This window comes from Centroberyx gerrardi, chromosome 4 (assembly GCF_048128805.1).
Source record: "Centroberyx gerrardi isolate f3 chromosome 4, fCenGer3.hap1.cur.20231027, whole genome shotgun sequence".
Taxonomy (NCBI): Eukaryota; Metazoa; Chordata; class Actinopteri; order Beryciformes; family Berycidae; genus Centroberyx; species Centroberyx gerrardi.
Window position 1 is genome coordinate 12,202,509 of NC_136000.1, and position 127,987 is coordinate 12,330,495.

At 45.3% G+C, this 127,987-nt stretch overlaps 1 protein-coding gene across 1 annotated transcript; it reads right to left on the bottom strand.

Annotated features, from left to right (window-relative positions):
* Window positions 1–1,439: 1,439 nt before the first annotated feature.
* Window positions 1,440–99,385, bottom strand: reln (reelin). Its single transcript, XM_071897550.2, has 65 exons — window positions 99,133–99,385; window positions 77,535–77,642; window positions 60,772–60,910; window positions 49,386–49,456; window positions 41,191–41,223; window positions 40,976–41,054; window positions 39,966–40,062; window positions 37,489–37,540; window positions 36,127–36,235; window positions 35,220–35,460; window positions 34,740–34,885; window positions 32,598–32,749; window positions 31,821–31,936; window positions 31,108–31,316; window positions 30,423–30,551; window positions 30,170–30,279; window positions 29,440–29,506; window positions 28,894–29,127; window positions 27,605–27,766; window positions 26,559–26,795; window positions 26,112–26,304; window positions 25,071–25,183; window positions 23,648–23,785; window positions 23,240–23,426; window positions 22,830–23,035; window positions 22,201–22,372; window positions 21,749–21,955; window positions 20,922–21,157; window positions 20,598–20,755; window positions 20,251–20,458; window positions 20,065–20,141; window positions 19,334–19,492; window positions 18,989–19,183; window positions 17,554–17,827; window positions 17,255–17,395; window positions 16,955–17,132; window positions 16,765–16,849; window positions 16,467–16,649; window positions 16,068–16,236; window positions 15,822–15,927; window positions 15,469–15,695; window positions 14,718–14,941; window positions 14,008–14,158; window positions 13,604–13,862; window positions 13,063–13,312; window positions 12,528–12,696; window positions 12,000–12,140; window positions 11,440–11,617; window positions 10,662–10,855; window positions 10,236–10,489; window positions 9,835–9,989; window positions 9,475–9,689; window positions 8,995–9,172; window positions 8,674–8,849; window positions 8,465–8,571; window positions 8,063–8,305; window positions 7,708–7,883; window positions 7,542–7,615; window positions 7,126–7,287; window positions 6,782–6,939; window positions 6,200–6,425; window positions 5,828–6,025; window positions 5,528–5,626; window positions 3,551–3,556; window positions 1,440–1,536 (listed from the first exon to the last, which is right to left on the bottom strand). Exons 1-65 carry the CDS (start codon window positions 99,383–99,385, stop codon window positions 1,440–1,442), a joined length of 10,446 nt encoding a protein of 3,481 aa, XP_071753651.2.
* Between the last annotated feature and the right edge of the window lie 28,602 nt (window positions 99,386–127,987).

Below are 127,987 nucleotides of genomic sequence, written 5' to 3' on the forward strand. Positions count from 1 at the left end.
TTTCCCTTTTATAAGGCTGCTGGGTCTCCCCATAGTGGATATACATATATATACAGGAGATTGCTATACTGGAGTTACACTGAGGGGAGAGGGTCCATATTACACAGACTTCAAAAAACAACACTGATAGAGCCTCACCTCCAGGTATCAGAAATCAGCAGAGAGAGAGAGAGAGAGAGAGGAGGAGGAGGAGGAGGGGGGGGGTGGGGAGGGGGAAACAGCACAAGAGAATAGGGAAGAGGAAAGAGAGAGAGAAAGAGAGGGGAGAGGGGAGATGATGCAGTCCGAGAGCCTGACTCGACTGCCTAATAACTTAACACTAGAAAATAACATACAGATTTCACGCACAGTGCATCTTAAATAGGTTACGTGGAGAACCATTTACCATAAATATCTGTATTTTCGGGAACCAACATATATAAAAAATGATAATAAAAAAACAAAAATCATTGTTCAGTCTTTAATTTTTTTTTCTTTTTTTCCTCTTTTCCCCGTCGTGCAAATCGTTCTTTCTTTCCTTCTTGCCGTGGAGGCGGGGCTTGTTCCACCCTGCCCACATCCGTTCCAGATAAACGAGGAAAAGGAAACAGAACCCAGCCCCACCCCCCACCCCAGCCCCCACCCCCAAAAAAAGCATATGAATTAGTAGAAAACGAACGAACGAATGAACGGAACACCACAGTCAACTCATCACGAAAAGAACCCACAGACACACAGAACAGCAAGAACACAGTACTCTTTTTTTTTTTTTAGCATCTTCATCACCGTCATTCCTCTTAATGGTCAGTATCTTCGTCGTGGTCTTCCTCCTGGCGTACTGGTGGCGGCAGTGGAGTGGTCCTCCCCGACGGCTCAGTGGAACTGGGAGGCAAACCCCTCCGATCGGCTGGTCAGCTCAGCAGTGATATATTATCTCTCAACTTCACAGTGTGGTAGGAAAAGGAGGAGGAGGAGGAAGAGGAGGAGGGAGGTGACGTGACGTGGGAGGGTGGGGGTGGTGGGGGGGGGGGGGGGGGGGCGGTGTAAGCCAGAGGAAGGGATATCGCAACTGAGAACAGGAATCAGAAGAACCACAGCAACAATTAGAAAACAACTAGAAACCCCGAAAGTCCATGGAAAAAAACCAAAAAAAACCCCAAAGTAAACAAAATGGCCGCATCGTCACTCCTTCCTTCCGAGTCTCCTTCCCGCCAACTCGTGTGGTTGGGAAGGCCTTGATTGGCTGCAGCGTAAACTGATTGGATGGCCCGTGTGTCTGGCAGAGGGTGGGGGGGGCGGGTCGGGTCGGGGGGGGGGGGGGTAAGGGAGGTCTAAGGCTGACTGGAATCCACCGGTGGATGGGACTCGACAGGGCGATATGTTGTCAGGAGAAAAGGAGATGTGCGTGGCGGGTCGATGTGTGATTGGAAGGTCAGAGGGCAAATCCCTTCTTAGTGGGTTCAGGCACGCTGCCGCAGTGCCCGCCTCTTGCGGCTGTAGTAGTGGCGCAGGCCGGTCTGTCTGGCAAAGTTCATCATGTAGTTTTGTTTACGGGTGCTGTGGGGATACAAAGATAGTGAGAGAGGGAGGGAAAGAAAGGGGTGTGACCATTAGTGATCAAGTAAAGGGCGCAAAAAAATTCCAGACGTCTCCATGCACGCACTCTCACCCATGCACGTACACACACACACGCACAGTTGCTCAAATGCAGCTCCCGTACTCTCTCGCATTCGGAGTTTCATGCAGGCATTTTCAGTCACGTTTCAGCCGTAACCTCAAACACTCAACAGCTGTATGAGTCTCATGGCTCAGAGAATGGGTGGCGCTACTCTACACAAGTGGAGTTCTTTACAGTACTGTACATATGAGAGGCGGCTAACGGGTGAACATGGCGGTAGAACTACAGCTACATGTATCCAATGGCAGTACGAGACCAAATGTCACAGGACAAAGACACGGGACACAGAGTTTACAGACATACTACCACAGACGCTAGGGAGCTGGAGGTTGAATAACTCTGACCCTGCTCTATCAGAGTGTTTGAGGTCAGAGTTAAGAGTAACAGCCATCACATGGGAGAAAGGAAAAGAAGATAACAAAACAAAGGCATAAAAATGCGGGGTTGTGAGCAGAGAAGGAGTGATATTGAACTAAGAGACACAGAGAGAAGCTGCGGAAGATCGCTTTTGCTTAGCCTGTTCATTGCCTCTTCCATCCAGCAGGGCGGTGCCAGTGAGCCAGGAGTGCAGCCAGGGCAGGCAGGGGCCTCTGCGAAGCGGGGGGGTGGGGGTGGGGGGGGGGGGGGGGGTTCAGGGGTGGGGGGGGTGGGAGTGGGAGGGGGTAGGGGGTGGGAAGTGTGTGGTTGGTGATGGGTGGGGGTGTGAAGGCGGAAGTGTGAAGGCAGATGGGAGGGGCGCGACTGTTGAAGTGGAATGCGTGTGTGTGTGTGTGTGTGTTTTTCTGTCAGAGCGCAGGGGGCAGAGTGGAGGGAGCTCCTGGCTCATCGTCATGTTGTTGTCCGCAGACAGACAGCCATGAGTGGAGGAGGGATGGAGAGCTGGCGCAACAGTCGATCCGTGAAGCCATGCAAGGAACTGGATGGAGGAGGTTAGTCAGATGAAACTCTCTCTCTGGCCAAATGTGTCAGCAGCAGGAATCAATGGCGCTAGATGCCTTGCATTGCAACTGATATTGGTGTGTGTGTGTGAATGAAAAAAAATGATGTTAAATGCTTGAATGAGATAAACGCTGGACCCATAAACAGTAGTCCTTTTCAAATAGAACCCTTGAGCTGTGTGTGTCAGCTTGTGTGCTGAATTAGTAGCTGGGTCAAAAACACTAGAGCGGTGTCTAGTAGAGGCAGCAGCAAGAACACAACAAACAGATATAGTGATGGATTACATCACACATATACACACAAACACAATACCATTGACATTTGTACAGTATGTGTAAGTTATTGCATTAAAAATAGAATATACCAAAACGTTATGTACTGAAAAATACAATTATTAACTACACATCAAAGCCATATTACAATCATTTATCCTCATCTGGTGACATTGTGTTGAATTAAGTTAACAAACCTACTTTTAGGAATGGACTGTTATTATTTCATGATTGGAAAAATAAAGTAGAATATTTGCCCCAAACTTTCATGATTTCACCGTTTATTCTTTCCATCCACAACAGGTCATGAATATTTTTTTTTATATAATATATAATATATTTTTTATTTTGTTTTTCTACTTTGAGAGCTGTCTCTAAAGATGTGTTTCTGTGTGGATTGCTGTGTGCTGCTTCATTCTGTTAGCAGAGCCTCCACCTGGACACTGTGGGTGGCTGGCCTGCTTATTGGCCTGCCTGGGGCTAAAGTTAAGGTGAAGGCATGGAGATGATGGTGGTGATGATGAGGAGGGGAGGGAGGGGAGGGGAGGGGGTGCTGGGTGACAGTGAAAGTGAGGGAGGGGGTGTGCGGTGTGACAGGGAGAAGAAGGGTTGGGAGGAGGGGGGGGTCGGGGGGGGGGGGTCGGGGGGGTGGGCTGCATTCAGGAAGAGGCGGAGAACTTACCTGACACTACAGCCATGCCAGAGGGAGCAGAATACAGAAGAGAGCAGAGGTTAGAGCGCGAGAGGGGAGGGGCAGGAGGAGGGGGCAGCTGTCTCGCAGAAAGGTCTGGGGGGGCAGGAACCCCGGCCTGGGGAGGCGGGGGGCCCAAAGCAGGGAGGAGGGAGGAGAGAGGAGAGGCAGAAAGATAGTCAAGAAGGTCAAGGAAGAAGCAAGTGAGAGACGGAGAGAGAGAATGAGGAAGAGAAAGAACATGAAAGAGGAGGAATGTAGAGCAGAGGAGAAGTCGGAAGCGGTGGAGAGCGAGCGAGAGACAGCGAAGGAATGTGACAAAGATGGAGGGACAGCGAGAGACAATCGCAGGTAGAGGTGAAGATAGAGAGAGCAAGATATACAGCAGTAGTCCATCCGTTGTATGCCAGAGAGGGAGGCAAAAAAAGAGAAAGAGGGAGAGGGGGATTTTGGAGCAAGGAAGGAAAGGAGAGAAGCAAGGAAGGAAGGAAAGGAGGAGGAGGAGGAGGATGAAGTAAGTGGTTGTCAATGGTAGGACACAATGCAGCACAAGCAGAGGAGTGAATATGACCACACGATCAAACAAGTCAGTGATATAAGCAGCAGGGAGGAAAGGCGTGTGAGGCAAAAGAAAAGATTGAACAGGAGTAGGAGTGAGAGGAGGAGTGTGTGAAGGAGTGGAGGAGTGGTGAACAGAGAGAAAGAAATAAACAAAAGAGCAAAGTGTGAGGATCACGGTCACTCTTTTCAGCAGACACTGTTGAAAACCGTGCGAGTGAGAGAGAGGGAGTGGGGCAGGTCACGGCCACACTAGACCAGGGACAGCTCAGGTTAGGCGTGTGTGTGTGTGTGTGTGTGGGTATGACTTAAGTCACTTTCAGGGACACACACCAGACTTAAGACCAGTTGATTGGGGACGGCTTGTGCAATTGGGGACAAAAGCCGTGTCCCCAATTGGTAAAAAGCTGATTTTTGGGTCAGTGGTTAAGGTTAGGTTAAGGTTAAGGTTAGGGTAAGGGTTAGGTTTAGGCAAGTAGTGGTTATGGTTAGGGTTAGGGTAAGTCTCCAGGAAATGAATGTAAGTCTATGTAAATACCCCAAAAGTGACTTAAGTAAGACTGTGTGTGTGTGTGTGTGTGTGTGTGTGTGTGTGTGTGTGCAACTTGACACATCACTCTATATCGATTGTACAAGTGTTAGAGTGCATTACATGACTGTATGTAGCATTTGAAATGCATTGGGTACAAGCCTGAATGAACAATTAGCACCCACATAATGAGGGAACATTGCTCTGCTACCCACAGCAACATGCAGAAAATGCATTCAAAACGCTTTATGATATTGCCATGTAAAGAATATGTAAGAATATGTAAGTGTAGACTTTTTTACATGATATCTTCGGTGCCCTGCAGAAACTTTGCATCTCCAATTTTGGCATTTTTTTTTTTAACTAAAAGTTGGAATTGTCTTCAACTTGAAGAAAATGTTGCATGATCCTTGGTCCCATGCTAAAACACTAATAAAAATGCACAAAAAATAAATACATATGGGCATCAATGGGATAATCAACTAGATTTTTTTTCTATTCTCGAAAAGTTGTGTTTTTGGGAGATACGTTTCTACAAGACACTGAAAACGTGGCAGTTTGACAACAAAGTTGATCTGCCGTACACAGAGCAGCCATCCATAGATAGAACCCTTTACAGCAAAGCACGCTGCAGTCTTTGTTTCTGCTCTACTTGCCTGACACCAAAAGCTGTAATTAGCATATGAAAACGACTCTTGCACGGGTATTAACCTGACTGCTGAGAGCTTTGTTCCAGGCATGTAGGTGTGCATAATACCCATGTTGTGTATCTGTGCGTTTGTGTGGAGGAGAGGGGACCATTTCTGAGGCAGAGGCAAAGGCAAGGGCAGACTGGGTCTCTGTTGGGGGGGCCAGGGGCCGACTGGGGATTGGGTACTCACAGAACTACTTCCACGTGGTCCAACGCCCACTGGTCATGTCCTGCGCCGTCGTGGCGTGGCTGCCACCATCGCAGCATCACCCCTTTAACCCTCGCCTCTCTGGAGACACCATGGGAGACATTGTAGGGTCAAAGAGGTCAATAAACGAGTTTGCAACGGTTTCACACCATTCCAATTGTCTTTACTGTATTGGCCTAAAATTTTATAACCAGGGTAAAATACTTAATAACATAGTGTTGCACTAAGTGTGTGTGTGTGCCTGTGTCTGTCTGCCTGTACGCCTCTCTATATGTCACTCACAGTGGGATGTTGTAGGAGACTCTCTGGGCCTTGATGAAGTCTTTGGGCTGGTGCTGGGCGATGACATGCCAGCTGACCCCGTTGTTGACGCTGTACTGCAGCAGCACGGCCCGGTCCACCGTGTTGGCCTGGTCCAGAGCTATGTTACAGCTGTCTGTCTGCGACACGCTGCCGATCTGCAGCACAAACATGATCTTGCTGTGGGGGGACAGATAGAGAGGGAGGGAAGAGGGAGAAAGTTAGAGAAATCAAAGACGATGATATTAGACTACATCTACGTTTAGCTCTCTATCTGTTGTAGCTGTGGGTTAAGAAGCAACGACAGAGGTGTAGGCTATGTGTACATAATTAGTTTATATGTTTTGGTAGTACCTGTACCTGGCTCTGGTGAGGTCCAGGGGTTTGGTAACAGCCTGCCTCATCTTACAGCCGTTAAAGTAGAGTGAGTCTCCGTGGGCGTGGGGTGACAGCTGCCCACACCCACTGCCCACTCCGCCACCCTGGATCAGCTGCCAGCTCTCCTGAGACACGCTGCCCGACTCAAAGTTGTCCTTAATGGAGCTGGGCAGGTCACTGCTGGACAGGGAGCAGTCGTCACCTGTTGAGGTGTGAGGAGAGAGAAGAGTAAGAAAGGAGGCAGAGGGAAGGTGATGAACTGCTGACTGTGGGGTTGACATCATTTGTAAAGTAAAAGCATACATAAGATAAGAACTTTTTGGCCAACTTTGAGTGTCCAAGACGTTTCTTCAGAATTGTTGTTTTAATCACATAGGAACATTTATTTTTTACCATGTCTCTCCATTCTCCACAAAATTACCCTTTGTAGTGTATCACTTCACTTCACCATAATAACTTGAATAACTCCACCTAACACATCTCAGCTGAACAGGTTAAATGATAAAGAATGGTGTTTGTTTCTATGAGTTTGAATATAATATGTTGTTTGTGGCCCACCATGGTGCCCCTCGTCACAGATGCAGACCACTCCACTGGTACAGTAGCCATGGCCGCTGCAGAGTCCTGGGCAGGCCTCTCCTATGTAGACATGGTCCACGCCCCAGCCGTGACGCTCCCCTGTCCCCTCCTTTTGGATCCAGCGGAACTGGGTGGCCCTGGAAATATAAATAACAAATCACAAGATGTTTACAGAACTGACAGCTTGCAATCGAGAGACCAGCAGCACACTATTCTGCCATTAAATACATGTAAATATAAAAAGGGCCAAAGGGTGACCAACGCTAAGTCATGATATTTTCCACTGCTAACCAGGGACAAAAGTAAAATCTGCGTGCTCCTACCCTGAGGAGACGTGGTCTGGCAGCTGGACGGTGACCCTGGTCCATGTGGAGCTGTTGACTGGGCTGTAGATGGTGGACTCATGGAACTGGAAGGGAGAGCAGCCCACGTTGTTGACTGAGGAGGGGAGGCACTCCGACTGAACCAGCTGCCACGAGTCAGACCTGGGGGAGGAGAGCGGGAGCTGAAAGCTGTTCATGTACAATGTGTTTCCCATGCATGAAAGACGCATCAAATAATCTTTAAAGGAAAAAAATCAACCCTCGGATACTCTTACACTCTTAGAACTTATCCCAGAAGCTATTTTGTGATGAACTGTTGTATGACTTTCGACAACCCCTAGAGAAAAGGCGTGAAGCGTTAGGATGTTTTTATCTTTTTAGGAACATCTTTCATATAGGACCCCCATTTCTCTCACCTCGCATCCTTCCTGTACTGCAGCAGGACAGAATGGTGGTCTTCACAGGTGTCTGCCTCACACCCAACAACAATCTGCACCGCAGAGAAAGATATAAAGGACTGAAGCCACCATGTACAAGATTAAAGACAGCAGTTATTACAGCTAAGAGACTCTCGGGCAGTACCTTGAACTGTAGAATGTATCCAGGCTGCACTATGAGTTCACGAGTGGCCAGGATGTTGTGTGTCCCGTCCTGGTTCTTGTTGGGCCAGTACAGGTGGAAGGATGGGTTCCCACAGAAGCCAGCCGTACGCACGGCGTTAGGGTAGAAACTCCAGCTTTCCTCATGAGAAACACCCTCTGGAAAAAGACAAGAGAGAGGGAGGAAGGAGATTCAATACAATTTCCAAAATCTAAGATATTAATTATTAACCAGTACCAAAACAAGGCAAATACTCATCTTGACTTGTGAGTTTTCACCGTCTTATCATATGAACAGATACAAACTTTTCCCTGTCTCTGAGAACAAAGAATCTCACCATCGTCGAAGGTGTCGAGCAGCGTGGACGGGTTGATGTCCGACCCCCCCACCAAGATGTTGTCTATGGCCCACTGGGCTCTCTCCAGGCTGGGGGAGGCCAGGCCAGAGGAGATGGTGAACGGCTGCCACCAGCGCAGGCGAGTAGCGTTGGTCAGAGCGCCCTCTGGGAGGACGATGTAGTCTCTCCTCACTGACACATACTTCAGATAGTCCATCTCATGCAGGAGGGTCCATGACACACCTGAGAAACGGAAATCGACAGGGTGAGAGAGAGAAAGGAGAAAAAAAGAATCGGTCGAGAAATGAAGAGGAAAAGGAATTGTGTTCAAAGATTGCAGATGACTGCTAAAATCCACTAGGAAAAGTACACTGTGCAGAGCGTATTATATTATTACTGCACCTCCGTCAGTAGAGTAGTCCAGCAGCACTCCCTCTTTACGACAGGTTGGACGGTGACACATGGTCATGTTATCTTCACTTCCTATCCTGGCCCAGTACTCCACAAACCTAACCACAACGACAATCAGTTTATAATTATTACAAGACAACATGGAAAGAGTAGAAATAAGTGCTGAATTTCATTGCCATTGACAGAAGTTGAGTACTGACTTGGCTCCGCGGAGGTCCAGGTCAGCAGTGACAGCCTGTCTGGCATCAGCCCCACCGAAATACAGGGCCGTCCCCTCCACCAGCACACCACAGTCTGTACAGGGCCGCCCGCCCTCCAGCACCTGCCACTGGGGGCCGGCTGACCCTTCCCAGTCAAAACGCTCCTTCAGAGACGCCTGGGGGGGGGAAGAGACACAGAGGCTAGAATCAAGGACCAGCTCACACAGATGGATTCTATTCTATCCTATTCTATTTGAATCTGTTCTTGACACTAGCAAAGAAAATGTGTGAGGCTGTGAGTAGGCTCCACTTCCACTTTACCTTCAGAGCAGTGCTGGCGTAGCAGTTGGGTCCAGTGAATCCCGGGTCGCAGAGACAGCGCTGGTCCAGACAGTCCCCATGTCCCCCACAGTGGCCGTCACACGCCGGCCCGATGTAGAAGTTCTCCACACCCCACTGAATGTCTGAGTGCTGCTGGTAAAATCTGAACCGCACCGCCCTGAGGAACAGAAACACAGACATAGACAGTGTGGCTGAATCTTTTTATTGATATACAGTGTAAGTGTGCGTTAAGTGCATATCATTTTTTTTTTTCATTTCTCATGGCATAAATTATGAAGCACTACTCTTAAATTTAAAGTAAGTGAAGGCAGACATGGGAGAACTTATGGGAGTGGGTCATGGGAGTTGTTTGCTTCTTGTTGGTGTTGTTGATGTTTTATTGTCACTGTGTTGTATGTTTGTGCACTATGGACCAGATGAATTTCCTAAATGGATAAATAAAGTTAAACTTGAACTCACGTGTCAGCCAGGCTGTCCGGCAGGGGGTAGACAGCCCTCTTCCAGCCTGCAGCAGGGAAGAAGACTGAGGGCTGGGAGACCTGACCCCCACAGCGGGGGTCTGCAGGCAGGCACTGGGGCACCAGGTACTTCCAGGTCACCCCAAAGTCCACCGAGTACTGGACATGAACCTGCCGGTCTGCATGGCGCTCTGGCACACTGCAGCCTACCGCAGTCTAAATGAACACACAGATATTGATTAACATTATTTCACTTTCATACAGAATAGGCTCTTCCCACTCAAATGCATGCAAAGGTGCAATATGATATAATGAACAAATGTTTACATCGCCATTGCATCATTGTAGGCTCATTAGTCACCTTGAACTGCATGACCCAACCCTTGTCAGGGACAATATCATGTGTGACTGCGTACACCTCCCTCCCATCCACGTTGCCACACACCATCACCCCATCAGGAGAGTTGCAGAAACGCTGCACCGTGCAGTCCTCTGAGAACAACCAGTGATCGCTCACTGAGCAAAAGGGAAAGAGAGAAAGAAAGAGAGAGAGAGAGAGAGAGAGAGAGAGAGAAAGAGAGAGAGAGAGCAGACAAGCAAAAAGTAGAAGCTTATGAGCCTAGGAAGATCTTTAATATTTGACTTATTTGACTCAGTTTATATTAATAGTTATAAAGAATAACAAAAACAGCATGGAATAAAATTACATTAGATTGTTGATTGGGACAACTGAATTAGACCCCAGATCCAACTCTGCTATACCTATGGGGGTTTCCTCCTGCTCGCTGAGTTGACCTGTCCTGCCTGTGGGTGTCCCATCAGCAGGAGCTCTCTCATGGTTGGGCAGTGCCACCCCTCCAAAGGTATCAGAGATCTGAGCCCGTGGGTCTGAGCCGGCGATCAGGACGTTATCCAGTGCCCAATCACTGTGGTCCGCCCCCTCATGCTGTGGCTGCCACCAGCGCACACGCACTCCCTCCTGGCGGGCAGCAGGTGGCAGCAGCACATTGACAAACCTAAACACACAGACAGGAATGAACACATGTATTAATACAGAAAGGGCAAACATATCTAATATATTTGTTGCACATACAAACAGCTATACACCTCCATTTTTGGTGTAAAGTACATGCTCAACAATACATATATGTAAACTGAAATGAATGTGTGGTTGGTGAAAAGACCCACCCAGGCTTGGTGTACAGATCGTAGAAGATCTCGGTCAGTAGGTGCCAGTTGATCCCTCCATTCAAGCTGTACTCCAGAAGCACACCCTGGTTACGGTTGCTAGGTGGGATCATGCAGCCATACATGAAGTAGAACTGGATGAACTCAGCATTGGTCAGGTTGAGGTCCACTGTCACCAGCTGACGGCTGCAACTCTGCACACACACACACACACACACACAGCAATGTAGCTGAAATTCGGTCTTGTTCAATTCGATAGATTGTTACTGGAAAAATTTGATAAATCACACATTACTTGTTACTTTTCTTAAAAGTAATGAATTACTTTACTTATTACTCCCCGAGAGAAGTAATTAAAGTAGTTACACTACTCATTACATTACTTTTGCGTTACACCCTAAATAAATATTGTCGACCTAAGCCCACATTACCAACAGACACAAAATATTTCTTTTAAGATTTTTAAAGATAGAGTTTAAAGCATTACATTCTGACTTTCCGAGTCATATTTACCACTTTGTTGGCTCATTCATGAGCTTTCTACTTATAATTTTGATATTTCTGACATGACTTGAAGGCAGGATAATAATTATTTCAATTGGAACAGTAATGCCTTATAGTAATGTATTACTTTGTAACTTGTTACTCCCCAATATAATGCAGAGGATATAATGCATTCCATATAATAAGATATTGTGAGAAGAAAGAAAGAAAGAAAGAAAGAAAGAAAGAAAGAAAGAAAGAAAGAAAGAAAGAAAGAAAACAGATGTATAGTTACCCCGCTGAAGTGCAGTGCAGCTCCGGAGGCCACGGCTCCACACACAGTGCTGAGTTTCCCCCCGGTCAGCAGGTGCCAGTGGCTGAGGGACGGGGCTCGGCTGAAGCTGTCCTTCAGCTGGGAGGGCAGGGGAACCACAGGCTCATCACAGTACTCCCCACCCCACTCTGGGTCACACCTGGGGAGGAAGGTGGAGTCAGAAACATTTTGATGTAAAGAAAATGAGCCACGCTTTTACACCTTATTAGCCATTCCTATCCACATTAATGACAGTTGAGATTCAAATGGATAGCTTAAGACATTGACAATAATAATTTTGTGCATGCATAGGTAAGAGAAAATGTATGTGCTCTTTTTGTCTCAGAGCATAGAAGATCAAAAAGAATTTGCACACTATAAAGGTAAATAACCAAAGAGAGGCCACAATTTATTTACATGGTGACAAGGTGAAAAAAGGGTGCAAACAGAAAGTGCACAAACAGAAAACGGTCAAAGGACCATCATCAGTTCTTCAGTAGTGTTTGGAGTGTGTATGCATGCAAGAGCAAGTCGTTACTTACACACAGGAGCTCTGTTGGCAGCGTCCGTGTCCAGAGCACATATCTGGGCAGCCATCTCCAATATAGAGGTTGTCCAGAGCCCAAGTCTGCTGCTTGTCAAAAGGAGCTTGTTGGTACCAACGGAACCTAGTGGCTGGAGACCTGACAGACATAAAATCACAGATAAATTATGTAGGATAGAATTTAACTGCAAACTGGGGTGCTCTATTTACTTTTGGACTTGTATTTTTCTTTTTGAATAGTTAAAGAACCAAAAAAAGGGAAATCTGATCTAATCTGAATGGAACATGTAAAATAAATCAATCATGATATCTTTTTGAGAGTGCAGATTTCCCTTTTTTGGTTCTTGAATTAAGCCTATTTGAAATCGGTGCACCAAAGAAGCCTTATTTTATGTCCATTTTCTTAACCAGCATAATGGACTTTCATTTTTTGAATAGTTAACCACAGTATACTGAAAATGTAGGATACGTTACAAGCTACTTCAGTATGTCCATGTGTCTGAGTAGAGTACAGGGCAATGCTAACCTGGCATAGGATGGGATGGGCATGGTGACGCGGCCCCACTTGTTGTATGTGTCTGAGACCAGCAGCCTCTGCAGGGTGTAGGAGGAGCAGTCGGGGCTGGTAGGCAGACAGTCTCTGACCACAGGTTGCCAGGTCAGACCCAGATCCAGAGAATACTCCAACTCTATGGCTGTGGAGAAAGGAGAAAGACAGAAACAAGGAGATTATCAACATAAGGTATACTAATTCAACTGCTAACACATAGAAATAGCTGGATAGTCTAAAAACTAAATATAAAATTGGAGGCCTTCTTTAATGCCTACAATTGCTTTCATGCTTCTTTCATCTCAGATGGCCGTTTCAGTAAGAAACAACTGTAAATGTGCATACAGTGTGAACATTTTAGACCTCACAGAACTAATTACCCTTATTATACTTCTATGTAATGCACATTAAGCACCTCCTAATGTTCCATCACATGTCACCTCTCCTTGCAGACTACAATATCTTTAGTATTGACCACCAGTCAACCTTATTCATGCTTCTTGATGCTTACAGTAGCAGGAGTTGGTGACGGAGCAGGAGGCGGAGAAGTCAAACTGGATGAAAGCGTCTTGGCCCAGGCTGATGTCAGTGGTGACAGCGTAGCGAGTGTTGGACTTCTCTATGAAGGCGAAAGCAGCCCCATCCGAGCCACACACAGGCATACGGGTTCCTCCGGGGTGGAGGAGCCAGGAGCGTCCATCGATGGAGGAGAAGTCGTCTTCCAGAGGCCCCCAGCCGCTGGCACTGCCGCCCACCACCACCTGGAGAGAGAGGAAGAGACATGTTGGCTCATGTTTAATAGAAAGAGGAGGAGACAGTGGAATTAATCACAATACGTGGGCCTACATTGCTGAGATAACTGCTGAGATTTGTCAGATAGATGAAAGGATGAAACAATGGATGGATGGATGATAGATCTTTTAATTACTTAATTACTAAATCAATGTATGGATGAAAACAATGGATAGACAGATGGATGGGTGAATGGATGGATAGATGGATGGTTTGATGAATGGAAACCAATGGGTGGTGCCTCTCCTCCCTTACTGTACCTGGTCAATGACCCAGGGGCTGTAGAAGTGTCCGTTCTCAGAGGGCTGCCACCAGCGGAGGCGAGTGGAGGAGGTGCGGGCACGCAGCGGGATCTCCAGGGCCACCAGGCGAGCCTGGTTGCTGCTGTTGCTGAAGAGGAAGTCTTGGAGGAGGCCCCAGGTCAGACCTCCATCCACAGAGAACTGGAGCAACACAGGCTGGGAGCGAGGGTCTGGAGCGGCCTTACCACAACCCAGACGCAGGAAGAACTGTACAAACCTGGAGAATGCAGCCATGAAGGCATGAACTTATTAATGACAAGTGTAAAATCAATAAAGCAGGTTTATTTGTGTGAAATATACAGGGAGCTTGGTAGTGTGTATTTTTTGTATGTTTAATTGTGTGAGTGTGTGTATGGCTATACCTGGCATTGGACAGGTCCATGTCGTTGGTGACCAGCATGCGCAGGCCGTCCTCACTGAAGAACAGGTGGTTCCCACTGGACATGATACCACACTTCCTGGATGGTTTACCTCCGCTGAGCATTCTGAACCGCTCAGCATCCACGGCTCCCCCTAGAGACAGAAAGACACGTGTGCATGCACACACACACACACATTATACAGTATGTATGCATGCAAATTCATATGCACCATATGCATTATACATACATGATATATACAAAACAAAGTGGAATAACTGTAGTACGATTAGGACTAGTACGATAATAATAATCTTTATTTATTGAGCACTTATCAAAGTGCAAAAATATATACAAAAACATGAATGAAGAATAAAATAAAGGACAAGACTGACAAATTAATTTTAAGGCCATAATAATGGATAAATGAATGAATTAAGTCTGACACACCAACAGCATTAAGTTTTTGTCCATGCATCACATTTCACTTCAGACAAAAACAATCAAATGAGCTGATTCCAGACTAAAAGAGCAATGATCACGTGATCAGTTTCAGTGTTGAGCATTCATCAATGCTCAGCATTCTGATGACTGATCAATAAACAGCACGTAGATGCAGCCCTCTAATCCATCTACTCTCCCTCGTACACATAAATGTGTAATAAACAACCTACTTCCTGTGCGTTTGTGTGGGCATCTGCGTGTTCTTGTACCTTCAAAGTCCTCCTTGAGGAAGTCGGGGTTGGGGGTGTCGGGTACGGAGCAGTCGGGTCCAGAGTAGCCGGGGTCACACACGCAGTGGGTGCCGCCCACACAGGCCCCGTGGCCGTTACACATGTCCTGACACTGAGGGCCGATGTAGATGTTGTCCAGGGCCCAGGTGGGAGGAGCAGAACCGGTCGAGTAGAAACCCTGGTACCAACGGAACCTCACTGACCTGGAGGGAGGGAGAGAGAGAGAGAGAGAGAGAAAGAAAGAAAGGAAGAAAGAAAGAAAGAAAGAAAGGAAGAAAGAAAGAAGATGAATAGAGAGAGAGAGAGAAAAAGAAAGAAAGAAAGAAAGAAAGAAAGAAAGAAAGAAGATGAATAGAGAGAGAGAGAGAGAGAGAGAGAGAAACGACAACAGATATGATCTTATAGGCATACTAAGAGAAGAGCTTCTGAAAAGTCCACCGCAAACAGAACCAAAAGTAGAAGATAGCTCAGTACAGAACACATTTATTTTGTGGCTTCACGCTTAAATAGGAGTCATTTTTAACACATCTGTGTCTTCTTTGGTACAACATGTGTTAATGGAAATACATTTTAACACAACATGTGTTGTTATTAACATATCTTGTGTTGACAAGTAAGACAAGTGTGTGTTGTCCCAAAGAAGACACACTGATGTGTTAAAAATGACGCATCCTTTTAAAGTGTTGTTTTCCTTTATGCGTCTACTGTAGAGGATGTGTCCAGTTCTTACCCACAGAGGCGCAGCTTCCCAAAGTGGATGACCTCCCTCCTCCAGCCCTGGGTGGTGCCAGGGTAGTAGACGCTGGCAGGGTGGAGCTCTGTGGAGCACAGCGATGAGGGCTGGGGCCCTCCGGCACACAGGGGCACCAGAAGGTGCCAGGTGGCACCGAAGTCCCGCGAGAACTCAAGACGCACCGGGTTGGCAGAGGAGCTGTCGGCTGTGCAGCCCACGTTAATCTGGAGAAACGTACATATACATGGCATCAGTGAAGGTGATGAGTCATGATTTATCTCTTACATAAGTGGAAATTATGCTTGTTCCTTGTGACTTCTAAAAAAGTCATCAAGGCTGTGTTTGTGTACCTCAAATTGGATGATAGTGTTCTCATTTACGTCAATGTCCCTGGTGGTAATGGAGTGTTCTCCAAGCTCGCTGGAGACAAACACCATGGCTGACTCATCCTCCTCCCTGCACATACACACAAACGCACACACACCCAAAAGGGACTGTCAAGGGTAAGCTCATCTATTTGCATTTTCAGCCCCATCATGCATCATTTAAGACAGAATAAGTCATTCAAAATGAACTGCGTTTGTTGTTTTACTTACAGGCCAGTCTTCTGGTAGGGACAGTAGAGGCCAGTGTTGCCCCCGGGGTAGAAGAGCCAGTTGGACTCGTTGGGGCCTTCCTCAAAGCTGTCTGTTACCACCGGTGGGTTGTGTAAGGAGCTGCCATCAATGATGAGATCATCTATTACCCAAACCTCCTCCTTCTTACCTAGAGGGCACAAGGAAAGAGAGAGAGAGAATCACACATTTACACTGGGAACATGGCCTGAGGATGGCTACAATAGGCTGTGACTTTGTGGAAATGTGTGATGTGATCACATTAGTGTTAACAGAGAGAGAAAGAGACAGGGGTAGGGTGGGGCACACAAGAGAGAGGGGTTATATTATGTGAGTTTCTGTGTAATTTTTGGTGTGCTTCCATAGTATGTGTCCACTCACCGCTGTTGTATGGCTGCCAGAGTCTGAAGCGGGTGGCGTTGGTCTGGGCGCTGGCTGGCAGCGGCAGGTGGAGGAACAGAGTGTCGGTGGAGGTGGGGAAGTAAAACTCATCCAACAGCAGCCAGCTGATTCCTCCATTCACAGAGTACTGCAGCAGCACTGAGTGGGACCGCTCTGGGACACCTAGAAAAGTCCATAAAATTAACTATTACAACAGAATTTGAGACTTACACCATTTTGATTTATGCCATACAAACGGCTATACCAAAGCTAATCTATATTCTTAAATTTGTTGTACCTTTAGTGATGAATTTGAAGGAGAATTGGATGTAGAGAGTGCTGGTACAGTCCAGATCCTGTGACACCAACATACGCATACCATCCTACAAACAAATAACAACAATTACATATTTGATTACATATGATTCTCTTTTTGTTTGTGTTGTCTATGTTCTGGTAGGTCTCTGCATGACTTTTAGGACCCCCACCCCTTTGAAGATGAGGGCAGTGCCGGACTTAAGCGGCTCTCCGCTCAGTGTTCCCCTCTCCGCTCCGTACACCTCAGGCCAGGTCTCCTGCTGCAGGTTCTCATTAAAGTCGTCTCTCAGTACAGATGGCAGAGGGGCCAGGGGCACGCAGTGGGCCCCTCCGTAACCCTTATCACACCTGGGGGAGAATGGAAATAAAAGGAAGGGCAGGTAAGACTGACTTTTACGGAAAAAATAAGCAGTAAATAAGTGCCAAAGATTGAAAATTCATCAATTTGGCATAAGAGCCAGTTTACTTACACACAGCGTCCGTTGTCACACAGGCCATGACCAGAGCACATCCAGGGGCAGCCAGGGGCAAGCAACACGTTATCCAGGGCCCAACCTTCTGCCCCTGGGGTGAAGTGGGTCTGGATCCAACGGAACCGAGTCCTAGGGGAACTGGAGGATTCAAACAGCAAGTTATAAAGAGAGATAGTAGCCTTAAGCGTAGACATATTTCAGCAAATAAACAAATATTGTCCACTCACCCCGAGCATAAAATCTAGACACGGACATCCACACACACACACACACATACTTCTTCCACACACACTTACTTAGCAGCACTAGGCAGGTAGACAGTGATCCTCCTCCAGTGTTTATACTGGGTGGAAGTATAGATGGAGCTCTGGGTATAGCCGGCACAACCGATGGCTGGAGGTACACACTCTGGGGTGATGAGAGACCAGTGACGACCACAGTCTGTGGAGTACTCCAGCCGCACGCCATGGGAGAAGGAGGTGGACTTACTGCAGCCCATACTCAGCTCAAACTGCAGGAAGGACGAGCCTGACACCTCGAAGTCCCAGCTCTCTGCATACCTCGGCTTCTCTACAGGCACAGCGACAAGACAATATTTACATTTTTAGGCATTTACTGTCAGCTGATGCTCTTATCCATACCAACTTACAATGACAAAGCAATGTTTTCCTCAAGGACACTTCGACAAGACACACAGGCTGTTGATTGACATACATTGTCTGTCGGGGATTGAACCTTGTTACCTGGTTAAAGGATGACCTCTCTAGCTAAAAAAATACAGTTTAACAAAACTAAACTAAAACTAACTCTCTAACCACTAGGCTACTCTGCTTAGATATGGATTGGCAAAATATGAGGCATCAACTCAATAAGATGCATTGTATATCATTTTATACATGACATAAAATGCTGCAAAATCGGGTAGAATGAATAGTATGTATGGCAAATTAGAAAATCAATATAATCTTCTATATTTACATATTACATTTCCACGTCAATACCACAAGAAATATACACCCAACAGACAAAGTCAATACAAGTGCAAATGCAAATGCAAATATAGCGGTGAATATAATAGGCACTGTTGAGTTATGTGTGAAATGGTTGCATGTTTCACTCCATATGGGAACAGCCATCAAGCCTAACAGTCAGTGCTTAATGTGTCCACAGGCACACAGGAGCTCTATGTTTATAGATGTGTCGCCAAATTGCTCTTGCTGGGCCTGCTTAATGGATGGGCCCAGTTGTAATATAATATTTGCACAAAGTAAATCCGCTCACAGCTTGGTGCACACATAAATAACAGGCAGGATGTTCAATCAGGTTTGCTCTCATTAATAATGCAGAACCCACAGGCGTCACGTTGTGTGTGTAATACTGTGATGTCGTGGCACAGTCATTTTATTTATGTGGTTTGTCTGTGTGTATGTGTGTGTATGTGCGTGTGCAGTATATGTGCATATGCATGTGTAAGTATATGTACACACATTTTTATTTTGTTATTCTTTATTTATCGAATGTCGACTGAGCACTCCTGCTCTTTTTCACACATTCACACTGGGAGCTGCCCAGTACGACCAGTACAACCACAGACCTTCCACTGTTGGCCACTGACCAACTTTACTGGAGCAGTTGGGTGTTAAGTGCCTTGCTCATGGGCTCACAGTGCTTTCCCCACTTCTCTAAGTGTATGTGTGTATGTGTATATGCGTGTGTGTATGTGTGACTCACTATCAATGGCCTCAGAGTTGAAGGTAAGTGCCGTGTCCAGGGACAAACAGTCCACCGTCACCTCCCCACCCTGAATGCGGTACCAGTTGTGCCTCAGGGGGGACGTGCCGTCAAACTTGTCATGGAAACCTGTTCTGGAGCTGTCATTCATACCGATCAGGACATCGTCCAGGGCCCACTGGGCTGAGTGTTTCCCTACAGAGATGAAAGACGAAAGAGATAGAGAGAAAGAAGTAAGAAAGAGCTAGAACCAAAAGTCCTCATTTCTATAACATCCAAAAATGTGATATTATTGTGTTTCTAAGTGTTTCTCCATATGGGTGTGCGTCCCACTCATGCACTCACCCTGCTGTGGCTGCCACCAGCGAAACACAGTGTAAGGGGTTTTGGCTGGAGGTGGCAGCTCGATGGTCACCACTTGTGGCTCCAGGAAGGAACCAAAGTCCAGCTCCCTCAGGAACTGCCACTGGACACCGTTGTTGGTAGAGAACTGGACAAGGACACCTAGGAACACAGAAACAGAGAGAAGAGTGGGCAACACTGTCAGATGGGAGAGAATATTTCACACTTCTTTTCAGGAAGTGAAAAGAAATAGGATAGGCACCATGGCACAGAAACACACACACAATAGAATAGAATAGAATAGAATAGAATAATTGTCCTTGAGAAGCCCTAATTATCCCAGACAAGCTGTTTAGGCCAACAGTGTTTTATCTGACAGTGCAGAAACAGATCAGACTGAGCCTTCAGCACTGCTGCAGGCTACAGCTCCGCAATCTGCTGACTGACGTACGAGACAACACTAGACTTTGATTCTCTGTTTAAAAGCATTGAGGATGAGGTCCAGATCTGTAGCTAACACACCCTTGGCTGGATCACAAGACCTTACAGGCTGATCAAAGACAGAAAGCATGAGAAGGAACAGATGGAGACGGGGCAGACAGGCCAGTGGAGGTCTGATCAGATCTGATGTGGAGCTGTTCTCTATAGGCTGCAGTGTCAAGGTAGAGCCACATGGAGGCATCAGAGGGCCTCAGTGAAGAGTGTTGGCATAGTACTACAAGTTTGATTGTTACCTTCATTGCGGGAGCGAGGCCTGGTGCAAGTGGGTCCCAAACTCTTGCTGCCAATCCGGATGTAGAATTGGACCAAACTAGGAGATAGTGATTACATTTAATTTCACGTTGGAGGAACTTGCACAGATGTAATTAATTGCTCTCCAATTAATGCTCTCCTTAATTTAAAGAGTGAATCATGCTGACCGTGTGTTGGTGGTGTCTAGGGGCATAGTGCGTGCCTCTCTCCTCCCAGGGCTACTGAAGTAAAGCGCCTTGCCCTCGCCGATGGTGCCACAGCCTCCTCCGACTTGTCCCCCACTTAGGCTCTGCCAAAGTGGGCTCAGCTTCCCCTCAAAGCCCTCTGTCAGCTCTGTGGGACTGGCCACAGACGGCACGCAGCTATCCTGCTCCACTAGGGGACACAAAAACAAACAGGAAACATAAATCATAAGGCATATAATATAAAAATACCATGACCAAGGTAACATGAAAAAGCTGTCTTCCCAAATGTTTCAAATTTTCTTTTCTTTCTTTTCTCCTTTTCATTGTACCTGTGTATCCCATGTCACAGAAGCAGACTCCAGAGATGCAATCTCCATGTCCCCCACAGTGGTTGGGACAGGGCTCAGAGATGTAGACCCCGTCCAAGGCAAAGGGTGGGGCGTCCCTGTAGATACTGCTCTCCTGGAACCAACGGAACCTCGTTTTACTGGGGAAATGAAGGTAAGAGGGAGGGGGAGGAGGACGAGGAAATGAGAGACACAGTAGACATTTAAAATCCACTCAGTGTCAGTGTCAGTGTCTACAGTTAATCTACTGAATCACTGAATCACATCACTTAGCACGTTCAATTGCATGCATGTTACCATAGCTACCTGGCTGCAACATTGCGGGGTATGACCACAGTGACCCTGGTCCACTGTTCGTAGTCTCCAGTGTTGTAGACAGTGGGTTCTCTAAGCTCGCGGCCGCTGCCCTCGCAGCCACCTGCCCCTGGGGTGCCTGGGTAACAGCCCTCCCTCACCAGGGCCCAGGTACGGCCGGCGTCATGGGAGTACTGCAGCAGGACCGGGGCCGACGCACTGAACTCTGACTCACAGCCTATGTTCAGCTGGTACAGGAAGAGGGGGACAACACACAATTAAGGAACAATTTAATTACTTATTATATAGTAGGTTCTATGTGTAGCACTTTGTGTTTCTCAAAATTAAGACCACATTTCCCATAAAACCCATTGCTTCCTGTCGTAAAGACAATGTTAATTGTCCTCCCTCCCTTTCCCTGATGTTATTCCCCATGTGTTTGTTTTGAAGAGCAAGAAGAAGGACAAGAGCCGATAACATCCCTTGATAACAGCAAAGTTATATTCCCACAAGGTGAGCTAATGTAAATTTGAAACTATGAAGTTAGAATAGTGAAACTGGAATAAAGTTATGTGCAAAGTAGAAACAGTTCCTGTTTTGTGTCATAAAACAATCTCCCTTTGTGCCGTAGATCAGTACAGCAGATTGAATATAGTGTAGAGGCCGCCAATCTTCTCAGCGATGGTCTCATTTGTTTATGGTAATTATACTAATGTCACAAAATTAATATGGTAATGATTTATTGATGTTAAAATGCTACATGTAGAACCTCTAAAATATATTTCACATTTTTATGCCATTATGCATCCTCCTAGTTCCTACAGTCTCCCTGTGTGTACCTTAAACTGAAGGGTGTAGCCGGGGCGCAGGGCCAGGTCTCTGGTGACTGCCACCCTGTCTCCATCGGAGCGTCCAAACACCATGGCGGAGGGCGTGGGGGCACAGAAGCTGCTGTTGCTTTCCCTCTCCATGCCTTCATTACCCAGCATCAGCCACACACTCATCTGGTTCAGAGGGTAGTCGAACGCCGGCTTCTCATAAAAGTTCTGTAGAGATGGAGGACAGGGGAGTTGAGTTTAGCATTTTGTGTAACAAGTACCTGTGTCCGCAGCAGAACATATCTCACATGAGAAATGAGTCTAAATTTGAAAAGACTCTGCGATCCAAGTGTGTTTGATATTTTCCATTACAACACAAGAAGTATTATCTCGAGATGAAGCAGATGCCACTGCACCAAGTTAGAGCACAAATCCCTGCGTGTACAGGAAACCTCCTCCAACTGATATCTCACCTGTGGTAGAGTAGGATTGGCCATGGGGATGATGTGCTTCTCCCTCTCTGACAGAATGATGACATCATCGATGGCCCACTGGTCATAGCCATCTCCAGAGTGGAGAGGCTGCCACCAGCGAAACCTTGTGGAGGGGGTCTTAGAGGCCAAGGGCAGCTCATAGTGGACAAAGCTGAGGAGGAGGGGCGCAGAGAAGGTTATGGACTTTTAATTTTTGATCTTATTATTGAATATTGAAAAATAATGATGACTTTTTCTGCCTTGTTTTCTCTCCTAGGAGGTACTAAGAAGTGTGTTGCTGTCTTTTCACTCCCCTTAGGATGTATTCAGAAATAAAACATTTAACAACATTATACAACATACTACTTCATCTCATTTCATCTCATCTCTCATACATGATCGGCACCATATTATCCCAGCATCCAATTCTGATGGATCCAGCTCTAATATGGATCTTTGTTCTCATATATAGTACAAGGGACAAGGGATTTGATGCATTCAAAAAAATCTAATGGTTTAGAAATGGTTAGAAATGTATATTTACGCCTACTACTTTAAAACAGATCCTGTTTATTGGTAAAGAAGGCGAGTATCATTCCTCCTCCTCTCCTCGTCCCCAGGTCTCTCACCGAGGCTTGGTGAAGTCAGTGAAGTACATCTCGGCGATGAGGCCCCAGCTGATGCCTCCGTCGTTGCTGTACTGCAGCAGCACTCCCTCCTCCCTGCTGTCTGCCTGGTTGCACTCCGCCCAGTCTCCGCCCACACGCAGGTAGAACTGCACAAACTCCGCCCACTCAGTGTCCAGGTCCCAGCTCACCAGCTGCCTGAGCCCAGCCTGTTACACACACACACACATACACACACATATTTGTGCATATAATAAAATGTGCATATTTTTGTACAAATAACATTGCCAGGGTACAGTGTATTCAGAGGTCAAAGGTCAAGGGGACTACATTTCACTCTGTTTTGCTCTTGAATACAAGTTGAGTGGAAAAACTGGAATGCGATTTTGAAATTCGTGCCATGGTTGCCCTACCTTGCTGAAGTACAGGGAGGACCCGGAGGAGACCACCCCGCAGCCCATGTCAGGCGTCACCACCTCTCCGCCAATCACCTCCTGCCACGTGGCCAGCAGTGCATCCTGGGACTCGAAGTCAGAGAGCACGCTGGAGGAGAGGGGGGAGGAGGGCTGGCAGTCTGTTCCAGAGAAGCCGTCGTCACACCTTTGAGAGAAGATAGCTCATTGTTATCTCACTGCATACAATGATGTGGATGTACAATCAATGGTGACATTTGTTATTTCACAAACATACATCAAAAGCTATTTATGGTCCTCCATGTTAAATAATTTTAAATCAAATAAAAAAAAAATTGCGACAAAAGACCAGCTTCAGCTCAAGGTTGATACGTGTGTGTGTGTGTGTGTGTGTGTGTGAAGACTGACCTGCAGTGTCCATGGTCACACCAGCCATGTCCGTGGCACATGTTAGGACACTGCTGGCCGATGTAGATGTCATCCAAGGCCCATTCATCCTGCTCTCCATAGTAGTTCTGGATCCAGCGGAAACGTGTGGCACTGGACCTGAACACACACACACACACACACACACACACACATATCATATTAATACTGATCTAGCTAGGGAGTAATCTTGAATCTATTTCAAAATTGGCAATCTAGACATATACTGGCTGAACATATATGAGCATAGATAGGAGGGAAATTTGCAATACCATATCAGTTGACTACCGCATCGTAACTGATAACTGATGAGAAAATTAATTTAAGGTTTCATTTTAAAAATGCATAACATGATCTCAGAAATCAAATGACTGACAGTGATCAATAAGCATGTCAACCACATCATCTCATTATATTCAATAGTCTGCTTCTCTTCAGGTGGAGATAGAGATTTGTGGATTTGGTGTTCTGGCAGTTACAGATTAACCTTATCACCTGTGTGTGTGTGTGTGTGTGTGTAGGTGTGTGTGTAGATTCTGCAGTTGTGTGAAATGTGTATGAGTCAGAGGGCAATACCATCATCTCTGTGGTTCAACAGTAGATTGTGGATTGTGAGGTTGTGTGCAGTGCGTGTGCATGCCCCTACGTGAATGTATTTCATGCCGCTGCATGTATAGTGGTGATGAATAGGAGCAGAAGGCTAGATAGTCAGGTATATTGGGAGTTATATGGCAGGGAGGTAGCTTGGTTTGCTGCTTCGGTGACCCATATCGACCCAGACCTCCTCCTGATCACGCAGAGCTGGCCGGGAATGTTTCATTACCATTTACTGCCATGACCCCGTGACCTCTCATCATACACCGAGTGAGATTAGACCACCTTTATTTAGGAGCTGGGAAGTGCAATGAAATGGGGGTGGAGGTCACAGTGTGCTCAGTGGTGAAGGTTTATGTGATTATTTGAGTTGGTGTGTGTGTGTGTGTGTGTGTTTGAGCATTTTGCATCATAGGGTTGCACGGACAAAGTTCTTAGTTAGTGTGCTATGTCACCCGAATAGGATTTGAAGCTGACAACATGATGTGTAATGTACTTCTCCTTGAACTGTGCTTTTGAACAGGGCTCACCATCCTGTACTGCTCTCTTTCTCTCTCTTCTTTTCTGAAGCAGAGGAGGCTTTGGGGATAGAGTTTATAGGTGTGTGTGTGTAGATGCGCATAGCTGTGTGTGTGAATGCGAGTCCTCTTGTTTCAGCAGTATGTTATACATTTGACTGTATCTCCTGTGCACTGTACTTGTTTAAATGCAAAAAAAAATGCAGAATAAAACTGTGATCATAGCATTTATTATTCAAAAGGGCACTTGGGTGAATCTATTCATGTGCTATACATGTCTGTGTGTTACTTACCATGTCTTCTGAGGCAGAGGCAGAGTGATGCGTCTCCAGTCTTTGAACTCTGATGGGTGGTAGACACTGGGGGCTGTAAACTCAGAGCAGCTGGGCATGCCAGGCAGACAGGCCTGAGTAAAGGAAACGATGGGTTTCATTCCAAAACACTATACACCCATTTTGCTTGATGTTCATTGCTCAAAATTCATAAAACACAAGTGATTACAGTACATCCTCTAAATTGTTGCTATCTTGTAGGTAAATGATTGAAGTTAATTGGGAATATTTGCTTGTGAGTTTTCCTTTGATGCTTGTAATAATTTTGTCACAGCAGGTGCCCCTTTTCTCAAATGGTGGATTTCATTTTGCAAAAAGACTTTTCAAAAATACCACAAGATACTGTACAATAATATCTTCACAGTGTGGCTCCATCAGCCTTATGTGCATAGCATGCTGTGAAAGGCTAATGCAAGATTATGGAATTTCCCTGACCTTGAACATGGGAAGACAAGCAAGCATTAACAGTACAGGACAGTTGGGGAGTTACACTCTGCACTTACCAGATGACTGCATTTTCATGCACATGAGAGAATTAGAGAGAATGCACTGATGGAGGACTCATTATGCCCTATTCAATTCCAAAAGCAATAAAAATCTTGGCAGATACTTTGGTGCCTTATGAATATTTATGAGCCAATTGTGATCACAGAAATCTTTGTTGAATCATGGCAAGATAATCTGCTTGCTGATTCAAGTATTACCATGTATTTGCTAATACTGGGATGATAAAAAGTAATTGCGATAATTTCTCATCTGAAACAAAGTGCCACATTTAAAGACTCTCATTATTTACACATTATTACTAAAGCTATAATGGGTAAATCAATATTCATGATCATGAATAAATGATACATTTCCTCGTCTCTCTCTCCAGGGTGACTTCTACAACTTTTGCCTAAGTCATAAACAAAGGTATGAGCCGGGCTGTGAAAGCAAAAAGGGTTGGACTTTTATCGTCACTTAACATGAGGGAGCCAAGGTGAATTCTACGTTCCTTACCTCTTTGACCAGGTGCCAAGTGAGGCCGTGATTGGTGGAGAACTCCAGGCGGACCTGCGTGTCAATGTGGGGGGAGGGCTCGCGGCCACAGCCCATGACCAATGAGAACTGCAGGCTGTAGGAGGCTCCGATCTGCATTGACTGGGTCTCGACATAACGGATACTGGAGCCAGGGCTGGGCTCACCAGAAAAACTACAGTACAGCAAGGAGGAAGAGAAGATACTGTAAGTCAGTGCTGCTGCACACTATATTACACAGACAAAAGAGTGAGAAGGGATTGCAAGCTACTGCTCTAAATGGTAACTAAGTAACTACTGATGAAGCTAAACTATACTGAAAAAATGTTCAGAGCCACTGAACAAATTGTACTAATTACAAACCAAAGCATTCAAATGCCATTGTCAAGTGCTACATTAAACAATATGTTTTAGGTACGAGTCTCGCACCTGAGAGTCCAGTCATGCTGGCAGTAGGGCTGGACATGGCCAAGATAGAAACCAAGGCTCTGGGTGACGTCCAGCACGTTGCTGAAGTCCAGACTTATGGTGTTGAAGAGCACAGAGGTCATGCTGATTTCATCCAGGGCCCACACATCGTGACTGCGGCCTGAATGGTACGGCTGCCACCAGCGGAACTGCACCCCAAACTTACGAGCACCGGGGGGCAATTCCACTGACACAATCCTGGTAGGAGGGGAAAAAAAAAGAAAATGAATGACTGAACTTTATTGATACCAGAAGGAAAGTTTCATTGACGTAAGCAGCAAATGTACCCTGATCACAACCACACAAATATAAGAATGGTGAGATGGAGTTGGGGATTGCATCCATAATGCCAACCAGTCCAGCTGGACTTAGTCACAGAGGCTGTATTTGCACTGTGACTCAGGATCTGACTTAGCTCTAAAGCCCACATAATCACGGTCTGCTGTTTGTATATATTGTATCCTTTGGACAATGTTACATAGATTCTGACGCAATACAGATGGGCAATGTTACAACAATAATTATGACTACAGTGTCTTTCATCATGCTTTAGTTTCTTACAGCCCACTATGTTAGCCACAAAGATTCTTTTTTCTCTTTATCAGTACTGACTCCTGCAGAAGACAATATTATCTATCTGCATTGCCTCAAACGTTGTCCATGTATCATGGCCTTTTTGTACAAACAACATACCAAAGGTTAGATACAGTGGTTAGAGTGTGCACATGCACTCGCAGTCCAGATAGCTGTGTAGACCTTGGCCCTGACTCATTGCCCCCTGTTGGCCTTTCTAGCGCTGATGAAGTGCTCCGAGGGCTCCAGTCCACTTTGTCTTCATTACACACACAGATGACACTAACTGACTCAATGGCTCTCCATGGATTACACCTCCAGCATGCCATTAGCAGGGCAAATGTGTGTGTTAATGGAGTTGTAGTGTCTCCACGGAATCATGAAATCATAAGCATGCAAACACACACACACACACACACAGACACTGGAGGTACCTTGGCTCATGGAAGCCTTGGTAAGCGTAGTGCTGCAGCAGGGTCCAGGTGATGCCGTTGTCTGAGGAGTAGTGCAGCAGGACGCCCTCTCCTGGCTGGTCTGGGGCAGGACAGGAGCTCAGGGTGCTGCGACTGCCCAGCCGAAGAGTAAACTGTAGGTACCTGCAGAGAGAAGTAAAGAGATGGAAAGAGAAGGAAAGCGAGAGAGAGAGAGAGAGAGAGAGAGAGAGAGAGAGAGAGAGAGAGAGAGAGGGGTGAGTGGGTTGGTTCAGGAGAGAAGTGGGGGGAGGCGACAGGTCAGACAGCCAGAGGAAAAGAAAAATGGAATGACACAGAGAGAGAGAAAAGGGCAGGTTGAAAAATGAGAAGAAGGAAGAGTGAGGTGACCAAGAGTGAGTTCAGGGAGGAGAGGTGAGAGAGAGAGAGGGGGGGAAGAGGGTAGATAAACAGACAGTCAGGCAGAGCGGAGAGGTGGGAGGGAGGTGGCAGGATGATGGATGAGATGATTAAATGAATGAGGACAAAATTAGATGAGAGGAGGTGGAGGGAGAGAAAGAGTAAGAGAGAGAGTGTATGAGAGTCAGACTTCATACGCATGTATCCATGTTTACATATTCCTCTCACTGCACAAGTTTGTGAGCTCTTATGAGTTCGCCTGTGTTTTGTCTGACATTATTATTGCCTATACTAATATAATATTTATAATAGTTTCCATCCTCTGTCTCAGGCTGCCAGCCACCTCCCAGCTCTCTCTGTCCTTGGCTCGGCTGTGCTTTCATTAGCGGTGCAGTTTCCTCTCCCAGGCAGCTGTTCACTCAATCAGCCAGGAAACTGGCATTAAATATGGCCGTCAGGTGGCACACAGAGAGCCGCAACAGGCATAATCAATCTAACACGGATGCCATATCTAACTTCATCGTTCTCTCTCTATCTTTCTCTCTCTCACTCTCAGCCTCTTCTTTCATCTCTCCTCTCATCTGCAGTCCTCCCTGTAATCACAATCCATCTCCCAGCATAGGAACAGAGAGAATGAAGGGAAGAGGGATTGACGAAGGAGAGTAGAGAGCTGACTGGCTGGAACAGTATCAATCAGAAGGGAAGACACCTACTGAAGACAAGCCACCTTCTCACAGAGTAAGGTATCGATGACAAAATCAGCAGAAACTTAAGTCTGCATGTGTGCGTGTGTGTGCTGCATGTATGCGTGTGTACTGCAAAAGGAGACTTTCCCTACAAGGATCAATAAAGTATCAGATGAACATCTTGTTCTCTATCACAGCTGTCATTACCTGGCCTGGGAGCTGTCTAGCGGGGCAGTGACCAGGTGTCTCCTGCTGTCCCTGTTGAAGACCAGGGCCTTGCCGCTGGCCAGCACCCCGCAGCCGAAGCTGACCTCGGCCCCCCGAAGCGAGGAGAAGCTGTGGTAGGAGGAGAGGCGTGGGCTGGAGAAACCCTCCGACAGGAAAGCTGGGAAGGTCTGGGAGGCCAACTCACAGGCTGGACCACTGAAGCCTGGGTCACATCTGGGGGATGGAAGGAAAGAGAAAGCAAGGAAATAGTGAGAGGAGAGGAGAGGAGAGGAGAGGAGAGGAGAGGAGAGGAGAGGAGAGGAGAGGAGAGGAGAGGAAGGTATAAGACATTAAAAAGAGCGAGGGATATAAAAAAGGAAAAGAGGAAAAGATAATGAATATGCATTAATAAATCATAACCATAATACAATTTGATTAATGTTGAATGGTGATTGGTGCTGCTAGGCATTAGATTGGTAATGAGTAGACTCATTCCCATGTAGTGATATTGGATTTATTCAGTTTAATAACAAGTCAAGTCCTTACTTGCAGCCGGTGCGGGAACAATGTCCTCTCCCAGAGCAGAAACGAAGGCAGGCTGGACCAATATACACTGAACAGACACACAAGCACAGAGATTATATTACCTTCTACTGCAAAAAAAAGTTATCTTTACATCTTTAGTTTCACAAAACTGCTAAAATATTCAAATTCAACAATCTACTTCCTGGGTAGACTGCAAAGATGGATTGGGACCCAAAGGATTTACTTAAGAAAAAGTAACAATAGCATCATGGAAAAATACTCCAGTAAAAGTGAAAGCTCTGCATCCAAAATTTAACAGCCCACTATGTATAAAAGTATAGAAGTATTAGCAGTAAAATGTACTCATAAAAGTACTCATTCTGAAGAATGGTCTCTTTCAGAGTGTTAAATTATTGATGCATAAACCTGTAAGAAGTATTTTAATGTTGTAGTTGGTCTAAATGGTGCTGGGTGTAACTACTCCATATACTGTTGGCTAGTTTAAACTCTAACAACATATTTTATGAGCTGATCATATGTTTTGCATGTAAAACCTTATTTTGCAAAGTAACCAGTAACTATAGCCATCACATAAATGTAGTGGAGTAAAAAGTACGATATATCCCTCTGAAATGTGGTGGAGTATAAAGTCTCAGAAAATGAAAGCACAGTACTTCAGTATATGTATTTTCCACCTCTGCTCATGCATGGGAAACAATGGGCCTGGGTGTACTGTGTGTGTAGTTCTAACCGTTGTCTATGGCCCACATGTTGCCCGCTCCAGTGCCGCTCTGCCTCCAGCGGAACTGTGTGGTCTCTGTCAGAGCAGCGTTGGGCAGAGGGATGGAGATCCTGGTCCAGCTGGAGAGACGCAAACACACAGGACAGATACAGTGCATATTTTGTGTCGGTTGCAGATTTGGACATAATGAATTCAAACAATGACAGATAGGCAGATCAAGAAACACACACACATGCAGAGAGACATCCACACTCATTCGTACCCGCTGTAGTTGTCAGAGGAGTAGACGGTGCTGTGAGGCAAGTGGGGTCCAGCACAAAGCTCTGGCAGACATTCAGTATGCAGCAGGGACCAGGAACGGCCATGGTTGGAGGAAAACTCCAGACTGACGCTAAAAGAAAGACAGGAACAGAGGATGTCTCATCTCAACATTTTAGCAGCATAATCTGATTTTCAACCTAAACAAACAACACTCTGAATAAGCAACACTGTATTGAGACAGATTTTGGTCACAGTTAAGAAATGATGTCTTCAGTCACTTTCCCTCCACTATCAAATGTCTGCTTCAATAACCCTTTTAGTCTATATATTAAAGCTGCACAGGCCAATTTCATACATTGGCAGCTGTTTGCATTTCAGTAGTTTGCTGCCATTCTGTGTTAAAGATGTTTAGCCATCTTTGGTGAGTCCAGCAAAGTTTTGTATTTCGCCCTTAAGTTTCGATTCACCGACAGAAGATTCCCATCAGTTACCATCCCCAACAGCAAAATAATAATACAAAAAAATAATAATAATAATTTGAGCAAATAGGGTGCATCTATAGTGTCTCGATTAGGAGGGGTGGGACACTCTTCTCTGTTGCAGCCCCATTTCATGATTTAGGCTGATAAGATGGCTGTATGCTTATATAAAAATACTGCATAGTGCAGCTTTGAAATGTGTCATACCTGTTGGCAGGCTGATAGGAGCCACAGCCTAAGTTGATGGAGAACTGAGCAACATGTGTGTGGGTGCCAGGCAGCACGGGCAGCAGCTGCATGAAGTCCACGGCCCATACGTGGCGGTTGGCACCCCCATGTGACCGCTGCTCCAGACAGAACTGGGTGACTGGGGTCTGTAGCTCTGTGGGCAGCGCTACAGACACAACCCTAGGAGTCTGGGAGAGGAGAGATGAAGGGGAGGCAGATGCATAGATCAGACCAGAGAAGAAATGCATTGATCAAGTCTGTCTTAAGGTCGCAAAGAAACAGCATTACGATGGTGTCTTGGTTCTGTGATTTGACACATTCTTGGTTGAAACAGGGTGCTGGGACAGAATATAATGCAGGGAGGGACTGCTGAAGTGTTCAAAAGTTCAAATATGCTTTGCACATAATTTTGAGCTATTTAATGGTATGCAATGAAGTAACTAGTAAAGATTTCCAGATGCTAAAGGTAATGGAATTTTGCTATAAAAATACAAGAAAATCTGTTTTTGTAATTTTTTTTGGCATTTATTGATATAATGAAAAAGTATTTTTTTATTTCATTGTGACTTTAATTGAGTACATTTGTATGTTTCACATAGAGAGCGTGAGAGAGAGAGAAAGAAAGAAAGTGTTTGTGTGTGTGTGTGTGTGTGTGTGTGTGCCCGTGCATGCACATGTTGTGTGTGTCTCACCCTGTAAGAAGAGTATGGAAGGGTGTCCAGCACCACGCGTTCCCTCCTCCCTTCAGACCTCCCAAACAGAGTCACATCGTTCTCATGGGACTCTCCTGGATCACAGTCGCCTCCACCTAGACACAAACACACCTCTCTTATCACTATGTCAGCGCCTTGCCACAAAGTCATAGAAATTACACTACTGTGAAAAATAACCACAGTTTGACCCGGACACCCCTAATTAAAGCTTGACCTTCCTTACAGAGAAAATCTAATCTTTGATCCAATCACATTTGCTCTAAGTGGAAACAATTTAACTAAATTGTTGGTAAATAACAAGAAGCAAATATTGGAAGTGGCAGTTGGTATCCACTCCACTCTGTGGTGGTGACAGATGAACAAACTAACCTGCAACAATTCAAGTCAAAAAAGGCTGCTCCTATCAGAACAAAATCAACTGACTCCTATTCCAAGTTGTCTGCTATTGTACATCAGAATAGTCTCAGAACCCAGCATCAATGACAAATCTAAAAGTTAGTCAGCAATATACAGTACAAGGCAGTGCACATGAGCAAAAAATCCTATCAAAATCACCTAAAAAATATGCTAAAATAAGGCCATTCTACATTAATAGAAACTGGGGTGACATCTCACATCATTCTTTGTACTTGAGCCTTTCTTGGAACTCAAAAATCTGACTGGTAAAGCAACTGATGCTTATTTGGTTCAGGAAATGCAATCCTTAACTACTATAACGCAATAAAGAATATAATATGACTGATAGTGAATCCATACCCATGGTGAAGTAGAAGCGGAGGTTTCCATAGGACGTGGTGTCCAGGTAGGGCGTGCACACCTTCCTGCGGCCCTCCTTCTCAAACACCAGCGCTGAGCCCGACTCAATCTCCCCACACTGGGTCCCATAGACGGCCCCCTCTATGTCCCAGCTGGATAGACACACACACACACACACACACACACACACACACACACACACACACACACACACACACACACACACAGGGAGTGTTGATGCAGTAAAAAAAAAAACCTCATTAGGCTCTTCAGACAATAACAGAGTTTTATTCCAAAATGCAATTTTTCTTTTCATTTTGAAAAAAAATGCGTCAAACTTTACAATTAATTTGGGTTGGTCCTATTTTTTTCATGTGATAATCAGTTTTTGGTCTGAGCATAGTTTATAAGTAAGTACAATTTATGGTTTATAAGTAAGTTTAGTTCAAGAAATGCATGGTTTAGCATGGTTTAGTTAAGGAGAATTCATCACAGCTTAAATGTTAAATTTATAGGAGTCACACAGGCAATTGCAGCAGGTTTCAAAGGCAATTTCATCTTCATTGCATAAAACAAAGCATTGCTGAAATTAAGGTGATGTGACCATGAATTATAAAGCAAGTTGAGGTTGCCTCCATGAGTCCTTTCTATAATACTCTCAGGCCAAAGAACCCTCTGAAGTTAATAGGAAATAAAGTCATTAACAGTTTGTCAAAAGAATAGAAAAGAGTTCTACCTATTGTAAGTTTTAATTAGCACTTCATCTTATCCAAATATTAATACCAAATCAACGGACATAAAACACACAGACACACACAGACACACAGACACACAGACACACAGACACACACACACACACACACACACACACACACACACACACACAGACACACACACATGCTAACACTTATGCTTGTAGATTGCCTCTTTTACACAGCATCTCCCTCTGGAGTATCATTGGAGTCAGGAAACAGCTGACATAATTCACACCTTGCAGGTAAACAAACACAATGCCAGGGATAGAGCATAAATGAACTGGAAAAGGACTTATATATATATATATATATATATACAGGACACACACATACACACACACACACACACACACACACACACACACACGTACACACAGATACACATTTCTGCACAGTGGAGAGAGGATCCTCATTAGCACTGACAGCAGTTAACTCAGTGTGTCATCCCCCTCCTGTGTTCCTCTATTTTTCCCTCCCTCTCTCTCTCTCCCTCTCTCTCTCTCCCCCTCTCCCTTTCCCCCCTCTTCCCCTCTCTCCTCTGTCACACACTGTATAGGCTGGTGTGTCCCTGTCACCGCCAGTGTTGGGTTAAATGACACTTAGTGGAGTGTACCTCTACCATAAGCGAAGGCTCTCCTTGCTCAGTTCACACACGTGTCAGCCCATACCGCCTAATGGGCGAGGGCTAGCGTGCGGTGCAGCATGTGGCGTTGGTGCAGGAAGGTGTTGGGGTGTGGAGCAGCTGTAGAAACACACTCCTGTTTGAGGCCCTTCTCATTAACGGAAAAACGCACTGACAGACCCGGTGCATGAGGGCCTGTTAATTACTTCCTGGCGGTAACAGTATATATCACCTCTCTCCTTTTATCTCTCTCTCTGTGTTGCAGTGTTTCTGACAGTATTTCCTTGCTCTCCGGTGTCCAGTGAGTGTGTGTGTGTGTGTGTGTGTGCATGCGTTTTGACACCTGTCACTTGTCATATGTCAAGTGATGCGCCACGCAGTGTGTGGCACAGGTTCAAGTCTAGCTGGGGACTGACACAGGTGAGTGCCATGCCTCTGACTGCTACAGAGACAGCAGTCCATCTGTTCAGAGTGAGACACATCACACACACACACACACACACACACACACACACACGAGTGCTGATCTCCTACCAACCTCTCCTCTCCAAGTCAATTCTCTCTTTCCTGGCTAAAACCAGCCTTACCACCCACACATTTAATCTACATATACCTGGATAATGTTGCCTTTGGTTAAGATGCAAGTAGACAAAATGAAAGGGAGTGAGAATTATTATTCTTAAGGAAAAGACCATTTGATAAAGCATCAAGAGGAAGAAAACGAAAGGTGGTCGAGGGTGTAGTGAGATCATCATCTCGACTTACTTTGAGGGCGGGCTCTCAAAGTCCTCCTCCCAGTAGCTCCTCCCCTCCTCACGGTGCAGGTCGACGTCTCTGCTGGAGGCAAAGGTGTGGCCAACCCCCTCGCCGCCGTGGAAATACAGGGCATTGCCCTCCGACTGACAGGCATGCTGGCCAATAAGGAGACAGGTATCAACATATGCAGTCCTGTTAAGGGGATATCATTTTTTCCAAAGCAGAGCCTGGAGAAAATCACTTGAAGATTGAAATTCCTTTCACGGGAAAATGCGCTCCCCAGGTCCTAAGGTTGAAAGCACCTCATGATTGTGCTATGTACTAGGTAAATTCTGTCTTTCAAGCAATGCAATAGTGAGCTTCTCTATTAATTTGATTGGTCATGAGTCTGCCTATCACGCTTCCAACCACAGGACTCTGAGTGAATGCAGCATAAATGCCACCTGTAAGAACATAAGTACATAAGCTATATGCACTGTTTCAGCGCACCTTGACAGTAGCTCCAGGGAAGAAGAGCCAGTTGCCAGTGTCTGGGGGGTCCAAGTTGTCCTCCATGAGGGGGGGTCTGTGGGCAGCGTTGACCAGCAGCACGTTGTCCAACCCCCAGCAGGACTCATAGCCCTCAGGGCCTTGGGCGGCCTCCTGGGACCAGCGGACACGAACACCTTCGGCCCTGGAGTGCAGTGGCAGGGGAAGCAGGTGGACCACGGTGCTGCTGTTGATAGGAGCTCTAGAGGGGGGCAAAGCATACAACATAAGGGTTTTGGTGAGTGTGTGTGTGTGTGTGTGTGTGTGTGTGTGTGAGTGGTGTCTCTATCCATGATTGTCCATTATTATTGTCAATTGTCTATTATTTTTGATTGTACTGTATGTACTGAGTCTCAGTTTGTATGTTTATGTTGTCATTAAAAAAAGAGTGAAATAGTTGAATATGTTGGATATGGAGAGACACTGCATGCTGTTATGATGGAGTGACATGGAGAGAGAGAAACAGACACAAGAGCCAAAACTACAGCATGTTTCACATCGAGTCGAGGTGACAGATAGGGGAGGTTACGCTAAGTTTGAACTAACTCAACCCATGGGTCAGTTCTTGTGTTTATACCAAAGGATAACACGCAGTTAGCTCACTGCTGTAGTTAATGACAAGATAGCATCATTAAATTATGCCTCAGTTTGAGAGCTGAGGAAAGAGAGAGAGAGAGAGAGAGAGAGAGAGAGGGATGAGAAAAGAGGGGGATCACAGGGACACAAACAGGAAAAGAGTGACAAATTGAGAGGGGGAGGTGTGAACAAGGGAAAAAAGAGAGAGCGGGTGTTTATAACAGATGGAAGGACTGTGGGACGGATGTCTGGAAGGAGGGAGAGAGAGAGAGAGAGAGAAAGAGAGAGAGACCTGATCTTCTCAAGTGTGATCCAGTCATCGGAGGTGTTGGTGTTACCACTTAGGCTGTACGACACGATGATGCTGGGGTCTGAGTAACTGAACCGGCAGGAACCTGAGCCTGGGGAACACACACACACACACACACACACACACACACACAGGACAGAGGACAGACATAAATGAGAATCAACACACTCCTGCCGTACTTTGTCCATTACCGACAGCCTGGTGTATTAATGCCACTTTAAGCCCCAGAGAAGGGGAACAGCTAAAGAACGTGTCAGCTAGTTTCTTTTTTTCATCAATTCAATTTCATCAGATGGGCAGTGATCCTCTGTGCGCCCTGAGGGGCTGCAGCTGGGCATGGTGTCTGGCTGGTGACAGAGTACTCCCACCTTCCCTCCCCTCCCTTTCCTTAGCTGTGTGGAAAATTATGTCTAAATGGTGTCATGGTGGAACTAAGTGATCAGCAGCTTAACAGGGCTGAGAGGAGTCAGGAGCTGGCCAGGAGAGGGGTGGGGTGGCTAGGGGTGACGTGAGGAGAAGTGCTGATGTAGGACCACAGGCAATCTGACCACATACAGCTATATAAGTATGTGTGTGTGTGTGTGTGTGTGTGTGTTTCTGCACATACCCACGTTCTTGTGCATTTTTGTTTGCCAAGTTTGTGTGTGATCAGAGACCTGTGTGGGATTGTCGATGTGCCTGCAAACGTGGGTTTGTCGGGGTGCTGTGGGAGTTAGTGGGGGGGGTCAAAGGTCGCTAATGGAGGAAGCGGGCTAACCCCCACATCACCACCTCTCCTCCCCTCTTCCCTCCTCTCCCCTCTCGCTCCTGCAACCCCCCCTGACTACGTGCAGCGGCTGTGTCTCGTCCGTCTCCACAGTGTCCTGCCGTGCCGCTCTGTCCCCCTTGAATACAGCCGTGCATTAACCTGCCTCCACTCCACTGCACTGCTCTGCTCCATACACAACACTGCAGAAACACAGACTCTCATATTAATGACCTGCAAGCGGGACTACGGCCAGACAGAAAGAGAGATGGGGAAAGAGAGAGAGAGAGAGACAGAAAGAGAAAGAGAAAGAGGGAAAGGGGGGGGGGGGATCGCTACAGTATGTACTCCTATTTCCTCCCGCTCCCCTGAGACCTGGCGGATGCATATAATGGACATGAAAAATACAACACCTCTAAAAACTCTGCCATGGCCTTTTGGGTGTCTTTCCAGATCACTGTAAAAGATTCATTACCGTGATAGGAGAGAGGAGAGAGAGAGAGAGAGAGAGAGAGAGAGAGAGAGAGAGAGAGAGAGAGAGAGACAACAAGCAATACTACCTACATTAGTGTAGCCATGTGTGGAGATGCGGTACTCACCCAGGGCAAACTGCAGGACAGAAGCTGTGCTGGTGTTGAGAGGTACGGTGCTCTGCGGGAGACGGACACAGGCCAGTTTAGGACATGACCAACGAATTCATGAATTTTAGTTTGAGTTTGAAATAAACTTAAGCACCATTTGACGCAAAGATAAGTCAAGGGGAAAGCATTTCCAATGTTGTTTGTTCCACTGAATTGGAAAAAATGTATTAACTGGCCTGGCGAATTATTACATGTATAGCATCAGTAGAATGATACAGAAGAACATAGGAGAGCTATATGAGTGTCTGTCATCTCTGTAAACAGGTGTGTGTGTGTGTATGTGTGCGTGTGTGTGTGTGTGAGAGAGAGAGAGAGAGAGAGAGAGAGAGAGAGAGAGCGAGAGAGAGGGGGAGAGACTGTGCATCAATGTGTGTGTCCCCATTCCCGGTGTCTAAGTCTTTGTGTCTATCCATGTGTGAATGTTTCTGTGTTTCTGGATGCGCACGCTTGTTGCACTTGACAGATGTGCTGCCAGGCAGCTGCATCAAACATTTGGAACAGTGACAAACAAAGCAAATGTTTATCAGAGAGGTAAACAGAATCACAAGGCACTAAACACTTCTCTGCTGCTGACTGGCTTTCATCTCTTACAGCAGAATAAATAGTTTAGAATCAACTTGATTAAGATAGAAACAGGGCATGTACAGGTTTGATAAGCAACTGCGTAAGTGTGTGTGTGTGTGTGTGTGTGTGTATACCTATGTATGTGTGTATACATGTGTATGTAGGCCATGTGTGTGCCAGACTGTGTGTGCAGTGCATCAAGGTTGGGTGGTATCCTGATATTACCGTACTTGAAAATGCTCAAGGGTATCATAGTTAGTACTGTGTGCTCATTTACATTCTGTTTTCTATACCACATTATGTTTACTATTTAAAAACGTTTTTGTGTATTACAGTGCCACGGCTGGGGCACAAATTGCACTGATATTACCCAAAGCAAACAACTGACAGGCGAGGTGAAACAGCCACTGTTATGGGAAGGTGAGGGGAATTTAAAAGATGGCCAGTGCCACAGAGAAATACTGCTGCACCTGTTTGGTGGTTCTTCAAGTTCAAGTTGGATGATGACTGAAAGCCAGTTGATTTGGACCAAGTATGCAAGCTTTGCTAGAAACACTTTTAAGCAAAGAATGGAAATACAACGATGAAATAGAAAGTGCTTTCCCTCAATGTTGAGTCGCACAAAAATACTTGTGTCCACGTGCAACAAGCACTGCCAATTTTCACATTTCCACACAGCTTCAGCCGGACAAAGTCAGCATGCTTGTATTTTTTGGCCAGAAACATGGAGGTATAGTAGCCAATATTAGACTGTTTTTATTTGTTTGTTTTATGTCCGAGTAATACTCGGCCAAAGACCAGTTATAGTTGGGCATGTTTAGTCCTGCCCAGCCCATCACATCTTAATAGACCAAATTCCACAAACCTAATTTCTGTGTGATGTCAGCGATCTTGTTTTATCCAAGTTTGCTTTGGCCGACTAGATGCACTAAAAATTTATTAGATTTTTTGTTTTTAGCTATTTCTGTTCTCATCATGAATCAACAGAGAAAATAGTAACTAACAGAGTGTGTTAAGCGTGTTGTTTATTGTTATAATGTAATTTATAGTTGCCATGTAATTTATTTTAAAGTTCATTGGTGATAACTAGATTAGGCTATGTGCACAAAGTAATTGTCGGACTTATGCTGGCACTAGGCCCATGTTTTACCCAATAAATAAAACTCTTTGAATCACAGTGGAGTTGGAAATGTCTATGGCGACATAAAACCCATAAATTCATTATGCCTGCAGTCTAATATTTAATAATTTTGCTCGTAATTCACAGCATAAGATATAAGGCAGTCTGGAAGGAAAGAATATGCTTCAGTGAGGGCAAGACACCAGCAATTTTCTGAACATTCACCACAGCCAGGTGTTGCCACCTGTTGACAGGAGGCAATGTAGCAGATATTTTGCATCTACAATGATAAAAGCATGACATTTTGACTCTCACATCCCTGAGACATTACTTTCATGATATTGTGATAAAATATAGAGATAATATAATGATATGAACTGATATTGCCCAACCCTAGTGTGCATGCATTTAATTTAGATTACTTTAGTTCACAATTTAAACAGACAATCTCATCTCTTAACACATGGAAAATAATTATAGCATTGTACTACAGAGACTTTTTTCCATTGTGGTCCTTGATGTCCAAAAAATATGACACGATTCACTTTGTTGCTATAGCATGAATGCTGTATGTCTATGTAGAGTGCATAGGCATACAGATGTTTAAATGTGAGATTCTACCGTGGTTATAGCTACAAACAGTATGCTGTAATTTAGTTGCGGTTGTGGCTTCTGAGTGGCTGGTTTGGTTGTACGATCAATGGGCCGTAAAATGTACAGCGGTCGCAGTGTGGTCAGACATGGCAGTTACCAGTTCTCGCTCTCCGAAGGGCTCACAGAAAGTGACCGCTCTGCCATGCATCAGCACGCCACACTGCTCTCCCACCTCACAGTTACTGCACTCAGTCCTGGGAGGAGAGGAGAGGAGAGGAGAGGAGAGAAGAGGAGAGGAGAGGAGAGGAGAGGGGAGGGGAGGAGAGAAGAGAAGAGAGGAGGGGAGAGAGGAGAGGAGAGGAGAGGAGAAGAGACGAGAAGAGAAGAGGGGAGGGGAGGGGAGAGAGAAGAGAAGAGAAGAGAAGAGAAGAGAAGAGGGGAGGGGAGGGGAGAGAGGAGAGAAGAGAAGAGAAGAGAAGAGAAGAGAAGAGAAGAGAAGAGAAGAGGGGAGGGGAGAGGAGAGAGGAGAGGACAGCCGAGGAGAGGAGAGGAGAGAGGAGGGGAGGGGATGGGAGGAGAGAAGAGAAGAGAAGAGAAGAGAAGAGGGGAGGGAGGAGAGGAGAGAAGAGAAGAGAAGAGAAGAGGAGAGGAGAGGAGAGGAGAGGAGAGAAGAGAAGAGGGGAGGGGAGAGGGGAGAGGAGAGAGGAGAGGAGAGGCAAGGAGAGGAGAGGAGAGAGGAGGGGAGAGGAGAGAGGAGAGGAGAGGCAAGGAGAGGAGAGGAGAGAGGAGGGGACGGGAGGAGAGGAGAGGAGAGAAGAGGAGAGGAGAGTGGAGGGGAGGGGACGGGAGGAGAGAAGAGAAGAGAAGAGAAGAGAAGAGAAGAGAAGAGAAGAGAAGAGAAGAGAAGAGAAGAGAAGAGGGGAGGGGAGAGGGGAGAGGAGAGGGGAGAGGAGAGGAGAGGAGAGGAGAGAGGAGGGGAGGGGACGGGAGAAGAGAAGAGAAGAGAAGAGAAGAGAAGAAGTGAAGAGAAGAGAAGAGAATTGTAAGAGAAGAGAACTGTAAGAGGAGAGCTAAGAGAGAGTTGTAACAAAAATACAGAAAGTGTAAAGAGAGCACTGCAGGAAGACGGTGGGCATTTGGGATGGAGTCTTAACCTTTTCCACCTACCAGATGCTGGGGTCCAGCTCTCCTTGCAGGTTGGAGTCAAAGTCGTCACGCAGCACAGCATGCTTCCCATGGACCTCCGCTACACATACACACACCATATGCTTACAGTTAGACTGGATCTGTACTGTACTTTGCGTTTTCATATGATAACTACTTGTGAGATTAGAGTATTATACAGATAAAAAATAATAGAATGTCACTGAACACACACTCACCAAGACTGGGTCTCAGTGGGGACTCGGTGGGAGCTGAAACAGACAGAGAAGAACAGAATATATATCACTAATTAAGCTCTAACTGAGACACACACGGAGCCAGACTTGAGAGAGTGAAGTGAATGAGCCAAGAATGTTTCGATTATGTCTGCACTAGCCCTGCGTCAAACAGTATTTGCAATTCCTTGCATTTGTTTTATGTAGAATAGCAGATGTGTGGGCTTTGCTATAAGAACCAGAAAATAATACAGTCACAAGAAAGTATTTGAAAGTCAATTTTGTGCTTTTTTCTGTGTTGACACCTTACCTGATAGCAACTGAATTGTCTTGATGCAGTGAACCCAATCCATCTAGTACTCTAAGCAGGTTCAAATAAACGGTGAGGACTGTTTGACCCTGGTCTAGTCTGCACATAGGCTATATGCCCATGCTGATGTACCCACAATAATGTGATCATTCTAGCTGGCAGGTCACTTTGTCTGGGCAGAGGTCAAGAGCTGGAGAACTGTACACATTAGCTTTGTCAATGAGACATATCCAAACTGAACAGTAGTGATACTGATTCAACTAAGCATGGAGGACATGGGAAACAAATACACGTCATGCAATTTGCAACATGTACAGACTTGATACAGTGAGTTTATGATATGAGAATTGGACTATTCATTAGTGTTATGGGCATGTACTTGTGTGCAAAAGTGAATCTGCACATGCTGCACACTATGCATGTTCATGTGTGTACATGTCTGCACTTGTGAGTCTGTTTAAGTGTGTATCAGTCAGTAACTGCAGGGATATGGGACCATTCTTCAATCATCTCTAAGTGAAACAAACTTTCTATGTGTCCCGGTCAGCCATGGCTACAGCCTCCTGGCTGCAGATAATGTCCACTCTGATGTTAATTCCTTTCAGTAATGAAGGGCCAGGCGGCCATGATTAATGGTTCACTGCCAATTAACCGCCATCCTCCCCAGAGGGGCCTGTGCGCCGTAATCTGTGGCCGCTGCCAAGCCAACACACTCTACCATCAATCTCTCCCAGGGGACACAGCTCTGAGGAGGGAGAAGAGGGCTGGAGGGGGGTGGCGGAGTGGGTGGGTGATGAGCGTTAAAGACATAGGTTCAAACATACAGTAGATAGTTTTCAAAAGTCCAGTCTCCTTCTAAGGTACACATCTGATTGACTCATTGAGAACATTTTGTAAAACGCAGTCAGCATCCGCATTTGAGCAAAATATCATTAATTTGCTGAGCATGTATGTGACCTTTGTGCCAGAAAATGGGGGAGAAGATGGAGGAGGTAGTAGACAGTGAGCTTTAAGACTTAATAAATCAAGCTGGGACATTTCTTGTTCGATTACTTTTGAAGAATTGATATTTCATTAGCTAGTACACATTGGAAAGAGAGACAGGAAAGGTGTGTGAGAAAAGCTAGACTCGTATTTGTGAATTTGCGATCAGCAAGTGTTGATCTAAGGCACGTGCCTGCTGACACACCAGGCAACGCAAACTACGCCACTTTCAACAAATGCAACAATTTCCACCCACTTTGTGGTAAGATGTTATGCAAAGAGACTCTACATTATCTCCGTGCCAGTATTGTGGAATTTTAGATTAACTTTATTTGATGATGAGCTAATTTTGTTGGCTCTCTTCAACTTCTTTCATCACTCAATGGCACAATTGCATTGACCCAATTGAACTACATCCCCCTTCCTCCCCTTTGAGCCTCTTCACACCGCTTTGGTAGGTGGGCTGTTTTAAGAGAGCCTTATTCAAGTCTGAAGAGAAGGATAATCTGCCAATGTATTCTCCATCCAGGATGAGCCTGCCCACATGATAAGACACACCAAGATAACACACCGAAGCCTCATCCCAAAGTTTAACTCGCAGGTACTTAAGACTCTCTTTCAAACCTTACAGCACTTCTAAAATTTCCTCTGAGAGGAGGGTTTTACATTTGGGAAAGCCCTCCTAAAAACCCTTCATAAACAATAGAACCTGAATCAAGAGAGGAGGGATTATCAAAAAAATGTTTCTTAATATAGTAATGGCTCTTTGAATGTCTTTACTTTGAGCTCCAGCTTCACTTGCGTTAGCCGCCCTGGTTTCTTCCCATTGGATTCAGATGCCTGGCTTTTGGAAATGGATTTACTATTCAGAGAGGAGGGGTGGAGTGGTGCTAAAGTTTGATGCTGACTGTAGAAGTTGGAGTCTTAGTGCTGTGTTTGACAGAGCCGGGCGGTTCAGTGGCTGTGACTGCTGCCGTTGCTGCTGCTCTGGTGGGCCCTGACGCGCAGCTCCATGGCTGGAGCTCTGGCTCGACGATGAAGCCCATTAAAAGCAGATCAAAGGGCCTTCCTCCCTCTCCCTCTCTCTTGCTCTCTCCCTTTCTCCCCGTCTAATCCTCCAAACGTCTGCTGATTCAAAACATGTTTAGAGGAGTTATCAATCCCAGGACGTGTATTTCTCTCTCTCTCTCTCTCTCTCTCTCTCTCCTTGCTCCTCATTAACATTCTTATTAAATTGTAATGGCGATGAAGTGCTGTACAGCGTGCGTGCGTATATGTTTGCTAATGCACACATTGCATTTTTACAAGTTTACATATTCAACCTCTCCACGTGAACAGAGCATGTACCGAAACTCTTCAACCCAACCCGATTCCTGGTAATCCACCCACTCAAACTGACATAATAATAAATGCTTGGTTTATATTCTGCTCTCTTCAGTCTTTTCCCGTCCCTCTCTTAAACAAACCCTCCTAAATCTCTCCCACTCTTTCTAGTGAGGCCGTTTGGCTGGAGAAAGGCCCAGAAGAAATTTTTTTTTTCGGGTGCTGGATAATCCCTTCAAGCCTCCAAAAAGGCCTCATTTACAGTTTTCCTTCTCCATGCTTCATCACCCTCTCCTGCTGTCTCTCTCACTTTCCTTCTATCGCAATCTCTCCCTCTTCCCCCCCACTCCTCCATCCCCACCCGCTCTGTCTCCCGCTGCCTAACCCTCTGCGCACAGGGAGCAGACAGTGGCGCTCATTTCACTTGGATTAATCCCCTCTCACTTTCTTAAAGACTTCAATTACTGCCTCCTCTATTAGCGGCTCATCTCTGCTAATGCCTGTATCTCCCCGGCCAGGGCTTATATTCACATGCACGCGGAAGCAAGGACACACACACACACACACACCAAAACATATACACACAGCCAGCTTCGCTCTCCACGGCTGACCCAACCCTCTCTCCTATTCTCCTATATGCACGTACTCACGCACATACACACACACACACACACATAAACAGGAGCAACAAAAAGGAGGAGGGCCCTGTATAAACTAAACCCGGACTAAAGTCGGATGGGTGTTGATGAGCAGAGTTGGCTTGGTATGGGGGGGGGGGGGGGGGGGGGGCAAAATGAGCATAAGCTTTGGCAGACTCAGACATCTCGGCACAAAGAGCGCAGGGCACAAGTCATCTTAAATCTTCTCCCTCTCTTCTCTCCATCTTCCAGCTCTAATCTCCTCTCTCTCTCTCTCTCTTTTTCTCCCCATCCGGTAAACTGCACCCGCTCTTCCAATCTCCCTTGTTCTTTCTCTCTATTTCTCCCCCCCCCCCCCCTTCATCTGACTCACATCCTTGACGATGTGCGCCGTGTGTTTGAAGTTGACTTGCTCCCGTCTAATTGGCGGTTGCAATTACTGACTCACCAGGACACAGGATGCTGTTGTTTTTCCTTCTGCAATGAATAAAAAAGAGATGGCTCTCCAAGGTCAGATTGCAGCCACTTCACTCCACTCAGCGGAGAACAGGCCCTTTGTATGGGCTTCAATTGGCATCATTACAATAATCATAGGTGAGTGGAGAGGAGGCCAGCAAAGAAATAAGACTAACTACTATTTTCCTGTTTTGGTGTTACCTTTTCTAGTTTTAAAGTATAGGTGGAGTCTAAGGGAAAGACTAAACATCTTTTTCTTCACAATAGAGAGAAAAATAGGGAGTCTAGCCAAGTATCTGAAAACATGAGGGTAGGCCAATTTAGCATACAATAGTTGGCTGTCTGAATGTGTTGTTCATCTCTTTGGCAGACGAGAGAGATGGGGGGCAGGACAACGCAGGTTCTTCCCTACAGCGTCCAACAACATAACAACCCCCCTTGCTTGCTGAAGTAGATTATTTGAGGTAATTTCGACAAAATCGCCCAGACAAAATAGTAAGAGAGGAATCGGGTCAACAGGAGAAGAAGTAGAGAAAGAGGACTGGAAGGACAGAAAGGAAAAGAGCTGATAATGGAGAAAAGAGAGACTGGAGACAGTCGGGACGCCAGAGGAGAGGAGATATAGAGGAGTGAGGTCTCAAGGTTTCTTGTCGGTGAGTGATGAGGGATGGCAGGCACGCCGGCACTCAGCCAGGCAGGCGGGCTGGCTGGCAGACTGGGTGGGTGGTGAGGAGGTGGGAGAGGGGAGGCCACCCGTCCCCCCTCTGTCGCACTGTGCTCAGGCGTCCCTCAGGGAGCAGTGGCCTCTTTGAGTTATATGTCCCTTTAATAATCCATCTGGGGTGCGGTGCACTTGGCCAGGCCCATAAAGACCTGATTTATCCCCGCGCTGGAAATGAGAGGACCTGGCAATGCCGGGCAGAAAGCAGGGCTGCTGGCCCTCCTGTCAGGAGATAGAGCTGATGGACTGCCTGCCGCGCCACCCACCACCCACAACCACCCCACCCCTCCGCACAGAGCATCCTTCCCCGGCCGGCCCTCCCTCTCCTCATCCCCTTCCCTGGCTCTTCTCATCTGGGCTCAATAAGTCTCTTTATGGTCGCTCAGCAGGAGAGGAAAAGTACTTCTGTTTCATCCTCCTGCCTGTCTGTTCTTATACTTGCAGTCATTTAAAACGGTGGCGGTAATTTGCATTTCGCCGCGTCATGCTTCAAAGCATCGCTAGAAGCCTGTCCAAACAATTCGGCAATGTGCTGATCGGTGCCACAAACTACCCCAGTGCGCTGTGCATTTTATTTGATTGCAACAGTATCTGTCATAGACTCCCATTAGCTTTGTATTCTGAGTGCATGAATACGAATGAAATGTGGGGATTTTTCTCTGCTGGTTGGTGGGAAAAGTAATGGGGGTATACTGGGTGTAGATCAAAGCCAAACAGAGGGGAAGTTGGAGGGATGAAGGGAAGGTGGGATGGAGGGATAGGGAGAGAAAGAGTGCTGGCACAGCAGAAGGGAGCTGTGAGAGCACAGGGGGGGTAGTGTGTCTGGGGCCAGGCATCCCCCAGCACCGCCACAGACAGATCCTCTTACACACACACACACACACACACACTTCCCTCCTCTTCTTATGTCTGAGCAGGCTTTTAGCGGCACTAGACTGGAAACATTAAAACAAACACCTGTCTCCGTTAACTTGTTGCTTAGGCTTTCTATTAATGACAGGGAAAGTGCAGGATGTCAGAAGTTCCACAGCAAGTTAAGGGTTTATTCCTCTCCTCTCCTCTCCTCTCCTCTCCTCTCACCTTTCTTTATCCCTAATCTTTTACATTAGAATTTACTTGAATGATCTCTTTCTCGCTCCTTCTCTTCCTATTTCTAAGCTCATATTCAGGCTGCAATGTTAGCTCCTTTCTCTGGCTCCCTGGTTAATCTGCCCATTTGTTCTTAAAGGCTTCAGCCTGGCTGATCACCCCTGATTGCCCTTCTTACTCGAGCAGCCTGCTCTCTCTTCCTCTCCCTGCATCCTTTCCATTCCTCCCTCTCTCCTTTTCTCTCTCTCCCTCCCTCTACTGCATAGATCATAACCCTGCTTTAGATAGCTTTCATTCCTCCAACTCCTCAAAGCCAGAGTCTTAAGCACATGAACTTCTGAAGTGGCTTGAGCTGGCCCCGTATCTTTTATTCCACTTTGAATGCTAATGCCTAGATTTGAAGAAACTTTGCTTGGAGCAGCCTGCACTCTCTTTGCCACTCTGCGGCTGAATTTGGGATGGTAGCCTATTTGATCCTGCCGGAAGGGAAAATTCTACGGACCTCTGCCTCACCCCCTGGTAAGTCTGACTTTGTCGAAGGAACTAAGATTCTAAACAGAGATTTTTTTTCACTTTAGCTCCTTAGTTTCTGCATTACCAAACTTCTTTAAAACGGTCCTCTGTACAGTTTTGGCTGCTCCATTGCACAGTTTGTTTTAATGTCATAGCACTTCTCTGGTTTTCCTTTTTATGTCAAGAGCATTGCACACTCCAACTTCATAACATTTTTTTAATCTCCACAGCTCTTTTGAAGTTGCAAGTTTTGGTTTGGATGGAGAGCGAGGACCCGGCTGTTCAGTGGAACCGAGAATGATGCCAGTCTCCGCTCGGACAATCCACCGGAGACCAGAAATTACCGGGCCACATCTCTCTCCTTCTCCGTTTCTCCTCCTCCTTTCCCTTCCCGTCCCTCTCTCTCTCTCCATGTCTCCCTGGTCTCCTTTCTCCTCCTCTCCTGTTGCCCACGGCATGTTCATTTCTCATTTGTAATTCAGATTTCCTGGCGTAATTCGGCAACAGAAAGAGCGACACATTATTGGCCGTCAAAGGAATTAGCCTGTAACAAGGTCGGTCGCCCACTCTCATCTACTCTCTCCCCACCTTTTCCTTTTTTGTAATGGTGTTTGATCACCCCTCTACCACCTCCCTGCAGCCACATCACCTGCAATTTATGACCTTCAACTTTCTCATTAACACGCTCCCTTCATCCCTCCATCTCTCGATCCCTCCATCCTTCCATCTCTCCTTCACCAGTGAGACAGGAACTCTCATTACTGAAACTGGCAATTTACTGCCCTACACTCCTCAGCTATCTCCTCTTCTCTATCTCTCTCTCGCTCTGTCACCTCTCTTCCTGCTGTCTATCCCGTCTCAACCCCCTCCCCACCCCACCCCCCACCTTGAGTTTTTTCCTCCCTCTATTCCCCTCATACCTGTTCACTTTCTTTGCAGATTACACTCTTCGCCATCTCTGCCTGCTACTCTCTTTCTCGCCAACACCCTCCCTCCTCCAAGGTCTTGTAAGGTCTAAAATCTCTGTTTTCCAGCTTGCCCACTGTGAGTGAGTGAGCGAGTGTGTGTGTGTGTGTGAGTCTGACGCTGCCGGGCCTTGGCATTGACCAGCAAAGTGACTGCTGTTTGGCTGCAGATGTTTCACCTGCAGGGGGAGAAGACTGGGGCAGTGTGTCAATGGTGGTGAGAGGTTGAGCTCTTGGGCGAGGAGACAGAGGAGAGAAGCCTTGCCTCTCTCTCTCTCTCTCTCTCTCTCTCTCTCTCTCTGACTGAGGGCTCCATGCTTCATGTTTTCCAAGTGGCATGGAGCCATGGAGTTGATCACTCTCTGCCTGGCATGTGCTACAGTCGATGGTACTGTCTCCAATGACCTACTGCTGAGGGCCACACCAAGAGTCTTGTCTCTTGTCTCTGGCACCGCAAGACGCGCCAGACCATTTAATTCTCTCTAATATAGACTAAATGATCATCGGAATGACAGATTTAAAAGCTGACATTCAGTGCTATTCCCCTTGAAACAGTCATGCAAAAAAGTCCCATTAGCATCCAGTGTGCATCTCCACTTCCAATACTAAAGTCAAATTTGATCTACAAGGAGGAGTTCTTGAGTGAGGAGGAGGCTTTTTTGCCTGTAAACAAGCAATTATACACACTCAGCATGCAGAGTGGGACTGCGCTGTCTGTCAATAGCTACTTAAGGCTGTCACAGAAAGTGGATGTAAGAAGAGTCGGCCATAAAGCGTAAATCTCCGGCAGAGGAAAAAAAAAAAAAAAAGAAGAAAAAAAAAGAGCTGAGTTTAGCATAAGCTGAAATTAAGCTGGCAATATAGGACATCCAAATATCCCTGGCTCTAGCTGCATCATTAGGCAGAGAGAGGGCTAGGAAGTGCTGCAGTGCCACCGTCATGAAGAAGCAGCATGTCAACCATATGTCATCCATATTCTAACAGTGTGTGTATATGATGGACGGTAATAGGAAGTGAGAGGGTGGTCCGCGTGTGTATATTATGTCCGTGCGTGGGTGTATGTGTGTGTGTTTGTGGCTACATGCATGTGGCCATATGTGTATGTCTTCACGCATGTAGAGTATGTGCATGTGTTAGTGTCATTGAAGGGGTAGAGGTGTGTGTGTGTGTGTGTGTGTGTGCTCTCCCTGCTAACTCACCTCCCTGCTCACAGAGCTGCTGGGCCAGAGCGTCCTTGAAGATGATCTGTCCTCGGTGTGTTGCCGTGGCCCTGAGAGATGGAGAGATGGAGAGAGAGAGAGAACAGGAGAGAAGAGAGAGAGAGAGAGAGAGCATTAACACAAACAGCGCCGAGGAGAAAGATAACGAGTCTATCTCCCAATATGAAGATGAACCCGGCACAGATGGCATCATTTCCCACTAAATGAAAGTGTGTTTATTCGAGCATCCCACACAAACAAAAAGGATATCTGCCCTTACTGAAAAGAACTGAGGTAAATATATTACTTTAGGAGGTGAAAACAACAACAATTAGCATCAAAACACTTGAAACAGCCAAAAATGGCCCTTACACAAACAAGCTTCTCTGTGGCTACGTTTACATGCAGACAATAATACGACTAATGCCAGTACTCTGATTAAGACAATAGGTTATTGCAACTATTTAAATGAAAAATGACTAATAGAATAACATGAGCTAAATCACCAACTACACATACACAGCTTGATCACACTGACAGAAATGCAATTAAGGTGTATATATGTTCTGACTGGTCTCTATTACTGAGTAAAATTGTACTCCACACACGTTACTGCCCTTGCGCTTACTCTAAAAACATAATTGCACAAAATCAAAGCAGGGTGTTGACAAGGGTCTTGCCTTACTCACATTATTGTATTAATCTCATTTCACATTTTTTGTGTGCATGTAAAAGTGGTCTATAAGAGACAAAAACTTACAAAACCTCTTCCAATGGCATTCCCTCATTGTACCGACCAGTTCCCTGCACTAGCTTAATACTGTACATTCTTGCATGCTTGTGTGTATTTAACTGTACATAGCGTGCTATATTTATGGAATGGAATATGAATTTCTTCCTGTGGCCGTGAAATGCATTATTCATTCGAATATGGAGCAAACTTTAAGAATCTAAGAGGGTGAAATGGCTTGGAGTGCGGTGGGATCTTTTACACAGACACCGAGACATGCTCTACTGTACTGTAGCTACAGAAAGAGACCCACTCTCAGCTGTAACAGCAGAAGGTCATTGGATAAAGATGCACACGGCAAAAGCAGCTCTCTAGTAGTTAAGTGTATAGAGTATAATGGCACGGTGTATTTCTCGTTGCCATTGTATATATTCACCTGTTACATGGTGCATCCCTTTACAGCACAAGATACCCAGTTCCAGTCATCCATTCCAGTCATAATAATAAACTCTACTTGTAAAACACTTTTTAAAACAACACTTTCCAAATAAAACAGCAGGGAGAGCAAAGTAAAACATAACAGGGCAAAATGCCATATAGTTTGGGGAAAACAAGTGACACTATTAATTAAGAGTCAATGAGGGTGAGTTTTAAAAGTGACTTGAATTAAGATACTGGTTTAGCTAGCTTGATCTCCTCAGGCAGCTTGTTCCAAATCTTCACTGTACAGCAGTAATGTTTTCACTGAGCTGCTAAAGGGGAGACAGATAGACTGGAGGGCAAGAGATGGCTAGCAGGCCGACATGAAAACAGAAAAATGATGTCAGGGATGTGCGAGGGCTAGTGACCATTTCTCCTGAGCCCTCAGGAGTAGACCGTGGCAACAGTTCAGCACACTGATGTAGGTTCGGCTAAAACAATCATGCACTCACACACACACATGCACCCGTACACACATACAGTAGGTTATTTAACCGTTATTTGACCAGCCAGATCAATTAAGAGCAAAGTTTCATTTAAAATGACGGCATAGCAAAAAACATTCACACAACAGTCATCACAAGAAGAAATCACTCGCATAAAAGGGCAACAGACATCAGAACAAGTCAGAACCCCTCCTAACTTAGCATGCCAGGCCATAAGACAACAAAGGCACAACCGATTTACAAAAACAAATGTGCAAAGGCAAATACATTATCAAGAGAATGTTAAAAGGGATAAAAGGGCATGAAAGGAGGACACAGGGGAACACTGAGGTGGAGCGATTACTGGGTCGGGAAGCAGCTGCAATTTTCAGAGAGTCCTTGAAAGGAGTTATTGGGATAAAATTGTCCAGTTTCAAAGCCCTTTGTAGCTCATTCCAGTCACTGACAGCAGCAAAATGGGCCGAGGAGTGGCCCCATGAAGGAAAGTTCTGTGCACGAAGAAAAAAGCACTACACTTTTAAAAGACTGATAAAAAAAACTGTCCACACCGCTCCTAGAAGCTACATTTTGCCCACACAAAAACACAAAAAAAACAGAGGGGAATCAGTTGGAGTGGGATTGAGGTCAAAAACATAAAGAGGATAAATATCCCAGCCGCGCCCCGTTTCCTCGCTGGCTGTTTTATTGCCTGGCGTCGTCCCCATCTTAGATTGCAGCATCACTGCATGTCCATCAAGGAAAGTAGAGCAGTTGGTTAGAGTCTCGTCTCAGCTGTCTGGCACACAGGCAACGTTTTAATGTTGTCATTTGGCTTTGGTAGTAATTATCAACTTTGTCTGAGGCTCGTAAATCTGAACGGGCTCACGCCAACACATACACACACACATGCATACGGAAGCATGCGTGCCACCCACATACAGTAAAAGTTCCTTTAACAGGGCACTTGTGGAAATAAGAAAAACCTCTCTTCATCCCACATAAGGAGACGCCTGTGTTCCTCACACTGTTGTCTCAGTGTTCCCAGGGCCTTGTGGCTTTCAAAGTAAAGACATTACACAACATGTCTATTATCTAAGTGAAACCAATATAGCAGAGCTCCGAGTAACCTCCCTGTGTTGTCAGACCCACTCTACTTCAACTTCTGAGGAAGCTACCCAGACAGCTTTCTGTGTCCTATGCCACACCCTGTCAACATACATCACAACACAGAGTGAGGCGGAGAAAAGAGGAGAGGAGAGGAGAGGAGAGGAGAGGAGAGGAGAGGAGAGGAGAGGAGAGGAGAGCTTATGGGGCAAATACAACATGGTGGGTGCCTGAGTCAATGTGGTCTACATCCATTTTCCTCCCTTTTTCCTTCTGATACTTCATTCCTCTGGCACTCCCTCTTTCACTCTCTATCATCCCCTGTTGATTTTGCCTCTCTGTTCATCTCAAAAGCCTCTCCCTCTCACCTCCCAAACTCTGCCCCACCCCGGCCCACCACGCAGGCTCAGGCCTTTTATGGGTGTCAAGGCATTTACACGTTCATCTCAGCTCATGAATAATGAATGGGACCCTCATTAATTAGTAAGGAGCTCTTGTGCCTGTGCAGGGCTGGGAGAAAACATACTTAATTACATTCATATTTCAGAATTGGGTGAAAACTAATTTGAGTTTGGTATTTATGAATAAAAGATGGCGCGTAACGAACAGCGGGTGGGGATGTAGGAACAAGGCACTTAAATATTTACTAAACACAGTCTCAGCCGATGTTCACTAACGAGACGCTGTTCAGCGCTAGGGAACAGGGGGCGCTATCAAAGAGCACGTTTGACCTCACATGTTACACACACACACACTGAACACACACACACGTCTGTGACACAAACCCATACCAAGCCAGGTAGAAGAAATGCTATGCACAGTTGACTGAAATGTGAAAGCTGTTATGGTGTTTTGGAGGAAATGCTTTTTCAGATGCAATTAAGTGCAATGTCTCTTTGAAAATGCCAAAGGCACTTGTCTGTTTCTAATGATGTTGTTCTCCTTCCTCCAATAAATACAGCGGCATCCGCAAAACAAATGACAAAAAAGAAAAGCTCAATGGGAAAGAGAGTGTGGTTTTTTGATAGCGTGCGTGCGTATGTATACAGTTTGTGTGTGTGGGTATGTGTGAGTGTGTGTGAGTTAATAACGTGTGTGTCATTAAAGCAGTAGCCAGGAGAGGGCATTTAGGCCGAGCCGAAGAGTGTGTGATCGGCGCAGCGCGACGCCAGCGTCTGTCCTGCCGTCACACTCCGCTGGCCCCTCAGCGTGTGTCTCTCATTACTGTCTCCACTCTGGGAGCCACACACACACACACACACATACACAGAATCACACATGTACACACAAACCATTTATTGAACATCTAAATGTTAATTTGACTTTCTTTGGGGGGAAAAAAGCAATTAAGGGCCTAAACGTGTCAGTGTTTTTTTTTTTCCTCTCTCTCTCTGATTCAAACGAGGGATCATTCATCTTGTGAAAATAAGTGTCATCCTCTCCCCTCTCATTAGTCTGGGGGAGCAAATCTGTGAGATGGGGAGGAGAGAGAGGGATTTGAGCAAGATAGAAAAAGAGGAAGAGAGAGAGAGGGGGGTGAAAGGATTGAAAGAGAAATGGATAGATGGAGAGAGGGGAGGGGGTTGGGATGTGGTCAGAGGAGATAGAGATGGAGGGGAGATGGCCTTGTCTTTCAGAGTCCACGATCTGCTGTCAAACGCCAAGGCATGTGAGTAGAAGCAATGATCCATCCCCTCCATATATATATATATATATATATACGCATACACATATACAGTATATATATAGATATATATATATATCTATATATATATAAACACACACACACACACACACACACACACACACACACACACACACACACACAGCCATCTATGAGCTTTAACATGTATGCAGATGGACAGGCTGTCACTCAAAGAGCTCCCAATAGGGCCTAGAGTGTGTAATTACCAAGCATGTCTTCCATGTTAGATTACATGTTGCTGTCGGCCATAAGCATCCCCCAGGAGCCGGCTTGACAGCTCCCTGCTAACCACACACACACACACACACACACACACACACACACACACACGCAAACAGTGTCGTACCCTATGTAAAAATATAACTATTGCTATCTTAAATACAGGAGTACACACTGACCACACAAACAAACTCTAGACACACACTCACACACACACACACACACACACACACACAGACAAATGAGTGACAGTTATTCCAAAGTCTACACATGCTTGGTGAGCAATCATTTTCTCTCTCAACAAGACTCAACACCAACATTACATCTGAGGTTGGAGAACACACACGTTGCTCCGCTCCTCTTCCCTCGTTAGACGACGCTCCCATCCCGTTCTCCTCAAATCCCAATTAAAAGCTCATTTTCTCTCCCAGCTCGCTAGGCCTGTTGGTAATCATGATTAATATCAGGAATTACAGTGGGGACCAGTGCCAGTCGCCAGCATTGATTTGGTGCATTTGGACCTAGCCTTTAAAATAATACACCCTAATTGGTTGATTTATCTTCCATGTTGAGGACCAGCTGTGGTTATGGCACGGCAATCGGGGATCACGGAAAAAGAGCAGAGAGAGAAAGATAGAGAAGTGAAGACAGAAGGACAAAGAGAGAGAGAGTGAGGAAGAGAGAAAGATACAATCTAGTGCTTCAGTTTTCAGTGTCTCCAACAAGCCACCGATCAGGAGCTTTGATCCAAACGGGGTTTTTTTATTCCAGCCCGGTGTTTTCATACCCATCTGGGCCAGAGTAGGTGTGACTGGCTTTGTGGAATCACATTACTCCCTCCTCCTTCCTCCCCTAAATTAATTAATTGAAAAGGCTCTTGGAGAACATGCAAATTTAATGAAGCTCCACAGAGGAGGGATTTGGGAGTTGTTTGGCAAATTACCTGCTTGTTAGCACAGGGTCAAACAGAGAGTTACTGCTCAGAATACAGCCAGAAGAAGAGCAATTGACCCTGACTACTGTTAGTGAGTATAAGTAATAATTAGGAGATTAGGAAATCAACAGCACATGGAGTCAATATAATTATGGGATTTTGAAAGAAAAAATGGAGTCAAATCTAAAAAAGCTGTTGATTTTCTGGCTGAGGCAAATACATGTGCTGATATGTGTTTTTTCTCTCCTTTCCCCCTTATTGTTATACTGTCAAGAGTATAAAAGCTACTGTAAAAGAAAGGAATCCAACCCTAAAGACATCTGCCTCTCTTCCTCGCCTTTTCTGCAAGGGTCAGACTAGGACAAAGGAGGAGAAGAGAGAGAGCATCTATTTACCCAGAGTCAACAGCAGAGAGATGGATACCCACACCCAGTCATGACTGCTATTTACCTTGTCAATCAGAATGGAGCACATTTGCAGGAACAGACAGCACAGAATGCGGACCAATCATTCAACACAAAATACATCTGTGCAGACCCCCCTCTCCCTTGAGCATGCTTCATTTTGCTGCATTTAAAATCAAATGCTTTTCTTTTTTTTTTCAATTTCCACGCTCTATTTCATTTAGAATTGATAAGGAGGTCACTGTCCCAGCAGGTGGGAGATGAGACTGTGTGGTGTTGGCGTGACACAGATGTGATGTGGACAAGTCACGGCAGTATTGATCAGAGCACTGGTGTGTAAGTGTGCGTCGATGTGTGTGTGTGTGTGTGTGTGTGTGTGGCTGTGTGTATGTAAGTATTGGGGTCATGGAGTGCCCCTTGGGAAATAAGAAATATCATCAGCATTAAAAACCCTAAGGGTAAATAGCAACAAGAATCAGGGGGGTCACATGCTGAAGAGAACAGGAATGGGTTTACGTCTAAAGGTAATAATGATTTACTGCTAAATTCAGAAAAATGGGCACATTGTCAGAGATGTGAGAGATATAAGAGTTGCTGTCTTATGTGTGAACATGTGATATATGAAAATTGGAATTGTATGGGTGGGTTGTGTCAGATCTGCAGCTCCAGTAGGTCTGAGGGGGAAAAAATGGGTCGGATTTATGTGCTGTGTCATGCATGCACATTTCTCCTCCATATTTCCTCATCTACAATGCCACGATGTGATTACCCCGAACCAATCCTTCATGTTCCCTTGTGGGACATCTATGGTGAACCTGTGACACTGCCATAGGCCAAAATCGAATATGTTTGACTCCAATGGCGCTTTAATGATGAGGGGAGCTCATTAACTAGTGATTTTATGTTAAAACAGATTGAAAGATTGACTCAAGCAGCAGAAAATCAATGCAGAAGACTAATACCAGGAGAAATGAGGTGCTGGGTTAGATAGGTCATCTGTCAGCCTGACACTCTGAACTCTGACCTTTGACCTCTCATTGAGATAACAAGCTGTCTATCATCCGTTCTGTAAGGATCATCCAAGTGGCGGACTGGATAGGTGGCTCTTTGGAGGAAACAGTATTATCGTTATTGTCATAAAAGGGAAACTTTAACCAAAATTTAATTGATTATTTGATTCTGTGATCGCCATTGTGATTGAAGGACACGTGCAACTGAAGCTTTTGTGAAAAAGCAGCTGCACTTATACTTTCCAGCCCATTCTGAAATGATTGCCACCTGCTACAGTCGTCATTGTTAATGGTCAGTTTTCTACATGGATTCATGCTGGCTGAGAGCACTTATGGCCATGCCCTCTCTAGAAAAGCGCACCTGACAACAAGTGTCTCTGAAAGCCCTCAGTGAGGGCATGCAGCTGGGGGCCAAGCCAGGCTGTGTCAGTGTGTAGCAGCGGAGGGTGGTCAACCACGTACAGTAGTGTGTATCTCGTCAGCTCTGTGCTCACGGAGGCCTGACTACTGTGAACAGATGGCAACATCAACAACACAACAACACCCGGCATAATTACAGCCCAGGAACCGTTCCTTTTCAATTACAGCTAACGAGACAAGAGGCTACTTCGACGCCCGCCCGCCTTCTTCGCTCTAATTCTATTTCTCCCCCCACTTACTCCTACAAGTGGCTTCAATCAGTGCGGGGCTCCATAGAAGAGCTGCAAGTAAAGCAGAGACATAGAGACAACAGATATGCATATGTTCAAAACAAATGCATACCCACAGACATGCACACACTTACACACACATATGAACACACATACATACACAGCATGCCATGACATAGACACACAGTGTGCCATTAGATCCGCAGACGTCCCTCTCCTCGGGGGACACTTTGGGAGGGGGGCACACATGCAGTAATTAAAGCAATCTCCAACCCAGCAGCTGTCTGAGTTCCACAGGGAGACAGCACAAAACACAGCAGCTCAAAAACACCACACACACACACACACAAGTTCACGCAGTGTAGCACCTACACATGGATACACGCACGCAGGCAGGATACAAACACGCAGACACACACACATTCTGTAGCACCCATACAGATGGATGAGTTACTTACAGTATAGTGCTTATGCTGTTTGCCTTTGTTTATCTAAGAAGGTGGCTGATGTTAAATATAAACCCTCAGAACCCAACACACACACACACACACACACACACACACACACACACACACACACACACACTACTGTGCTGCTTGCCTTGAGGCTGTGAGAGAAGCAGAATAAAGGCAAAGAAAGGAACAGACACATCAGTGCATCTCTGCATGCAGTGAAGGAAGCTATTAACCATTCTCACCTCTGCTAAGTGCAGCAAAGTATTCAGTATAGTATCTAGTGGTGTGTACTGCCATGACTGAGCAAGAAGAATGAAAAGTGGAGCACATCTGTGTTTTATGCAATAATGAAAGCTTGTCATGTGTTGGTCTGCAATTTACGTGTTAGACAGAGTTTGCTCCCAGACTATGGCTGCACTGTGATCAGTGTGGGTCTCACTTCTGAGTGTGTATCTAACTGCAAAATTGACTCTGAATGTGTTTGATCAGTGCACTCTGATGTAGGAGTGTGTGTGTGATCCCTTCTCCTCCTCCTCCTCCTCCTCCCCCTCCACTTCCTCTCCTCTTCCCCTCCAAGGCCTCCCCTTCTCTCTAGGTGGTAATTTACAGCCACCCAGCAAATGAGTTCTTCCGGAGGCCCACGTCACTGCACTCTATCACACTCCTGCTAGTGATCTGTTACCAGGAACACTCCCACAATATCGCCCATAAAACTGCTCGCCGGCTCCATATTAATGCAACGGCGGGCCGGCTCCAGCCCTGTGAAGGACATGGGGTGTCTGTGGCTTTAATTTAAACACTCATGGACACTTCTTGAGGAACGTGCTGGGAGAATGGCCTCAGTATCATTCAGGGCAGGGGCGCTAGACAAGGGCAGGAGGTGTCTGAAGTTCTAGTGGAGAAATATCCATTATCAACAACATTCAAGACAAATGTCATTTCTGTTGCACCCCTACCACCATATTTCTTCACTGCCTTGTCTAACTTTAAGAGTTATAGCAACTTTTGCTATGAAACTGTTTTTCTTTAGCCTGGTTCCCGCCCACTCTTCAGATTCAGAGAGTCTGGTGTTGCTCTAGTCAACGGCTTGTTCCCGCTCAATCGAGCCAATCAGCGCCTTCGTGGGCTGTCTAATCAAATCTCTACCTCAAGAGCAACAACACTGACAACTCAGAGTGGATGGTGCTCTGGCCTTGGATGCAGGGGCCTCGTCTGATGAATTTCAAGTCAGGTCACTGAAGGTGGGGAGGGCAGTCTTGGAGACAGGGTTATACTGGTGAAGATGAGAGCTGTGAACTGGAAAAGGGTTTGGTGCAGCGAGAGTGTATGTGTGTGTGTGTGGAGCAGTCTTCAGCCAGCTGGAGTGTGACTGGCTGACTTTGATAAGGTCAGCCACAGGGGCCCCTATTGTCACAGTCAGGGCCCCCTGCCAACCCCACTGTCATCTGCACTGGCACACTGCTGCTCCATGGTCTACACACACACACACACACACACACACACACACACACACACACACACATGCACACACAGTACATGCATGGACACAAACACAAATACACACATACACTGTGGAAACACACAATGCTCAGAGGCTCACACACACTCAGCTGTAAATGTGTTTGCTGGCAGACAGAAAAGCCAGTAAATCTGTTTGGCTCAGTGCTTATTGTCTAAATGGCAGCTCTACTTCAGCAAGAATTCCCTGGCTGAATCCCTTTCCGTCAGTCTGTCCATAAAAGTCTCTGTTTGATAGTCTATCATGTCCCTCCAGGAATTCATGGAGGGCTTTTTGTGAGTACTTCCAAAATGTTGAATTTAGTGGCAGCTTTTCTGGAAAACTGGTAATTGTTAAAGGTCAAAAATGCAATGACTTGCTTGCAGTTTGATTTGACTATTTGAGCATTAAAATGCTATGATGAGGATGATGATGATTACATTTTTCAATTTCATTTTCAAAGAATATTGGGGCTCTCTTTTACCCCAAATAACCCCAGTCAAATTTACAACGCTTGTAATATTTGTGGGTTAATTTCTCAAAGATCTTAGGATGGCAAAATCGACAATTTCAGGGAGAGTCTATCAGTCAGTCTGTCTTGGTAACTTAGTGCCGTGCTGCCGTGACTTTGCATGGGGCAGAGTTATTGGAGTCCTCCCCTTTTCCTCTACGCCTCTCCAGCAACAGCTGCTAATTGCATTTTGACTGATTATCATCATGAGGCTGTAAGTCACCAGCCAAGTGAACTAGGGAAAGAGAGATAGAGGGTGTGTGCAACAGATAGAGATGGAGAAAATGATGAAGTGCAAGATAAGACAGAGGAAGGAATGAAAACGGGACAAAGGAAAGAGTGAGAGACTGTGCTCCAACTTAGCTCAAATCCTCCATGAGCCCGTCCAGCTACATCTTTTCAGTTTCAGGGGGCACACCATGTACACAGACGGGCAGACAGACAGAAAGCTAAATCACCTGCTCACAGTCCCTAAGCAACTGTTTACCATCCTGTGTCTGTTGCAGTGGGGACAGAATCACAGTAAAGCCTCCAATGGAACCTTTGGGACTGTAGAGAGTGGATAACCGGCCCCTTACTGACGCCCTTCTCTCCAATGTCATATTTTAATAGCATCATGTGAAGCTTTGATTGAGAGGTTTTCTATCCCATAATGACTGTGTGTGTGTGTGTGTGTGTGTGTGTGGGGTGTGTGTGTGTGTGTGTGTGTCCTGTCCCATATTGTCCCAGTGGGATGGGTGGATCTGGTCAACTACACACACATTTTCCAACGAGAAGAGGTCCAAGCCCATTGAATGAGAGGATGGGGATATTTCCGTTCATTCTGAACAGGGTGAACACACACCTTCAAACATGCCCCTGTGTAAGGCCAAGTCAGGCAAGGTAATAAAGACACACCCATGTGCTTACACACACACATACACTTGTCCCCGGTTTAACCTCTTTTCCGTCATCATGCATGCTTGTCCTGACCGGATGGCCTTTCTAACATCCTCTCTCTGGCTCCAGCAGAGAGGACTCCGCCCCTGATATCAGCTGATAATTCTCTCTCAGGCTTACTGGGCCAGCATGGGGACACACAAGGTTAACGGATGTTATTGTTCCACTTTATGACTTCCACGTCGGAGTGAGACGCGTGCTGTGATCAAGTGGAAAGATCTAGTTTGGCTCACGAGGTCGCTCATCTGCAACTTCTCCTTCTCATTCTATTAGTCACTCTCTCTTCTTCACACACACACACACACACACACGCACGACTTACAGGAAGTTGACACAGCCAGTGCCGGGCGGTGGGGCGATCCAGACGAAGCTGAAGCTGGTGGAGGGCTGGTGGCTGACATGGGACGCCACCACGCTGCACACAAACTGGGTTCCGCCAAACTGCCGCTCTGGCATCACACCTGGTGGAGAGAGGTGCAGAGAGTGTGTGAGGGAGAGACACGAACAGAGACAGAAACAGTTGGGAGGCTCCTAAGAAAGGTGAAAAACTGCTGAAGAAATCTTTGTCATGATTCAGAATCAGAATAAGAATTAGAATCACATTATTTGTCAAAATGTACAGGAATTTGTCTTGGTGACATTAGTGCTGAAACATATTGATAACTACTGCATGTACAGTACATATGTACATACTGTATGTACAGTACATAGTGGCACACATGGTACAAGGGCAACAGGACTTCACATTCAGTGCAAGATAACAGTGGAGGAAATACAATAGACAGTAGACTACACATATAATTTGATATATATACTGTACATCTATACATTTAGCATTCTGTAATTACACTGAAAGTCTACACTGCAAGTTGCTCCAACATGTTTTAGATTCAGATTTAGATCAGTGGGCTTAAGATTTTCTCTGTGTATACCTTAAACTCTGCACTGTTCATCTTGCCTTAGAAATACAGGATTTTCAAAAAAAATCCTCTTGAGGATGGAGTAACAGTGTACTAAAAGGGTAACATGTAAAAAGTGTCAAGCCACATCTGCACCGTGTTGCTAGAAAGTAATGCTTCACATAGACAAGTCATATTTTCCAACTGACCATCATTTTCCCCCTCATTCTCTTCCCCCTCTTTTTTTTTTTTTTTTTAGATGCAAAGCACCTCATGGATCCAGGAAGTAATTCACTCACATATCCATGAATTCTCTCACTCACAGTTAGCCTAACTGCCCCTAGTGGCTGTTAGGAGGCATGCACACAGGCTGCTAAAACTGTTTGGGAATTTTGGATTCGGTTCATAAAGCACAGACAACAGGATGCAAAACAACACTTTTCTTAACTGAACCAAAGAGAGTAAGGTAGAACAACTCAATACATCTCCACGATTTACACATCCGAACACTTCATTGAAATCTGCAGACCTTACCACATTTATTTATGGCAATGAGCAACAGCCAGCTGCTTGCCTCGCATCTATGACACCGTGTATCCTTATTCTGCTTTCATTGCTTCCTCCCTCACTCTCACTGTTCATCCACCTTCCCTCCTTCGCTCTCTCTTTTTTCCTCTCTACCTCTCTCCTTTCATCATTCATCTTTCTCTGTCTCCTCCCTCTTTCCTCCTTCCCTGTGAGCTGACACCATGTAACGGTGCTCTTATTAATGACGGGCCGTGTCCGGCTATGATTGCACCGATGGAATGACATCATGTCACACAATCTTTCCTTCATAACACAGAGGGCAAGGGCAGGACACCGCTGGCCTCCATCAATCACAGCACAGACATTCAGAACAGTTTAATAGTTTACTGTAACAAGGCGTCTAAACTTCAAATTAAAAACTGCCTTAACTATCACACATGCAAACACCAGTTGGACACGTACACACACACACACACACACACATTGTGAGGAACATAAAATTCAAGTCCTCTAGACAGAACATCTGTGCATTTTCAGAACCCTACAACACCAAGTCAACATGGTGTGGTCCAATGCACAGAGAGTGAACACATTCATCCAGTTTAAAAATGCATGCGGTGCTTCATCTGTGCATGAGGATGTGCTCTGCTGCTCTTACATTAACCTCCAAACACAATCCTCTCCTCTCCTCTCTATATATCTGCATCAGTCACTGAGAACATAATCGGCAGTGATTAATGGCATAACATTGGAGTTTCAATATCCTCCAAATCTATCTGCAAAGACTGTGTGTGTATGTGTGTGTGTGTGTGTGTGTGTGTGTGTGCGTCTGTCTGTCTATCTGGATTTTTTAATCAGAGAGGAGGTAATTCACATCAAAAGTTTGGTTGCCAAGAAATTATTTAAAGAGAAATTGACCTCACAGATTACATCAATAAATATCCACAACAGTGTCAACTGCACTGCTTTGTGTGTATATGTGTGTGTGTGTGTGTGTGCGAGCAAGAGAGAGAGAGAGAGAGAGAGAGAGAGAGAGAGAGAGAGAGAGAGAGTGTATATGTAGGTTTGCACGATTGTACAGTATGTATGTATGTGTACACCATGGTACAAGCCTACATATGCACACTCTCACACACAGTTGCACACACGCATACAAAGAAACACAGACACAAACAAGTACTCATTGCACACGCATTGAGTCAGTGTGTGTGTGTGTGTGTGCGCGCGCATGGTGTGTATGCCTAGTGTGTCAGATTTACGAGGTGTCGGGCAGAGCAGCCTATTACCATGCTGAGGAGCTGTTGGTGTGTAACAACAGACTGAGATGTAATCACCCACTAATAGTAATGCTGTTCTCCAATCACCTCGGCTCCAGCCTCACTGCTTAATGGCCACGATTTACTGTTAAACAAACACACACACACACAAAACACAAAAACACACACAGAACCCTAAGATGTAAGCACCATAATCATCACTACAGATTACTGTGCAGGGTTATAGCGATGTTGTTAGCCTGAGTGACTAAGATCCCGTCAGCACCCTATCTTTACCCCCAACATGCTGAACGGCAGAAATTGTTTCTGCGCCATTCTTATATAGCACTTAGGGTAGCACGCTTTCACATTCTCATACATCCTTCTCTCTTTTTAACCCCCCTCTGCCACAAAACACACATCCACACACACACACGCGCAGTCCAAGGCTGCGATTTCCCGAACAATTCCATTGCTGTCACATGCCATGCAATTACTGCCCCAACCAAGGCAGTCAAGACACCAGCTTTAGCGGTAAGTGTCCAATTTTGTGGCAGGAGAAGAGAAGGGAAGCGCTGTGAGATTCTCTCACCACTCTGCCATGGTGCAATTTGAGAATCCCTGCAGATGTGCATAATACAAGCTTAGCTCTGCATGGCCATGGAAACACTATCTAGACAGTGGCAAAGAGAGAGAGAGAGAGAGAGAGAAAGAGAGAGAAAGAGAGAGAGAGAGAGAGGAGGTGATGGAGGTGAACGGACCAAGCAGAGGAGATATCAGACAGGAGAGAGTGAAGGGCTGTGGCCAGTGTGGACAGCAGAATATAATCAACAATTATACAGAGGAATGTCTAACTTTACAGTGCTGTCCAAAAAAAATAAAAAATAAAAAAAAAAACTAGCTCAAACCCCCTTGGACAGGGAAGCCTACCACATGGCTTTTGTTAATCCAACCAAGCACTCAATGTTATGCAGAGTGGTTTTGCATTTACAATGATGACACAATCTTGCAATACAACCATTACTAAATTACCAAGGGCTACTGTATCTCCTGTTCAAATAGGAAAATTAACAAATATTAGGAGGAGCGGAAACAGGCAAAGAATTGAATGTTTGAAAGAAAAAACGAGTGAGAGAGGGAAAGAAAATACAGTGGGAAAATGACGGAAGGAAAGAGGAGAGAGAGCAATAGGGACAGAGAGAGAGGGAGAGAGGGAGGAAGGGAGAGTAGAGCAAAAGAAAAGCAGAGAGCGGTTAGGCTAGGGTGAAGATGAAAAGGCAGACTGATGCACTCCAGGACACAGCGGCGCTGGGACTCGACACCGCTCACAGAATTTCTATTCCCTCTTGCAAAATACACTCAGGCGTAAAAATGCAAATAGAGAACTAGTCCCTTTCATGTCTGGGTGTGGAGAGAGAGAGAAAAAAATCACTATTATTCAATGGGATCCAAATCCCAAATGTTCCAGTTAAGCAACAAGCTGTAGTGGAACCAGAGAAAAAAAAACAAAGAGCTCCAACGTGCCTGGCTCTGTCCGGGGAGATGAGCAGAACAAGTAGAATAGATCAGGAGAGAGAGAGAGAGAGAGAGAGAGAGAGAACGTGAAAGAGGGGCTCTTTAGTCTTTGTGAAATGCAAACAGATAACAAAGCCCTTCCTGTGTCCTTACACACTGGGGTCATGCAAACTGCGAAAACGATTCATCAAACGACTTTTCGCTCAGTCGATCTCAGAGTTCTTTTATCAAATGCATCCAGTATTCCACAGATGTGACAGATGTCACGTTGCAAATATCCACACACTTTGACTTTGCTTTGCCTTTTTGTTTGCTTTCCAGTCAGAATCTCTGCTTGGTTCATCTGTTCTTCATAATCTTCCTCTCACTCTTAACCCCCAACCCCCCTTACCCTTCTCTCACTCTAATTACTTGATGCAAACTTGTTCATTAAAAGCCATAGCTGTTGGCACCTGTTCATTGTTCTGGAAGTGAGAGGGAGAATCTTCCTATATATCTTGGGGATAGGCACAGCTTACCCTCTTAATAGAGAATGTATGAAACTTTTGAAACTTCTTTAATGTGTATTTTTTCTTATCCCTGTCCAATAAAACGAGTTGAACAAAGAAGGCATGGTCATTTATTCTACTCAGGCAGGCAGAACTTGACTAACCATCCTTCCTAATGAGCTGACAATGACAAAAGTTGTAGCTGGGGTACAAGAGCCACCGGTGATGCGTTCATGTTACATGTTAGATTAGTATCGGCAGAGACGGCTTCTAATTCAATAAGCTGCCTAAAGAAGACCTTGGGGGATTGTTGCAACCACATATCCACACTCATATGCACGCATGCACAGACACGCACGCTTGCATGCACACGCACACACACCCACACACCCACACAGTTCTTTCACATGCAGATTTGGCACTTATGAGCTGTCGGCAGTGATTAATGGCAAGGGAAGATGACCTGCTAACTCCCACGGTATGGCTGGGCATGGCATGTTTCACAAATATGAACACGCACACACAAAAACACACACACACAAACCAGTAAGCGAGCACATTAACCATGCACAAGCACACACACACACACACACGCACCCGCAGAAGCACACAGATACGCCTACGCATGCACACCCAGGCATGCCCACACACACACTCACCCTCACACACAGAAAACCAGGAAATGGGTGTGTCAGGATTTTAAGGGTCATATGCTGTTGGTTGTAAGACTGACACCTCAACATCAATCTCCACTGGTAATTGTTCTGAGTTTTTAAAGCACCCCGTAAAAAGGAAGTGGGAGGTTGACCGGCTCTTGTAATTCATATTCAGTCTTCCCTTGTCTGCAGTCAGGAAGAAATCTCCATATTTTTCCCTTCCGTCTATTGTTGTTGCTGTTGAATATGTAAACACTGCCACTCACATCCGTCTCTGTCCTCTTCAACATCTCTCTTTTTTGTCCCAGCCTGTATGTCTGTCTTTATCTCTCTCTATCGCACTTTGCAAAGCTAATGAGTTTTCCACAGCCAAGCTCGAAACAAGTCAAATAGATGGAGAGAGAATTCTCACCGATGGAGCAGATGGGCGATCGGTGGCTCAGCCTGGCAGCGACTTCTCTCTGTAGGGCCAGCGGGGGCCAGTCTAACTGGCATTAGCATAGATAGTGAGGCTTGGTGGCAGAGCCGCGAGGAATGGACGGGCACCATTTAGACCGAGGTGCACATTTTACCAAATTCATTCTGGGTTTATAGACGCCATTTGACATCTGGTCAGTATCAAAAAGCTGTTAGGCTTTAGACTCACTCCAAGACTGTCCTTCAAACGGCAGCCGTGACTGGACTGGAGAGCGGCGTCCTTCTGTTCAATGGGAAACCATACACTTTAGTTTAATTGTCTGTGCTTTATTTTATAGTATGTAGCTGGGTAAATGATTTTTGAGACAGCAACTTTGTGTGTTTTTCCTACTAGATTTCTGCTTTCCTTCTTCCTGTTGCTAGGGAAGTGTTGATAGGAAGGGAGTGGGCTAATGCCTATATCCAAAGGGCTGTAGTGACTCTGGTAGGCCTAATGTTCTGTGCCTGAAGGGTAAGAGAAATCATGGGTCTCTGTGAGCTTGTTGTTACCTCTGCCTAAGTCTGGAGAACTGGCCCAGCTTCACCTTGTCACTTCACTGCAACCATCATTGCTAATGAATTCATGCACAGATTAATACAAGCACACGCACATGAACATGAGCGCATACACATGCAAAACACGCACATCTTCATACATGACAATACAATAAGGGCCGTGCAACCCTATACACCTGCACATACACACACAAAAGCACCCACAAACAGGACATTAAAATGTATGCGTATGCAGAGTGATTTGCTGGGAGTGTTCATGAAAGCTCTGTGAAGTTGTGTTATGTGCTGGAAGGAAATGAGCTTATTTGATTTTGTCTTGGGGAAACTCTGTATTCAGTGGTGGAATTCATATTCATCTCCCTTCACTATGTGCTTTTTAATTAAACAGAGAAGTGGGGCTCATTTAAAAAACACAGATCAATGTTTATGATGCACATCTTTTGTCCTCCAGGCCTGTTGTGTGCATCTGTGATGTGTGTGTGTGTGTGAGTGTGTGTGCACGAGTACTCAGTTGGGCCGACGATAATAGCCTCATATCTGGCTATCATTCTCCCACTTGCTCAGACTTAGAAATTCAATGCATACCACCCCAGATAATTTGGGGAGCAGGCCCATTAAAGGCTCATATTTCATGTGGTAATTCTTAAATCCTGTCATAAACTTACTGGAGCATTAACATGTGTTATTAAAAGCCTGTGAATGTATGGGAATCTGTCATAAGCCAGAATAATGCCTCTGTCAACATGTTCCAAGAGAGGGCCACACAATGGCAACATAAATGATACATCACAACAGTACTGACAGCCTGAGTAGGGACCCCATACGCTTTGTGGTGCTGAATGGTCCCGTACTATGTGTGGGTGTATGTGTGTGTGTGTGTGGGTGTGTGTGTGTGTGTGTGTGCGCCTGTTGTGTTGCATTCATCCCTTCTTCCCAATACCATACTCCACTGGTCAGCTGGACCACAGCAGGGTCTCAGAGCGCATGACAACGTAACCCTGATCTGCCATTGGATGAAACAGGCATCCATCTCAGCATCTGCCAATCACTCTGCCATGGAGATGGGTTGGCAGCGCTGTGGTGATGGCAGGGGTCCGGCATAGTGTTGCCAGGAGGAAGCTGTGTGTTAATATGGGTGGTGAGAGATGCCAGTGGCAAGGGGGAAAGGGGTAAGAGACTCTGTGGGAAAATGTGAGGGGGGGGAGATTTACCACATGAATGAAAGAGAGTTCAGCTGGCAGTAAAGGGCACCTGGAGGTGTGTTGATGTGAGTGTGTGTGTGTGTGTGCGTGAGAGAAAGAGAGAGAGAGAGAGAGAGAGAGAGAGAGATAATGTGCATATGTACATGTTTATATATTTATGTTTTTCCATGTGTGCACATGCACGTACAGTGCGTTCAATTGCATGTGCTGTGATGGGAGCCATTTGTTTGTGTACAGTTGAAGTGTATGTATGCATGGCCTGGCTCTAAACACCAGATAGTTGACCAATTTTGCACATATGCATACATTCACAGAACAATTGCTCTTTCATTTAGGCTTCCATTGTATCTCACCATCCGTCATCCATCATCCATAACCTCCTGAGGGCAAGGCCACACATGTGCACACACACACACACACACACACAATGCTAGGGCTCATTGTAAGCTGCCATGACAGCTCTAACCTAACAGCCGCGAGAGAGAGAGAGAGAGAGAGAGAGAGAGAGAGAGAGAGAGAGAGAGAGAGATTGGTTCAATGGTCTGTTTCACACATTCCTAGCCAAAAATAAACTCATAAAGTACAGTACACAACAACATGGTTATACATGAACACATTGATAATTGTGGATTTAGCTACAATATCCCCTAAATCTGGCTTTCCATACATCAAGACCAGTAACTGAAAACTAAAATAATACAGAAAATTAAAATTTCGTGAATTGCTGGAAGCTACATATTACTTGCTTTGAATGATCAAAAGCTACAAGCCATACAAGCATGAATGATGAATGGAGTACAAGAATACTACTGGAGCATAATATACCCTCCCCGAACTAATGTGTCATAATTGAAATGAATGCTTGTCTGAATTATGCAAGTGTTGTGTGTTTCGAGCCCCGCCCTGTATGATAGATGAGAGTTTTATGTCTCCGCACAGCTCTGCCATTCATCTCAAAGACACACACAGAAACATAAAGGCACACACACACACAGGCACACACACAAACATACACAAACACATGCACGGTCAACACCATCCATTTATATTGCTCAATACACCATGACAGCTCAGGTGGTTCTTTAAGAGTGAAGCTGAGGAACACAGTCCTGTTAAAAACGGGGTCCAATCCCAGGCTCAAGATGGGTGCGTTATGTAAAGCCATCAGGGTGAGGTGTGAGTGAGAGGCCTAATTGGAGTGACATAGCTGGGCCTGCTGAGTGCTGGTGGAGTGAGGCCCGTGGAGCAGCACCCAGGGGAGGACAGCCCGCTCCGTGCCCCAGGACCAGCTTACCATGCTGGGTGGCAAAGTCAGCCAACCCCCCCTTCCCCATCCCCCTTATCCTGGAGCACCCATCTCTCCTTCCAACCCTCCATCCATACATACGTCCATCCATCAGTGAAGCTCATGAGTGGCTGCCTGCTGTGGGTGTGTGTCGTTGTAGCTTGGCAGGCACACACTACGGCTTTACCGGCAGGCGCCAGGGCTAATTTGATTTTTAATTCGACGCGACTCCTCGGCTAATAGTTTGAGCTGCGGATTAATTAATCTGATTTGACTTGTGCTAATTTCTTGCACCCACATCCCTGCTCCCCACCCGTCAACACGGCAAACAAACAAACCGGTGAGGCCTTGCTCTCGGAGGCGCTGTCCTGACACACATGTTGAGGACGAGAGATGGAGACCTGGGGCGACAGGTGAGGAGACAGTGGCAGGCCTGGGGAAAGCATGGTGTCTCTGCTGCAATTGTATGTGTGTGAGTGCGTGCGTGTGTGTATGTATCTAAATGTGTTTATGGAGGGGGCTGGAGAAGAGCCTGGTTTGACAGAGCATTGCTGGGAGGCACTGAACTAATCACGGCAACAGCCTGGCTCTCGTAAGGAGGGCGAAACACAGAGAAGGTCACCAACTACTTTCTCTGCCAAAATATGGGTCAGAGTGGATCTGGGTGAGTTGCTCACAGATAACTTATGTAAAAATGGGCCAGGCGTTGAAACGCCAACACTCCTGTTCTTCTCTGAGGCTTTTAGAGTATGTAGGGCCAGATCCAGTCAGGGGCCTACAGGGAGAAACCAATGGAACCGCTAAGCTTCTTCGTCTCACAGAGTCAGAGAGAGCACTTCCAATGTTTCTAATACTCTCTGCCAGGGAACTTTAAAAATGAATAGACCTCAGAGTGCAGCGTGGATGGCATGCACTTTGTCGAAAAGACTTTGTAAGAACACTTTCTCTCAGTTTCCGCTCAAAGCGCACAGATGCCCACACATTTGCAAGGTGCATCTGGAGGTATAGATTGTGTGGAGTTTTATATCACAAAGCAACAAAGGCAAATTTCAAAGGCAGCTTGCCTCTGTGTTGAAATGATGCAAACCCACTAGTGTTCACAGAAATGTGTCAAACTGAACAGTCTTTGAGTCAAAGCTCTCTCTGTCTTTCTTCTATCTTTATTTCTCTCTCCCCTCCCGTTCTCTCTGGCATGTAACCAACCTCTCTGCATGGCAGAAAATAACAGTGCTCTGCTCGAGAGAGACCACACATGGGAGAAACAGCCTACGCCTGCTGCTCTCTCCTGCATGATAAAAAACTGGCCAGCATCTCACACACCACTTTGAAATCTCTATCGCAGTCGCTCTAGCTGCTGCTCTCCCCTCTTTTTGCTCTCTCTGTCACCCTGGACCTTTTTACCATACATTGGGATGCAAAATACACAGGCAGCCAAGGAAAAAGGCACTGCAATGCTCAGCATGTACATACAAATGCATGCGTGCTCTCACACAACACAAACACACATACACATGCAACACATGCACATACACGCACACACATACACATTCAGTATGCACTAACACAGACACAAATGCACACATGCATGCACGCACAGGCACACTTACTGTACACCTGCACATATAGATGTAAACACACCTAGGGAAGCTGTGGGAGTTCAAAGACGGGACTATGTCCTCCAAGAGAACTAGTGTACATTAAGTGAAGCAGCAAATTCCCACCAGCACAGGTCTACCATCACACCTGGAGGGCAAGACCCACGCTGTTAGAAGGGATGTATGGTGAGCACTAATGCACCAGACCAGGGATTGCTGTGGGTCTACCTCCAATTAATAATGGATGATGATCTATGCTCGATGAATTCTTTGAAGGTGGGGTTGCTTAGGGAGGCTATGTGCGTGGAGAAGCTACATGACTTGTGATGCATCATCACCCAAGCATTCCTCTGGACTCTGAGAGCACCCAAATGTTGAGCCACCTGTTAGCGGCCTCGAGGCGTTGTGGGATTGGTGGGGGAGGGAGCGGCGGGCAGCGGAGGGACACAGCAGAAGCTCAATCTGGGTGTGAGGGGTGGAGGTCCTGTGCGCGCGCCAGCGATGCAGGGAGATTTACAGCGAGCCGACCTAGCCGATCTTGAGCCTGATCTAACGCCGTGCTGCAGAGAGCACAAATCACCTCCCATCCATAACCCTGCTCCTGACAACTCATTTCATCTTCAGCGCTAATGAATTCATCATCAGCTAGTGGAGGGATCAGCCTTTGGGTGCCTCAGCCCTGAGCAAAGCAGGAGTAATGGCTTAGATACAAGTCATCATCATCATTATCAACATCACCACTGCCACCACCGCATTGCTTCTGCTTAGCCTGTGGTTCGGGAGCGACACTTTGGACTGTGCGGTGCCCTTGACAGAGTTGCAAAGGGGGAACTCTGGCAGCGTTCAAGGTTATTGTAAGGACGGATGTCAGAGCGGATGTGTCGCAGATGAGCATCCAAAGTGTGAGAATCAGCACGAGTGTGTGTATGTCAGTGGAATTTGAATGTGTTGTGGTACGAGTGGATAAGTCAGTGAGTGTGAGAGCTCTTACGGTAGGAAGCGTGTGTATCTGTGTGCGTGTATGAAGGAGTCTAAGCGGCGCAGTCAGGGAGCTGTCAGCAGAGAGTCAGGGAGCAGGCTGATCACAGGGCTGCAGTGCGTTTGAAGTCTCCTAGGGACTGACAGCTCCTCTCCCCATGGGAACCCCTTCCCTCTCCTCTTCTCTCCTCTCCTCTCTTCCCTACACCCCCCTTTCTCTCTCTCATTCCCTCTTTATCCAGCATCTCCCCCTCAGTCTTTCTCCTCTTCCCATTGATGGAGGGATGCGGAGGCACAATGGATGCGAAGCCGCGCTCTCCCGGGACTGTTAGTGCTGCGTTTGAGAAAGCACAGTGATTCAAAAACAAGGCTTTGTTCAGTAGAAAACACACCTGTGAGTGTGTCTCTGTAAATACTAACATGATGAGCTGCCATCTCTCATGAGCTGACATTCTGGCTGACATTCAATCTGGCTCGGTGGCAAGAGGGCGCCGACAGCCGACCTTCAGCCTGGAGATGGATGAGTGTGTGTGTGTGTCTGTGCATCTGGGTGTGTGTTCTTGATTGAGTGCATGTGAAAGAAAATTAAAGGAAAAGACAGAAAGAAAGAAAGAAAGAAAGAAAGAAAGAAAGAAAGAAAGAAAGAAAGAAAGAAAGAAAGAAAGAAAAAGCAAGTGTTCGCCGTTTTGTGTGTTTCTGTTTTTCTGTGTGTGTGTGAGTGCAAGTGTGTGTGCGTGTGTGGTATGATTGCACATTTGGCTGCGTACCCTCTCCGGCCCCTCCTCCACAGGTCAAGGGGCAGCAGGATTTTCATCTCTTATCGGGCTGTGTGTGTTAGTGTGAGCCCATCCGTCACGGGAGCAGAGTGGCGGCTGGATGTCCCTGTCACTAAGCTGTCCATTTTGTCAGGCAGCCAGATCCATCATAGCGAGATGGGGACTGATCCTTGCTAGTAAGAGCCAACCGCCCCGCAAATACATACAAATATGCAAATTAACGACAAAATAAACATCGCCCTGCAAACGAGCCATCCATCAATGACCGGCTTCTCAACGACTCAGCATCGGCACGGCAACACCAATCAGCCACTCCGTCAGAGAGAGTGATGAAACGCTACCCTCCCATCCTCTTTCTCTCCTTCCCCCTCCTTAAATCATTCGCATACTCTGTCTCCTTTTCATTGGTCCCTCCTTGCTATTTTTCATGCACGTCTTTATCCATTTTCTCCAATTTTCCCCTCTCACTCTCCGCTCACACTCATTCCCCTAATCTCAAACACTTTGTCAGCCCCTTTTTGGCATATTTGCTCTCCAGTTCCCTCCCCTGTTCATTTTCTAGGCTCTCTCCTCTCTGCAAGTGTCATTTCTTCATCTTCTTAATTATAGGTTAGCTGGAGACATTTAGACTGAATACTTCTTCTGTCTTTGTGTTTGAATGGATAATGATGTGATGGGAAACATTTTGCATTCATTAGAGGAGCACTACAAATCAGACCCCATGTGACAATTCTTTCCATACCGGGCCTGGCCTGTGGGGTCCTATATATCACTTCATCACTGCTGTGCGACATACAACGTTGCACTGTTCTTATGTAAACCCAAACCAAATGAATCATGATGATGATGATGTACATAAATCATCGTTTTCATCATAAAATCATTGTCGACGCCAGTTTGAAAACTGTGTGAGTTCCCCTCAGAAAGCCAAGGGGCTGGAATGGAAAGAAAGAGCTTTTAATGGAATAAAAGTCAAAGGAGGGAAAAACACAAAGCAGTTGGAATTCTCCAGCAGCTGAGTCAGTCCAGACTCATGTTGCTTTTCTGGCAGGGTGTGTATAGACATCCCCTTAGAGCATGTGTGGGTATATGCATACGTGCACACGCGTGTGCGTACACACACACACACACACACGGAATTAGTTACAGTCTAAAACAAGGTGCAAACGTCTCTAATGAGCAATTAGATTGCCAAACTCTACGACACAATGCAATGATATGAATCACATTACAAACTCTACCTCGTCCGTTAATTGTATGTTGTGACTACATCAAGCCTAACATGACATATTCTGTCTTTCCTGCCAACCGCTGGCACCTTGAAACTAGTTCAGCGGGGCCCCTTATGAGCACTTTTATAATGACCACAGTCAATTTACGCTCCTCTGTTCTCCCTCTCTCAAGTGGGCCTGGCTCCCAAACATAACATTGTTTTTAGCTCCGGCTAGTCTGAATCTGTGCTAGCCATAGCGTAGCAATTACAGCATCATAAAGGTCTGCGGTTAGCCACCCGGCGGCTAGTGGGGGATCTCCCGCCCCAGGCGGTAGGAGTGAGCATCGGGCTAGCGGAGCCGCTGCTCAGCCCAGAAGCCAAAAATATGCCATTCTTCAGAATACCCTGAATGGCACCCCAATCGCTCCAAAGCACTCCAGCTAATTCGACAATGAGTGGGTGTTGAGTTCTGACGACGCAGTAAAAAGTCGGTCCATCAAAGCCTCACACTTTCATTACGAATGTAGTGTGGCACAGAGTGTATTGTTATTCAGAGGGAGTGGATGCCAATAAAATGCTGCTGCAGCGCTCCACTGTCTCCAAGTCAGGGTGTGTGTGCGTGTGTGTGTGTAATGTAGAAAGTTTCTACATTAGTGCATGTGACAGAGAAAAAAGAAAAAAGGAAAAGAGAACGAAAGAAAGACAGAGAAACAGAGGAGCAGTGACAGTGGGTATTGTGTTGACCTCAATATGTGTGTGAGTGTGTGTGTGTGTGTATATGCATTGTTTTTATGAGTTTTCAGTGGAAAGCAGTGGAGGGTGACACGGGAGTCCGCAGGCTGTTTTCTCTCTGGAGGCCGGCGTGCAGTCGTCCTGTCTGCTCCCTGCCACAGTCCTGACCACACTGACCAGCAGACATCCCCACACAAACAGCACAAACACTAACCGCTCTGTCTCTACAGCTCTCTCTGGCTCTATCTCTTCATGTCTTCATTCTTCTCTGTCCATCTCTCCGTCTTTCCGTTCTCTCTCTATGTCCATCTGTCTTTCCGTCTTTCTCTTTCTTCCGCTTTCTATCCACTGGCATCAACCCCAGTGTTTATTTGTGCGAAAATAAAAGGTCTCCCAACTGAATAACCTTCCCTCTCAGTCTTGCTTAGCGCAGCCTTGTAATTTCAAATCTCAACAAACATTCAGCAAATAATTCTGGACAGTCTCCCTTTTACCGCCTATCTTCTATGTGTGTGCGCGCGATCCTGTGGTGGCGGTGAGGTTTCATTCCTCCCATGCTGGGGTTCATTCTGGTTCCTACACTATAGCCACTAACACATCTGTCTGCCACATGTTTCCCCCGGGCCAGCCGCCGCTCAAACAGCTGTACACATCTGGAGCGTATGTGTGTGCTTGTGTGTGAGCGTGGGTGGGTGTTTCTTCATAGGATTTTCTCTCTGTCTCTCTGTGTGTGTACGTGTGTTTTACTGTCTGTGTGTATCTGTGTCCCCTGCATGCCTCCATTGCTGAGGATTAGAGCCACACCCTAGTTGAGACGCTCTACACTAAACATCATGCTTGTGAATTTCCCTCGTGGGTTGCGTGACCCTCTTGTCCTTACAGATCCCTTCATGTTTGTCACAACAACAATGCACATCACGCGCCGTCTCATTCCATCTTTGTTCCACTGTATTATCTTCAAAGTGTTTTGCTCAAACACTGGGCCTCTTATGCAGCGCAATGTCACTGGCTTTCCATGAGCTCATGGACGAAGCTCTCCCTCTCTCTGGGAGCTTCTCTCTGGGCCAATGCCCCCCAGGCTGGCTTCTCTCCCCAGATGAGACGCCCTGCCCTGCATGGGCCGAGGTCTGCGGACCAGCTGTGCTGCTGTCACCAGAGCATGAGAGTGTCTGATCAAACTCCTGCTAACCCGCTAACTGCCGAAGACTAAGGAAGAGGAAAAATAAAATACTGAAATAGACAGCAGTCCCTCAGGCACTATGGATAAGACTATGGCAGCACTAATAAATCACCCCTTTGTTTGGCTTTTACAAGAACATTGATTCTGTGTGTGCTCTTGGTTCCATGGTCTCCTCAAGCGCACGCTGGGAGAGGATGTAGAAGAATCAGAGCAGAGAGACAGAGTGCAGAGAGCTCTTCAGCTGAGGACAGAGTGTGTGACTGGTGCTGTGAAACCTTCCTGCAGAGGCTGAGGCTGGCAGGGCAAGGAGAAAGGGGGACCGGTTGCAATGGCACCACTGCTTAGCAGATTACACATACAGTAACGGAAGGCTTTGCTGACTTATTCAAACACACACTGTGCAGAAACTCACAATTGCACACACTACTGCCTATCAGTCTGTGCAGCACTTCTCCTAAAACTTTTCAAATTAATGAGAGTGAAGCAAAGGTGACGCAATCCTTGCTTGGATGCCTTCCCCACAAACAGAGCTGCCAAGAATGAAGAGTTGCGCTGGCCGGGGTGAAGTCAGCGTCTCTAGAACAGTGGAGTTAGTCAGGGTATGTGAGCCCGCTGGGCAGCAGTTCTGGGCCAGCAGCCCCGTTCTCGAAGGGAGTTCTTTATGGCCGGTCCATCGCCCCTAGAGAGCCCCCGCCCCAGCACACGGGGGCTCCATCCGCACACACTCCATCTCAGTCTAGAAATCCTCATTGTGTGTCCAGAAATGGGTCACACTTTAATTCAATTGCTCCTATGACCATGTAATAAGGCTGCACTTATTAAAGTCATTTAAAGAATATGTTTAACTGGAAATATTTTGCAGTTATATGAAATAACGGTGAAGCGTGTATACTGTAAATTCATGAACAGAAGTACATTTTTGTATATAATGCATTAGTGCGATAATGTAGTCTCACTTCACAACAATCAGCGCATAACAGTTATTGTACATTATAATAGAAAAAATAGAATTTTAAGATATAGTGAAGAGTTACCAGTGTTTACGGTAATCCAAAAAGAAAAGAAAATACTGCCCTCAGCTCCCAACTCTACAGTTGTGACCAATTGATCTACATGATGGATTACCATGGATTCACCTCACCACTGTAAACCATATGAACTGTTATTATAGATAAATGCACTCAGCACTCCATGACCCTTTAGCCTGGTCTGCATTTGGACATATGACCAGTGAGCCAACCTGAGGATCATCAACATGTTCTTAGATGTTTGTGGTTTGGTCTTTGCTCTCTATTGTCTGTTGTTCTAAGGCCTCACACAGTTTTCCTCTGTGGTCTCTAATGTTCTTTCCTCTTCTCATATGCAGCGTTCTGTTTTTCTTCTCTCGACCATCAAACAGTGTAAACCCATCTGGCCTAACCCATGGCCACATCATTCCCACTCCTCATCCATCATGGCCTGTCACACCAGTGGTAGGTTAATGGTCTTATGTTCATTCTGGGAACGGATGTGGATCACTGGGCTGGGTCTGGCTCACAGTTATACTACATACAAATGGGTCAATAGTCTTAGCAGTATCTATGTGGAAGTATAGATACTATTTGGAGTATCTAATAGTGTGTTTGTGCTGAAAGGCTAACCTAAGTTTAGCCTTAGTATTTATGTAAGAAGGACCCTAGATTGGCACTATATCTATGGGAGAGGACCTGAGGTAGCCCACTCTAAACACACAGGGAGACAGGGAGACAGGGAGACAGGGAGACAGGGAGACAGGGAGACAGGAAGACAGGGAGGGAGTAAAGTGACTTACCAAAGCCAAAGGCAGCAGGAGCAGGGATGGGAGCAGACTGGACCGGTGTGGAGGTGTAGAGGCCAGTCACCAGCAGACCATCAAAGGATGTACTGGTAGAGATGGTTACTGAGGAGAGAGGAAAAGGAAGATGTTTATCACAGAGTTTAGCAACTCTCAATCCTAGTATCAGTGCATTTCCAAATCCAATCACATTTGCAAAGTCACAAAGCAACCAAGCAAAAAGGAAACTGTTTCACAAATGTAATTTATGAAATACAATATATTATCATCTCACCATTATTATGGTTTACTGATATTATCCTTTATTTATAGCTCATAGAAAACTGGAAAATAGACTAGAATCTATCCCTTGATTAGGTGTCAGTACAAGCACTTGCTCTTCCCTCCTTCCTAGGCTATATAGATAATTAGTTGGTGTGATGTACATGCATGTGACAGGAAGTGTATACACGCTACAGCTCTCTAACACTGTGCTGCTAATGAGCACAGAGCTCAGGTGTTAACGAATGCTGACCATTAACCGGGGTGCTGATGAGAACAACAGCCCTCAGGGAGGAGAGAAGAGAGAACACAGATGTGCAGGCAGGTGCTAAAGCAAAGGTGACAGTGTCACACACACGCACACAAACACACACACACACACACACACACACACACACACACACACACAGATGCCATCAATCACACTAAATTATCAGCTCTCCTTTTGAAAAGGAAGCTGGAGCACAATAAGTAAACTGTTTGCATGCTAAGTGGAGGTTTGAGTTACTTTTACAGTAGCTCACCAAGAAAACGCTAAGATAGCATGACCTCACTGTCTTACTCATAGCCAGCAGTTCCAGAATGTAATCTAACTCATCCTGAACAAATCACAGTGCTTTAATCAAAGCCTGTCCCTATTGACAACCCTATTAAAGGAGATTGATGAGCTAATTGGCTGTAACCCTGATAGCCTGGCTAAGCCTCTATTTATCACAGGTCACCACAAGCAGCAGCAGAGCAGAAAACAGCCAGAGGTCTATTATCCAGCTGTACAGATCTACAGCTCAGTGTATCCAGCAGCAAGTTAACTATTGATCCACCCAGTAAACAAAGGCACTGAGTGACGGGACCACAGAGCCGGCTGCATCACTGGAGGAAAAGAGCTCAGCGACTGGACTGCTTCCAGCCAGACAGATCATGTAGCACAGGGGAAAAGTCTGCTGCTCAAAGGAGAACACACTCCCAAAAACTAGGCTTTTTTACATGAAGGGGTAAAAAAAACTTTGCAGAGGGAAAGGATGGAGGCGTTTTTATTCCCTGACCCTGGAATCCCCCTGTTTTTGGGGGAAAACTGAATGGGAGAAGGAGGAGACATCCGCGGCGCTGGGGGGTGTTTTTAGTAAGACAAGCCATATGTGGGCCTGGTCTCGGGGCGTTCATTCTTCTGGGCTTGGTCTGTTTAGGTGTGGGAATCTGGGTAGAGTAGACTCCTGTGTGGCCCAGTCTGTATGAGAGTCTGTCTGCCTGTCTGTCTGGGTGACTCCATTAACAAGACCTAACCCAAGGCGGCCAGTGTGTTTGTGTGTGTGCGTGCGTGTATGTGTATGTGTGTGTGTACATGTGTGTGTGTGTACTGCATGTGCTACACCCTGTCTTAAGAGCACAGTTCAGCCCATCTCTCCCCTCCCAGTCTCTCCTCCATATCAAAGCCTCAATAATTCATCCCACCACTCCCACTGTATATCCAGACATTTCCTCCTCTCCTCTCCTCTCCTGTCATGGCTTTTACACAAAAATCCAGTTACAGTACTAATATTTCACATGCACTCTGCTCACCTATACAGCACTTATCATGTAATCTCACAATCACATTTGCTGTAAAGGACAATATTTTTCCATCAATGAGATCGCCACTGTAGATACTGTATCAGGGAGACAGTAAATCCTCTATTTTCACTCTATTCCTATCGCTTGTCACCTTTCATGAACTGTGACTACCATCTACGCCAACCAACATGTACAGTGTGTATGAAAAGCCACATTGTGAGAGGGATTGAGATTCAGCATCGCAACAAAAGCATTATCATATTCAATCCATGTTGTCTAGCGCACCTCTAACACTGCAATGCCCACAGAGTGCAAGGAAAAGGCCCTCTCATTCACACAAGCAATTATCATATTCATACTCTGCACGCACAAGCTGGCCTATTGTGCTATTTTTGCTACCAAGAATACATTATCTATTCAACAAATCCATTCCAGTGTGTGGTGAAACACGTTAGCAGTGTTGATATACGATGTATTCACCCAAGGCCGTGGCACGATGCAGTATTTAATGGAGTAATGGACTGGGTTTAATGCACTAAGCTGGACCAGGGCTAGACCAGCCTCCGTATATACAATACGCTCATTTCTACATTTCCGCTGACCTGCATCACCGAGGTTGCACACACTCCATTACTCTGCACAGACACCCGCATATGTGCTATACTACACACACACACAAAGATTTTTTCTGCCTCCACCTCTCTCTTTTTCTCTCCTTATCCATCGCTTACCCCTTTCTCCCTCCCTCCCATTTGAGGAACGATGGTAAAAATGCTCTCTCTCGCACTTTCCTCATCTACTCCCTTCTCATGCATTTTCTGCTCCCTCGCAGCAGTGTACCTGCACTCTGTTTGATGTGGAGGAGGGCAGGGGATGGGGGGGGCGGTGGGGTACGAGAGGAGGGGAGGCGAGGCTAGGGGCACAAGGTTACAATCGAAAAACAAGAACAGAGGCCAGAGGGATAGAGGGATGGAGGGATGGAGGGATAGAGGGCTGGAGAGATAGGGGGTAGTGGAGCGGCCCACGGAGAGCAGCGCTACCTGATCAATACAGATGCAAGGTCTAAATTATTTAGACAGGCCTCTAACACCCTTCTCTCTCACTCGCCTGTGGAACGCACCAGACAGATGAACCAATCAGATGAGATCAGATCCAATCACCTGTGGGGGGGTTCTTCACACACACACACACACACACCACACCACGCACACACACACACACACACACATCTAAAGCAGTAGGCTGGCGGCCTTTGAAGGTAGCCTTTAACATTCCTCTCCATACTCCATATCTTAGTACTGTTCACTTGGCCGAGGGGGATGAGAGCCATGAGGGGGGGCATGGGGGTGAACTTTACCACTCAGCACTCTCATCCAACACATCAGTCGGCCTTGTCTGTGTGTATGTGTGTGCACGTGTATGTGTGTGTGTGTGTGCTTGTGTGTGGTTTGTGCGTGTGTAGACAGACCAGGTGTTAGCGTGGTTCATCCAAACATCTGTGTTGAATTTTTAGGCATTACCTACCATAGGAGTCAAAAGAGAGCTACAGCCTCACTACGAAATGTGCAAAGTGAAAAGACATTTGTAAGAAAGGGCTGCATGAAATTGCATTACTGGCTACTTCAATTTCCAAATCGCAAGAGGCTTTTCATCAAAGAGAAAGGCGTTCTGAAATGTCTTTTAAAACAAGGCATTCTAGTACGATGCAGAATTTCTGTTTTACAAATGAAGTTACACACCAGAGAGTCCTGAAATATTCATATATAACATATGTATATAACATAACATAACATATAATTAGCATTTTCTCAATTGCTGAAAGCAGTAATTATGTAGAAAAATATCTCACTGTTTTCCTTGCCAATTTTAATTGCCAGTACGTTAAAATCTTCATCCAACACAATACACAGGTTGAACAAGAATGCAAGCTAGTGAGTTTCCCCATCTGAAAAAAAAAAGAAGTTGGGCCTTCTGTGCTTCTGTCTCTCCAGTATTCTACTCTCCTGCACCTCTCTTTGTATCTGTGATTTCAGAGACAGTGGTGGGGCTGAAGCAGAGGAACATGTGGAGGGTTGGAGGGTGCAGGTGTTAGTGATATGTTAACAGGAGGCAGCGCTCTCTCCAGCAGTCAGGTGGACCCCGGCTTCTGACCCACATTCACCCCTCACTCCTCATCCCTCCATCCCGCTTCACTTCCACCTCAGGACCTCTGCATGCCCCTGGACAGGTCGAGTGTCCGTGGTTGCAGAAGCACACCAAGCCTCACCGAAGTCTTACAAAACCCTCATTACACTGTATGCATGGAACACAAACTCACATAAACACTCACACCTTCTATTTACACACACATACACACACGCACACACACATACCACAGAGCACATCCCTTGGCCCTCAGCCAGCATGTAATATTGATGATGCGATGTGGTATGCCTCATTACAGACACACACAGCCGCGCTCCTGTTCAACTATTGATGGGCCTGGGGCTCTCTTCACTTCTCTGGATCCACCAGGAGTAATGTTAAGGCACAAAGTACCAGCACACAAGACACACACACACACACACGCACACACAAACACAAATACAAGTACAAATACAATACTGGCTACGCTGAGACGTCTTTCAGGGCACACACACACTCGTGCGCACACACACACACCCACACACACAAATATACACAAAAAAACCCAATCAGAAATAGAAAATGAACAATCTTATGTAACTGCGTATAGCACAAAAATAAGATTGCAAACATTGCCAGTGAATACCAGAGCCTATTTTCCATCTGAGTAAGTTTATCCATGCGCTGAACATTATTTTGCTTGTTTTGTCTTACCAGCTCTTGGGCTGAATTTGCTCGTTTAATATTTCAGCTATGATTTCCCCAGTCTCAGTATGGGTTCATCTGCCCACTTTGCAACAAAGAACAGCTTGAGTGCATTAGCACCTATTTACCATGAATGCTGTAAGAACATCCTCAACATGGAACAAACAGGGTACTGGGAAAAGACGTGAACAGCTGTTGTTTAAAATTTCATAAGACACTACAGTACAGTATTTATACACTTCCCACGGAGGTGTGCTGCCGCTTTTAGAAATGAATAAACCTGAGGTGGATAGGCAACTTTTTCTTATTGTTTCTTCCATCAATGCTTGCCATTTCAGATACTTATAGTACAAGCAGTGAGGGAGCAGCCATAATTGATAGCTACATTCAACCTGGTTTTGGCCTATCCTTGGACAAGAAGCAGGCCTGTTGGATGGTGAGAGACAGACCAAAGTGCTGCTCATGTTGGAAATTCTCAACTAGCCAACACAGTGGTAGATCTGAATGGCTCACTGTATGCTGGGTCAGCAATCACATTGGGAACCTGAGAAATAAGGCCCAGTGGCATCCTAAAAGTGCCTGTAATGTCTCCTTCAGGTGCAGCAAAGCATGGCCAGCACAGTAGTTGGCAAGGCTTGGTGGCATGAGCTCAGTCTTAGGTAACAGCATGGCACAGGATTAGACTGGAGCTGGACAGGAAGTCAGTGGGATCTCTAGGAGGAGACCCGATTTACACCACGACAGGGCCGCCGGTCCGCCTGCATTAGAGTCCCCCTCTGCTTGGCATGGCCTGAAGAGCTCCTTTCTGCTCTATGTGTGCAAACATACCCACAGGTCCTGTCCACACCCACATTCATATCCTTTGCTCACACGGGCCAGGCCTTTGAACAACCCTTAGGAACTTGGGAGTTCCCAAGACTGCGACTGGAAAGACATGGCTACACAAGGTGGTTCTGGCTGGAAGACTTACTATAGTAGCAGTCAAAAATATCTCTGTAGTGGGAAAATACCATGGTCTATCCTGTAACATGATCACAACATAATCTATTATGACAAACACAATAATACCTGTAACACCTGTAATCTCACCATTGGGATTTTGTCATTTGAAATGACTGCAAGGCACAATAAAAGCGATGCTGCCACAGAAAGCACTTCCAACGAAATCCCAAATTTCATTCCAAGTCAACCAAGTGGACGCCCTCTTGTTTCCGAATGGATGGAGGTTTTCCTGGCAACAATCTGGATAAAGATAGCCGGCCATCTGACCCATATCCCACTGGCAGACACACACGTGCCCCAGAGAGGACCAGGAAATGGAGACCAGACCATGGGGAAGCTCTAGTTCCATCTGTTTCCGAGGCCGGGCCAGTGTCGGGGTGCCACTTCCCCCTGAGCTTCCTGAAATGGTTCAAACTGTCAGTCACCTGTGCATGGCACCAAGAACCATAGGCTGCTCTATTTCCTCTGGTATGGAGGGGAGAGCATTGGTCCTCTATACTGACCACAAGTTCCTGGAGATGAAGACAAATTTAATCAAGTAAGTATGAATGTCTCTCTACAGTTTCTGAAGACTGTGTGGGAAGTGTGTTTCTGCACATATATGTGTCATGCGGTGTTCCAGTCAGGTCTAAGAGGCATCATTCCATTGCGTAACCTTCTGGCACCATCCTGGCCTGCTGGCATTGCCATCTGCTGCTGTGAAACACTAGATCACAGACAACCTATCAGCCGCTGAGCTTCTACAGGTCTGCTTGACTATAACATCTCCTACATTTTGAAAGATGGACTAAATGAAAGCAAACTATCGCTGGGGAACATCTTACAGGTACTTTCATGATTGCTGCCAGAGACTGTGATGTGCAGTTGATTCTTGTGCTTGTTCCAATTTGCTACGTTGAGGCTATACTCTGTTTATCAAGGAGGAGAGCCGAAGCCTTCCTGCCTGTCTAACTTGGCTTCACCCCTGCAACAGCCGTGGAGAAAAACAGGAGTGAAGAGGCAGTTCTGTCACAAGCATCCTGTTCCTCACACATAATCTGCTTCAGAATCACACTTCATTGTGCTGCTCTCATAAGATGCACTGTGTATGTGCGTGTGTGTATGTATGTATGTCTGTGTGTGTGTGAGTGTGTGTGTGTGCACGCACGTGCGGGGGTGTGTTTGCATGCATATGTGTCTGTGTGTGCACGTACTTGTACACATGAGCGAGCGCAGATGCGTACGTTATTCAGCGCACCATGTATATCCTTTTTATTCTTAATGATGTGCCAAAAGCTTGACATTTGGCTTGCAAGGAAGATCCAATCCCACCGAGGAGGCATATCCACCAATCAAAAAGCCTAATCAGTCATGATGGAACATTTTTTCTCACTTTCTCGCTGAACGTGCCCTGTTCAGAGGCAGCACATCACTTGTGACAACTCAAAGGCTATTCTCTTTACCTGAGATTGGCTTTGATACCAAATCATCTATCTGGGCTTTCAACATTATTCATTGGCTCATTGTACAGAGGCCTCAAGCAGTACACAGATCCCATCTAAGTACCAGAGCTCCTCTAGGAGAATCTAAAGGGGTTGTGACAAGCTGTGGTTCTCTGATCTGGACTTGGTCTTCATCAATGAAATCCTGATCTTACAGAAGATGAAGAGAGAAAAGGTGAGAAAATACTAGAGGAAGGTGTAAGAATAGAATACAGCATGCAACATCCATAGAGGTGAGGATGACAGCAGTGAGCAACAAAGTGTGAGAACAATGTTTAGTTTTCCTGCATAATTGCACAGTAGTAATGAAGTAAAATCAGTACTTACACATCATTAAGCACAAAAGGAATATTATTCAGCATGAGATGCATAATTGCTGTATGCTGTAGCAGGGCATATTGTAATCGGGTTCAGGAACACCATGATTCTTTCCCTCTGTCGCTTGGTGACTGCCAGGAGTAGGAGAGTGAGCTGTCCTTATGATCAACACCATGTGTTCGGCAGACAGAGAAATGGTTTCATCCATCCAGTCCTGACAAGCACAGCATCTTCCCTCACTAATCAGAGCCATACTGAACATCCTAACACTATCAAAAGCCAAGGTGTTAAACAGGAGAACCATGTGTGGACACCGTGTGGCAACAATAAACATGAACAATCTTTATGTAAACTCATAGGCCAGAGGGGATAGATGCCGCTGCATAGTGCTTAGTCCTCCCGAGAGAAAATCTCAGGAATGCTTTGGAAAACACTAAAAGCCCAGTGAGCCTCAAAAACTGGGGTAAGGCCCAAACCTCAGTTCTTTATACAGTACACAGACGCACGACACACACTCTCTCACTCTCTCTCTCTCTCTCTCTCTCTCACACACACACACAGACAAAAAGTTCTATAAATACACTCTGTGGAAAAAAAATATCAATGGCTAGTTCAGTGACACCACTAAAGACCTGATAATGCACCACACACACACACAGAGACAAACCTCATCACATGGTTACATACTTGCACACAAACACACACAAACACACACACACAGGCAACAAACCAGCAAGCCAGCTGTGGAAGTGCACACAGAAAAAATGCAGACATTGGCTATAGCCCACCACCATTGCATAACAAATGCATTTCTTCCCCAACATTACGCTCCATCCCCACTCCCTTTACGTCTCACCTGCTCCATGGGCCCTGACAGGAAACAGGAAGTGGGTAATGAGGGCCAAGCCGTCAACCGCAGTCTACATAACCTCACTGCCCTGCTCTCCACTCTCACTCTCTGGCCTGCTATGTCTCTCTCAGGGACAACAGGCTACTTAGCCTGTGTGACCTCCATCCCTTCCCCACAGCTGGTCTGCCCCCCCCCTCACCCCCCCACCCCTCACAGATGCCTCACAACTGACCAAACAAGCTGTGACCGGAAGGCATCTGTCAAAGCTCATCTGCAGGCGAGGCCTCGGGACATGGATAGGGAAGTGCACAAACACTTAGAGGGACAGGGGCTCAATTCAACAGATAGGACACCCTTTCCATCTGATTTGACCCCCGTTGGCCACTGAAACCACATCCTTCGAATACCCACCGATACCACATCCTTCGAATACCCACCGATACCACATCCTTCTGAATTGAAGAAAGTAGTTCTTTACCACAACATGCTGAGAGAGAATCGCTATGATTCCTTACAATGGCACATCTATCGAACACCCACTCAATTAAATCGATCAAAGTTAACATTGACCTGGTCACTAGAGGTCAGCAATGCAATGATAAAGGACCCTTATATCAAGGTGCATTTGATTTGTCTCATATGAACTATTACTAGTGAAAAGTCTTTTATCTTTTGTCATAGTTCAGCAGTAGTCCTAGACTGTTTAAAAAACGATAGTGTTTTCATACAGGGCTATTTTTGATTTTGAGATGCTTGTCACCAGTGACATTCTTACGTCAATATTCCTTAGGTCACATTTTGAGGAAGACAATGGAACAGCACCATAAGCAATATACCTATATATCTAAAAGTAAATGCAAAGAATCTCATGTAGTCAAATCCAAGTTGACATGAGCCTTGCATGTATTCACTTATCAACTTATTGACTCAAACTCTATGACAGCATTGATATGTTAAATCAAAGAATCATTGAAACAAAATTACTAGCAATGCTATGGACAGTCATTTGCAACGTTTGAGAGTTTTTGCTCTACCTGCTGCTTTCTGAGTCTTCAGTTGATGGGGGAGTGCGCTCTGAGGACGCTTTCTGAGAAGTTACGGTAACATAACTGTTCACTATTCTCCAGATGTAAAATGGATCAAACACAACAAGCCACCAAAACAGATCCATGTTGCACTCATTCCTCCTGTAAATATTGTTTAATTCTGATAAGACTGTTGAACCATAGCATTGGCTATTAGCTAACAGGAAGCTAATTGAGTTCGCTAGCTTGTTTAACCTACAACCACTATAAGGAGTAACATTATTTCACAAACTACTATGACTATGCATTAAAATGTCTCTTGACACACAATTTCACATTATGAATATCTGTGTTAAAATGGTAACTCCCATTAGCCAGAGGTCAACTGCGTGAGTGTAGCTTGTTTGTGCTTTTAGTCAGCAAGTGAGAAGTGTGGGGTTTTTTGTGGAGAGTTGAGAATTAGGTGCAACCACTTTTCTCAAGAAAGGGGTACACGTGAGTGGCACGTGAGTGGCACACAACCCTTTGTGTTAGATGATGAAAATATTTTTTATTTTTTTTTAATTCCATTCAAAAACAGCACTTTAGGACTGACAGGGCAAAGAGGCAGCAGCTCAAGCCCCCTACCTACCCTATCAAGGACCCTACCTGTGCACGTGTTTGTGAATTTGAAACTTGATGACTTTGGCAACCTCTTGAGTCCTTGAATGGTAGTTTTTTACATCACTGCCGCAAAGACGACTTAATCCTCCCTCTGTCTCTGTGTGTGTGTGTGCCATCCAAAAACACCTCATAGTACTGCATCATGCACACATTCTTTGCATGGACCCAAGTCATAAACCCCTGACCACATTTTTTAGTGCCATAGTCTGCCTGCACCAACTTTTTGGGAGTTCGGCCCAATGGTCACCTTACCCAATATCTGACGAGAGGATCGGCATCAAAATTATCTCTGTGTGTCCAGTCGATATCTCTGTCGGGTGCACATGCTAACACTTTCGCATATTAAACAACCGTTGGCGATTAGCATTATCCGAAGTATGAAGATAGACTATTTAGTACCCTAATCCAAAGTTGATATTGTTTCTTATTCTATGGCCTGTAGATTCAGATCTTGTGAAAACATCATTCGTGAAGTCCATTACAAGTCAACAGCACAAAAACTTTAGCTTTCCGGCTAACTTTGTTCACTTTCTGAGTAAACAAAACAGTTACAGTCTAAGTCTTGTGGGAAGAGAGATCCTCCGGCATTGAAAGTGCATTCTTTTTGTTGAATTTATGTCTATTTTACCAATCCCCTAAACAAGCCTGTCAGCTTTATACGGGAGTCATTAAAATGTACTAACCATCCCGCCTTAGAGCTGTTACAAGTTCTCATTTTCTCACTTTTAGGATAATGCTAAACACCTACGGTTACTTAACAATGTGCATGGGATAGAGCTATCTACAGCACCAGACTCAGATGATTTTGGTGCCAATCCTCTTCTCACATTGCTTAAGGTGACCAATCGACCGAACTTCCAAAGTCGGTGAGCCTGTTGCTCCTGTGTACTAAAGGATTTCCGAGGGGCCCAGATAGTGAAATTATCCAATAGAAAGTGGTGATTATGCCACATATTTTACAAATAGTGACACATTTTGTGCTAATGTGTCTCAGTCAGCGGATGACTCAAGACACTTCCATTGAATTATTTATAAAAGAGATAAAATAGTCTTGTTCAAATTTTAAAAAGCACAATTTCCGAATTATCCTGCTCTTAGTTGTTGCTATATTTCCATCCCTGCAATCAAAACACTTCATATTCCAAGCTCACTGAGGCTTAAGAGATGAAAGAGAATAAGTTAGTACCAGGTGCAGCTGCCCTCCTCTTGGCCATCCTCATGGGTCTGACACTTCAAACTGCAGTTTTTATCAGCATATCAGCCTGGACTTTTGAACTGTTTGAGTCTTGTGACAAATGAAACAATTGGGGTTCACTTTATGTTGGACAGTATTTGTTAATTTTCCAAAAACAGATCCCGTTTATGTTGCATATGCAGGGTTGAAACAAAATTGGTAGCATAGATTATTTACTAAATGCAGTTGTGACTTCTAGGGGCCACAATCCACAGAGAAGCAACAACATAAAGTGGTGGTGTAATTATTGCATTGAAAATATTCACCTGGGATGATAATCTGCAAATAGATGCATCTTTTCCAAGCTGAAGAACAACATAAGCCCTCACAGTATGAGTCCACCTACCTGTACCATACTAACATCTGTAACTAGTGTGAATGTTGACTGCTGTGGAACATCTGGAGACACCTCTCTCCTGGAGCACCGGACAGCTGCTCTGCCTGTAAGCTCCTACTACTACTACTACTACACACACACACACACACACACACACAGCTCTAGTTTCAGCACCAGCTCAGGCTAAAGCTGCCTCCAGGGTGCCAGTCTGACAGCAGTCCCAACCATGTTTCCACTATCACTGATATAATAGCTTTAATATGAATAATGGAGCTGTCGCTTTACACAGAAGTTCACTTTACATCCCTGCTCTGCCGGTCTTTCTCAGCATCTCTTACACACCCTCCCTTTCTCTTACGCCATTTCAGCACTTGTTTTCTTCTCTAGGAGAGATCAAAATGTGACTCAACATGCAAAAACAGGAACAATGTGGGAGATCGTTTTTTGTTGTTGTTTTCATAGATTAGTGAACCTTGCATTCCGAGATTTTACATTGTATATTACATACTAGGGGTGAATAGATTATTCTATCTGAATTATTATTATTGAATCAAAGAAGTGAATTTTGATCAAACTTTTTGATCCGATGTAAAATGGGTCTCCTTTAAGACTAAATGAGCCACAGTTCAGGCCATTTTGTCATTCATCCACAAAAAATATCTTTAGATCTCTGATGGTTTCTAAAAATACACAATTGTACACAGATGTAGTTGAAAGACGACATGATGTCTTTTATTGAACTAGTAAATTAGAATTCAGTTCTCAATCTGAAAGTAATTCTAGAGTTTGGCAAATTCTTTAGAGAACTCAAAGACATCCTGGGAGCTGGAAAGGAAGGCAGGGTATTGTGCCTCAACATTTTGCTCTCCGCTCCCTGCTCTTTCTTGGCATGAAAATTACAGATTATGGCCAACTAAGTGAAAAAGTACTGACATCAGTCAAAGTCCAACGTGCCTCCATAGCTTTTGTGTATGGATGTTTGGGTGGAAAGACAGTGGCACAGGGTACGGAGGGGGGCTGCTTGGAGCAGAGTGGAAAAGATTGATTTCTAATTAACAGGCTGGTTGCAGTAATGAAAGACTAGATGGTCTCTACTGGCAGTGGATCAATGGGGAGCGTTTCCCCTGACATCCAGTCTTAATCACACCAGCTCAGCTTAACGAGAACACACTCATTGCTGTAATTAACGCTGCCCTGTTCCCTCCATTTACCCTCTCTCACCCCTACCTCCCCTCTGCCTTCTCCCCACAACTTAACCTCCACTTCAGACCTCTGCTGCCTTCAATCGATGGCAGAGATCACTCTATGATTCCCCCACTGTCTCAAGGCCTAGTGGCCCAGTAAGGAGAAATACCACTAGTGACTCTTCCAGAAAAACAAATGTGTTGAGTCAGTTACAAAGAGAGTGTGGTGTCCAGATGTTTCTGTGTTACTGTCTCACATGTTCCTTGTCTTAAACACTGTATATCCTGGCACATTCAAAGATGACAAAGGCTGCAATAACCAAACGTGATTGCCATCTCTGCTGGAAGCTGGGGAGGGGAACATGGTAATTGCTGTGGTGTGACTTAAGAGCCAGTCTCATTTCATATTCTTGGTCCCAATGGAAGTGAGCACTGAGGTGACAGGTGACAGAGGCATGCTGCCAGCTTCAGATCAATTTTGGGAGACGAGGTGAAGCCAAGAACGCAGGTCATCCAAAGACAGTGGCATTGTCCTGCCCAGTGTATAAATACAGTCCATCTCCCAGAGGACAGTAGTACGGTAGGGTGATGTCTCACTTATTCTCAGGCTCTATACCTCTCTCATTCTGCGTTTCACTCGCCAGTCACAGAGTATCTGACAAGCAGGACACAATCAAACACCTGATCCAGTGAGGTGTGAGACATGAAGTTCCACCGGGGAATTGTCCGCTCCTGGGTAGAAACAGACATTTTATTCATCTCAAACAAACTTGTCACTGGACCTCTCATCTACAAGGACCACATTTGAAGAGATTTCAGGGTTTTCTTTTTTTATCTGACCATAGGCATAGAAGTTGCACACATACTATCGGTGACATTTTAGTGAACCTGAAAGTGAAAGTAAGCTTGCCTTTTACTCATCTTGTTGACAAGCCCCACAAGTAAGATAGATGTACTAATCTTCATTATGGTCTTCTGGGAGCATTTTCTAATCCTGAGTCAGAGCTTTGGCGTACCGATGATGACTAGAACTGTGGGGGCTGGAGGTATGATGTTTAATAACTGGGAATTGGCAATGGAGCATTAGGGGGTTGGGGCATTTTTAGGCAGGGGGGCTGTAAACACCAACCCCCCATCTACACTGTCACTTCAGCATGAGCATGTGTGTGAGTTTGTGCATGTGTACGGATGTGTAATCTCCCTCTGCCAGGCCGCGGTGTCTCTCTGGGCAGAGTGGGTCTGGCTGTTTGAAGGGGGCTGGCGGGGAAGTGGGGGGTGGGTTTGGGCTGGGGCTAATCCGCCTGTGCCACGCGCCGTGTGCCCAGCACCCAACCAGCCGCACCGTGCCGCCTCCTCTGTAGTGGGTCCATTGGAGTGCTACATGGCCCACTGAATGCTATCAGCACAGACGACACACTGCCCCCCAAGCAGGGATTACAGCTCTCTCAATGGAGGCGCCAGGAGGAGGATCCAGAGCAGGAGGAGGAGAAGAAGGAGGAGGAGGAGGTACACAATCCTCCGACAGCAGCTCCATTCTCTACAAGGAAGAGGCCATCGGCAAAGCTGACACGCCAATCAACAGAGGCTGGGAAACCACCCCATGAGAACAAGACGTCCAGCAAGAAGGAAGGGGAGGAGGGAGGAAAGGCTTAAAAAGGACCCATCACTTCTCAAAAGCAGGCTTAGAGCCACTTGGTACTCCTGAAGGAGAATGAACACTGGCCCATTGTTCTGAGGTAGATTGAGGTGGGGGCATTAGCATGAGTTTGCATAGACAGACTGAGCTCTTAACTGCATATGCAGATCTTGTATTTGGGCATTCTGTGAAAGGAGAAAAAAAACTTTCTAATTATGTTTACAACCTGTTTGTAAGTTGAAAGTAGACATCAAAGAGGCAGAGGAAAAGAGGGGAAAACTGGAATGTGCCAATAAAGAGTACTTTAAATACACTTTAGAAGGGTGCGTCCCCTGTGTGTTCTATTGGAAAACTTAGGCAGTAAATATAGTGTGGTTGAGATTCATCCTCACACCCTCAGGGTCTAGAGTATGTAATGTGTGCAATGTGAGCTGGTGTACTGTCTCTGTAATTTACCACAGAAAATTGAGGTATTCACGATGGTTGAAAAACAGCATTCCTCATCAAACTAAATCTTTAGCATCAACAGGAATTTGAGGAAGAAATCCTAACTTTAACAGAAATGCTGAGTACCAAATGGTTTATGCTTCAGGGATGGAAAAAACCAATGAGGTCCTCATCTTTTGGGTGGTTTACATTTTGCTGAGGTTGTACCAGGACTGGACTCTCAGTTGGTGCTCATGCAGTCTAAAACTTTACCCTGCAAACACCAGAAACGGAGAGGAGGGAAGGGCTAGGGAATAGGTGAGGGTAGGACAGGAGGAGGAGGAGGGAGCCTAGCATCTGTGCACCCCAGCTTGCGTTATCAACGGAGAGGTACTCCAGCTCAGGCCAAACCCAACAGGCAAGCACACACTCCACCATCCTGAAAATACTTACGCCCACCCGTCTGCCCACTCACTAAAGTGACTGAAAACACAACTCGCATTTGCTTGTTAAGAGCTTTCTTGTTTTGGCTGGAAAATGAAAGGGGTGAGGAAATTGAAAATAAAAAATGTAAGAGTTCCATGTCGCCTGCCCAGATAAGCCTGGCACAGGCACACACCGCTGCCTGGCAGACGTCCCCTCACTGCCACCATCTTTAGCTCTTTCCACCACACCTGGCACCACGCTGGCATCATGTTGGCATCACCCTGGCGAAGGCTAACAATGTCACCGTTATCTGAGGCGATTCTCCGTACCCTGATGCAGTAAATCAATTTTCCAGAAATGTAGCTTATGTGTGGCATCTGACCATGAATTCAAAGCACTGGGCCAACTATCACTGCTTCCAATACTCTGGAGCTGCTGCAGCTCACTGCCTCTTTATGAGAAAGTACTGAGGGCAGGAAACAGAGCAAATGTGTCCTTCACTGCAAGCCAGTTGTAGCGTAATTACTTTGTCATAGGTTTATATTGTAATGGAATAGAGCCTGTTATTATGAAAACAATTTGACATAGCCACTTAGCACCTAGCAGAGGGAAAATACTGGGCTCATATTCATGTTCTCGTGTCACATCCTGTTGTGAAGTCAACACAAAGCATTTTAATAGTCTGCTGATCAGGACATTCGTGTTTAGCCAGTGGAACATCTGACCTGTCCGTCTGTCATGATGGATCACCCACTAAGAGTTAAATGCTGTGTGCATGGCCAAGCGTGCATGTGTGACAAAAGGAAGATTCCCGATGAATATCCATTCTCATTTCTCACCCATCTGCTCCTTCAAATGAAGGAAATGGGCATATCTGGATGAATACAATGCTCTTTAAATGGTTCATCATTCAATGTCCGCAACAGCACAATACAAAGACAGCACACCCAAACACACCCAGCAAGCCCATACAAACAGTGATACACTTGACACACTTCTCTCTACCCAGTGTAGTGACCTATTCAGACAAAGCAGCAGGAGGCAGAGAGGCTGAAGAGCTGGGGAGCTAATGAATGCATGGGTTTGGGCCTCTTGAAAGTGCTGGTGCTATTAGCACGTTGCTTTTCCCTTGCTCACAGGAGAGCCCTATTAAACCATTAACCCCTTTTCCCCTCTACTCTTCCCTCCCTCTCACCTCCTTTCCAGTCTCCCCGTTCCCCTAAACTGGCTGTCTGCCTGAAAACTAGGCCAGTCTGCTGTTGGTTCACTGACCGATGCCTGCCGCAGCGTAAGAAATCCCTGAAGTTTTCCTGGCTCTTTAAATAGATAAACATACAGTGGCTACAGCCAAGCTGAACAGACATGTAAGGATCACTTGACTGGTGGAAAGGGAAAGTAGGTGCAGGGCGGATGTTGTTCCTTCTCTTCGCCACCAGCCAAACCTAATCACTCCACAGGAACAGAGCTCTCAGAGACGCAGCACTGACAAGGAGAGGTCAGAGGTCAAAAAGCAGACACTCAACAGTCCCTTCAGAGGTTAAGTGTTGCAGAAGGCGATGATGACATCCGAGGGGCTGCTGAAGTCACACCAGACGGATGTCATTTTGGCATTCAGTCAAAAGACAAAGTAGACTGTGACCGCCTGTTTGTGAAGCCTTAAAGATGGGCCCCATGTTTCCATGATGCCTCTCTGTCATGGCTTTAATGAACTGACCGTAGTAAGATTATATCTGCTTTTCCACAGCATTATCAGGGCCTTGTATCAGTGACCTTCACTTAGACACGTGTGACTTGTTGTTCCACAGACATCAGTCAACAGCACACTAACAGAACAGCTCCACCAATCACGACAAGTAATCAACATCTCTGATAGATAATGGCTTCCCTCACATTGCAGGGCACATTGAGTTGTGTCTGCCGGTTGGCAGGAGAGCTGTTGAAGTAATTCAGTATTTCTAATCTGATAGGTTATCATGGGAAGAGCTGATGGCATTTTGTGGGGATGAATTTATCTCCAAGTTCCCATTAAGAATGTCATTTAGTGGCAACGTCCAAATCTCCTTGAAATGTTGATTGTTTCTCCGGCCTCTTCAATCATTTGCACATGAAAAGCTCCATGGAGCAGGGACTGTCGTAGACACCATTGACAGATTAGCGATGGTCATTTCAGCCTGTACTGTCAACTGGTTCTCTAAGCAGCTCTCTTGTTTTTCCCTCTGTTACTTTCTCTCACTCCCCTGTTGCTCCTTCTGTTTCTCCACCAGCACTCTATTGGCACATTGTGGTAGAGACACACTACTGAATCCCATTGAATGTTGTTTGGTTTTCAGTAGTGCAGAGGAACAATGAATGTGGTGAGAGTGAGAGCCATGCTGCCTACCTGAGCCTGCCTGCCTCAGCAGGGGCTTGAGTGAGTGCCTCTCATTCAGTGCTTTACACTGACATCAATAACCCTGCCTGAAATACACACACACACACCAAAACACACACACACACACACACACACACACACATAAAGTATATGCAAATCCACACACTGCACATACAAGCACTCACTTAAGCTGCTCAAACACCATAAACACAAAAAGACAGACTAATTGACACCAGACAAAACAGTGCATTCTGTACATACAAACATACGCTGTGCTTGAAACCGCTGGCATAATAAACACAACTGTAGCTTTCATCACAAGTGCACACATCATCACAAACTAAGATGAAATCCACAGAAAAAATGGCATAAATTCCTTGACATACAAAGACACACAATCAATCTCACTGGCCCCATTTCCCTTCATGCACCTCCATTTTTCCAGCTATTCTCTACTGACTTGCCAAGGACACCGTACCGCACTGCCATTCCCCCACCAATCTTTTCCATTGTGCTTTCTAATCGTACTGCATAATACTGTAGAAGCATGCCCCCCCCCTCCCCCCTCCTCCTCATAATTAGAATCCAATGTGCTTTACTGGCAAGGCCATGATGTCAAATACCAAAACAGTCTGTTTGGAGGAATTCCTCCTCTTCCTCTTCTACCATTGCTGTGTCACTATCCCTCCTTGAACATTGTTGTTCATCTATGAAAATGTTAATGTAAGTTTTCCAAAGGGGGGCAAGAAAGGACAGGAATGAAAAACAGCACTGCTTAACAGTGTTTAGAAACAGGGCTCTGGATTTTGTATTCTCACTTTTCCTCTTACAAACATAAGGTTGTTTTATGGAGAACATCTCACATTCTCACAGCAGTCAGAGTAAAAAGAGGTCAGAGGCAAAATAAAAAAAAAAAAGCTACTTTGAGATGACTGGAATAAAGAACTGCTTCCTGAGTGTAGCGAGAGTGGTCCAAATGGGTCTTTTGGATATTTAGAGGACAGGCCCCAATCCCAGTGTGTGACCTTACTGCTTCTCACTTCTCTTTCTCTTTTGAAAGATAACACTGTATGTGGGCAGTGTGCGGTGCCTTGTGTGTGTGAGAGAGAGTTGGTTTGTATAAGAATTGACCCTAGAGTCTTAATGCAATCACACACTTTACACAGAGCTTTTCATTTCCTCTCTTTCTGTTTCCCAGTAGTTCAGAGCATGTCTGTTTTCATTTTGTCCACTATGACCCTGCCAATACACCCACCCTCTGAAACATCCCACAGAGTAACGCAACCTCTCCCGTTTAATTCATCCTGATGGAGGAACACAAGACACACATCCACAACACACACACACACACACACAGAGAGTACACTGCCCACACACGGCCTTATCACTCAAAGCAAGAGAAAAGCGAGAGGCAGTGAGGTCAGGTCAGAAACACAATTACAGCATATTGGCCACACAGAATCTTGCCCCAAGTAGGCACAAAATGCTAAGACCCACATCCATATATATATATATATATATATACACTGAATAGGAATATCTGATACAGGTTAATAGTTATTTGTGGTTCTTTGAGAGACTGACCTCATCTCTCTTTTATAAAAGATCCCCAGTCTCTATTCCTTTTCTAACTTTCCCTCCCTCCGTCAACCTCTCTCCTTCTCACTCCACACCACGGCCAGCGTCTCTAATGCCTTCCGCCCACCATTTCCACATGCAGCTCTCTCAGTGGTTAGATCACACACTGCTTTTAGAAGATTAAACCAACTGCAATCCAAGACTAGGGCCCACAGAGTACATAAAAAAACAAACAATCGAGATCAAATCAAATAAAAGAAATGTGCAAAAACACGAAACAGAGCTCATTTGCAGAAACAAACAAAACCCAGCAGGAGAACACTTCCACTGCCCTTCTCCATCACATCGCCAGCAGTCCTATTTTACTGCTTTCTCTTTTTTGTATCTATCTCTCTTATTCTATTTTTAGTAGAGTAGTCAGTTACGCATCCACCCTCAATCCTCCACCTGTATATGTAGCCCTCAAACCACCCAAGCCTTCCACAATAAGCCTGGCGGTGGCAGTGGCAAGAACATGTAAAGCTGCATGTAACCATTAGACTTTGAGGGGATGAAAGAGAGAGGGAGAAAGAGAGAGAGAGAGAGAGAAAAAGAGAGACTGGGATTGCTCCTGATTGCACAAGTAAGCACACAGCCCGCCACGTCTCACTTGCTCACTTGCCATTTATCCTTCCATCCCCATGCAAACTCAGTCAAAACCCCAGAAATTTAACAATGAGCTGCCATCATGTGCCAAAATACGGAACGGAAAAAAAAGTGAGAGCAGCTTGGAGCCCTGTCATTTTTCCATGCAAGCCCCGCTGTTGGTATCTTATCTGCTCAATCCTCTCATCGTCATTTAAATCTCCCCCTACTCCATCCGATCCCAGCCCCGGCCCTATTTAAATCTCTCCCTCCTCCCAGTCCACCACATTTCTAATGCTAATTATTTAAACCTCTCCGTGCGTTCTATCCCTCCCATCCAACAGCTAGTTATTCAAATCTCTCCCCACCCGCTCTCCCTACAAGCCCGGCCCCAGTTAAAAGGTGCTTGACTGAAGGGTTGATCCGGGCTGTTATTTTCAGACAGAGGATAATACCGCTTCTTCCAGACTCCTCTCCTTTTCCGCTCTGTTTTCCTGGCCCTCTCCACATCCTTCTCTTTCTATATACAATTACACAAACTCTTTTGAACATATCCCTTTTGAATCCAAGAGGTTTATTTGCCATGATAATGGAATGCAGTTATTAACAGTGAGGGAACAGTGTAATAAAATCAGTGTTTGTCATTTCAAATCAGGCAACAGTAAAGACAGGATTAGCGGATATGGGGCAATGTACACAAAATGTGTATATATTCGGGAAGTGAGAGATAACAAGGAATATACATAAAATGTGTATACATCCGAGAACTTAAAAGATAAGATAATGTTATCTTAGAGAAGAGAATAGCTTCTATGGGAATGTGGACTAAGCCGGTCTGTGCTGGCCTCTGCGGGTCATTGTCCTCAGAGTTAAGTGAGTGGCAAGAGTGAGGGACTGAGGAATGATGACACAGTTTGGGAGGTCAGAGGGGATCGTTTTCCTGGACCAGGTGCCAGCGCATCAGAGCCTGGGAAAGGGGACATCATTTTCAATCTATCACACTCATCTATCACATAGTTTTCTTCTTAATCTGATCTTAATTTTCAGTTAGAGCAGCTCTTTCTGTTTCTCTTTCTCTCGTGCTCTGTTTCTCTATTCCTCCCTTGCTTTCCCACTCTCTCTCTCATTCAGTTGGAGAGATCTCTCTGTTAGTCCTGTAGAGAAGCCACCTACACATGGAGCATCAGGATCACAGCTCAGTGAAACACCAAAGCTGCTCACGGCACTGAACAGGAGTCCCACTCAGCATCAATACTTATTGCAGTTACATAAATGCCCGTTTCCGACTACAGACACCCCACACAAACTACACACTCCCATATGCACGCACATCAGCTCCAGACTGCCTCATGTGTGAAGCAAAACACCTGCTAGAAAATACATGCACTGTACACAAAGCGGTTGTCAGTCTAGATCATGTAGTTGAGGTTCTACATTATACATTTATACATTATTTTTAACAATGTCTCTTTTTGCCTAATTAACATTTTAGTATATTTCCGCAATGTGTATTCGTCTTCAAATGCGAAAAAATATCACCCATGCTTTAACAAAAGTCTTTTCGCCTGTTTTTGTTCATGACAAAATCAAAAATCCATCTTGAAATAACCAAAACATTGTAAAATGTATAAATTTTCATCCATTTTGGCTTCAAAATTGAAATAAAAAAGGAATGAAGGAATGACATTTTTTTTCCTATCATACAACACTGATATTAACAGACTTGCTGAGACAATAGATCCCAATCTCCTCACTCAGCATGCATGGGAAAGATGTGGACGCTGTAGGGGGGGTGTGCTCACCTTGGTACTCCTGTCCGGGGGTGTAGGCGGTGGGGCTGCCGGTGATCTGGAGGGTGAGGAGCACCTCTCCCCCGCCTTCTGTCACCCCGACTCCCTCCAGCTCCCCGTGGTGGGTGCACAGGAAGAAGAAGGGGTTGAAGCGGGGGTAGAAGCTCGCAGGGGGGGCCCCAAAATCCACGCTGCTGCTCCCCAAGACCAGGGCCAGCAGGGCACAGCCTAGGGCACCCCCGAGAGAGGCCCACGCCATGGCCATCCGCCCTCACAAAGCGAGGGAGTGGTGGCGGGCGAAGAAGAGGTGAGGAGTGAGAGTGATGAGTGGGAGTAAGCGAGACACAGGTAGAGTTCCAGAGGATCGCTTTTGGAGTCCACAGGTCGGTCGAGTTGGAGAAAGTCCAAAAGTGTGCGTGAGTGTGTGTGTGTGTGTGTGCGCGCGTGTGTGTGTATGTGTAATATTGTGCGTATGAGTGTGAGGGTTTGGCCGTCAGGAAAACTGTAGAGCTCTGTTCTTCTGCTTCCTCTCTCTCTCTCCTCCCTTCACTCTCGGGGAGTTCAGAGCTTCGCCTGTGCTGTCCTGCTCCGGCGTTTAAATACCTCACCCCCTCCCTCTGTTTCCCTCTCTCCTCCCACCCTCCCTCCCTCCCTCTCTCTCTCTCTCTCTCTCTCTCTTTCTCTCTAACACCAGCTCCACGCGTGCTGTATGCGCTCTACGAGACGGCCTCCCTCCTCTCTCTCATCCAGCTCTTCTCTCCTCCCTCTTTTCTGTCAGTCTATCACTCTGCCTTTTTCCTTAATCTCTCCCTCTCTCTCGCTCTCCCTCTCTCTGACTCTGTCTCTCTTTCTCCTTATCTCTCACTAAACCACTGTATTACTCCACGTTGCACTCTTGTATCCCTCTCCCGAGACCTTGGCTGTCTTATCTCTATGCATCTGTTAGTTTCTTCATCCCCAACCAGCCCTCTGACAGATCCCTCTCACTCTCCCCTCTCTTTCCTTTGTCTTTCTGCCCATCCACCAGGCTGTCTCCTCCTCTCCCACCCACTATCACACCTCCCTTCTCCCTCCCCTTCCCCTCTCTTCACCTCCCTCTCCTCCCCTCTGTCTCTCTCTGCTGCTCTCCCACTTAGCCCCCCCCCCTTCCGATCTCCATAACCCTCTCCCTCTTTTTCCAACCCTGCACCTCTCTCTCTCTCTCTCTCTCTCTCTCCCTCGTCTTTAGCTCTCAAATTTGTTTTTCTTCTTCTCCACTGTTGCTTTTTTTCATGGGTTTTCCATCAGAATCTCCTTTTCCACAGGATTCTCCAACTTTTTTCCCCTGACTGTCAAAGCTGTGTGCGCCGCCTCTCTCTGTTCTAGATTAACCCGCCACTACAGTGCAGACACCGGCCATAATGCCGCTGTCTCTGCCCCATCTGCCTCTACCCCAGCTCACCAAATGATGGCTAAGTATCTCTCTAACACCCTGTACACCCCCCCCCCTCTCTCCCCTCCATCTCTCTCTCTCTTTTTCTTCCTGGAATAAACACAAACAACATGAAGCTGCACCCCTCCCACATCTCAGCCACATACTCCCTCCATCTGTCTGTCTGTCTGTCTGTGTTTCTCTCTCTCCCTTTCTCTCTCTCACACACACACTCTCTCTCTCTCTCTCTCTCTCTCTCTCTCCTCCTCCATCTCTCACTGTGTGTGTAAGTGATACAGTATGGCCCCCCATCCTATTCTCTCTACAGACCTTGTGGACACAAACAGATTCTTTTTCATTTTCCCAGTGCATCACAAACACACACATTTTCCCAGTGGCTATACAATCCCTTCTATGCTAAAAGTCCAAAGCGAAAAAGCGTATTAAATGCATTATTACGGTAAAAGGGGAATGTAAAGAACTTGCTGTTAACACCGTTGAACACTTCCTCTGGCGTTTCTCCTTAGCTGCCTGCTGGGTTTGTGTGGTTAAGCGCCTGTTACAGACATAAACACTCCCCAGCCAGCTAGCTGCACACACACAGGGCCAGTTCATGTCCAAACACCCGACTAACACACAGCAGGAGCACACAGCCAGGCCGCTATGGCCAGATGCTTTCACAGTCTTAACCCTGGGTCACACACACCACACATACATACATGCAAACAGACATGCCCACACAGATGTGTACATACGCACATACACCTGCAGATACACAGTCGCACATGCTAGCAAACAAGCAAGGACATGCATGTGCACTCTTATTCACACACACACACACACACACATATATATATATATATATATATATATATATATATATATATATATTTCTACCCATTTCATTATTTCTTGTTTGTCTCCACTTTAGTCTGAAGAGTGATTTATTTTAGGCTCAAATGATGTATTTCACCTGCCAGGCCAGCTGCTGATCCCTAGCCAGCTCCAGTCAGCATGTTTATTCTCATCAGCCATCTTGACGTCCAAATGCCTCGACAAAAGACAAATATTATGCAACTTTAAAGGGGAGCACCACTCATTTTGAGAATTTCTATTGCTCTGGGCAGTCCAATCAATGTTTGTGAACACAAATAACTCTCAGAACTCTTATTAATAACGCAGGAAACAGAGAAGTAAGACTAAACTATACAGCCTGGAGCTGCTTCATATACAATCAATGACAGGCTGATTCTGTGGACCCAAAGAATTAGTTTTTATACCAAAATGAGCTTTGTTCTATAGTAGTTGTGTTGGTTCTGCAAAAAATGCACCCCTACACCAAGAAAATCCCCTTAAAATCCACTAAAATCACCTTTACAGTGTTTCACAATTCATTCTCCACGGAGCAGCTCCAGACTTTATGCCTGATGACATCATATGTTTGTGTCTTACTTCCCAGTTTCTGGCTTTGGGAGAGAGTTGTTCATTTTCAGATATTGACTGGAGTCTTCTAGACTACGGGCATTACATATAGGAATGAACAACTCTCCCCCAAAGTCTAAGAAAGCCTAAAGAACTAAGACTCGAAATTGTGGTCTTTAGTGAAGTTCCCCCTTAAAATTTGATAGTACGGGCTAGAGGAGGCCGTTTAATCTTGTCTCTGGAGAGGTCTACATCACAGTTGCTCAACAGAGAAAGCAATTCTTTATCACATACAGTACATTCTTATTTCTGTGACCAAACTCCCTGCTGCTTCTATTGCCCATGAGTCAGCACAACGTTAGAAGGCAAAAAAAATGATGTGGAAAGCATGAAAGCGGGTCCATAAGGAACAGGTGTGTTATTGCAAAACATTGCAAGGTATGTTTCAGTATATCACAACATCTGTGTGTGCGTGTGTATGTCGCTACTGGGAGAACAGCAATGAAAAAGAAAAGAAAGTACAGTAAGAAAGAGTGTATGGTCCAACTGAAGGCAGTAACTTTCCAGAAGCAGTGTGTGTCCTCCCCAGCTGCTCTACCAGGTCAGCTAGGTGGGCCAGTCTGCTGAGATTGGAGAGAGGGGTCAGAGGTTATCTCAGTCCTCCTCTGCTGTTCCTCACAACCAGCCCACAGCCACCCTCCAGCTCCTCATTGGCTTAATTAAGCACTTTTAATTAATCTCACTGCTTTAACTCGCCGGTGAGACTTCTTGAAGGGCTTAAGCTGGAAGTCCATATGTGCGGCTTCGATAGCACTCTGCTCCGTAACTGTGGCCACAGTTGCAGCCCTGAGCTCACACTGCAAAAAAAAAAAAAAATATCCATCTTAACTTTTAAGCTAGATGTTTCATCTTGCATTCAGTCTTAGTGTTTTTATTGAAATAAGTGGAAAAGTCTGCCCGTGAGGAGACTTTATTTAGTTGCAAGCAAGTCACCTTGCTTCAGGGGTTTTCGAGAAGTGGCAGCATCTTGAAACAAGCGGGTCGATCTGCCTTACTCCCAGGTGATGTTACTTATTTCAATTTTCAAAACAAGTGAAATTATCTCACCCCACTGGCATATGTTTTTCATTTTAAGAAAACAATTTTTTAAAAAGACTGAATATAAGATTAAGTCAATTTTTCAAATTAATATGTTTTGCTGTACATGTCCCATTAGGTACTTCACGAAAAATGAAAATCATAGCTACAGTTCATTAGTTCTGAGCTATTTCCACAACATGAACACAAGCACAGTGAATACTAAATGTTTCCACTGTGGGATAGCGTATTGTGTACTGATGAGAACTGAGCAACAGCCTGTAACTGGAGCACAGAGGTTCACACTATGGAAGGCAGTGCAAAGCTGTAGTGCATTGCCCATGCCGCTTATAGTGTCACATTAGAAAGAATGAGGGTTGTGTGTGAATGGTCTTCAGATGGGACATATGTGCTGTCCATAGGTTACCAAAGGGGGTAATTGTGTCATAGTTCATGATTTTAAAATGTGTGAGTGTGCCCGCGTGTGTCTGTGTGAGTGTGTGTGTGTGTGACCCTCCGCAGCCTTCTCTGAGCGGCTGGCAGAGATCGGTCACAGCACAGCGCTCACCGTCTGTTCCACACTCTCCCCCTGCTGAATACACATGCTCACACTGCTCACACACACACACACACTTGCCCAAAATGAGGAACCTTGACATGGTGAACAACATCCCAGTGCATCTAGAGAAAATGAGCACCAGCAACAGTGTTTTGATGCTCGAGAGAAACAGAAAGAGAGAGAGAGAGGTGGGTAGTGTGTGTGCCAGGAGAGCCATCTGTTTTACCTGTAGCAGTCTTTATTAACAGCAACACACATCCATGTACCTGATGGCCTTTGTGTTTTCTCCATGTAGGTCCTGTCCTTCATCCATCCCTATTACACCATGGCCATTCTGCAGCCCCCTCCCCACTGCATACACACACACACACACACACACACACACACACACACACACACACACACGCTTGCATGCAAACACACACACACACACGCACACAGAATGAGACTGGGGGCTATCGCTCTCCATTATGGAAACTAGGTCGGGGAGGAGTGGGCTAGGGGAGTGGGGCAGTAATTATTTTTATCATTATTAATTTCCACCTCAAGGTTGCGCCAGGGCTTTTTTGTCCGTTTCAATCTTCATTTTAGACCCCCCCACCCCCCACCCCCCGCTATCCTGGCTGCACCGCACATGCATGTGCATCCGCACACACCACCACTATCACCAACACCACAAACACTACCACTGTCTTTCAAAAGGCTGTGTGCCAAACCAGGCAGAACAGAGGGGGGACACACAAAAGAGGAAAGAGCTCAAAGGGATGGAGAGAGTGTGAGGGCAAGAGAGAGAAGGGAAAGCAGAGGCAGAGGAGGCAGGAGGGGTTGGATCTGTCGCTTCATCACTCACTGGACCCTAATTTACACTAACAGGTTGTTTACTCGATACGGCGAATGATAATAAAAGCCGGGGTGTTGGAGGAGGGGAAAAGGGAGGGAGAGAAAGAGAGAAAGAGAGAAAGAGAGGCCCTGCGGGAGCACTTCAGCTGTGATGGCTTGCACACTCCAATTAGTCCCATGAAAAGCTTGTCCCCCCTAAAAGGAGTGAAAGGAGGGGCGCATTGCTTGATGTGTAAATAAAACCAGCCAGGATCACCCAAAAAACTCAATGCCTTCTCACAGAGGGAGGGCTGCAGTCACACACATCGTGGCTCTCGCTGTGCCAGCACACAAGGAACGGCTCTGCTGGTAGTCGGCTCTGGACACACACAATGCAAACTCTCACGCAAAGCCGCAGAGTGTCTGGAGACCAGAGATGACCCAGACCTGGTTTTTAAGTGTTGGTTTAGTTAATGACACCAAACTTGCTAACATATACAGTACTTATACAGTCCACACCATCTTAAAGGATAAGGCCGGTGTTTTTTTGCTTACCATCAACAGTTTGGAAAATATTCGACTTCATTTTCGTATTCATTCAAGTTCATTGTTCTTTGATGTACCAGCTGAAGTAATAATTATAGTTAATTATGCGTATTATATGCGTATTATAATTATTGCTTATTATTATTATAATTGTGCAATAATTGAGTGACTGATTTATGATTGCAATTAAAATTGCACATTGTAATTAGAACAAGCAGTCTTGTTATACTTGAAAAAACAGAAGCATTTTAGTTTCTGTTTGTCATTTATTCTGGAACTATTTAACAGACGGTGGTGCTTTTTCACAGTGCAAGGTGAGATAAGGCATTCAACATCTCACTTGTCGAGTGGCCGCTACCTGATATATAAAACTCTTCTAATCAAATTCCCTCTGGGGTGAAGGTCCCTCAAACCAGTGAAATGTTTACATGACTGAAAACACTCAAATACGACTACACATGTTTTAGAACATATATTGCTGTATAGGTTTCATTGTGCCCATCTGGTAGACCGGCCAGTTCAGAAGTGTCGAGTTCAGATGAATGAGGTTTTAATGTACGCAATTTTCAACTCCTTTCCACCTGCAATCTCTTCCTGATGGTGGTCTTCTTGGTTGAAACGTGGAGCTGCCACATGAGCCCCTCCAGGAGCCCTGTCCTGTCTCCGCTGCCTCCAGGATTAGGCTGAGAGCCTCTGGAAGAGGCCAGACTGACACCCTGACAAATGAAGCTGCCCTGTAGACCGAGTGGAGCATCATCCTCCAGAGGCCAGTTAACACCACTAGGATCAACATTCCCAACATACTGTAGCCCACTTCTCTTGCATGAACCGCTGACCACTAAGTGGATGGGTAGGCGCTTGTCTTGTTGAAAAAATTCAAAACAATTGGAAAACGATGATATATGTGTGACTCTGTGTCTGAGAATTTGGCAAGACAGAGCTAATCTTGGTAAGAGAATGGGTGAATCAGTTGTGTTGGCTTTCCAGTTTAAGGCCACATAAAGCTGTTGACCACCTTTTAAAAGCCCCAGTCCTTATCCAAATGTAAACTAAGTGAAGCCCTGCTACAGAAAACAAAAAACATGAGACTGGAGATGTTATTTCATCCTCAGATTCACTGGCAATGTTTTCAGTTAAAGGACAGAGAATATGTCAGAACTAAACAAGATGTCTAAGTGCATTTTGAAATTGTAAAGGTTTCTTCACACTATATTTCAGGGGAAGCAAACATTCGAGTAAAATGGACATTCCTGTTGAGATGGATGTTATTCACTTGACTTTTGTTTTTGTTTTATTTTTTTTCCAAATCAATCATCTCCTCAAGAATATATGCATAATTGAATAATTAGTTGTGATAATTGTTTATTATCAGGCAGGACACTGGAGAGGTTGCTCTGGTTGTTGCCCATGCATGTTTATTCAGCACCAAATGCACCAGTGCTGAAATCTGTAGTTCCTCCTTTCGGGGAAGAGTCCACAGTCTCTACAGACCAATGCCCCCCCCTTTGGGAAGCCCAAGCCTATGTTCGAAACCGGATACCTACCTACTGCATACTGCATACTCACCCGTATGCACTGCATACTCACCCGTATGTACTGCATACTGTGTACTCAAGTGATGATTCAGTATAAACTTTAAAGTATCATTCAAATGAAAAATGTATTTGTGAATCGACCCATCACTAGTTTAAATTTCTCCAGACCTCCGTGGTTTGAGCTGGAGGTCTGGCTACACTAGATTCATGTTATACAGCTAACCATACATCTATATTTATTCTGAATTAGTTGTTTGCATCCTTGATGTTAGCACTAATATGAGCTAGCCTACTATAAGAAAAGCAAGGCAAGCTAACTAATCGCTAATGTCTATGGTAAACTACCACAAGCGGGCTAAAAAGCTAGCAAGTCCATGTAGCTGTAAGTGCATTTTCAACAACGAAATACTCATTCTCAAACATATTTGATGACACATAAGATAAGATGGCACTTTATTAATCCCCTTGGGGAAATTCAGGTGCCATGAGCAATGTTAGTGAAATAAATATTGTCTACTTACATTTGTAGTCCTGTGAAATTGCATTGCAGGAATCACTTTCTCTGAATGTGGCACATGGCCATGGAGGTTTTGCAGCAGCAGTGCATTATGGGGCATCTCAGTATGTGTAGCTACATCGGGCAGTAGTGTACATCCGGACACTTTTCACACACATAAATCAACATATTATTCAGTGGAAACGCACTACATATTCATTTTCCATCACACTCAGTATGTTAAGTACACGGCTCAACAGTTCATGTACAAATCCTTGTCAGACAGAGGGAAGTGCATTTTTCTGTATTCTATATATCCAGGGGCTCCTTTCTCCTGAAACACACACTGAAATTAGGAGAAGTAAATGGGCGCAGGTGCACCTCGTTGTCCTGATGGACCGCTCCTGGCTCTGTCTGGCTCTCGTCTCGACCCATGCTTAATCCCCACCCCACCTGCCACACTGTTGAATCCATGAATATACTTCAGAAAATACTGGAAAGTATATACTGTGGCTCTAAGACAGGCATCATTCTCTCTGCAGTGGCTGCAGTAGGGGTGTGTGTGTGTTTTTGTGTGTGTGTGAGTGTGTGTGTGTGTGTGTGTGTGTGTGTGTGTGTGTGTAAGTGTGTGTGTGTGTGTGCTTAAATGGTGGAGGCACATGGTCTGGCACCATTTAAGAATAATACATTTTTCAATAGCTGTGAGTCATAGTTCTTATTGAGTTCTGAGCGTGGCAAAGTGCGTCGCTCTGGGCCGCCTGCGTCCACAGAGTGTTGGCCTAGTACTTTTCTTTCATTTGCTAGACAAGAAATCTGTTCTCCAAACTCCAAATTTTCAGTTCAGCTCTCAGTTCACTGTCATTTCAGCCCCCCTCCATCCTGCAGTCATGGTAACAGAGCTGTGAGTGAACAAGCTGAGGAATATGAGACATGGGAGATGACAGACACATGGCCACATTGTGACTGAGACAGACGGAGTCAGTGTTGAGTGGTTTGACACCACAGACAGCCACTTCCCCATCCTACCATCCACCATGCAAACAACTGAGGAAGGGCAAGAGGCAGCAGTTAATCTGGGACACAGCAGAGTCAAGAGAGACAAGAATGCCAGTGTTTGAGTGGAATTCGAGAGCGGAGCGAGTGGAAGTAACCCCTGAAAACATGTGTTTTAGTGTTCAGGGGTGTATCCATGACCGTGTATTTTTGGCCCTGGAGTATCATTTCCTCAGCTGGTCCCGACATGGAGCTAGTTTCCTGTGTAAAAGGGATCAATGATCTGGCCCTCTGGCCTAACGTTTTCAGCATTCTCGCTGCTAGACCCCTCCAGTACTCTCTCTGCATTCAACAGGACATAAGCTAAGTCAGCGGCTGAAAATGAATGAGACAAATAGTACAGAAATGTTCCTACATCCTACACATGCAAATCAAACAAAAACCTTTCTGCCTTGATATCATTTCTCATAGTCTAATAGATACAATATTGATTTTAGTGTGGCTGGTGCAAGTGTCTGTGAACTTGCAAAAAAAAAAAGGACAAAGACAAAAGAGCTCTTGTTCTCTCTCCGTTGTGTTCTCCATAATCTGAGCTGTTTTCAGGCATTGTGCTCAGCAACAGACTGGGAGAGGTTGCTTTTCTTGTGTTGTGCAGATAGATGTACAGCATGTCTGGCACACACATAATAAAACAGATCTATCCCAAAAGATGCCATTCATCCCTAGGCACCAGCCCAGGCTCTCACTTCATGCAAGACGGAGGGTGCATAAACACACATTCAGTGACTGCAGCGACAAAATGCTCATAAACACCATTGAAATACACACACTCTCTCACTCACACAGTGCTATTACACACACAACACAGTCAGTATAAGCAGAGGTGCAAATGTGCGTGCACACACACTCACACACTTTTGCGCTTGCACAGATACGCTCACATTAAAAACACATAGAGGGAGGAGGGAGGGGGAAGGGGGCACTGAGGCCACAGAACATACAACAAAAAGCAAGCAGATAGCCTTGAGCTATGAGCTCAGCTAAATAAATAAATAAGTGAAATCTCATTTTAAACCAGTAGCTTCACACCCCCCTCTTGGAGCCCACTCCTCCTCCCCGCTCTCCTCCTCCACCTCCTCCTCTCCCCATGTCCCTGATCAAGGCTTCGTTCTGGAGAAGCACAAAGACTGGCTGCCCAGCATCCCTGTCTTCAACTCTCTTCCATCCATCCCACCTTTCTGGGCCTCCAGAGACATGGAAGAGAGCGCTGTTCTGACATCTTTTCTTTTCCTCTTTTCCTACTCCAGGATGAATTCTGCCATTACCAGACCACACCAGACCCTGACACCTGTCAGTCAGCCAGGAGAGGGGGCAGGGCTGTCAGACCACTGTCTGTGTGTGTGTGTGTGTATGTGTGTGTGAACTTACTGTAACTAATTCAATTGGCCCTATTTCATATTCATAGTTTACTATATTGGACTTTGAGGCTGGTACAATGATGCCAATTAGAGGAAGGTCTGGATGTCATGGGGGCTTACGGATTTTCAAGACCAGGGGGAGGCACACGAGCTCACAACCTCCTCATTTACCGTCTAGGTTCAGCCAGCTATAGCCACGCAGACTAAATGCCGCAACCCACCACCTCCCTTACAGTCGAGTTGTAGCCAAATCCGTATTGGCCTGCACTGTGTAAATAAGCAGAGATAAGTGGTGGCTGTGGGCTTGTGGATTTTGCGGGTGTGGATGCCGGAGAGAGGCAACGGATCATGGCTGTTTTGGCATGTAAACCCCACACAGATGGATGAACATCCTGCCCTGAGCAGGGTAAACCGAACGGATTTGGTTGGACATGACACGCATTCGTTAGACAGAGCGCACACTCTGACCAACAATCAAATCACCCCGACAACAGAGGAAGTTGAGGTGGGGGGGGGGGTTAGTGGGGACGAAGAGAGACAGATGATACACATGATGATGTGCCCTTCATCTCTATAGCCAGGGATGGATGGAGGGAGACCTTTGGCCTTAATTACATGGGTCAGCGGGCCAGGAGCTGGTGGTCCCACATGGAGGGGCTCAACAAGCTCAAACACACACTCACACACACTAACACACAAACACCTACACACACGGCTAGTTGATTTAAATGGGAGTCAATCAAAGATGAGGCCTTTGCTTCATTAAATAAAAGCCACACACCAAAATGCAAATACATCCACTGACAAATAGACATAGGGAACATACACAACACACACACACACACACACACAGATGGTTATATCCATGCAATTCCTCTCATGACAACAATAACGGAATCATGAGCACTCTACCCTTAGCAGTCAAGAGCAAAAGACTGAGCGAGAGAAAGGGATGACAGAGAGAAAGAGAACATCTCAGTGTAATTTGTTTACTGACATTGTATTTAGCTTTCAATAAAGGGCCACTGTGCACTTGTGTGCTCAATCATAAAGACCAAGGACAATAGCTGTTCCACTAGACTGTACCAATGACAAAGGGAACAGAGCCTTGTGCACACCTGCTCCACCATCATCATGATGGCTAGAGATAGTAATTAACAGCGAGGTGCAGATACACATTACCATCAACACATACACACACACACAGGCACCCAGCCACACTCATACACAGACAGGGTCCCGATAGTGAAATGGCCCGCTGAATCCTTCACTGTAGGTCCTTCAGCCCAGCGCTCCACACACTCATTGATCTAATTACAGGTCAGAGGTCACAAGACAGTCCCATCCTACCACAATATAGGCTTGGGCCTCCCCCGCTCACCTCCCCCAATCCTCCCAGAGTCTCCCTCATTCATTCATCCTCCTCTCTTCACACCCCTCTGCTCAGCTGTCATCTCTCACTTCGTCTCCTCTGAACGCCTATTGACTGTGCTCACAGAGCTTTCCTTCTTTGTCTGTCTCCATCACAAATGTGTCTGCCAATCACTGGCTTGTATTCTTTGTGTATCCGCCACCCTGCTCTGACCTACCCTATATCTAAGACAAATCCCCAAGTCTACTTCTGTTACACTGAAGGACTAGTGTGCTATCTTCTCATCTAAAACCGCTTTCCATTAATTCGCTCTTCTCTTCTTGCATTCCATATACTGTACATCTTGTTGCAAGTGTTGTTGTTGTTGCTGTAGTTTTTCAACCAATCTATTTTCTCTGTTGCTGCTCTATTCTCAATCATTGCCCTCTCCCTGAGCTTTCTCTCCTACGCTCATCCACTGTTACTCATTCTGTCTCTCTCCTACTCTCTGCTTTTTTCTTTTCTTTTTCTCTCTCTCCATCACATGGTAAGTCTCACAGCTCTTGCCCTGAGGGAGGCTCTCCCTTTCAACTCAGTGGACCTGGAAAGAAGAAAAATCTATTCCTCCCTCTGTGTCATTGCATTGTTTTTTTTTGTTTTTTCTTTTTTCTGGTAGCGAGCTGGGGTAGTCGATCCTGTGTGTGGCAGTCACTGTGTTACTGTGTCACTGTGTCAACATATGGCTGGCTTTGTAGTGCAATGCATGGTAATATTATTGGCCTTCACTGTAGTGTTTGTTGGTTGTTCACTTGTGTTGTTCATTGTGCTGGATATAGTGCAAAGCAGAGTATACTTTAACTTGCACAAAATCCTTTCTAATATACTGGTAAATCTGACTTAGGATAAGAAAGAATAAATAGTCAATAGTCAATGTCATCATCACAAAATCCCCTCAGTGCAGCTAACAATTAGTACTGAGAACACAGAAACAGGGAGCCACGGGAGCCACAGGGAGGATATATATATATGTATATATATATATGTATATATATATATATACATATATATACCCCATACAGACACACACAACCACACACCCCACACAGACAAGGCCATGCCTCATTAATCCATCACTCCAACAAGCGCCACACCTCTCACCCCCCTTCCTCTCCCCCACCATGCATTTGCTACTTGTCCTGCACGAGTGCCCCAGATTTACTACCTCTCTCCACACCGGCAGAGGTTAGGTTGATATACGGTGAGCAGTGAAACACAGAGAAGAGAGAGAGACGAAAGAAAAAGAGGAAGAGATGAGCACTGAGATTTCAGCACTCTATTCCCTTAGCACCTCCACTCCGCTGATGAGTTTTGCTCTCCTGGCATCGGTCTAGTAGGAGTACGGAAACTCATCACCTCTCTGGGCAACAGCAAAGGTAATTATGACTAATGAAGTGCAGACTTTTATGGCCAAACATGGGCCTAACTCCATTTTGTGCCCATAATGGCACACAGACAGACACACTCTGCTGCACAGGCATAAACATTACCCAGACGCAGAATCAAGGTCACCTCGGCAGATTAGCACAGCCTGTAAATGAGTTTAATTAGACAAGTTGCTAATGACTGCCAGCTAATGACCAAGTCCCACACAGGCAGCTCAGTGACAGTATATGGAGAGCAAAGCCTTTGTATGAACTAGTTACAATCTAGTTAGCTAGTGTATGCATTCCCAAGTCTGAGCAACCATCTGTGAATTATCACTATTGTTAGGAATAATTCTTAAATGTCTGTCTGCTCTACGGTTTCTTCCAGTAGATAATTTGAGCAAAATATTTACTTGAAACATATAAGTGCTCAACTAGTCCTTGGGGATTAATGAGAAGAGACTTTGTGAAAGAAAATAATATTCAGCTAAAGAGAAATCAATAACATAATCGAAGAGGTGAAACACAATGGAAGAATCTCAGTCTGCACAATGAGGAGAGGAGGAAACATTTTGATCAGCTAAAAATCTAGCTGCAATAATTAAACATGAGTAATGAGCTCCTCCATAATTAACCTACTCCCCAAGCTAAGCTCTTCTCTATTAGAGAGAAGATCAAGAGAGAGCGAGATACAGAGAGATAAGGGTGGGATGTGAAATGTGCACAACAGTGTGTGAGATCAAACCCATTTGCTTGGGCCAGGGTGGAAACTTTCCATGCAATTAGATGGCAATTCCAATCATGAACTGGGAAAGAGGATCTCATCATCAGCACAAGCTGATGGTTTATGGTCATGAGAGTGGTGCTGTCACTGGGCCAGACTAGGCTCATTCATCCCCACCACCCCTCTCTGCTCTCCATCATTTACGCCAAGCTATTTAACAAGCCATTATGCCGTCTCATTACATTTGACGTCACAGTAGGATATTTGACCCGGAGCAGGCCATGGGCAGTGAGGTCAGGCAGAGCCCAGTGGTAATTAAAGAACCACCATCATCTTCTGCCTCTGAAGCAAAACATAAACAGATTATAAAAGCACTTGAGGGAAAAGTGGGGAGAGAGAGCATTTCATTTTAGGAGAGATAAATAAGTGAAATAATATGTTCACATTTTCATTAGCAAGGCCCCAGTAACGTGCCCTTCACAACCCGAAATAAAACATCACATGCACAAGGGAAACAACCATATAATGAGAGGCCAAAGGTCAATCCAGGCCCTATAAAACCACAGCAACCTTTCCTCCTATTCACTTCTTTGCGGTAGGAGAAAGGCCTAACTCATCCACATAGTTTCAGTGTCTTGGCTGTGGGGGTGCCAGGTTTCACTGATACATCCCCCATCAAGGAGATAAACAGTAGCCCAGTGGCTCTGTGAGGAGGTTCTCTATGTCGAGTTCTGGGTCCCAGCCAACACTGCACCCCTACTGGAGCACTATATCTACAAACAGGGCTGGCCTCCTTCCTACAATAGATGAACCACCAGACTCCCTCCTCAATTCATGTTTTCCTCATATAGGGGAAATGTTTGTGGGAGGAATCTATAGAACAAAAATTCTGATTATTTCTATGGTACTCATCTGACTATAGAGTAAGCTGTGCCAAGAATGACAGAGAAATGACAAAGAAACAGAAACTACTGTATATATCCCTTTTTCAGTGAACTTTCAATGACTGAAGTGAATGGGCCGTATTTGGCGGCACAGGAAGAGTCATCCTGTGCTCTTGTCCTCTATGCTTCCTTCCTCGGTTGCTTATTGAGGCCAAGGCAGGGTTGCTGTACAGCGGCTCAGCGGCGGGCCTCTTAGAAGAAGCAGTAAAACTAACCACCAGTGGGAGGCTAAGCTACTCCAGTGTCACTCTGACAACCCACAGAGATGCCGACACACTTCCTCTGCCAAGTTCTGCGGCTGAATCCTGACAAGGACAAAAATGTTTCCCAACTCGTCCATTGGGGTCCGAGTCTCACCCCATGGATGCAAGGCCTGGCCCTGAACAAGTTGAATAAATCATACAAGTATGACTGAGTGTGTGTAGAGCCAGAAAGCCTGGAGGAACCACAGAGTGGGATCTGAGCTTCTTTCATTTCAGCAGACTGCCGGCCGCATGGCTGGGGGAGCTGAGCCCTTCGTAGCGCAGGCTGTTGTGAGAGAAACACTGAATTATGCATCTGAGGAGGAAGGGGAGAGTGGCTGCTGCCTCCAATACCACCCCCTCCTCCTTCACCTCCTCTCCCATTCACTGACAGATAGATGAGGGCATCGAGATGAAGTTTCACAGGAGGTCACCGCCGCAGACTCAGGATTGATAGACACAGTGGGGCGTGTCTCTCTTTCCCTCGTTTTCTGCACCATTTCACAGAATTGGGGGAAATGTCACTCTCCGCCCTCTCATCCGACAGGGGGGGTGGGTGGGGAACGTCCTGTCGCCTCTGGCCAAGACGTGCGCTCGTTGACACATTGATGACACATTTGGGCCTCTGAAATCGGCCATGGGTGGTTATGAGGTCTGCTGCATCGATTCTCAGGGATGAGGACCATCTCCTGCCACACCTACGATGAGCTATGGGGTCAGAAGGTCACACCCTTAACTGCTTTCCCTCTCTCTAAAAAAAATCAATTTCTTATTAGAACTTCATCCCGATCAGAGAGGGAATGGAATAGCATTGAAATGAAGACAGAAGACAGTAACCTTTGTCAGATATGATTATGGATGTTCTCTCTGGTTTCCCTCCTGTTGTTATGGAGGTATTTCAACGGTTCAGCCACTCTTTCATTAGCTTGGCTAGTGCTGTTCCTCCTCCTCATTTGAACCTCCTGCTCCCTGTCTCTTGACAGTTCATTGCCAGGCTGTTAGTTCTATTTCTGTCCATTGCCGCAGGCTATACATTCTGCATATTGTACATGTACAGATGAAGCCCACATATGAAACACCTGCTTTCTACTCATGCTTTACAGCGTTGACCATATTAAGTTTAAGATGAGGGTTTTTTTTCCACATCAATTTCCTATGTATATATAGTGTCCTGGCTATGTACTCCAGTAATCACTTCTATAGCCTGCTGGATTATTGAGAAGAGTTAGAGCTACTTGCCCCAGTAGCTCAAAGACACCAGTGATTGTTAGCTTCGCTGCTGTGCTGTGTGCTCTGCACTCTCTTGATGGATTATTGTTTGTCCACCCGGTTCTCATGACAGGTGCCTTGTAAACCACAGTGTAAACCACATTCCTGCTGTCCTCCAACGCTGCTGCTGCTTGTGAGAACAGTGGCCCTGCCTAGATGGGGTTCACGGAGAGGGGGTGTTATAGATGGAGGCAGGTCCCTTAATGGATCCTCCTGACTGTCATAACCAGCCAAGGCCTGTGGCAGAAAACATCCTACCGCCTTCAGTTTGACTCCTGAAACTAGAGCAGCGGGCCCCTCCCTGTCCCTGTCCTCTAGCCTACCTCTCTCCCCCTGACGGATGGCTGGCAGTCAGCGATAAGCAGGCCAAGGCTACTAGAGACCGCACACATGCAATAAAAGCAACCAACATTAGATTAGAGAGCCAAATAACCACAGTATAAAACCCTCTATTAACTGCCACCAACCCTCAATTTAATATGCATCAAAAATACAGAGGAGATGATAGTGAAAATTACACAACTTTATTATCTTGGCTAACTTATGTATCTATCACTCTGTGGCCAATGTGCCTGACAGTGATTAGGTGCGTAAAAAAAAATATTAAAAAAACCTTGCTCTATAGCAGTAGTACATGGAAATGTATAATGAATGTGTATCATATCACACTTATATCATATCACTGCAGTAATATGCAAAATATCACCGTGGAAAGAGTGACTGAACATACATTCATTCATTCATTATTACATGTATGCATATGTTGGCATTAACCTCCCATTTGGGATTATGCAAGGTCGTAAAGGAGGGGCATCAGAGCACTACATGCATTAAATCAATTTGGCCAAGGAGTATTTATGAGCTACTAGCAGCTAAGGCCAATCTGCAGACACAAACAACTAAATGAGTGTATAAATATAGATGACATGCTCCAGGCTCATGGCAGGGATATACGACCCCCTCAGGCTGCTGGTCCCTCTCTGCCTCTCCCCCCACCCTCTGAGACGCATATATGTATGGAACAGAAATGGAGGCTGAAGGCACTGGAGCTTTTCTAGGAGTCAGATTTATGATCAGGATAACCAGATGAGGGCAGATCGGCCCGTCGCATCCACAGAGGCGTATCCTCAGAAAGCTCGGTTTCAATCTTACTGTACCACAGCTGTAAAATGCATCACCTGCATTCTACTCTCCTTGCCTCATGTAGCTCGTCTCTTGTCTGACACACAATACCGCCCGAGCTGATGCATGGCATGCAGTTATCATGAATATATGTTCCATAATTTTCGGCGCCTCACCAGGCCATAAATCACCTTCGGTAGCTGGAGATATAAAACATCAAAGAGAGAGCGTGAGGGAGAGAGAGAGAGAGAGAGAGAGAGAGAGAGAGAGAGAACACAGACATGCACACGTGTACATCTGAACGCATACGTACACAGCCTCCTCTTTTCACCCTGTTTCACACTACGTAATATGCACCCACCAACTCTCCACCTGTTTTTGCCTCCCTCCTGTAACAGTATATAACTTGCTGGTTTGCCGGGGCCCTCCTAACCCCCCATCGCACGCAGGTCTGTGTGTGAACCAGACCCGATGTGTGGCAGCGAGTCGTGCTTGACGAGGGTCGTTACCATTTCACAGCGCTGACCTTGACCTGGCAGCTGTTTGAAGTGCTGACAGGTTGTGGAGCGCGCTCTGTGGCTCAGGTGAGAGGGGAGGGGGATTGGAGGGTCGGAGGGGGAGATGCAGCACCGAGCTCTAACAGGTTTGCCTGATGCATAACAAACTCCCACCAGCCTAGAGACAATGTACGCCCGAACCTTTGGAATTCAAATCATTCCAGGTATTCACTGAATATGATTATCTCCCCGTGCCGGGGCTGAAACTGTGTCCTCTCCAATAAATATCCATATCAAGCTGACTCTCTCGTTCTCTCTGCTCCCTTTTCTGTCTCTCTCCTACTCTGGTGCCGATCTACCGGTTTCTTCAGAGGGTTGGAGCATGTGTATGTTTGAGACAGTTGTGGTCAACGATGCTTTTAATGAGTGCAACTCCTCGTCCGCTTCCTCTAGCGTCTCACTCCATCTATCTCCGTCTCCTTTGTCCTCCACCCATCCCCCTCTCCACCTCTCTCCATATCAGAAGCCACAGGGCTTCGCTCCCCCTTTTCTCTCCCCCCGTCTTGCGTCAGTGTTGTGTCCTGCTAAAAGTTTACCAGTTCGTATCGTTGAGAAATGACTGATGATACATTTTTCATGCGCAGCATTAAAAATTCAAAAGATCCGTTCCCCTTCTTTATTCTGAGACTCAAGGAAAAAAAACAAGCCTCAATAATGGATGAGAGAAAGGTTTGCTAAGAAAAGAGAGCTAGTGCGGTGCGATTGAGCTGAGGGGGAGAGAGGAAGAGAGAGCAGGGGGATGGAGAGGAAGATGGATGGATGGACATACTGGGAGAGAGGGAGACAGATTGAGGGAAAAGAAGAGTTGCTGACCGGTGGGTTGATAGATAGGGAGAGGAAGAGAAAGAAAGAGAGAGGGAGGGAGGGAGTGAGCAGGTCTCTGTCCATATGTGTGAGTACGTTGAAGGTGATCTGACCTGGTGTGGTGGAACATTTCTCCCCCAGATGCAGCCTTTGTCCATGGGTATACACAGCTGGCTGCTCCTGGTGCTCTGCTCTTATTCAGTCACGCACAGCAAACGCAGCCTGGCCTGTCTCAGTCGCAATGCCAGACCCTTATTACACACACACACACACACACACACAAACAGCTTTCACCACCTCGCTGGCACAGGGCATATATTTGTCACCGTAAAAGAACATTAATTGTTCAAGAGCCTGTTTGTCACAGGAAAATGTGAAACCCATTGGATTTTCCCATTTTCAACATTCCTGAAGGCTCAACACTCTACTATTTGAGAGCCTGGCTAGACAGTGTTAAGGTGTTGGGGATGGAGGTGTTTCACTGTACCATGCCAGATAAGTAGAAGACTGACCAACCCTAGAAGCTATTTCGTAGGATTTCATTGGCAGTGACCAACACTCTTTCACATCAAGTAAAATATGGTTCCTCTGTACACTAACATAAACATCTAATTGTCTCAGGTACGATCTCCAATTCACATCCTTTATCTTGCTCTCACAAAGTAAATGTACATGTAGGCTTCATTGCCAGGCATTTGGACCACCAAATGTTGTGCAAGAGACTTTCACATTCATTGTCTGCATATACAGCAGAGGAAGAGCTGCCAATCATTTCATGCTAAGAAAGATAAGAAAAATGCTGCGCAAGAGGCAACGCAACAGAGAGACTATATTAGAGTCATACATTAAATTGTCACAAAAAGGCCTACAGTACATCAAATAAATCAAGACAGTTTGCATATATAAAATGTATGCCTATGGAAATGCGCATCATTCTACAATGGCCCTCTTGTATTCTGCCTACATAATAGCACCACTGGGTTGACCAAGGCCTCTCTCAGTCTGCCATCTAGTGGTGCATCACAGGATATACACTCCTTGTATTTCACGGCTGCTCACCAGCAGCAAGGCTGTCAAAGAAATGCAGGCCCCTCTCCAAGATGAAATCATTTTAATTCCGGACCAAGCATATACATAATCTGTCACATTAGATTTATGATGCTGATTACTTTTTCTGTGCCATTTAAAAGTTCTCACCCTGTCTGAAATGGCAGCACACTCCTCAGGGTAGAGAATGTGAAAATCAGGTCAGTGTGCGCGACATGTCTTGGTATAACAGTGGTGGGATTTACATTGATCAACCAGGACAAGGGAAGAGGCCTTTACCTCAACACTAATGTGGCCTAATCCTCTTCCAAGACACACACATGCACACTTATTCAAACACGTGCACAAACATATTCATGCACAATCTCATGCATACTCACACGCACACACACGCAAACACTACAAGCCTCATTAGTATGGTGCACAGTGTTATCAGTCTAATGAGAGTGGTGTAAACATGTTGATCAGAGAGAGACAGTCAAGGGTCAGAGCTAAGAAACCAGAGACAGAACAGACTCCCCATCCTCCCAAAAAAACTCCCAGAAGGCAGTGGAGAAGATAGCAGACACATCAACACATACTACACTGGTACATGTCATGATATGAGCACATTCTGTAGAGGCTCCACACATCATTCAGGTAAATCTACAGCCTGCCAATATCACGTAGGGCAAATTGAGAGCTAATTTACCACATATTTCTCTTATTCGATAAGTTTCTAAATCAACGACACTGGATTGGCAACTGCGTCAACAAACGACAAGGCTTTGCCAGGAACTATTTATCTAATGACTAGAGTATTTGTCAATTCAGGCTTGCAAAACACTGCAGATAATTCGACTGAAGCACGGATGACCCCAACACTTTTACAAACATGGAGAGACACATGCCGACATGCACACACACACACACACACACACACACACATTCCGCCTCTATAATCAACAAATTCCGACACCAGCCAGCATCAGACAACACAGTACTCAGCCACTATTCAACAACCCCTCTCATTGTGTTGATTTTGCCCCCCTCTCCAGCTTTCATTTGGGTGTTTTATCTTTTGTTTACTGGTGGGTTTTTATTCTCAGTGGCTCGGGAAAGCAAAGCGTTGGCAGCAGCTCAGTTTGATCTGCAGTCGTGGATGAAAAGAGCCAGTGGGGGGAAACAAGGGCATTTTGGAAATATAAAAACAGTGCCATGTAATTACAATGAAAATACATAAATATGAGTCCTCCTGACAGCGAGGGAAAGTGCCAGTGTCAGCATTGTGATGGTAAACAGTCTGCGAGGGAGTGTTTGTGTGACACAGTGGGGGTCACCTCTACAATAGGCCAGCCTGAGTTTCAACTGTGAAAAAACAGCCCAAAAACTTTCCTCACAATCCAACCAGTCAGTCTGTCGCTGGAGCTGTGAGCTGCAGCTCAGCAGGCTGGAGAAGATTTAGCATCAGCGACACCACAAGACAATTCTGATGTTCAGGAAAAAAACAACAACACAAAGCACGGAGGACAAGGATTTGCAAAAGATTTTCAATGAATGCTCATACTCATACAGCACATGCAAACAAAGCTCATCTGTCTACCATAAACTAAAAGAAAAGTAAAGATGCCTCTGCCCGCTCCTTAAATCTGACCCTTATACCTTAGGCTTGTTTGCATGATTCCACCATTTATTGTCTGTGGATCTGTCAGTCACAATGAATAGCTTTTAATTGCGCGTGCTTGTGCGGCATAGTTAAGTAGATTTGACGTGCAGAACTCCCAGCGAATTAAACGCTAATCAACAAATGGCCAAACCCACATAGTTTTGCCCTCCACCATCACAGAGCGCAAAGTCAGTTTCAGAGCAGTGTTTATAGTTTATACAACAGTGGAGCAGGCCTCTCGGAGGAGCGATTAAAGCGTGGCAGCGACAGATCACAAACAAGCACTATTCCCAGCATGAAGAAGATAAGAGACACTTTGGGCCACATTAAAAAAAAGTAACAAGTAAACAACAGGAGAAAAACTTCGAAACACATAATCGCTCAATTCCGAGAGAAGAAAAGGCATCTGGGAAATAGAGAGAGAAAGAGAGACAGACTGAGGGAGGGAGGGAGGGTGAGAGGAGAGCGAGAGAGAGAGAGAGAGAGAGAGAGAGAGAGGGGAGACGCTTATCGAGAGTGGCGCCATTGAGGGTTGACGTTTTAAAAAGGACTGGAGTCCCAAATCACCAATCAACAAACGAGTCATGACCATTATGTGCGCATATAAAGACAATCATTTATAGAAGCACACACACACACACACACACACACACACACACACATACAGGCGCGTACACACATACAGTGCACAGAAAAGAACAACCTCCCAGCGACCCATGCTTATCTCAACACACCCAGGCATTCTCTCTTTGGCATTCTCTCGCTTTCTCTTTCTCAAACACACGCGCACACACACACACACACAGCGTGCGCACACACACACACACACAAGCCCAGCAATAGCCTATACTTCCTCTCCAGCCAAGCGGATGTTAACTGTTATCTTTCATCCCAAAATTTGTAGAGGCAAATCTCTCTCATCCTCTACCAGCCATTCTTCCTCTTCAACTCTCGCAGGCACCATTCCCCCCTTTTGTCCCAGAACTCCCTCTAAAATCTCCCTCTTCTGCTGGCAAACACTGACCAATTCACTGTCATGCCACACTCTCCATCCTTCCTTTTCTCCGGCCTTGTTTGGGTCCCATGCCATTTGTGCCTTCTTGTTGGCATCCTGTGGCAAAGGTTTTTAGAGTCAGACTCAGAACTTAGATGTGGTGGGAAGGACCCCGAATAACATTTCACCTTTAAAAATAGGTTACACTAACATTAACTGGCCTGCCTATCTTATCTTCCTTTCTTTCTTTCTTCTTACCATGTCATTTTCCCTGATAAAGTATGTATGTTTTGTGTTTCATGTGACGCACATTGAGTTCTTCTTGTGTATGAAATGTTTGCCTCGCCTTCCCTTGCCTCGCCTCGTTGGCCAGCATTATGCAGTTTAACAGAACTTCCATACAGGACTGCCATAAGACTACTGGTGCCATTTCCCAAATATTTTCTTTATTCCATTCTGCTATCTTTCCACACAGCACCAGGCTTAGTGAGGGCGACGGTCCAGAGGGCACAGAGCATGAGAAGCTTGGCCTTTGTATCTGGGCCACGACTCTCACAGGGATCAGACTATAGATTACAAGAGATTAGTGACATCATAAATTGTCTTCCAGCACATTTTGGCCCTTTTTTTTGCACAGCGGCAAGCCAGACTTCCCATTAAGACAACATTATTGCATTACGCTGAGACTATTGAGCATCTCTGGTGTACTATAGCTATGGTTGTGATAAATATTTTTGGACATCTCTGGTGCATTAATGTAACTGTAACTTATATAGATTTCTTGGAAGATTGTGTGTCCTCCTCAGTCCTGAGCCCCATCTGCCTGTTCCACAGTCTAATGTTAGCCTATACTGGTCCTTGCTGGTCAGATGAAGTACTGCAATTATGTCAAATGTAGGAAATGTATAGTAGGATGTTATATATTATTGTTCACATGAAAATATTGATACTGCAAGTAGCATAGTAGCCTAATTGAGTCAATTAATTAAAATCAGTTTACTAAATTATTAAACACATAAAGATTATAAACCCTAAAATCTGCCATTTCAAAATTAAAATGGAGTGCTATATAGATGATGTAGCAGACTACATACAAAGGGAGGTACAATTTCATACCAGTTGTGGATCCCTTTGTAAATCTGATGTAGGTTGATTAGAGGTCAAACAAAACACGGAACCTAGGTCTCTATAAAATGGTGGAACAGCACCATCTCCAGGCAAAAATAGAAACTAATAACTATTGCAAATGACAGACAAACTGTTTCTAAAAATTAAGAACAGTAGTTTATTTTTCTCACATGATTTACCAATTAAATCAATATTAAATAAGCAGCTATTTGCTCTTCTTCTTCCTCTTTGTCCAATACATAAATGATACTCTATACACAAATGTACTTTGTCATGGACCCAGCGGCCACAACCCCTATACCTTTAGTCAAATGGTAGCAGTAACCTATACTCTACTTGTGGGAGATTTAAAACCACATCTGCATCTGTGACTGCAGCATGGCATCCTGCTAAAAAAAACATGTCAACATCACCATTGGCTTTGCTTACCGTTTTATGTAAAGACTGAGAGCATGTGACAGCTTTACGTTTGAAGCTATAAAAGATGTATTTATAATTGTAAACACATGGAAAACAAGCATAGATCCTGTACAGACCCACACGTCTTCAATTCAGTTCAGTGCACTGAAGCATCACCCGGTTATCGGTTAAATAAGTCCACTAATGTCACTTAGATACCACAGGTAACAACGTTGCCTAACATCAAAGTTTATAGGGCAACAAAAGACGTGGATGTGTGTAAATTAACAGCAGAGCGGGGCTCGGTTAGCCCCAAAGGGCCGCTAGATGGCTAGCTTATGTCTTTACTAGCGTCCCAAAGATCTTTATCCAACTCACCGTTAACGAGAACTTCATTTAGCGACGCCTTCTAAACGCCGGTTCCTCACCGCGTTGAAGTTAGTTTAAGTTTACCCGGTTGCACAAAAACTCTTAGTTAAGTTTTATACTTTAAGGTTCACCTTAAACTCAGGAATTAAGATTGAAATCCACCAAGCTACCAAATGCATTTCCCATTAGCTAGCTTGCAGCCAGTCTGTTTCTAGTACACAAAAATGATACATAGTCTGCATGAAATAAGTATCTATGACATGGTTTGGTATCACAAAAATGTAAACTTTGATGAGATTGCAAGGGGAGTTGTGAGTTTTGTAGATGTTTCAAAATAATAGCGATCTATAGCGGTTGCCACGGTAACGAGGGACTCAACTGCGTTGTTACAGCTGAAACTACTGTAAATACTAACGTTAGCTAAATTACAAGCACTGGCTGAGGAGATCATTTTAGGGGCTTCATGCAACGCTGCTAAAGAAAACCCTGGCCTCAGGGAATTATTTGCCTTAAAAGACAAACCTAAGTTTGACACATAAGGTTTTTCATGCAACTGGCCACTCAGATACTCACCGGTTGATGTGGATTTTAAACGTCAAAAGCTCCGTGTCCTTGGTGGCTCAAACTTACATTGAGTGTCCTTGGGCTTAGTATCATGTCCACGCCAACATAAAAGTTTCAAGAAATTTGGCTCGTGATGCCCTTGGCTGCGCCGTGGGAAAAATACATCTGTATTTTGAGTTAGCATGGGTTGAGAAGAGTCTGAAGAATTTATAATAACAAGCCACACTCTTCAAGATTTACATGATTATATCGGACATTTATTGTTATTATTATTTTTAATATTTTTTTTATTTATGTATTTATGTTTGTTTGTTTTTTTAATCAATTTGCAGTTAGTTAAGGGCCAAAGTTATTTAATTCAGCAGAATTAACATTGATTTAATTTGGTAAATTTGGCAGAAAATGAATTGTTATTTTGATAGGCTAATATGATCCAGTTTATACAACCTAGTCATGGCTGCATTCATAACATATCAGAAGCCCTTGTCATTATTTTAATGGACTGAAAAGGGCAAGGAGATCATCTAGGGAAGGTAAAAGCTCTAAACGGCCTGTTCATTCATTGTCACTGTATGAATAGTTTGATACTGTCTTTACAATGTAATTATAATACATTTCATATTTGATCTTAATAGAAACTGCAATTGTGTTTGGAGCCCCCAGGAAATCCTCTGTATGTCACATGAGAAAAAAACATAGCCTAAATGATAAATATAGATAACCTCTCTTCTCTTTTTTTCATATTCACACATTGGGGATTTTGTACACTGTACCATGTAAATCCCTAAAAATATAAGCTAATATTTATAATACTTTCAATACAATGTAAACCTTCTTGATGAGGCAATTTACATGCAAACTATCTTATTTCACCATGAATAGGGGAAATGTACAATACTATCGCTATTAAGAGTTAGAATCCTGTGGCAAGTGCAAGATGAATTGAATTCCTGACTGCAGACCCCATCTGCAGATGTCCTCCTAGTGGGTATGAACACAACAAAAAGGGAACAGCTCATAACCTTGTATCAGCTGCCCTATAAACACATTATGGACATAATCTGTGGAGTCAGTATTGTGGCTTAGCAAACCAACATGGATGACTCAAAGCCCCTTCAGAAAGGTTGACTGTGTGACCTCTCCTGGCTAAAGTACACAAATCTCCTGACCAGATTGTTCGTGAGAGAGTTGTGGAGATGCTTTATCTGAGGTTGTTGCTGAGGAACTGAAATATCTTCCATCTCAGGGTGATAAAGACATTGACAGTATACTGAGAGGGGAGGCAGCAGCCAATGTGTTGCCTGTCAGAGCAGCAACCGCTGAAGAAAAGCACGACTCAAAACAAGAAGCATCCATGGTCCTTGACCCCCGCACAGCTTCGGAAGGTCCCGTTTTAAGAAAGAGAGCCTCTTTATGCTGCCAGGGTCTTTTGCAATGAAATAGACATAGCTGCTAAAGCATAGCAACAGCAGCATAACAACATTTTCACAGCAACATCACAGAATTTTACTCTTTTTTTTGTTCAGCCCACGGAGCTGGTAGCAGAGGAGTGCAGTGGAGAGACATCAGAGGGTGCTGCTGAGTTATTACCTTTTTTAAAAGAGGAAATATAATTTCATAACAAGTCTCCTCTGAGTCTGATAAAACCACTCTACATTTAAAAAGATATTCACTTGTGTGTGTATCACATACCAAGAAACAAAACTCAATACATTCTCACTTTCTAGAGGATGTTGCCCCACACAGAAAAAGGAAAAAACAGGACTGCACAGGTTTTTTAGCCAAGTCTGACAGGATCCCACAAAACAAGCAATTAATGATCCTGCAAGACAATGTTGATATCAATAGAAATATTGCTATCAATGGAAAATTGCAACATGCGAATAGATTGTGTCAGTGTTGCTGCATATGAATTACTGCAGAGCAGGAGAAGGAGGATATAAATTACTTACACCCTTAAAAATTGTTTCTTTTTCAACATGTCTGTCTAGATTGAATACATATTGTGTTACTTTTAACTTATCATTGACATATACTGTGTTGAAAGCAGATCCAACTCAAATAGTATTTTCAAATATTTATTTTGATTTTTGTTTGTTTTCTTTTAACTACCTAGAGTACCAGACAGGTGGGGCTGTGGCACTTGCTGTATTCTGCTATTAATCAAACAACACCCATCTACCCATCTAGCAGGTTAAAACACTAAAAAATATTTACATACAAGACACCCAGATGTGGTGAAAATGATATGCATCCTCGAGAAGGGTGTATAATTATAGGCCTATTGTGTTAATATTAATGAGTTAATGCTAAAGTTTTCATTATGTCTCCAAATAGATATGGTAAAATTAATCTTCAAATAGATACATCAAAGCCTCCATATGTTGTCATCTCTATCATTGAAACAGATGCAATAAAACCCTGGACTACTTCTGAGATTATTAATCTATCTGATATTAACCAAAACATTGCTCCATCGAAATGATGACATTTTGATTAAATGGCTCTGACATCCATACAAAGGTCTGGATTAGGTTCATACATGTGTGTGGTGTGAAGGATGATGTGTGTGTGTGTGTGTGTGTGTGCATGTGGTGTGTGTATGCACACATGCACACCATGCTTGCATGCATTTGTGCATGTTGCTGCTTTTGCAGTGTTGTTGCAGCACTGCCAGATTCTGCCAGCACTGCCAGATTCTCAGACTCTCAGTATAAGTGTGATTTCAGAATTGCTGAATAATATATAGCCTACACATTGAGTAGTTTGAATACATTTTGCCTTTTTAGAGATTTTCACTTGAACCAAATATGAGAAAGATCTATTGCAACTTAATGAGTCTTCTGGAGTCATATGCCCACCGCCTCCCTCCTCCCACTGCAAGCTGGACTCATCTCCATCTGTGGTTTCAAAAATCAGTATTGAACTCCTAAATCCTCCAAACACAGACCGTCCATTAATACATGGACAATTCTGACTGGTGATATGCAGAGCAGCCATCAAGGGAGCAAAGCAGGACAGAGTATCACAGGCCCTGGGCACAGACAGACCCAAAGGGGCCAAAACAGAAGAATCATTATAAATCCTAATAAGAGCCCGCAGCAACACGCTTTGCCCTTGGCCCTGGGAACAGTTATGGTGGCCCTGGCAATGTGGCAAGGAATAATGGGTAATAATCCCTCTAAACCCTGTATGATGAGTCATCAAAGTGATGTAACCAGAGGTTTAAGGACACTGCTGCACAAGTGGCAGATTCAGACTATTTTGATGTGTCATCATTCATGTGGACACATTAAAATAGTTTTGTACCTGTACACCACGCCAGATGTAAGGCTGTACCTCATAAATCATACATTGGACTCATTCTATGCATAATTTGCTTAATAGGCTATTTTGTTTTCCTGTCTTCTCTGGGGAGATGAGAGTAATGATGCTGGAGTGGACCCTATATTTGGGTAAAGCTTTAGTCTACTCCCCGTTTATTCACTTCTCTTGCATTTTTTTGTTTAAACTGGAATGTCTATTCCATGCTTATATATAGCGTTTTTAACCTATGAGGTCTTCTTTAATCAGGGCATCCTGTATAGCCTAGTACAGCTTCATTATTTTACATAACCTCCCTGCATCACTCCTTGCAGCAAAGCAGCACACTTTACGAAGCCAAGCGGTGTTGGCTGCAGGTAGCCTAACATATTGACATAGGGAGACTGGGGAAGGGGCGTGTGCACAAGCGTACCACTGCTTATCAAATTGACATGGCCATTTACAAAAGCCCCTTTGAATAGTGTAGATTATACAGCTGTAACCTACGATCAGGACGAGTTGCAAACTGCAGGGATTTGGGCGGATTGTTATCCTGCTACAATCCGACCCGCAGTATATTGTGAGATTAAAAAAGCAAAACGTTGACGATGATCACCTCTTATTCTCTTTAGGGGGGTGTTTAAAATAGCACTGGTCTTTTTTCTTTTTTTTTTCTTCTTAACAACAATTCATTGGATGTTGACG

Excerpts from the sequence above, each read along its gene's own strand:
- reln (XM_071897550.2), bottom strand. The coding sequence starts at position 99,385 with ATGGCCATGGCGTGGGCCTCTCTCGGGGGTGCCCTAGGCTGTGCCCTG. Across the intron at positions 37,541-39,965 it reads CCTTCGGAGAGCGAGAACTG|AGCACCGTACCTCTCAACAC; the intron begins GTAACTGCCATG and ends CGTCTCCCGCAG. Across the intron at positions 19,184-19,333 it reads CTGGTGGCAGCCACAGCAGG|GGAAACACTCAGCCCAGTGG; the intron begins GTGAGTGCATGA and ends TCATCTCTGTAG.